At 35.9% G+C, this 144,179-nt stretch overlaps 1 protein-coding gene and 1 long non-coding RNA gene across 4 annotated transcripts; one reads left to right on the top strand and one right to left on the bottom strand.

Moving 5' to 3' along the window:
* Positions 1 to 10,740: 10,740 nt before the first annotated feature.
* Positions 10,741 to 116,041, bottom strand: LOC129512296 (uncharacterized). 3 transcript variants are annotated; one of them, XR_008665022.1, is made up of 4 exons: positions 115,953 to 116,041; positions 95,740 to 95,854; positions 13,761 to 13,948; positions 10,741 to 11,259 (listed from the first exon to the last, which is right to left on the bottom strand). It is a non-coding gene; the product is annotated as an uncharacterized LOC129512296 (long non-coding RNA). The 3 variants fall into 3 exon arrangements; XR_008665021.1 differs by lacking the exon at positions 10,741 to 11,259 and having other exon boundaries at positions 13,389 to 13,948; XR_008665020.1 differs by lacking the exons at positions 10,741 to 11,259; positions 13,761 to 13,948 and adding an exon at positions 90,710 to 91,417.
* LOC129512295 (40S ribosomal protein S17-like) lies at positions 61,760 to 62,421 on the top strand. Its single transcript, XM_055329503.1, is given in 2 exon segments — positions 61,760 to 62,329; positions 62,331 to 62,421. Coding segments are annotated over 2 exon segments (420 nt in total). The 5' UTR covers positions 61,760 to 62,000.
* Positions 116,042 to 144,179: the final 28,138 nt, after the last annotated feature.

Here is a 144,179-nt window from a genome sequence, read left to right on the forward strand (position 1 = left end):
TTGAGAGAAGGTAGTACTGATACATCAAATTATTGTTTAAAAACAAAGGATGAGGTTGTTGGCCAGGAGAAGTAAGAAGATTTACTTTATTATCAGAAGTGGTTTGTTCTTCAAGCTGTTTGTTCAAAAGAAAGCCACCTAGACATGTTCATGTTCCAATCAGGAGGATTGTGTTGTTGTAAATGTTGTTTGTGTGTAAATAAAAATACCAAAAGAAAAATAAGGCATTATAAAATGCAGAGCAAAAGTGTCTGGGTTTGTCCTCATTATAGTTGCCAATATGAATATTATTAGATGTTAAATCAGTTGGGATTTCCAATTCAACGTTGTCTTCACTCTTTTCTTTTCCCCCCTCCCTGTTATTCCCACCTCCCCCCATAACTCCCACCACTTTGTCATCTGGTATATTTATTTAGGGGATGCAGGCATCATTAAATTAAGAAACAATTTTTACTTACCTACTATAGGATAAACAGAAGTGCAGTGCTCAAGGAGCTAATAATTTAGTGGTAACACCGACATGGATGCAAGAATTATAGCACAAGGCAGAGCATGCTAGATAAAGCTATAAACATAGTTTAGTTTGTAACCAGGGACATCATTGCATGGTACAAGAGGAAATTCACACTTGTTCTTATAGGAGAGAGTTTTGAGCTGGGCCTCAAAGTATGGATAATATTTGAGAGGTGAAGCTGGAAGGAGATGCTTTTTCACATGAAGGTAACAGGTGGGAAACTTGACTTAGGTGGGAATGCATATGTCATGAATTATGGTTATGGAAGAATCATTAATATAAATTTAAAAACAAAGTTTGTTTAAAAACAAAACAAACAAAAAACAAAGTTAAACAAAGTTTAACAAAGTCTTAAATAAAGGAGGTTAAAAAATACTAAGTGGTTGATAGAGTGCCTCAAATATGGAAGACAGGGACCTGAGATGGTCTGTTATATCTTCCCAATCATCTCCTCCTCCACCTCATGGACAATGGAGCTATTCCAGTTGAGAAATATACTTACTTAGTTTCTTTCTTTTTTAAAGATTTATTTATTTATTAGAGAGAGAGAGAGAACATGAGTTGGGGGGAAGGGCAGAAGGAGAGGGAGAGAATCTCTGTCAGACTCCCTGCTGAGCATGGAGCCCTATGCACTGCTTGATCCCATGACCCCAAGATCATGACCTGAGCTGAAACCAAGAGTTGGATGCTCAACTAACTGAGCCACCCAGGTGCCCTGAGAAATATATTTTCTAACCTAGAAGCTAGGAAACAGAGATAATAATAGGGTAGTAAGCTCTAGAAGCAGTGAGTTTAATGAATCTCTCAAAACAGCAAAGCACTGCAAAATTTCAGGCCACAGTTAATAAATCAAATAATTGATCACTTATTGTATATACTCCTAATATACTGTATATATTATTTGTCTAAATTAGTTCAGTTCAGGTTTAACATTTTATAAGCAAATTTGGTTACTGAGGCAAATTTTAGAATTAAATGTACTGGATATTTTGAAATCACGTAGACCCAGCCTATATAAAAATAATCCTGGCCAGTGAGTTGGCTGGAATTATTGTTAAACAAAAGCCATAGCACTTTGTCATGGGGCTGAATTTAGTTTTCCTACCACGTTTTTTTTTTTTTTCAAGTGAGTCACTAGAACAACATCCTGACCCTACAATATGTTACCAACGAAAGCAAATCTTTATTTTTCTCTGGTTTCTCTTTGCAGCCAAGCAAGGCTTTGGCTGTATTATATTCATCAGCAAGAAATCCCCAAATACCAAGAAGCATACCAGCATCTTCATGGGCCAGGGATTCAGGACAGATTTCAAATTCTGGAAGAGAGAATTGATCTCCTCCTTTTCTTAGCCATGCTCTAAAGCAAAAAAATGATTTCACTGACCCATGTCAGACTTAACACTTTGTTTCTCAGAAACAGAAAGGGATCTCCAGCAGGTCTCATTTGTTGAGGATGGCTGCATACAGAACATGAAACAGGAAATTGGCCTTTGCAGTGTGCAGAAATGAGTCTTTGGCCATGGTGTAGGCTTGTCTAAAACTCTTAAAGCTAACATCCCTGCTGAGGCTTACTGTGAGTGTTTACATATCAAGATCAGATGAAACTTTTTCCCTTTTCCAAGTCAGCAATGCTGATCTAAGAGGTCAGCAAACAGTATTCACCTTTAGCAGGGGACATTGCAATGATCAAAACATTAGGTATGGGTATTAAACAGGTGGAGCCCCATTTATCATTATCTCACAGTCTGGGTCTCCATACACATAGTAATTGGTAGGGAAGTAGGAATTTTCTTGACTTAGATCCCAAACTACAGCAACATGGTAACCATAGTGAGCTCCTCAGCAGCTGCTTAGGAAAAGGACAAGAAACTGACAGGAATGCCAGATCTGTTTGAACTAGGATAGGGTGTGGCTCTGCATGGACATCCACAGTCCCTGGTGCAGCTAGAAGGAGCTTGCACAAGAGCAGATGTGGGCTTCTGTTATATTTAAAACAATAATTTTGTTTACCTCTGGATATAAAATAAGAAACTCTCTGAGTCCTTAGACTGAAGGAAGACATAAATTATGATTATGTTTTCCATTCTTTAATATCTCCTGAACAGAGAGCCTAATGGTCCAAAATAGCATATGGTGGGAACATGGTACACTATTGACATAGTATTTAAATATGTTTCATCTACTATTTAAGTCAGGCTAGCATTAAAACTCAACATCTGGAGACAACATCCAAGAATATCATAGGTATTTTTTTATGGCACTGTTATGCTCACCATTTCTTTCAAACTGTCCTCACTGCCTAAAGAGATGTATGATCTCTCTCTCTCTCTCACTCCCCCCCATTTTCCTACCTTTAGAAAGGAGACATTCTTGGTCCTCTTTTCTTTTCTTTTCTTTTCTTTTCTTTTCTTTTCTTTTCTTTTCTTTTCTTTCTTTTCTTTTCTTTTCTTTTCCCTTCCTTCCTTCCTTCCTTCCTTCCTTCCTTCCTTCCTTCCTTCCTTCCTTCCTTCCTTCCTTCCTTCTTTCTTTCTTTCTTTCTTTCTTTCTTTCTTTCTTTCTTTCTTTCTTTCTTTCTTTCTTTCTTTCTTTCTTTCTTTCTTTCTTTCTTCTTCTCTCTTTTTTTTTTCTACACACCCAGAGTGGAACCCAGAGCAGGGCTTAAATTCGAGACCCTGAGATCAAGACCTGAGCTGAGGTCAACTCTTGATCTCAACCAACTGGGTCACCCAGGAACCCTAGGAGAAAAGAGACATTCTTAACCAATGTTGATAGTTGAAGTCTTTTTGGTTCTTTGTAAGTCTTTTTGGTTCATCTTTTTCTAAAATTACTAGATCTATATTCTCAAGTTCCACAAAACTCAAGGTGTCCTTCAGGTTTTGCTTCCTGATACTTTAGTATAGTCTCTATTGCTCAAATGAGATGGACTTAGGTTCAAATTGTGGTTCTCTCATCTACTAATTGTGTGAAAATGGGGAACTTATTGCTGAGATAGTTCTTCATTGTTCTCTTGTGTATTTTCCCATCTTTTAAGCAGAGGAACTGACTGCCTCTGTTTCAGAATTAGTTTCAAGCATGTTTGCATAGTGATTAACCTTTGAAGATTGAGATAGTGGCTCCTTCCAGAGCAAAGGGCAGGCATGCTTAGTGTTCATTATAAGAATTCCTTTAACACAAACTGTAAAAATTTGTGTAACACATTATAAAATTCCTCTAACTCGATCTATGAGAGTACAGGTGTTACCTGCTCCCCTCTGTGTTGCTCAGTGGGAATTAGGATTCAGGAACTTGGAAAAAGAAAATGGTGATACTCTGGCTACTACTGGTAGTGCTATGAATAAGTCCTTTGTCTCTGACTGAGAAATTTCAGGTCTTCTGCAAGCATCAATGAAACTATGGCAGGTAGCTTGTTAGCTTCCAAGTATGATAAAATATCAGACCCTTGATGGTTTTTGACACTTATTTAACAGTATTAATCCTCAGGATCCTCACTTATAAACTAGACTTTACAAATAGTTCTGATAGACTTGTAGTGAGGACAATGAGCTCAGTACTAATCATATACTAGGCTACAATCAATATTTGCCAATGTTATTATTTAAGTGATACTTTCCCCCCTTACCTTAAATAAGCCAATTCTTATGTGTAGTCTTATATTGAAAGAAAGTTCTGTTAAAAGATTCTGTTAAGAAACATACAATTTCAAGATATCCTTCCCTATAGGAGTCCTTTTCTTTCATCTATAAGATTCACACTTTCTCTTTTCATTTTGTTTTTTTTTTTTTGCAGTACAATTTTATAGAAAATCTTGAATGAATGTAATGTAGAAACTTCCATTCAGAAAAAAAAAAACTACACAAATTTCCCCTATTTGCTCAATGGAAAGTACAAGGGAAAAAGATACTTTACAATAATTTTTTTAGCTCAGTTTGGCTTATGATTAAAATTTTAATTTTTAAAATATCTTCGCCTTATTCCTCAATAGAACTAGGTGGAAAGCACAGTAAAAAAGCTGGTTTCAACTGAACAAGTTAGCCTGACCATGTGAGAACCTAAGTCTAATGAGTAGGTTTATTGCTGCCCTTACTACATGAAGACAGAAGACATATAAGTTGTAGATATGATTATGTTACTGCTGTTTTTAATTTTATTTATTTATTTTAAAGATTTTATTTATCTGTTCATGAGAGACATACAGAGAGAGAGGCAGAGGGAGAAGCAGGCTCCATGCAGGGAGCTCGATGTGGGACTCCATCCTGGGACTCCAGGATCACTCCCTGAGCTAAAGACAGATGCTCAACCGCTGAGCCACCCAGGTGTCCCAACTGCTACTGTTTTATAAAAGCACCTCCTCCTTAAATCCCTTTTACCTGTAAGGAAAAGTCATAGTAGTTTGGCCTAGTTTTATAGGCCCTTCCAATCTGTCCAGCTTCACCTTCAGTATTTCTTCTGCTTCAATTCTTTTACTTCTTTATAGATCCTTGAATACTGCATGCTATTCCCTTCTCTGTACATTTTAGACATACCTTTCTGTCTTGTATGTCTTTCCTTTCTTTCCACTTAATGCACAATCCCATTCATCTTTTAAGGGTCAGCTCTAGTTTCTTTTTTTCTGGGAGCCTTCTTGGCTTTATCCAAGTAGAATTGGCTTTAAGCTTTTTTTGTCTGACTCATGCTCTAAGTTATTATCACTATTCTTACCCTTAAAGAATTGCTCTGTATTTATTTAGCTATGGTCTGTTTCACCAAACTGATTGCTAGTGCCTTCAGAGTAGAGATTGCCTTACTCATTTGCTATGTCTTCTTTGACATGCACAGTGCTGGCAAATGATAGGTCCTTTTCTTATCAATGGAACAGAGAATGGGACTGGTAAACTTTTCTGAGATTTAAGCCATGGAATTTGTTTCATTGGTACTTGGTTAACCTCACTGGTTCTCAGCATTGGTTGCTCATTGGAATCACATGGAGAGCTTTGAAAGAGTACCAGTTGTGTGAACCTAGTTACTCTGTTGGCATCACTTACATTCCATGGATTCGATTAGTTGGTTTTTAGTGGAGTCCAGGGGTTGTTAATAGTAGTAGTAGGCACTTATATAGCTCTTACTGTACAAGGTACTATTTCAGGCACTGTTTTAAGCACTCTGTTTACATTAATTTATAAGGATTTTTTTAAAGTCAACATTGAGAACCCCTACAGTCTGGCTAAATGGTAAGAAAATATAATCACTGAAGCTGATGTGAAATGATGACACCTAATAATAGAACTAAGCTGGATTCTTTTAGCAGAGCCCATAGTTTTTGTTTATTTGTTTGTGTTTGTCTTAAATTAAGTAAGGAATAAAGGAGTAATTTCAATGTGTATAGTGTTATGGGTTGTGGTTAGTCCAGAGAACATTTTCAGTGACTGTAGGAAGAATTCAGATTGCTGAAGAAGTTAAACATTAGGAGTTACTTTTCCAGTTTAAGGTCCAGTTCTCATGAGACGACACTTTATTAACCAATTTGCCATAAAAATTTGTCTTTGCTCACTGGAACTTTTCAGTTTGGAAATAGTGAAGCTAATTTGATTTGACATCTTTGCCATTATTTAAAAGAAATGTAACATCTGGGAAAAAAAAAAGACTAATGATTTAAGTAAAGTGATACTATAAGAGATTTACAAAAAATGGTCCCAGGTTAAAATTGTGAGTTTTAGTAAGAGTAGTAAGAAGAGCAAAACAGAGATTTTATGTGTCCTATTTAAATATGAAAAGGATGTTTTCATACAAAACACATTATAAAACTAGTTTGTTTTGCATTAAAACATATTTTTCTAGCTATCATAAAGAATATTACTAATATGGCTCAGGCCACCTTGGTACTGCTCAGAGCTTCCTTAGTAGTATTCTTGCTGCATTTCTCTCTTCTCCCATCTGTCCTTCCTGCCTGCCAGTTATCTGTCATCACAAACCCCAGGTGTGCATGGAGGGTTAACCTCAGTGAAGCAAAATAGATTGGCATGGACCTGGAATAAACCTACCCACTTGGGTGGTACAGGGAGTAGAAGAATCTCATAAAAGAGCAAGGTAACAGGGAGCCATTTGATGGCAGCCATTGGGTATCAAAGAGAGCCAACCCAGAGTTACTCAAATGGCCCAGAAGCAGGAAGAGCATGACCACATGGAAGCCAGATAAAACAGTACTAAAAGATGTACCCAGGCAGGAGGAGAGAAGTCATGTTTGCCATAGCAGGCACTAGCCATAGCAGGTTGGATTTTACTCCCTGTGATGGATGAAGGTTGTTTCAGGGATCAGATTCTACTCCACTATGTTCTGAAGTGTTAGTACTGCTATCAATGCAGGACAGAAGCCAGGTACTAATTACTAGAATTGAGAATAAGGTAGACAGGGTATTAAAAATAGGACCACCAGTTATTAGCCCTAGAGCACAAACTAAGAAGCAGATAAGTCATAAAAATGAATTGATCTTAGGTCTCAGAATTGGATGCAAGTTCCTTAGGTGACCAGGTCCCACCTATCGGTGATGATGGTCAAGTAGTTTAGATGTAGGTGGAAGATAGATATTATGTTTTAGATATGGAAAAAGCACATCTTCTTAACATTTAACTCTGATCTTTCAGATCCATTTCCTTCAATGGCTTCCTATTGATTCTCAAATAAGCCAGTCTCACTAATCTGACCACCAAGTCTTCAATTAATTGGATTTTAACTATTTTTCATTCTTATTTCTCATTTCTTATTCTATATTCTTTCTTCAACTCTTGCACCTACTTGCTTTGCATGTAACCTACAATTCTATAATCCAAACTAATTAAATATTCTTTGTCTTAATATACTCTATACTTTACTGACTTGATACTTTTCTCAATTTCCCCTTCATACCTACCCATCATGTAGAAACCATACTGTAATACCAAATATGGCAGGAATTTACTTTTTCTCTTTTTTTCCACCTTTACTATTGACATTCATTTTTTTAAAAAGCAAAGGCTCATATGGGCCTCATTCATGTTAATATCTTCCAAATCAAGTTCAATATATTGGAAGAGAAAAAACACAGGTTTCAAAAAAAAAAAACCTAATTTAATGACCTAATGTTTGGACATTACATATATTTCTATTTTATTTTTAATTTTTAATTTTATTTTTTAATTTTTTAAAGATTTCATTTATTTATCCATGAGACACACACACACATACACACACACAGAGGTAGAAACACAGGCAGAGGGAGAAGCAGGCTCCATGCAGGGAGCCCGAGGTGGGACTCAATCCTGGGTCTCCAGGATCACACACCCTGGGCTGAAGATGGCGCCAAGCCACTGAGCCACCTGGGCTGCCCTGCATATATTATTAAAATTTACACACATTTTGGGTCTTTGTAAACTTTATTAGATTTGACAGAAAAACCTATATTATTCTTGAGTGAAATCTAAAAACTTACCAATGGTTTAGGAATAATTCAGAAAATTGAGATTTTTAAGAATTTCAATATTTAGTTGCAGAGTACCTGTTTGTATGTATATTGCATATTCAATCCATTATATAATACACAGTCTTTTGTGTATGATTGGATTTTCATGCTACTCAGGGAAAACCATGATAACATAATTTTTATGAACTTAGAAGACAAATAACAACAGATTTAAGAAATTCCGTAATAGAACTAGACATTACCTTGAACCATTTGCGTTAAGTAATAGTAATTACTGAATGAATGTGTATAAATGAGAAGGGGTCGATCAGTATTTGAAACTAATTCTTAGTATTGTAAGGTCAACAGTTGTCAAACAGGCATGATTTTGACTTGCCCCTCAGGGTCTTATAACAATGTCTGGAGACATTTTGGGTTTTCACAAATGGGGGAAGTGCTACTGGTATCTAGAGCCAGAGGTACTGCTAAATGTCCTACAATGCACAAGATCATTCCCCACAACAAAGACTTATCTAGGCTAAAATGTCAATAGTGCTGAGACTGAAAAACTGGATAGACAGCAAGACTAATATTTGGTCTATTGAAATTAACTTTAAAAACATATATAGTTTAATGAAAGTGTCAAGCATATTCGTATATTCATTTCAAAAGGTAACCCGAAGTTAATCAAAGTAGAAATTACATAAAGTACAGTTAAGATGTAGAATAATGACTTTTCAGAGACTACGGATTCTACTACCTTGAAATGTACTGTTTTGACTTTTGCTTAATAGGTAAGACAGATCCTCAGTCTAAGAACTAATTTAATAGTGCAGAGGCTTTTGTAGTGGTTGTATAAATTGTGATTGCTTTTGGTTTGGATTCGTATGTGGTTAAGCTACATATTTCCATAGTTTCACTGAATTTCAGTTTTTGCTTTATGGAGTAATATTGGTAAATGGGACAATCCAAATAAGGTGTTCAGATGCTAATCAGCTGTGACTTTGAAACTTTTCTTTCCCTTTTAGAGCTTTGTATCACTTGGGTTTTTATACTTTATGCCAAACTACTTATAACCCAATGATTTAAATAAAAACTCTGTAAGGTGAGGTCAGTGTGCACTTCGAGGCCAGGGCAAAAGACTTCTGCCATTCGTTTTCACTGTTTTGTTTGGCTTTGTCCATTAAACCAGATGGATAAGCAGAGCACATATGGTGTATGAACTGGCTGGGGCTCCCAGCAGGTCTGAGCTGTGAACTCTGTGGCCTGCTGCTGTGCTTTCATGTTTGAGTTCAGAATTCCCCTACTCATTTGTGCAGGGGCAGAGGCCAGGCTCATCTAAGCTCAGCAGGAAGCAGCCACTCTGAAATCCAGAATGCTCATCTAGGAGGAAAAGGCTTCCACTGACAGAAGCCTTCGCCTTGTCTATGGTCTGCTTCTCTCTTCCTTTATACCACTGTGTTCCCTCTCTAAGGCTTAGAGAATGATGTGGGGACACAATTCCTGACTCAGACTTGTGGGCAAGTCCATTTGGAATCCAATTCTGGCTCTGGATTGAATTTTCTTCTGACTAGCCAGATGACTAGCCACTTCCAGAGGGAGAGAAACTGCTATGCAGGTTTGTAAAGATCAGGAAAGCAAAGGCCATCTCTAGTCTTGACAATAGTAGCTCTGGTCCAAATGGGACGTTTAGTCTGGGGCCGTTCTCCTGTCATTAGTGTTGTGTAAATATTGGTCCTTTCTAGGGGTGAACCATCTCAGTAAGGTGGTGTGGATCAGGCTACTACTATAACTTACTTACTTTTGCTTCTATTGTACTTGATGGTCATGGTAACTTTCACATTTTACACAGTGGTCCTGTATTTAGGAGGCTGTAGTGGTTTTGTAAGCTCACATAATGGTCATGAGCATGGATTTTGGAATCAGAATGATTAGGCTTGACTCACAGTATATATCACTTGTTAGCAAAGGAAACTCAAAAGTTACTTAAGCCCATTGAGTCTAAATTTCTCCATTTAAAAATTGATATCATAGCACTTCTATAACTAGATCAAATTAGATGTTGTATTGTGTTGTGATAAAAGTATATACTCCAGAGCCAGACTGCTTGGGATTGGATGCTGGCTCTGCCATTTACTGGCTGGCTGACCTTGAATACAATATTTCACATTTCTGTGATCTGTGAAAATAATAATAGGATCAATTTAGAGGGTTGTTGTCAGGATTAAGACACTGTATGTGTAGAACACTTAGAACAATGTTGGGCATCTTGTAGTGCTTAATAACCACTAGCTAAATTATTATTGTGAACTTTTCTCAGTAGCAGAGAAATCTTTTCATGGGTATGTATTCATCACCTACATGCATAGCATTTGTAAATGTACAAGTACACCTCAAAGATATCATGGGTTGGGTTCCACTGCAATAAAGCAGATATCACAACAGAGTAAGTCAAATGAATTTTTTGTTTCTCAGTGCATATAAAAGTTACATAATATTGTAGTTTATTAATTATGCAATAACATTATATCTAAAAAAACAATGTGCATACCTTAATTTAAAAGTACTTTATTGCTAAAAAATGCTAACCATCCTCTGAGCCTTTAGTGAGTCATAATCATTTTGTTGGTGGAAGGTCTTACCTTGATGATAGATGTGATGGTTGCTGAAAGTGGGGGTGGCTGTGACAATTTCTGAAAATAAGACAACAATAAAATTTACCATATAAATTGGCTCTTCTGTTTTTTTTTTTTAAGATTTTATTTATTTATTCATGAGAGACAGAGAAACTGAGACAGAGAGAGAGGCAGAGACATAGGCAGAGGAAGAAGCAGGCTTCATGCAGGGAGCCTGATGTGGGACTTGATCCTGGAACTCCAGGATCACGCCTTGGGCCAAAGGCAGGCAGTAAACTGCTGAGCCACCCAGGGATCCCAATTGGCTCTTTTGGTGAATGACTTCTCTGAAGCATGTGATGCAATTTAATATAACATTTTATCCACAGTAGAACTTCTTCCAAAATTGGGGTCAATCCTCTTAAGCCCTAGCTCTGCTTTATCATCTACTTTTATGTAATACACTCTAAGTCCTTTGTTGTCATTTCAACAATATTCACAGCATCTTCACCAGGAGTAGATTTTATCTCAAGAAACCACTCTCTTTGCTCATTTGTAAGAAGCAACCACTCATTCTTTCAAGTTTGATCATGAGACTGCACAATTTAGTCCCATCTTCAGGCTCTGTTTGTAATTCTAGTTCTCTTGCTCTTTCTACCACATCTGAGTTACTTTCTCCCCTGAAGTCTTGAACATCAGTTCATAAAACATAAAATATCTGTGGAGTACAATAAAGCAAAACATAATAAAATGAGGTATGTCTATATTACATAGAAACAATTTTAAAAAAATTTTGTGCCCTAAAATATTGCACTATTTGAGTAATTTCTCAGTTTTCCACTGTACTGTGGAGTTATTTCAGATACATAAGTGACCACTAGACCAAGGTGTCAGGTGTTATTTTTCATATTGAATGATGGTTTAACACAGGAGAGCAGTAGATGAGAATTGAGTCTAGTGAAATCCAGCAATTGAAGAGAGCCTGTCATAACTCCAGTGTTAGAAATCCTTGGCTCTAGATACCTCTGGGAATTGAAAGCCTGTTTGCTGCAATGATTCCAAATCATCTGCTATACAATTGGCAAGTTATGTTTGCATTCTCTCTTTCATTGTCACTAGTGCTTATCTACTTCAGGAGGAACTCCCATGTGTCATCATCCCTCCCAAACTTCCATCTCCCCTTGAACCAGCTGTTCATTTCTAATTCTTTTCTTGTAACTACTATGGCTGAGAAATCAAGCCCAATTATACCATGTGTATTTAAAAAGGAAGACTTGTTTACTCTTGTGCTACACTTAATCCTCATAAATTTGGGTTTCCAATCCACAGTAGGCACACTTTTTGGTTGATATTCTGATAGATAAAACAAGCAGATTGCTCACTTCTGTGCATGTGTTTTATGAAATCTATTTGTTTGAAAAGAGGAAAGAAGAAATACAAAATGTATTATGAAGCTAATATATCTCATATCTAGATTATGGTAGCAAAGTTTTGCTTTCAGACAGAAAGAGTCACATATTGTTTAACTGATGATAATTTATTGTGAGATAATGTATGTATGATGGCTTAGTATCTCTTCTAGAGTCTTAGATCTTAAAAAAGATGCTAAAACAAACTGTAGAAGTTTGAAAGATTCTTTGTGTGAAATAAGTTTTAGGAATGTGTAACTTAAAAGTATTTCATTTAAAGTTTAACCAGAATATATTGCTTGCAGTTAGCTGAAGTAAAAATGTTTTATAATTTTTTAATCAAAATTAATGTATAAAATGTTTTACCTTATTCTTATAATACAGAATCAATATGATTTAGATTTTAACTTTGTAGAAGTTTGGAAATTTTTCAAGTAAGTTGTGGCATCATGATGAAATTTCAGGGATGGTGGGGAAGGGTCTTTAGAACTTCAAGACTTCTTTCAAAACATTAAGGCATTTTTTACATTGTTCGAGTTTTCCATTTCATTTGGCCTGGGCAGCTTCTAGCCTGTTTTGTCATAACTACCATGTTAAATTTAGTTGTATGTTCATAAAATGGAGAAAAATGTTCACCACTGGCAGGTGAAAACAGGAAATAAAAATATTGACTCGGGATGTTCCCAGGACAATTAAACAGCTAATGAAAGGATTATAGTCCCCAAGGCCACCATGAGTAGGAAAGTGGGCATAAGTACCTCATCTGGCACCCAGTTGATTCCAGTTCATGATGCCTATAATTTCTGGCTAGGTAAGTAACGTGGCAAAATAGCTCTGTTGCAATAAAATGAAAAAAACAATGTTCCTCTTAAAGCACTTATATTTCTAGGATCATAGCAGCATCTTCCCTTCTCCATTTCCCCCTTTTTTGGAAATACCTGGGCTTTTTTGGGAAACGCCCAGCCTTTCATTTTGATTCAAGTTCTAAACAAAATGAGTATACGTCTAATCACCAATGGTATTGTTTACTAGAAGGACCAAAGCTACTTTGGATCTAATATGACCCCAAACTAGAATAGTTAGATATGGTGGTGACACTATCAAAAATTGATATGTTGCTTGTACAGGTTCTGAATAGAACACCATGACAAATTATTTGGAAAAAAATTTCTTTAAGAGAAAGCTATTTATCTAGGAATCACTTATGAAGGAATTACCGTGTATGAGACACTGTGTGTGAAAAGGAAGAAAAAAAGTGTTCACATTTGTATCTAGGAAAGTTAAATTTGATGGGAGTTGCTGAGAGGTGATGACTTTTCCTTTTAGAGAAATATATATGCAATTATTTTTTGTAGTGGTTCTTAAGATTGATGGCAAAATGCATCAGGCGCTTGCTCTGAATGCATTTTGATTAAGGTATAAATCATTCATACTGTGCCCATTTTGTTTGCAAGTATTGTTTGTTGAATCCCTTGCCTACAGATGACATCAGGAAAATAGCTTTTATTATATATCACATCTGATGGATTAGATGGGAGTTCTTAGTGCCCTGGGAAGGAGGTGGGAGGAGGAAGTTTCAAAGGAAGTGAGGGAGTAAGTCTTGGAAGTTCTTGGAGACTAGGAAGAGAGACAATAGAATTCTCCAGCCCTTCTTCCACTCCCACCAGATAAAGAGATGTTTGGAGGACTTCACTTGCCTTTTTGGGGGGGACCTGGGAAAATGACTATGAACACTGCCTGGTGACATTGTCAAACACTGATATAATCAAGATAACTGAGTATTTGGCCTTCAAAAGGGGACAAGATTTACTTAGAAGCCAGTTGTTCCTGAAGATTTCTCTTGGTGGTGGTGAGGAGATGCCAGGAAGGAAGTGAGTTGGGCTAGGTGGCTGCAGAGCAGGAGGCCACAGCAAACCCTCAGAGGATGCTGGAGTGGAGGAATGATCATGCAGGAGGCTAGCCCCTAACATCTTCATCCCCTTCCCATGACCGGATACCCTGGAGGAAAAGAAAAGAAAACAATGTGGAATTGACTGTTTTAGTCAAGTCTCAGACATTCAACAACTAAGCTCAATTCTAGGGAGCTGTATTATTTTACACATATGAATTTTGTCAATTAATAGTATTGTGTTTACAAAGACTGCTGATTTCAATGACTGTGCCTTATTTCCTATGTGTTTATATAAATGGTTTTGGAATGTTTATTTAACACTAGAATCCGCTTCAGAGGAATACAAACTATAAACATAAACTAGTGCACTTAATAGATTAATGAAGAGGAATGACCATATATTGATAGTTCAGAAATATTTATATAAGTTATCATTTGGTTGGAAATATTGAAAGTAATTAATGCTTTAAGAAATCACCAAGATCCAGAATATTAACCACAAAAGTCTTTAAAACTTTACTTGTTGATTTCTAGAAATGACCACTTAAGAGAGTAGATTCTATTCTGTGGAAGTATTTACAGTGTTTGGAGTTTTATGATATCCTACTTTTCTTCATTAGTGTAAAATTGAGGGAAATAACAGCTATATTTTTTGCTTACTTTTTTCCTATTTCTTTTTAAAGTAATTAAACTAAAATATCAGTGTCCATGTAATTTGTAAGACTTTCATTTATGGATTCATTTTCCCACCTACTTGGTAATCAACCATTTCACAGAGTGCTTTGGAGACTTCAAAGTTCTGAATATGTCTAAAACTTGTGTGGCATCCCCCAAGTACATAATTACAATGATTACTGTAATGCATATTGTAGATCTTAGACATTTGTGTCTAGACAAGCTCTATACTTTAAGACCTCAGTGATTTAGAATACTGGTTTGAATTTATATAACTTATAGTAGCTAATGATTATGTTGCAGAATTTTGATTAGGAATTTGTAATGTGTCCAGTCTTTATCTTTCTAACCTTTGCCTCTTTCTTATGTAAGTCAGTTTTCAGATACATTCTTTCTTAGCAGGTATTATATCATACCTATTTTTTTAAAGATTTTTTTTAATTTTTATTTATTTATGATAGTCACACACACACACACACACACACACACAGAGAGAGAGAGAGAGAGAGAGAGAGAGAGGGAGAGACACAGGCAGAGGGAGAAGCAGGCTCCATGCACCGGGAGCCCGACGCGGGATTCGATCCCGGGTCTCCAGGATCACGCCCTGGGCCAAAGGTAGGCGCCAAACCGCTGCGCCACCCAGGGATCCCTATATCATACCTATTGTGGAAATTCCAAATATTACTTTCTATTGCTTTATTATTATTATTATTATTATTATTATTATTATTATTGTTATAGTTGCATATAATATCATAGGAAACCTTGCATGGGTGATATTGCTAATAGCCTATAGCTGGATCCTGAAAGGATTGGTTACATGAGTTTTTTTTTTTTAAAGCTCTATGGGGGCTCCTGGGTGGCTCAGTTGCTTAAGCATCTGCCTTTGGCTCAGGTCACGATCCCAGGGTCCTGGGATAAAGCTCCACATCAGGCTCCCTGCTCACTGGGGAGCCTGCTTCTCGCTCTCATTCTACCTGCTTCTTCACCTGCTTGTGCTCATTCCTCTCTGTCAAATAATAAGTAAATAAACTCTTAAAAAAAGCTTTATGTATCTTTGACATATAACTATGCATATTTCATAAAATTTAATATGTTCTCTAATATGTATACACAACCATCACTACAATGAAGATATTCATCATGTCCAAAAGTGTCCTGTGTCTTTTGGTTATGCCTCCTTCCTGGAATTCCCTGTCCTGTCTCTTCATCTCCAGGGATTGCACTGAATGTATAGGTCAAGTTGGGAATAATGTCTTGGAAGTTTTCTCCATTTGTTTAGATTTTTAATTTCTTTCATCAGAGTTTCATGGTTGTCCACATATAGGTTTTAGATATATTTTGTTAGATTTATACCTAAGGATTTCTCTTTTTTGGGGGGGGTGCTAACATCAATGTGTGTTTAAATGTAAACATTGTGTTTTAAATTTAAAATTCCACTTGTTCATTGCTGATATGTGACAACACTTGATATGGTCAGTCTTTTTAATTTTAACCAGTCTGATAGTGGTATCTCATTGTGGTTTTAATTTGGACTCCCTTAATGAATGATAACATTGAACAACTCTTCTATATTTTTGTCATATATATATCTTCTTTCATGAAGTATTTATTAAACTCTTTTGCATATTTTAACATTTACACATATGTAATTCAGGGGTCTCAAGACTTTCCACATGTTTGATGATTCACTAGAAATACTCACAGGACTCAGAGTCAGCAGTTCTCATGATTGTGTTTTATTGCAGTGTTCAGCAATGGAAAAAGACACAGCAGGCAGTCTGGAAGAATTTCAAGACATCCAGCATTTTCCCTCTTAAGATCACATTTAACATATTCCTTCCTCCAATAGTAAATGTAGCAGTATATTTGGAGCGTTTTGGTCCAGGGATGCTTGTTTTTTTTTTTTTTGTTTTGTTTTTTTTTAAAGTTTTATTTATTTATGATAGTCACACACACACAGAGAGAGAGAGAGAGAGGGAGAGAGAGAGAGAGAGAGAGGCAGAGACATAGGCAGAGGGAGAAGCAGGCTTCATGCACTGGGAGCCTGACGTGGGAGTCGATCCCGGGTCTCCAGGATCGCGCCCTGGGCCAAAGGCAGGCGCTAAACCGCTGTGCCACCCAGGGTTCCCCAGGGATGCTTGTTTGAGACTCAAAGTCCAGACTTTCTATTTGGGACTGGTCTTGTAGGTACTCTCTGCTGACCTGGCCAGCCAAAAGTGCCAAATTCCAGAAGGAAAGCAGATATTCACCATCAATCACTTTTTTTTGGTATGATCAGTCTAGGCCAGCTGGTGCAGAGGCTATAGTACCCAAGGTGGGCAAAACAACCTTATTAACATATGAAACATCCCAAAAGCAAGTCTCCAGAGGCCAACCAAGGGGCCAACCCTGCAAGTAGACCACTCAAAAGATAGCAACCTCAAAAATACTATATTAGCTATTTCCTAACATACACACATTCTTTTATTTTCACCAAGCACTCTGATTATTGTGGGACATCCAGGAAGAAATAAGGATATGGGAATCAGAAAAAGGCAGGGGATTGATGAAAGGCACTGAATTGATCTTATCAAAAACATGAGATACAGAGCAGTAAAACTTCTGGAAATTTGCCTGAGAACCGTAAACAGTGGGATTTGGATCAGACATAAGTTTATATTATGTTAAGAAATCCAGTTTCACCTAAAAGTAGAACCTGCTTTAAATTCAGTTTCACCTAAAAGTAGAAACTGCTTTAACTGATGAGAAAATGAGGCTGGGACTATGGTGGGTTTATAGAAAACTTTCTTAAGGATAATTTTTTAGGATGTTTTGAAGCCTGGGAGACAAAATGAAGACTAAGGAAAGAATGAATCCAATAGAAGGGGTTACCAATCTGGTAACACTTCAAGACCAGGGAAGAAATCTGAGATGGACATGCTTTTTTTCAACAAAGAAGGCTGGAGAGGGCTGACTCTGGGGGCATAAATCTCTCTCTATTGAACAGTGTTGCCATCTTGAATTTAGGTTGATTATAGTTTATTAAGCAGCTTGCCTCAAATTCTCTGCCCTTCTCCTCTCCCATGGAAGATTTCTTGTCATCTAATAAACAATGACTTCTTCAACATTCTAATGGTAAAACATACCTCTTGTAAAGTTGTTTCTTTGAATATCCCTCAATATAAGCCAGAGGTTTAGGAAGGAGGATGGGGAATATGTGCAAATTAATAATGCAATCTAAGTGGGCAGTGAGTACATTGGTCTATTTTAGTAGATAGTATACTGGTCTACCTTAATCCAAGGACAGATTAAAGTATCTGGTGGAACTGACTTCTGATATCCTTTAGGCAATGTTAATAAATATTACTTTTCTTGGTTTTTGATAGGTATCATAAGGCACTGTGTTCAAGATCTGACTTTCTAAAAAGCATCTAGAGAGCTGGTATCACAGGCATTCGTGTTAATATGTAGAGGCATGGGCTTTGGATTTACATAATCACATGAGAATGAAGGCAATTAAGAAAAGTAGGTGCGTAAAGTTAGGGACACCTCTTAGCTGAGAGGATGAGTTTTTCCACTGAAAGTAAGAAGGCAATTTTCAAAAGACTATTATTGCCAGATATAGACAAAATATACTTAGCACTAAGATTATAAACTTTAATTTATAAAGGTAGTTGGCTAAGAATGTAAAACGGGCTAATATCAGAAAATTGTCTTTGATGAAGTAATAGGTGTTTAGATTATGGACCATTATCTATGGTTTGATTGAACTGCTAAATTTTCCTAGGGCATATAACCAAATATATACTCTCTAACTTGATCTTTATGAGAGATATATGTTTTGGTACCTGTATCTTTTGCAGCTGTGCTAAAAATCAATCTATCAAACAAACAGATAATTATTATAAAATCTTTTATCCCTAATACAAATCTTTGGCTTACATAGCTTTATTTTTAGAATCCTAATTTTGTTAAATAAGACAGTTTTTATTGGTGCCATACCATTATGGTGCTAATTGTGAGTTATTTGTATTAGTTTACTATCGAAGGGTCATAAACTAAGGAAATTTTCTGTGGTTCTGGGCCTAGTTGCTTGAAGTCTTAAAACAAAATACATTATGTATTATAGCATGAAAGACTATAAGAGCACATATAAAGGACATTATAAGTAAAAATGGAAGCCCAAATATTAGTTTGTATATATTTTTAAAGATTTTATTTATTCGTGAGAGACACACACAGAGAGAGAGAGAGGCAGAGACACACACAGGCAGAGGGAGAAGCAGGCTCCATGCAAGGAGCTTGATGTGGGTCTAGAACCCGGAAATCCAGGATCATGCCCTGAGCCAAAGGCAGATGCTCAACTGCTGAGCCACCCAGGCATCCCCAAATATTAGTATATTTAGAAATTTTTGGATGCTTTATAACCCTAAATCATAGTCTTGAAATATTTTAATATTACATTCCAGAAAGGGAGAAAGTCATGCATCTTCGCAGCATGCTACTACTTAAGATATTACTCTCCTCTCTCTATTGGAAATAAAGATAATTCATGAAGTCAATTATGGCAAAAGAAGACAAAGGGATGACATTAGCAGTGAGCAGCAACATTAGGACCACATCTATGTGTGTACAAAGTGAGGTGAGGATCTAGTAATCTTATGATTAATTTTCTCAGAGTAAATAACCACCCCAAATGATGATGATGAACATGGTGATAGAGGTGATGGTGACAAGGATGATATTAACAATGACCATTTATTGTGTGCTTACCAGGTATCAGGCATTGTTCTAAGCACTATTCTTGCATTAATTCATTAGATCCTCAAAGAACTCTAACAGGTAAATATTATTTTTACCCCCATTTTTACAGAAAAACAAATTCAAGAACAGAGAAGTTAATAACTTGTTTAAGGTCACACACTAGTAGTGGTAGAGTTGTGATTCAAGCCCAGGCAATTTAGTCCAGATACTTTCCTCTAAACCACTACTCCTTATATGCAAAATAACAAATTCAATGTATCTAGCTAACTACCTCAACTGTTTGTGTTCAAAAACAAGTGTGGTAAATGGGAGGCACTTTGAAGACTTTACTATAATAAATAATATAAGGATCGATTATTTAACCAAAACCCTTTATTCAAAACCAAAACACACACACATGCATATATAAAGAGAGTAATGACAGACTTGCTTGGTTTTACCAGTCTGGTTTTATACCAAGAGCTAATGATGTTGCTGTCTGTTGTCTCAGGAAAGCCTAATGTGTAAATGAAGATGATAGACTACAGAGAATGTTTAAAGGTGCTGAAAAGCCTCTCTTTCCTCAAAAATATTCCTAACATACCTCTCCTTGTGCTGGGAACTCCTCCATTGGAGGCAACGTAGCACAGGAAGGGTTAATACAGACAACATTAGCACCAGTGTGGTTCAGTGTAGCATGCCAATGAGGTGGAAAGGGAGGAGGATAGACTTGGCTTCAGTCCTTTGTAAATAAATGTCTTTCCCACCTCTAACAACACTTCAGGTGAACATAATGTTTTTTAAATTGTGCAGCATCTTAGGATTGATAATAAAATTAACCAGTAACATCTACTGAGAATTAGATTCTTACCCAGGTGAACATATTAGAGAAGGGCATATAGTAGAATTAATGGCAGTTAGGAGATGGCAAGCAGAGCAGAGCATAGTAACTGGAAGTCCTGTGATGTGGGGATAGATGGCAAGAGAGTATACTGTAGGTCTTCAAGTGGGTGCTATAGATCCCTGACAGGGATCTTTGACAAAAGTCCTGTAGTGGAGAATAAGAAAGGAAGGCGGTGAGGAAGCTGTGATCAGAACAGTCCTTTCTTATTGTGTATCACTGCTTTTGTCTGTCTTTATCAGTTTTATTCTCATTCCCCTGTTGTACCCTGCAATCTTTCCCTTATCTGAGAAAAGTGCTAAGGATTCCCTGACCCCCTCTCCCCTTCATTAATTCCCTTGCCTCCTCATTTCATCATCCCCTGCCCGTGCAAATCTTGTACTATTCTTTCCACAATTTGTTTGTGATCAAATTCATGAGTTATGGGAAGGAATTGAGTGGAGGAAAGAAAGGTATGTTAGAGACTATTGATCTTTTGACCTCATTGTTTACTCCTTCCTTAGTGTAGAAGACTATCTTCTGGGTCACTATACAAGACTTCAGGAGGTGTAGCTTTAGGTTTTGCATTACTATTTGCATTTATAGTTTTAGAGCTAAGTATGACTGCAGTTCAGATTTTTTTTCTAAAGGAACAAGATAATGCAGACCCAAAGATTTGAGACCTTCCTAAGATATGGCAAGTTTTCTGGTTCTTGATACCAAGACATTTTCATTCCACTACATCAAAATATTAAATGTCTGCCTCTTTGTGTATGAACCCCCAGCATATCCATATACATTTACACACTCCCATTGGCTCTAAAACTATGTGTCTGAGCTCTCAGGAATGAAACGAGCATTCCCATTATTTTTCCTCAGAGTGGAGTAGAAGAAATAATTTAATGAGGCCTATGATTTGTGAATTGTTTAAAAAGATGGTTACCCTGTTGAATGTATCTAGTTTGTCCACGTATCTAAGTACTGTTCTAAAGAGATTTATTATTCTTCACGATGACAAGATTCATAAGTGGCACCAGATGAAATTTCAGACTGGGAGGTGGTTGCCCTGTTTACAGGGCATAAGCATAGTGAGAAGGTAAGGAGAAAAGGTTTTATGTTCATATCTTATAAAAATTAGAATTAACGTCTCCTTCAGGACAGAGATTTTATCTGTCTTGCTTATTGGGTTATGTCAGCACTGTGGGCTCTGAGTCAGTAACTGTTGACTAAAAATCATAAGCCTCATTGTATGTCTTGATCTTTGTGGTAGAATTAAGCATTAAAAATATTGTTCCCTGTTTCTGTCTTTATCAACTGATTCCCTTCATCCTAACCTTCAACATATTTTTACTGTAACATTGTTAGAATTCACCAGTATGTAATTAAATCACTATTATTTCATTGATTACTTAGCGAAATCTATGTAGCTGCTTATAATGCCCAGTAAATTCTGGTGGAAAACAATTAATATTGACACTGACTGCTTTAAATGATATCTGGACCTGAATTTAAAAATGTATATTTTATAGTATCTCTGATAACATATTGACAGATGCTAATTTTGTCAATTTATAATTGCAGTATGTAGATATACCACATTTTATTTATTAATTTATCAGTTAATGGACATTTAAGTTGCTTCTACTTTTGACTATTATGAATAATGCTGCTATGAACATTTGCACACAAGTTTTTGTGTATGTTTTCATTTCTCTTAGCTTCATTTCTTTTCATACACATTTCTTTTGTGTATGTTTTCATTTCATTTCTCTTTTTTTTTTTTTTTTTAATTTTTATTTGTTTATGATAGTCACACACACACACACAGAGAGAGAGACAGAGAGAGACACAGGCAGAGGGAGAAGCAGGCTCCATGCACTGGGAGCCCGACGTGGGATTTGATCCCGGGTCTCCAGGATCGCGCCCTGGGCCAAAGGCAGGCGCCAAACCGCTGCGCCACCCAGGGATCCCTCATTTCTCTTTTATGTATGTTTTTATTTTTACTTAGGAATGGAATTGCTGGATCTTATGGTAACTTTATGTTTAACCATTTGAGAAATAGCCACACTGTGGCAAATGGCTGTACCATTTTACATTCCCACTAGCAATGTATGAGGGTTCCAATTTCTCCATTTTCTTGCCAACACTTGTTACTCTCTTTTTTATTATAGCTATCCTAGTGAGTGTAAAGTCGTATATCCAGTGGTTTTAATTTGTATTATCCTGATAGTTAATGAGTGTTGGGCATTTTTAATGTACCTATTGGCTATTTGTCTATCTTATTTTGAGAAATGATTAAATTTTAATAATTTTATCTTTATATTCATATAGTATTGGTGCCAATTTCTATTTTAAGAAATAACTTTGAACTGATAAGAATTAAAAGAATTCAGTCACAAAGGACTGTACTGTATAATTTGATTGATATAAAATATTTAAAGTAGGCAAATCCATAGTGACAAAAAAGTAGATTATTGGTTACCTGGGACTGGGAGAGAAAAGAAATGGGGAATTGCTGCCATGGGCAAAAAGTGTCCTTTTGGGTGATGAAGATGTTCTAAAATTAGATTATGATAATGGTCTCACAATTCTGTGGATATATGGAAAACTGTTGAATTATGCACTTCAAAGAGAAGAATTTTATCATATGTAAATTATAACTCAATACAGCTGTGAAAAAGAAAGCCAGAGCAAAAAGAAACAAAAGCAGAAGCAAAAACTTAAGCAGATAGTTCTCTTGGGTATCTGTCTATTGAACCGGAAATATCATGCTTTTCTCTCTACAGTTTGCATAACTCCTAAGTCACATTTAATTAGAATATTGAGCCCTGACTCAAGATCCCACTCAGTAGGGAGTCTCCTGGAGATTTCTCTCCCTCTCCTTCTGCCCCTCCCCCTGCACGCATGCACTCTCTCTCTCTCTAAAAATAAATACATCTTTAAAAAAATAGTATCTTAATGAAGTAACATGTAAAAATATCTAGCAGAATGCTTGTCCATGGCAATTCTTGATAAGTGTTATTTGAAAAATGCTAAATTGGGAAAGCATTAATTTACTATGTTTTAAGTTTCCATTATCATTAGTTTAAAATTTGAGATATACCAAAATGAATGTACTATCAAACCCCTAATTTTTCTTGGAAATGTTAAGTTTACCTAAATTCTTCCTCATAAGTGAGGACAAAGAAGATAGTCTGTTATAAAACCAAGTGACACCTGCTTTTGGAGTCCAGGGCATGATAAATGTGCATGTCATATTATTTGAGGTTAAAAACAAGCTTTCATTTGGAAAAGACTCTGCCTTCACTTTGTCTGAGTACTAAAAAAAAAATCCATAAGGATTCCCAAAGTGTTTGAATAGCAAAACAATATTTCGGAGGTAGGGAAGAAATATGTGTGATTGTATCACATATAAAAAGCAGATCGTCAGAATGACTGAAAAGCAAGACTCAACTATAGATCCTGTTTGTAAGATGTCTGCTTTAAAGTTGTAGATGAGTTAAAAGTAAAAGGATCATGCAAACAATAGAAGAAATCAGGGGACTTTGTTTTAGTGTCAAAGTAGGCTTCAGAACAAGAAATATTACCAGAAATAAAGAGAGATATAGCATATTGATAATGGGATTGATTTACCAAAAGGACGCAATAATCAGTTGGTTCTGTAAAGGTATATGGAATTAACAACTCAGCTTCAAAATGCAGCAAAAACTGACAGAACTGAATACTTTTTTTGTTGTAAGCTTTTCAGCTCCTCAATAGCAATTCTCTATTGGAATTCTTAAGGATCTAAACAAAACCTATGAATGAAAAAAGTTTATATTATTTAAACAACACGTGTACTATTTTTGTGAACATATAACTCCAATTCCCAACATAATACATTAAACAGTATTAATTAAAATATTTACTCAAATACCAACTCAAAGTGCTCCAAGTGTAGAGCACTTTAGGTATGTTATTTAATCAACATAATAATCTGTATTGCCTATAAGCAAACTGGAAATCAATGAGATTACATAGTTGCATAATTCATGTTGTAAGGAGCATGGTTAGGATTTGAACTCAGGCCTGTTTGCCATTAAATCTATGATCTTTCCACCACCCGATGGCTTGAAATACAGGCATACCTCATTTTATTGCACTTTGCTTTATCATGCTTTGCAGATACTGCTTTTCTTTTTTTTTTTACAAATTGAAAGTTTGTGGCAATCCTGTATCAAGCAAATCTATTTGCACCATTTTTCCAAAGCATTTGCTCACTTTGTCTCTGTGTCATGTATAGACAATTCTCAGAATATTTCAAACTTTTTCATTATTATTATACTTGTTATGATGACCTGTGATCAGTAATCTTTGATGTTACCATTATCATTGTTTTCATGAACCATGCTCATATAAGATACCAAACTTAATTGGTAAATGTGTATATGTTGTCACTTCTCCACTGTCTGTTCCCCACCTCTCTTCCTCTCCTTATGTAATCCTAAAATGGCCTCTAAGTGTTCATGAGAAAGAAAGGGTCACAGGTCTCTCTTTTTAAATCAAAGACTAGAAATGATTAAGCTTAGTGAGAAAGCATGCTGAAGAATGAGATGAGCTGAAAGTTAGGCCTCTCATGCCAAATAGCCAAGTTATGACTGGAAAGGAAAAGTTCTTGAAGGAAATTAAAAGTGCTAATTCAGTGGGTACATGAATGATAAGGAAGTGAAAGTCTTATTGTTGATATGGTAAAAATTTTAGTGGTCTAGATTGAAGATCAAACCAGCCATAAAATTCTCTTAGCCAAAGCCTGATCCAGAAGGCTGAGAGAGCTGATAAAGCTGCAGAAGAAAAGTTTGAAGACCAGAGGGGAGGGGCAAGATGGCGGAAGAGCAGGGTCCCCAAATCACCTGTCCCCACCAAGTTACCTAGATAACCTTCAAACCATCCTGAAAATCTACGAATTCAGCCTGAGATGTAAAGAGAGACCAGCTGGAATGCTACAGTGAGAAGAGTTCGCGCTTCTATCAAGGTAGGAAGACGGGGAAAAAGAAATAAAGGAACAAAAGGCCTCCGAGGGGGAGGGGCCCGCGAGGAGCCGGGCTGAGGCCGGGGCGAGTGTCCCCAGGACAGGAGAGCCCCGTCCCGGAGGAGCAGGAGCTGCACCAACCTTCCCGGGCGGGCGGAAAGGGGCTCGCAGGGAGTTGGAGCAGGACCCAGGAGGGCGGGGATGCCCTCGGGCTCCCGGGGACACTAACAGACACCTGCGCCCCGGGAGAGTGCTCCGAGCTCCCTAAGGGCTGCAGCGCGCACAGCGGGACCGACCGGAGCAGCTCGGAGGGGCTCGGGCGGCGGCTCCGCGGAGGGGGCTGCGGGGCGGGAGCGCGAATCCAACAGCGCAGGCCCCGGAGCACAGGGCGCCGGGACACAGCCCAGGATCCGGCCTCCCCCGGGACAGGCAGAGGCCGGGAGGGCCCAGGACAGCGAGGACGCTCCTGCCCCGAGCTGAGCAGATCAGCGGCCCCGCCCCGGAGCCTCCAGGCCCTGCGGACGGAGAGCCGAGAGCCCCGAGCCCCGTAGTTCCTGCGGAGGCTGAATCCAGGCTTCCAGAGTTGCCATAGCAACTGCTGCTGTTCCTCCCTGGGTCCCACGGGGTAAACAACCCCCGCTGAGCCCTGCAGCAGGCAGGGGCAGAGCAGCTCCCCCAAGTGCTAACACCTGAGAATCAGCACAGCAGGCCCCTCCCCCAGAAGACCAGCTAGAGGGACCAGTGATACTCCCCCGTGTTCCAATACAACTTGTTTTTGGCCACTCTGCACTGAACAAAATGACTAGAAGGAAAACCTCACCTCGAAAGAAAGAATCAGAAACAGCCCTCGCTCCCACAGAGTTACAAAATCTGGATTACACTTCAATGTCAGAAAGCCAATTCAGAAGCACTATTCTACAGCTACTGGTGGCTCTAGAAAAAAGCATTAAGGACTCACGAGACTTCATGACTGCAGAATTTAGATCCAATCAGGCAGAAATTAAAAATCAATTGAATGAGATGCAATCCAAACTAGAAGTCCTAACGACGAGGGTTAACGAGGTGGAAGAACGAGTGAGTGACATAGAAGACAAGTTAATGGCAAAGAGGGAAACTGAGGAAAAAAGAGACAATCAATTAAGGGACCATGAAGACAGATTAAGGCAAATAAATGACAGTCTGAGGAAGAAAAACCTACGTTTAATTGGGGTTCCCGAGGGCGCCGAAAGGGACAGAGGGCCAGAATATATATTTGAACAAATCCTAGCTGAAAACTTTCCCAATCTGGGAAGGGAAACAGGCATTCAGATCCAGGAAATAGAGAGATCCCCCCCTAAAATCAATAAAAACCGTTCAACACCTTGACATCTAATAGTGAAGCTTGCAAATTCCAAAGATAAAGAGAAGATCCTTAAAGCAACAAGAGACAAGAAGTCCCTGACTTTCATGGGGAGGAATATTAGGGTAACAGCAGACCTCTCCACAGAGACCTGGCAGGCCAGAAAGGGCTGGCAGGATATATTCAGGGTCCTAAATGAGAAGAACATGCAACCAAGAATACTTTATCCAGCAAGGCTCTCATTCAAAATGGAAGGAGAGATAAAGAGCTTCCAAGACAGGCAGGAACTGAAAGAATATGTGACCTCCAAACCAGCTCTGCAAGAAATTTTAAGGGGGACTCTTAAAACTCCCCTTTAAGAAGAAGTTCAAGTAACTCTGAACGTGAATGGGCTTAATGACCCCATCAAAAGGCGCAGAGGTTCAGACTGGATAAAAAAACAGGACCCATCTATTTGCTGTCTACAAGAGACTCATTTTAGACAGAAGGACACCTACAACCTGAAAATAAAAGGTTGGAGAACCATTTACCATTCAAATGGTTCTCAAAATATACCCTAAAAACTACAGAACACTTCTGAAAGAAATTGAGGAAGACACAAAGAGATGGAAAAATATTCCATGCTCATGGATTGGCAGAATTAATATTGTGAAAATGTCAATGTTACCCAGGGCAATTTACACGTATAATGCAATCCCTATCAAAATACCATGGACTTTCTTCAGAGACTTAGAACAAATTATTTTAAGATTTGTGTGGAATCAGAAAAGACCCCAAACAGCCAGGGGAATTTTAAAAAAAAGAAAACCATATCTGGGGGCATCACAATGCCAGATTTCAGGTTGTACTACAAAGCTGTGTTCATCAAGACAGTGTGGTACTGGCACAAAAACAGACACATAGATCAATGGAACAGAACAGAGAACCCAGAAGTGGACCCTGAACTTTATGCTCAACTAATATACGATAAAGGAGGAAAGACGATCCACTAGAAGAAAGACAGTCTCTTCAATAAATGGTGCTGGGAAAATTGGACATCCACATGCAGAAGAATGAAACTGGACCACTCTCTTGCACCATACACAAAGATAAACTCAAAATAGATGAAAGATCTAAATGTGAGACAAGATTCCATCAAAATCCCAGAGGAGAACTCAGGCAACACCCTTTTTGAACTTGGCCACAGTAACCGGAGAAGGACAAACAGTGTATGTTCTCATTCATTTGGGGAATATGAATAATAGCGAAAGGGAATATAAGGGAAGGGAGAAGAAATGTGTGAGAAATATCAGAAAGGGAGACAGAACATAAAGACTTCTAACTCTGGGAAATGAACTAGGGGTGGTGGAGGGGGAGGAGGGTGGGGGGTGGGGGTGAATGGGTGACGGGCACTGAGGGGTACACTTGACGGGATGAGCACTGGGTGTTATTCTGTATGTTGGTAAATTGAACACCAATAAAAATTAATTTATAAAAAAAAAAAGAAAAGAAAAGTTTGAAGCTAGCAGAGTGATTTATGAAGTTTAAGAAAAGAAGTTTGTCTCTACAACATAAAAGTACAAGATGAAGCAGCAAGTACTAATGTAGAAACTGTGGTTATCCAGAAGATTTAACTGAGATAATTTATGAAAGTGGCTACACTAAACAACTTCTTTTCAATGTAGATGAAACAGCTTTCCATTGGACGAAGATGCTATCTAGGACTTTCATAGCTAGATAGAAGTCTAGCCTCAAAGCTGGACTCTCTTGTTAGGGGCTAATGCAGCTGGTGTCTTTAAACTGAAGCCAGTGCTCATTTACCACTCTGAGATTCCTAGGGTCCTTAAGAATTATGCTAATTATACTTTGTCTATGCCCCATAAATGGAACAACAAAGCCTGAATGATAGTACATCTGTTTATAACATGGTTTTCTGAGAATTTTAAGCTCAATGTGAGGTCTACTGCTCAGAAAAAAAGATTTTTTCAAAATATTACTGTTCGTTGACAATGCATTTGGTTATCCAGGAGCTGTGATGGAGATGTATAATGAGCTTAAACTTAATGCTGTTTTTGTGCCTGCTGACACAACATCGTTTCTGCAATGCATGGCTCAAGGGTTTTCAACTTTCAAGTCTTCTTATTTAAGAAATATATTTTGTGAGGCTGTAGCTGCCATAGGTAATGATTCCTCTGATAGATCTGGGCAAAGTAAATTGTAAACCTTCTGGAAAAGATTTGCCTTTTTAGATGCCATTTAGATGCTATTCATGATTGATGGGAAGGGATCAAAATGTCAATTTTAACAGGAGTTTGGAAAAAGTTGATTCCAACCTTTATGGATGACTTTTAGAGGTTCAAGACTTCACTGGAGGAAGTAACTCAGATATGGTATAAGTAGCACATGAATTAGAATTAAAATTGGAGCCCGAAGATGGGACTGAATTGCTATAGTCTCATGATCAAACTTCAGGGGATGAGCAGTTGCTTCTTATTGCTGAGCAAAGAAAATGGTTTCATGGGATGGAATCTACTCCTGGTAACAATGCTGTGAAGACTGTTGAAATGACAACAGAGGATTTAAAATACTACATAAACTTAGTTGATAAAACAGCAGGATTTGAGACAATTGACTCCAATTTTTGGAAGAAATTCTACTGTGGGTAAAATGCGATGAACACCACTGCATGCTGCTGGGAAATCATTCATGAAAGGAAGAATCAATTGATGTGGCAAATTTCATTGTCTTTAAGAAATTCCCACAGCCACCTCCACCTTCAGCAACGACCACTCTGATCAGTCAGCAGCCGGCAACATCAAAACAAAACCCTCCACCAGCAAAAAGATTCTAATGTGCTGAAAGCTCAGATGATGGTTAACATTTTTTAGCAATAAAGTATTTTTAAATTATGATACATACATTGATTTTTAGGCAGAATGCTACTACATAGTTAGTAGACTGCAATATAATATAAATAGAATTTTATATGCCCTGGGAAACCAAAAATTCCTTTGATTCACTTTATTGCAATATTTTTTTATTGCAGTAGTCTGGACCCAAACTCACAAGACCTCTGTGGTATGACAGATAAATAAATATATATTTATAATATATATTTGTATTATATATTATATAAATATATTATAAATATATATAAATATATAAATATTTAAACTGACTCTAGTTTGAGTCTCAATGATAGCTATCTTCTGAATTTGCAAGAAGTTGGAAAGAAAAGGAAAGCCAGTTGTTGATTAACTGTTTTTGTCTTAGAGAACTACTAAGGTGATCCCATTTAAAAATTTTTAAATTCCAGTATAGTTAACATACAGTGTTATATTACTTTTAGGTGTACAATACAGTAATTCAACAAATCTATACTTAGTTTTCATCGTGGTAAATGTATTCCGAATCCCCTTCACCTATTTCACCCATCCCTTCCATCCACCTCCCCCCTGGTAACCATCAGTTTGTTCTCTGTAGTTAAGAATATGTTTCTTGGCTTGTTTCTTTTTTCTTTGCCCAATTGTTTTGTTTCTTAAAATCCACATGTGAGTGAAATAATTTGTTTTTCTCTATTTCATTTAGCATTGTGCTCTCTAGATCCAGCCATGTTGTTGCAAATGGCAAGATTTCATTTTTTATGGTTGAGTAATATTCCATTATATATGTACGTATATGTATATATCTTCTTTATCCATTTATCATCAGTGGACACTTGGAAGGCATCTGTATCTTGGCTATTGTAAATAATACTGCAATAAACATAGAGGTGCACATAGGTTTTCAAATTAGTATTTTCATATTTGGGAAAATGCCTAGTAGTGGAATTACTTAAACATATAATTTTATTTTTAAATTCTTAAGGAACCTCTATACTATATTCCACAATGGCTGCACCAGTTTGCCTTCCCACCAGTAGTGCACAACGTTTCCTTTTCTCCACATCCTTGCCAACACTTGTTGTTTCTTGTGGTTTTTTTTTTTTTTACTTTAGCCATTCTGAGAGGTGTGAGGTGATAACTCATGGTTGTTTTGATTTGCATTTCCTTGGTACTGAATGATGTTGACCATGTTTTCATGTGTCTGTTGGCCATCAGGATGCTTTCTTCGGAGAAATGTCTTTTCATATCTTCTGCTCATTCTTTAATTGGATTATTTGGTTTTTGGGCATTGAATTGTATAAGTTCTTTATATATGTTGGATATGAACCATATCAGATATGTCATTTGCAAATATCTTATCCCATTCTGTAGGTTGTTTTTAGTTTTGTTGATTGTTTCCTTCATTGTGCAGAAGCTTTTTATTTTGAGGTAGTCCCAATAGTTTATTTTGCTTTTGTTTCCCTTGCCTCAGGAGCCATCTCTAGAAAAATGTTGCTATAGCTGATGTCAGAGAAATTACTGCCTGTGCTCTCTTCTAGGATTTTTATGGTTTTAGTCCTTGCTTTTAGGTCTTCAATCCATTTTGAGTTTATTTTTTCTATATGGTGTGAGAAAATGGTTTGGTTTCCTTTTTTTTTTGCATGTAACTATCCAGTTTTCCCAACACCATTTGTTGAAAAGACTGTCTTTTTCCCTTTGCATACTCTTGCCTCCTTTGTTGAAGATTAATTTGCCATATATGGGTTTGTTTCTGGGGTCTCTATTCTGTTCCATTGACTTATGTATCTATTTTTGTGCCAGTACCATTCTGTTTTGATTATTATAGCTTTGTAGTATATCTTGATATCTGGGATTGTGATACCTCCAGTTTTGTTCTTTATTTTCCAAGATTGTTTTGGCTATTTGGGGTCTTATGTGGTTCCATACAAATTTTAGATGATTTGTTACAGTTCTGTGAAAAATGCTGTTGGTATTTTGATTGGGATTGCATTAAATCCGTATATTGCTTTGGGTAGTTTGGACATTTTAATATTTGTTCTTTCAATCCATGATCAAGAAATGTCTTTCCATATCTTTAAGTCATCTTCAATTTCTTTCACCAATGTTTTATTGTTTTCAGAGTACACCAGTCACTTCCTTGGTTAAGTTTATTCCTAGGTATTTTATTATTTTTGGTGCAATTGTAAATGGGATTGTTTTTTAATTTCCCTTTCTGTTACTTCATTATTAGTGTATAGAAGCAGGATGGATTTCTGTATATTGGCTATGTGTACTACAACCCTACTGAATTCATTTTTTAGTTATAGTAGTTTTTCAGTAGAGTCTTTAGACTTTTCTATATATGTGTTGTCTGGAAATAGAGAAAGTTTTACTTCTTCCTTACCAATTTGGATGCCCTTTATGTCTCGTTTTCTTGTTTGATTGCTGTGGCTGGGACTTCTCATACTATGTTGAGTAAAAGTGGTGAGAGTGTATATCCATGTCTTATTCCTCATCTTAGGGGAAAAGCCCTCAGATTTTTATCATTAACTATTATGTCAGCTATGGGTTTTTTCATATATAACCTTTATTATTTTGAGGCATGTTCCTTCTAAAACTTCTTTGTTGAGGATTTTTATCGTGAGTGGGTATTGTATTGTACCTTATCAAAAGGTTTTTTTTTCCCTGCTTCTATTGAAATGATCATAAAGTTTTTATTCTTTTTCTTGTTGATGTGATGTATCATGATGATTGATTTATGAATATTGAACCATCCCTGCATCCCACTTGAATAAAGCCCACTTGATCATGGTAATTATTATTATTTTTTTAATGTATTGTTGGATTCGGTTTGTTAATATTTTGTTGAGGATTTTTGCATCTTTGTTCACCAGAGATATTGGCTTATAGTTGTCTTTTTTTGTTGTGTCTTTATCTAGCTTTCATATTAGGGCAATGATGCACTTAGAATAAATTTGAGGGTTTGTTTCCTTTTCTATTTTTTGTGAATAATTTGAGAAGAATAGGTATTAACTCTTCTTTAAATATTTAGTAGAATTCACCTGTGAAGCTGTCTTGTCCTGGACTTTTGTTTGTTGGGAGTTTTTTTTTTATTATAAATTCAATTTCACTGCTGATAATAGGTCTATTCAAATTTTCTATTTAATCATGGTTCAGTTTTTGGAGATTATAAATTTCTAGGAATTTTTCCATTTTTTCTAGGTTGTCAAATTTGTCATATAATTTTTCATAATATTCTTTTACAATCTTTGTTTTTTTGTAGTGTCAGTTTTCATTTCTCCTCTTTCATTTCTTACTTTGTTTATTTGAATTCTCTTTTCATTTTTTAAAATGAGTCTGACTAGAGGTTTATCAATTTTGTTGGTCTTTTCAAAGAACTTGATCCTGGTTTCATTGATATGTTCTTTTTTTGTTTGTTTCTGTTTTGTTTTGCTTTAATCTTTTTTATTTCCTTCTTTCTACTATTTCTAGGTTTGTTCTTTTTTTTTAAGATTTTATTTATTTATTCATGAGAGAGAGAGAGAGAGAGAGAGAGGCAGAGACACAGGCAGAGGGAGAAGCAGGCTCCAAGCAGGGAGCCTGATGTGGGACTCGATCCTGGGTCTCCAGGATCAGGCCCTGGGCTGAAGATGGCGCTAAACCGCTGGCCACCAGGGCTGCCCTATCAGTTACTTTGTTAATGTTTGCTATTAGTTTCTTTATGAATTTAGGTGCTCCCATGTTGGGTACATTAATATTTACAATTATTATGTTTTCTTGTTGGAGTGTTCCATTTATGATTATATAATGTGCTTCTTTGTCTCTTGTTAGTTTCTTTTAAAGTTTATTTTGTCTCATATAGGTATTGCTACCTTGGCTTTCTGTTCACTTCTATTTGCATGATAAATGTTTTTCCATCCCTTCACTCTCAATATGTGTGTATCTTTGGATCTGGAATGAGTATCTTGTAGACAGCATATAGATGGGTCTTGCTTTTATTTCCATTCCATCACCTTATGTTTTTTGATTGAAGCATGTAGTCATTACATTCAAAGTAATTAATGATGGGTATATATTTATTGCCATTTTGTTGTTTTATGGCACTTTTTGTTTTTGTTTTTTAGTTCTTCTCTTTTCCTTTCTTCTCTTGTAGTTTACTCTCACAATTTGCTGGCTTTCTTTAGTGATATACTTGGATTCCTTTTTTTTTGTTTGTTTTTTACATTTCAATTACCACTTTTGATTTGTGGTTACTATTAGGTTTATATATTACATCTTCTGCATATAGCAGTCTACATTAAGTTGATGGTTGCTTAAGTTTGAATCCATTCTAGCAGCACTAAATTGTTATTCCTCTCACCCCATTTTAAGCATATGGTGTCATACTTTACATTCTTTTATTTTGTGAATCCCTTAACTGTTATTTATAGATATATTTAATTTAACTGCATTTATGCTTCCTATTTTTCTTACTTATGGTTTTCCTTTCCACTCATAGAGGCATTTCTTTTAGGGGTAGTTTAGTCATGATGAACTCTTTTAACTTTTGTTTGTCTGGGAAACTATCTTTTCTTCTATTCTGAATGATAGACTTGCTGGATAGAGTATTCTTGGTTGTAGGTTTTTTTTTTTATTTCATCATTTTGAATATATAACAATACTCCCTTCTGGCCTGCAAAGTTGCTGCTGAAAAATGAGCTGATAACCATATGGGGTTTCCCTTTAGTTACTATGTTTTCTGATATATACCTTCTTGTGTTGCTTTTGTTGGAGACTCTGTGCCTCCTGGATCTGGATTTCTGTTTCATTCCCCAGATTCAAGAAGTTTTCAGCTATTATTCTTCAAATACATTTTCTACCCCCTTTTATCTCTCTTTTCCTTTTGGTATCCCTGTTATGTGAATGTTATTACACTTTGATGGTGTTACTGAGTTCCCTTAGTCTACTTTCACTTATTATTATCATTTTTTCTCTCTCATATTCAGCTTCATTGCTTTCTATTATTCTGTCTTTCAGGTTGTTTGATCTGTTCTTCTGCTTTCTCTACTCTACTATCTATTCCATCTAGTGTGTTTTTATTTTAGTTATTGAGTTCTTCATCTATTGATTGGTTCTTTTTTTATGTTTTCTATCTCTTTCTTAAGTGTCTTATTGATGTCCTCCACTCTTTCTTAAGTCCAGTGATTATCTTTATGATGATTACTTTAAATTTCTCTATCACACATGTTACTTACTTCCGTTTCATTTAGCTCTCTTGTGTTGTTATGTAGTTTTCTTTATTTGGGACATATTCTGCTGTGTCCTTATTTTGTCTAAGTCTTTCTGTCCATTTATATGTGCTAGGAAAGTCAGCTTTGTCTCCTGCTCTTGAAAGTCGTGGCCTTATGAAAAAGAGATTGTGTAGTCCCCTGCATTGCAATGTCCCTTGTTTACAGAATTTGGCTTCTCAGGGGTATCTCTTATGTGAATTGTGTACATCCTACTGTTGTGCCTGAGCCATGTTTGCCTTCAGTCCAATCATCTGCAATGTCTCTCTTTGCCTGTTATGTGCAGAATTTGGTCCCTGTAATGTTAGTGGGCCAGTCTGGGGCTGCCCTGGGCTTGAGTTGAGTCAGTTCAGGCATTTTCCAGAGGTGCAGTAGTACTGAATTACAGGAAACTTTCCCTATGTTGTTGTCTGAGTTTTCATTGGTAGGTGGTACCTGAAATCAGATCTAATGTTTGCCTCAGCCCATTGCTGGGGCTGCAATTGGACTGGTATATGTGGTTATCTTTCCCATTCTCCAGGGCAGGAGTCATGTGAAGTGGTGCTGGCCCCTGTCGGGGTTGGTTGCACAGTACTAGGCTTTTGGCACTGCTTTGGATTGGAGGCGTGCCAAAGGCATATTGGAGTGGAGCATGCTATTAGCAAGTTAAGTAGTGAGTGTTGTCACCATGCTGGTTCCTGCAGGTGTCTGTGTATGTAGGCCAGGAGTGAGAAAGGGAAAAGGTGTTCACTGGCTCCTCTGTTCCTACAGAAGTCTCCCAATAATCCTGACTCCTCCAGGACTAATAAACAAACCTTCCTGTATACCCTAGGCATTTTTCAAACTATTGCTTCTATGCTCTATCTCCATGGGGCTGTTTGTTGTGCTGTCTTTATAAGCATGGGGACTCAGTTTCCTATTACCCTCTCAGTTCTCCTAGATTTTTAAAGTTCCAGACATTAAGTCCAATGATTGTTGGTTTTCAAAGCCAAATGTTATGGGGATTCCTCTTCTCTGTGTGGATCCCCCATGCCTGGAGTGCCCGGCCTGGGGAACTGCTCCTTTCCATTTGCGCTGACAGCATCCCTCCCTCCCATGGACAATCCTGCTCCTGACTGTATCTCTTGCCTCTCCTACCCTCTGTTTGGTTCCTGACTGTTTGGCTCCTGAATACATCTCTGTCTCTCCTACCCTCTTCTATGTGGCCTCTTCTCTACCTTTAGTTGTAGAGAATCTGTTCCACCAGTCTTCAGTCATTTTCTGGGTTATTTACTCTGACGTCACATGCATGGGATGAGGTGAGCTTAGGATCCTCCTACTCTGAGACCATCTTTCTGGAAATCTGACCCATTTATTCTTATTAGGAACCTCATTCTAAAGGAACTAAAAATACTAGCATAATCTAAAGATGTACAAGAAGCCATGGTAAATTTTTAGTAATGCGTACTCTGTAATTTCAAAAATCTATATTAAACACTGCTATATTAATATTTGTTGAATAAACTAATGAATACATAATATTTCTGGAGTCAAATGACAATATTATGAGGTTTTAGCATAAATTAATTCACATTTGTAAAAAGCTTATTGACTAAATTAGTCGGATTTGTGGGAACTGTTGGTTTTTCTGAAATTGATCATATCTTTCTATTGTAATATTTCCATGACCTCATTAATTAACCGAGTCTTAAAAATTTGTATTAGTAAAGTAAGTAGAAATGAATCAAAGAAATAAAGGAAGCACATTGGCTGAAAAAAAATATAAGGTTGAAATTAAAGATGTATCTTCTGAGTGCCATAATTTAAAAACCATTTTGGGGATCATCAAAACATTAAAACCTATGACAGTCATCTTCATATTCAAATCTCTGACATGTTCACTCCCTGAATCTTATGGAACAGTGTTGGCAGAATCAATGTGTTGCTAAGGAAACATGTCAAGCACAAACATAAAAAGCATAGCAGATTCAAAGGGTTCTGGAGAATTATTATAAAGCCATAAAACCTGCCAAATAATTGCAACAATAAAAGTGGAAAATTAATTTCAAGCAAGACCAAACATTTCAACTGACTGCTGAGAGACTTTTAAAGAATATATACATGCTAGGAGAAAGAGATGAGGACTTTTAAGGATCCAAGTGGTTAATTAATGGAGACTGAAGCCAAATGTAAGCATTGGGAGCATAGCAGAAAAATTTGGTTTCTGGTTTCACAAAGGAGAATTTGCCTTAATCAAATTTATTAGTAAGAAAGAGGAGGGTGCAGAGAACAGGCTCCTTGAAGCAGTTGAAAAATGGACCAATATTCTAAGCTTTGAGATTTGATGCGTTTCTTAGGCCAAGTAAAATATAACCAGGGTGTTAAAGGAAGTAGAGACAGAAATAGGAGACCCTTTTTATGAATAGTTTTACAAGTGCACTTAGCTCTGGAGAGACCCCCTAAGATTAGTCAATATGATGGAATTATTTTTAAAGGGTCTGGGAATGTACCAAGTGGCTTACATACCAGTTGATGTCACTCATAAGAAAAGTGTTAAAAGGTGTTTTGAAGGTCAAATGAAGAAACACTTGGAAGCTTACTTACTCGATGAAGGAATGCCAACTGATTTTCTCAGATGGGAAAGAGATGCTTCATTAACTTGTCAAAATTTCAGAAAGGTATTATTTCTATGGAAGGAAAAAGGTGTTATAACACATCTTTAGCATTTCTGTAGTAGGCAATTTATTGAAATGCCTTACTGAGGTTAAAATGATCCTTTCTCTTAAAAGTGGCATAATGGGAAAATTGGTAGATTGAAGTAAAACTTGCTAAATTGTAAGAAACAGAAGTCATTTGGCAATTGAACTATTGCTAGTTCAGAAAATCACTATCTTTAGAGGGCTTAATTTTGGCAGCCATGGTGAAAGCCTCCCCTTTTTAGGTAACATCTATATAGAACCCCTTCTTAGGCAGTGGGTATACAAATTCATATAATACATGATGTGTGACTATGAGATTCAAAACTTCTTCTTAAATACAATTGGAAAACTAAGGGAAAGTTAGTCCCATCAAAGATCACCTTAGCAGGCTCCATACTCATTTCAGGGATGCTGCCTTTGGACAAATCATTCTTAGAATTTCTCTTGTGGAATTGTCCCACAAGACCATGGCAAACTTTAAAAATTATACTTAATAGTGAAAAATTTCATACTTTGAGTCAAAATATTATATTTGGGAAAGGTCCAGGGAAATCATAGTCTCATCTGGTAAAGAAAGTGAGTGATTAAACTGTTAACTAATTTTTAAAAATGAGGTGTTACTATTAGGTAAAGAAAGTTATATTCTTTTGTGGATTATTATCTGGTTTTCAAAATAACTCCCAAGGCATTTTAAATATATTTCAGTCAGTGAGGTATGCTTGTAATAGGGCTAAGGATTCTCAAGCTGAGTTCTTTGAAGAATAATTTCAGAATGAGTTTGGGTATGTTGAGTACAAAGCCAGAATCATGGTGTTTATTGTTTTAACTTACACAGAGAGAAGTAGAGGGATATTGATGTCTAGTGAAAATCCATTGGTGATTTTAAGATATGGGATCAACATATAATGACATTTTTATAGAAAAGGGAAGAGTCAAGTTTATGTTAGAGTTATGGCACCTACCAGAAGTCCAGAGTTGAGGTGATGTGTACTTGGATCAGTCACTTTAACATGTTTTAGTATCTGCTTTTTCTCCTAAAGGTGAGGCTATGTTTACTTTTGGAAGATGAACCAAAATATTACTGTTCCATGTGACAAACATGCATGTATACTCATCATGGGGTGAATATGAGGTTCAAATGAAATATATATGTGAAAAAGCATTTGAGAACTCTGATGCTCAACAAATATATTGTAATTTTAGGGAAAATATTTTATGATGAAAAATTAGAAGTATTTAGATAGAATAAAGCATTTAGAAGAATAAAGATACTGGACTTCATTCTGCTTGTTGACTTTCTTGAAACATTAAGTAGTTATTTTTTTTGTACAAACAAAATATAACTTTTGTCTATGATTTTTGACTTTTTGTCATATTTTTTTCTATATGTAAATGAAATAGAAATAATACTGCCTTTGATTTATCACATGGAAACACAAATGGAAATAGTAGAAACATCTGGAGAGAAAGGCCTTGTATAAAGTAGAAGTTTATCTTTTTTTTTTTTTAAGGTTTATGTATTTATTTTGGAGAGAGAGAGAGAGAGCGAGCATGCGTGAGCAGGGTTAGGGGCAGAGGGAGAGGGAGACAAGTCCTGAAGCAGACTCCCCACTGAGCAGGGAGCCCAAAGCAAGGCTCCATCCCAGGACCCTGAGATCATGATCTGAGCCAACATCAAGAGTTGGCTCAGCGGTTGAGCATCTGCCTTCGGCTCAGGGAATGATCCCGAAGTCCCAGGATCGAGTCCTACATCGGGCTCCCTGCATGGAGCCTGCTTCTCCCTCTGCCTGTGTCTCTACCTCTGTCTCTCTCATGAATAAATAAATAAAATCTTAAAAAAAAAAAAAAAAAAGCTCTGGCTGCTTAACCGACTGAGCCACCCAGGTACCTCAAAGTATAAATTTATCTTGTGTGAAGTGGCCAGACAAGTGCCTAGCATATAGACAGTTTAAAATACATGTTGTTTATTATTTATGTGCTTAGTATTCATGTACAATGGTTTGTCATTCAGTGTTGTACTTCTAAATTTACATATTTAGAACTCAGCTTTGAGCATACTTTCTAGTAAAAATACTGATATTTTATTTCCTTAATACATTAATTGCAATCGAGGAGATCCTAGAGAAGGGAAATATAACTTGTCTTCATCAACAGAAAATCCACCAAATAATGGCAAATATTTTCTCTAGTACATGAATTACTTTGAACACAAAAGAGTCAGAACAAAAGGCCTTAGCCTTACTTTTAGATTTCTAAATTACATATTGAAATTGGGGATATATTAATAGAAACATTATGCAAAATGCCCTGAACTTAAAGATACTTTGTATTTGGCATGTAAAAATTCTCTGCCTCTGAAAGGATGAAAATCTGTCATTACTCTTTCTTCTCTGTTACTGGGCCATACTGGTGTGCATTATAAATCAGCTCATTTTGCCCAGGAAGGATATTGAATAGTCTCTGTTCAGTTAGAAAAATGTCAGTAATATATCTTAGAAGTCAGACCTTTTCTGGTTCTCCAATATTCTTCAATGTGCACCCAGTGATTCTATGTCCTAGACTTCGCCATGTGAAAATTTAAGCTCTGAGATGCAGTGGGAAGGAGAGTGAGAGGACTTTGGGGACACTGGCATATAGCATGATGCCACAGAAAAGCTAAGCTGCTTTCCTTTTATAAAATCCAGAAGCTAGCTTTATTAAGGTTTCAGTGTACCAAGAAGGTAGAAGTGCTCACTACAGGCTAGATCATCACATATTAGCAGTTCTTCTTTCATCACATGGACTGTTTCCAAGATGTCTTGTCCTTTTTTTCTGAATCCAGTGGTAGAGGACTGGAACTATATTTTTATGGGCTGAGAGAAGTAGCTTATACTTTACTTCATAGACGTATCTTGAAGTGATCTACTAGTTGTCATGAAACCTGCACCTTACCTCTAGGTCTAGGTAGAGATATTCTGAATGGACATGTGTAAGAGAAAAAGCCTTATATATTTTAAATATATTTATAATATAAATATAATGTAATATTTATATGTTAACTTGGGTAGAGGTAATATATTTGCTATAATCAGCAAAATCTGAGCAATCTCTGTTAGGTAGAATCCAGTCCATGCAATGTGAGACAGTAACCAGTGGTTCTTGAACTTGGGATTAGTTAAGGGATTTATTTAGAAGCTTAAATCTTTTTTACTCATTCATTTGAGAGAGGGAGAGAGTGTGAGAGAGAGAGATAGAGAGAGATCATGAGCAGGGGGCAGGGGCAGAGGGAGAAGCAGACTCCCAGCTGAACAGGGAGCCTGATGTGGGGCTCCATCCTGGGACCCTGAGATTATGACCTGAGCCAAAGGCAGATGCTTAACTGACTGAGCCACCCAGGCACCCTAGTGTGTTTAAATATTATAACTGAATAATAACTATATTTATTTTATTGTAAATGGACTTAAACAAAAAATATTTTTTCTTATAAATTCTTCTCCATGGACCAATTATATTCCTAGGGACTGGAGATAATCTTTAGCTCCAGGGCTCAAGCAGGAGTGTTCTAATTGGATAGGACTGTCATTTTCTTTGTGTTGTCCTAGTTCTATTGTCTAGTTCTTTTTCCTGAGAGTCTCATGGGAACCTACTTTGGGATTGTTCCTTTTTAGTTTCAGTTTTCTTTATTCTTTTTTTAGTTGTTGTTATAAACCTCATCAAATTATAGTCTTTGTCAATTGGTTTATATAGACACTTTCCCTCACGCTATTACTCTGCAGAAAGCACTCCTGAATGCTTAAACTGATGAATCATTTTTGTGTATTTACTTGAACGAGTATCTCTCCAAACAGTTTTTTATTTGTGTATCTATGTTAATATACTTTTTGTTGTCTGCTTCCTCTAGGTCACTATGTGAAGGTATGGTTTATAATTCATTTACTTTGGTGGTAAAAGTGATTCATGTCTGAGAAGCAAGCTGAAAATGGATGCCCAGTAAGTCAGAAAGACTGTTTTTTGACCACAGCTATCAGAAAACTAAGGGTGTCTTAAACCATTATGATGTTTAATTTGATGGATAAGAAGCCCAGAGATAGACATTAAGAGGGTGGTTCACTAGCTAGATGATGCTCACAAGGACCCAGGCACTTCAGTTTTTGCTCAAGATTTTGATCTTGTCCTTTGCTTCATTTATATCACAGAGAGCTGCTGTAGCTCCTGACGTTAGTCCTAATGTGATGGTATCTAGAGCAGAAAAAGAGGCAAATGGGATTATTCCATGGGTATGTCTCTGTTTTTGAGACCAGAATATTTCTGGAAAGCAATTCAGATTTTTTTTAAGATAGATAATTATTCAGAATTTTTTTAAGATAGATAATTTTTCAGAATTATGTCTCATGGCCACCTTGAGCTATAGAGTGGCTGGGAAGGGTTTCTGTCATTTCTCAGACATTCTGACTTGGTACCAGGGATTGGCTATGGGACAGACAACTAAGATTCATACCAATTACAGTCATTGTGCTGACTGTAACACAGTCTGACTGCTGAATATCCTGTGCTACACGTAAATAGTCACTTTTCAGCCATAGCAGAGGGGCATTTCTAATATCTCTTAATATCAGAAGAGTCACATATACTGAAGCTTTTATCCTTCCCACATTTCTAAAGGGAAGTATTAATGGATCGTAAAGAACAGTAACATTATTTAATAGCAGAATTATATGGATGAATATAGAAATTTTCATGCACCAGAAATGAGTATTTTGCTGTGTTCTACATATAAATGTGTGCTCAATAAATATGTATTAAAGAAAATTGTGAGTAGAAATTTATCCAGCACTTGCATTTCTCTGAGTACCATTAGATAACTCCTCATTGCTGCAATTAAAGCAAACATTAAAACCCACACTTGATTAATGTGAAAACAAAAATGTTCTTTTAATAAAGGTAACCATTGAAGCCATTGATCACATGGGTGTATAGATCATAGAGGGTGATGATCCTCAGGACTGGAAGATAGGTGTGTGTTATAAATATCAAAGGCTAAAGCTATTGTAAGAATTCCTTTCTCTCTCTCTCTCTCTCTCTCTCTCTCACACACACACACACACACACACACACACACACACACACACAGACACACACACCAATACACCACACACACCCATTTCAGTGTTGGGTTTTGTGAGCAAGGGACATGAGAATATAAGAGGGGGTTGGGGCGCCTGGGTGACTCAGTCAGCTAAAGCGTCTGACTCTTGGTTTCTGCTCAGGTCAGGTCATGATTTCAGGGTCATAGAATTGAGAGCCCTGTGTGGAATCTGTGCTTAGTGGGAAGACTCTCTCTCTCTGCCCCTCTCCCTACTCTCTTTCTCCCTCTCTCAGTCTCTCTCTCTTAAATAAATAAATTATTAAAAAATAAAAAAAAAAACGGGGGTATCTGCATGGCTCAGTCAGTTAAGCATCTGACTTTTAGTTTCAACTCAGGTCATGATCCCAGGGTCCTGGGGTGGAGCACCCGGCCGGGCTTTTTGCTCAGTGGGAAACCTGCTTCTCCCTCTCTATCTGCCCCTCTCCCCACTCATTCTCTCTCTTTCTCTCTCTAACCCTCTCTCTCAAATAAACAGATAAAATCTTTAAAAATTTAAAAGGGAATTCCAAGGGAGATGCAGACCAAGAATAAATGGATAGAAAGTTTGGAGATATTAACCAGTGCAAAGGCCACGCTGTTCTATAAATAAGTGGAATATATAATAAAGTATGTTCATTGAGCAGTTTCTTTACAGATATTTATTTGCTTGCTCACATGGCTAGAGATTTATATGGGATGAAGAAGAGCTTAATGATTTTAAAGATAAAGCTAGGTATTACTATTCTGTTTAAAATTTGAGGAATTTAGGGGGCTAACTGTAAGGCTAACTGTATGTAATCTGGGCAGGTATTTTTGAGTTAATTAACAGTGTGTTCTCTGCAATTTTTGAGGAAAGAGCATAAAAACTAAATTTGTGACTTATAAGGAATAAACACCTATATTAATATCTGTAGGTTTGAATTTTTAAGTTAAGGTTTTAAATTTTATCTTCACTGTCTAGAATATTTTTAGAAAAATGGCGACATAAAAATCATAATGGTGACTTAATATAATTTAATTTAATTTATTCATGAGAGATACAGAGAGAGGCAGAAACACAGACAGAGAGAGAAGCAGGCTCCCCACAGGGAGCCTGATGTGGGGCTTGATCCCTGGACCTGGGATCATGACCTGAGCCAAAGGCATATGCTCAACCACTGAGTTACCCAAGTGTCCCTATAACTTTAAAAATGGCATCCAGTATTTACTTTTGTCCCTAAACGAGTTATGACAGGGGATGAAAAGAAGACACTTACCTTCAAAGTGCTTATTCAGATATTTATAAATACCTACCGTGGATCAGATACTATTCAGGGGGATGAAGAAGACATAGGAATGAAAAATACAGAGAAGGCCTCATAGACCTTATATTCTGAGAGGATAAACAGTTAATAAACAAATAGCAAGTACATTTATAGTAGATCAGATGGTATTAGGTGCTTGTGGAGAAAAACAGAGATAGCTGTTGTGAGTGGGTGGTGGTGATTATTGCCATTATTTGCAAGATGATCATGGAAATCCTCATGGTTAGGCACCTTGCAGATAAGTGTTCTGAGGGAGCTGAAGAAACAAGCTCTTTGAACACCTCGGAGAAGACATTCTAAACACAGGAAAGTGAGGATGAAGACTTTTAAAAAATTTTTATACCATTTATATTTTGTAATATGATTGTCATTGTAGCAATAACTAACACCTCTATCATGTTATATAATTAACATTTCTTTTTAGTGCTTGGAATACTTAAGTTCTAGTCTCTTGACAAGTTTGATGATTATAATACAATATTGCTGTCCGTTTCATGATCCTGTGCATTAGATCTTTGGAACTTATTTATATACTACTCATTGCAAGTTGCCCTTCAAGAACATCCATTCTACATCCCACCCCCTATACCCTGGCAACCAGATTTTATGCCTGTTTTTTTGGCTTTTTTAGATTCCACAGATAGGTGATATCATAAAGTATTTTCTTTATCTGATTCATCCCACTTAACATGACATCCTCAAGGTCTATGCATGCTGTCACTAAAATATGAAGACTTTAAGTCAAAATAAAACTTGGCCTATTTAAGTAGCACATAGCAGGAATACACAGGTATGTCTGCCCATAGATCTGTTGTTAAACACTCGTCCTTTATTCAAGCACTGGTGAAATGGGCTTTCTTACAGAAATTCTGTCCTGGTTCTGTCTAGATCTTTTCCTTATTCTCAAAACCAATTCTTTGTTACCCACTGATTTTCTTATTGTAATAGTTTTGAGTACTTACTGTGTGCTGGATATGGTGCTAAATGATTTACACACGTATCTTACTTAATGATTTTATCAGTCTTTAAGATTCATCAAGATTAAGTTGTCCAATAACAAAGCCAATGAGTGGCTAAAACAGAATTAGAACGTCTCTTCTTAAGTGTCTCCACACTCCAAACTAATTCATTAAAGCTCAGATTGAACTGGTAATTTTCTTATATTTGGTATTTTGCACAGACTGAAAAAGATCTTTCCATGTCTATAGTTTAACTTTCTCATAAACTTCATAATTTGTGCAGGTATATGCTTCCTAAATTATATTTTTTGGAAAGCTATTCCAAAAGAATTTAAATAATTTTTATATGAAAAAAATGATTCCATGGCCAAATAATTTTTAGAAACACTAGTTTGGTGTGCTATGGTAAGCTATTTGAAAGTAAATCTCCCAGGGTCTTTCAAATGGTAATATGCATTGAACATCTTCATGAAGTGAATGTAATGAAATAAATTATTTGATTATGGAAGTGCTGTTTATGAAATACCTATAAATATCTCAGTGAACTAGTTTGTATTGAATACAGTTTTTGAAATAATGCTTTAGCTCAGTTCCCACTATCCAAGTCCATTCAATGAAGGGAATTTATTATGCTTCCCCGAGAATGCACTCCGGTTGTGCTTACAGCAAAATACCTTCTTTTCCTATGCTTCCTCAATTTGAAAGAACTCCTGTAATTTGAACTTAGGTGGTAAAATATAACATCTAGGATGAATGACGTCTAGAAGCTTTCCCTTCAAAATTGAGAAATCCCTTAGCATTGATGTGTAGGTTATGCTTACAACTATCCATCTCTTTTATTTCTTCTTATGATTTTTAGTAGCTGGAAATAAAGAGAATATAACAATCTGTCTGTGTTCTTCTTTACTGTTTGCTGTTTAACCATTTCTTGTCTATCTGTGTACAGTTTGGGTTTTCTCAATTGGATTGGATAGTCACTGACAAGCTTCAAGTAGGTCTGTTCTAGTCCCAAAGCATTGTCACAGTTTCCTTTGAGAACAAACACTGTTATATCTTTGGCTTGTAAATGAGCCTTCTTTCTGTTCATTGGTGTTACCTGTTGGGGCTTTGGTGTAATTTAAGAATGGGAGAGAGGAAATACAGGAGAAATCTCCAAAATTTACTATATCCTTTTCTTGAGTTTTACTTTCTAAAGGTTCCAGTTAGCTTGAAAAGTCTTAGTTTCAAAAACATCTTTTCATTCTGCAGTTTCTCAAACCACAGGGTCAGCAGAACATAAAATGGTGCCCTGAATCATCATTCCATTTGGTTTTGCATTTTCTAGAGTTAAGAGTGCCCTGAGACTAATACTATTTGTTGGAGCAAGTTGGCTGGGATAACTTTTACTTTCTGGGATAACTTTTACTTTCATTTCTCTAGGCTCTTCTTTGCGTGGTATGAGAGCTTCCACCTGTAGTTTTTCTCTGTGCTACCATGGCATAGTTGTCTCATGGTCCCACACTCACAGTGCCACCTAAAAAGAAACACTTGGGTACAGGATACTGGGATCCAAGGGCTTAGGGAGATTTCCACAGATCCATATACTTTCCCTTGTACACATATTCTGGGTATAAACCCCATAAAATTTAGTAGTAGGAAATTTCTGTTCATTCTACTCAAGAAATGTATGAAAAATCCACACTCTCTTTTCTCATTCAGATTTTAAGAGTGATTCATATTAAGATGGCAAGGGCTGTACACCTCAGAGCCATAAGGTAAACAGAGGCTCACACCTGTGTCTATAAGTGGTAGCTGTTGGCAGGACCCCAGCACAGGTTCAAGGCAGCAGCCCCTTGCTGGCCTACTTCAGTCAGCATGGACGTGGCCCTGGACTGTGGCACCTGGTCTTCTTGGCCAAAGCTCTCTCTGGCAGCAGCTTTCAGCAGGTCAGCTGATAGCTGATAGTTCTACTGAGAGGATGACAGTGCTAAAGAGCCCACAGTTCTTTCAAAAAATATCCCCCAAGTCCTCTGAAGTTGTATCAGCAAAGCAGATCCATGCCAAGTGCTTCACTCCTATCCTCCCACTCAATTCCCTTTTGCTCATCAAAGCTGTTGAATTTTTGAACTGGAAAAAAGTGTCTCTAAGCTCAACTCCTTATTTTGTAGGAAGAAATACAGGCTTCAGAGAAGTGTTCTGACTGCTTAGTGTTATATAGAGAATCCAGTTTAAACCAAGATATCCCTATCACTACCACCCTCCCCATCCAAGTCCAAGGCTACATCTACAAGTTATCTTTGCTGCAAAATGCTTTGAACGCAAGCCCTGCCACATCAGTTCAGGTTCTTTGTTGTAAGCAAAGGAAACTGATCTGACTTAGCCAAACAGGGAAAAGGCATACACAGGGGAAATAATGGATTGCTCAGAGAGTTAAAAGAATATTAGAAAAAACAGGCCTTAGGGGAGACAAAACTTGGGGACCTACAGGGACGTCAACCTGAGAAACTTGAGGCCCAAACCTCTGGGTGCTGCTTTCTCCCCCGTGGGCATTTCATCTTCAGAGTTAAAATCTCTGTGAAGCGTCTCTTTAGCTGAGCTCAGCTCATGTGCCCACCTCTACATAAATGTTTTATGTGAGAGAAAGATAAATTTTATTTTTATTTTGTGAGAGTGATTTACTGTGATTGACAACCCCATCAGAACCCATGACATGAAAGAGCATCAGTTTACCCATAAAAAGGGATGGAGTGAGGTACTGCTTGCTGATGCCTGAAGGTGAAGAAGGAGTGCTGAGTAGATCAAACCAAGAAGTGTTATCCTTTAAAAAAAAAAAGATTTTATTTATTTATTCATGAGAGACACAGAGAGAAGCAGAGACACAGGCAGAAGAAGAAACAGGCTCTCTGTGGGGAGCCTGGTATGAGACTCATCCCAGGACCCTGGGACCATGAACCAAGACAAAGGCAGACCCTCAACCACTGAGCTACCGAAGTGCCCCTAAGAAGTGTATCCTACTGACCTTCATACAAGTGGAGCCAGGGGGCAACTCTGACTAACAAATAGTTGCTAAAGTCACTGCACTCTGGCAGTGGTGCTCTCTTCTGTTCACTTCCTTTTCCTTTCTCCTTCATTTCCTTTTCTATTGTGGTCCTTCTCGCTCTTTTTTCATTCTCTGTTGATATAGAAAAAGGTGCACCTCCCCTTCACCATTAACAAGTATGACTGCATCAGAGTAGAAGGTGAGGTGAAGAGGAGAGTCAGGAGTGTGTGCTGAGCAAATACAGATTTTTGTTTGTTTAAAAATCAAGAACATAATGATGGACTAGTCCTGTAGATTTCTGGATTGTCAAGTGCTTATGTCCGTCCCTTATGCCATGCTTCTCTCTTTGTCTTCTGACCCCTCAGAAGAGCAGATGAAGAGTCAGAGGCAAGTGCTCTTGTCATTCCGTTGCCACTCGAGTTGAGAAGCAATTTTGATTTGAAAAGATACAGAAAATACAGACATTACTTAGGAGATGGGGACACAGAGTATTCCCAGGTTACCAGTGGATAATGTAGGCAGGTTATTCTCTAACATTGGGATATCTTGCCATGTGACTTAGTCTGATAATATTGAAGAAGCAGAAAAAATGCTATGGGCATGCAGATAAAATTACAATACTGTACTTCTATTCATTTGACAAAGTGAGTAAGTCTAATCATCTGTGACTTTCAAAAGTACAAATTAGGGTAATGTTTTTTGGCCATTGTTAATGAATTATTAAATGATCACCATTATTGTTTTACTAAAAGTTAATTCTTATTAAATACTACATCCATTAACCCTAAGATAATGTCTTAATGTTTAATTCTTTGTCTCAGTAAGATTTAGAAAATCCAACAATAGATCCTTTAAAAAAAAAAACTGTAGACACTTTAAAGTTTAAAGGAAATAAAGTAGCCTCTAAGGAAGGGGGACTGGAATGTCCTGCTTTGAAAATACTCAACGTAAAAAAAAATACTCAACTACTCTAAGTTGTTCTCCTTTGAAATGTATTGCATAGATGGGGAAATATATTTGACTGGCTATATTAGGCCTATGTTAAATCAGGCTGTGAGTTTTACCTTTTATTCCTCTGTTTATAAGACCACATGAAGTATTAGAGAAAAAGTTTTCCCTCTGCCAAAAGGAATCTAAGTGGATGGTAGATTATTGTCATGTAGGTAAAATGTTCTACATTAAAGTATTACATCCCTTTACATCTTTTATAAGGTGGAGTAAAGTAAAATGTATTCACCTGGGAATTGAAACATTATGAAGTATTTGGAGGAATCCTGCTGCTCAGATGAGAGAGTTGAACATTAATTTATTCACTCTTTGAATGTATTTAATTTTCTTTGGGAACATTTAAGCACAGTGGACTTAGAGGATGATAGCATGGAAACAATGTGTATATACCGATTTCTTCTTTTTTTATTGAAACAAAATTACATAACATTCACCATTTTAACTGCATTAAAATATACACTTGCATGGCTTTTAGTATATTTGTAACAGTGAGCAACTATCATCACTAATTCTAGATCATTTCTTTTTTTTAAGATTTATTTATTTATTTTAGAGAGAGAGAAAGAGACAGAGAGCTCAAGCAGGAGGGAGGGCCAAGAGAGAGGAAGAGGGAGAGACAGAGACAGACACAGAGAGAAAGGGAGAGAGAAGCAGACTTTGTGCTGAGCATGGAGCCCAACTTGGGGCTTAATCTTATGACCCTAAGATCATGACCTGACCTGAAATCAAGAGTTGAATGCTTAACTGACTAGTCATCCAGCCCCTACACCTAGCCCCTGTAGAACATTTCTATCACTCAAAAAATAAACCGTATACCCAGTTCTCTCCCTAGTCATCTGGCAACCCCAAATTTAATTTTTGTTTCTATGGATTTGCCTAATTTGGGCATTCCATAAGTAGAATCATACAATATATAGCATTTTGTGTTTGACTTCTTTTAATTAACAGCATTATCAAAATTTATCCATGTTGTAGCATGTCAGTACTTCATTACTCATTATAGCCGAATAATATTCTGCTACATGTACTACATTTTGTTTATTCATTCATCAATTGATGAACACTTGAGATATGTATACTTTTTCTGTTACAAATAATGTTGCTATGAATATTCATGTACAAGTTTTTGTGTGAACACGTTTTCAGCTTTCTTGGGTATGTACCTAGGAGTAGAGTTTTTCATTTCCTCCAGAAATGTATAAGGATTCCAGTTTCTCCACAATCTCCCCAACATCTGTTCTTTCCCTTTTTCTTTAAATTATAGCCATCCTGGACAGTATCTCATTGTGGTTTTGATTTGTACTTCCATAATAACTAATGATGTTGAGTATATATTATTTTAATCTACACTTTTATGCTAAATGAAGTAACAAATGTAATTGAATGGAAAATTCAAACAGTATATATAAATTAACATTATGATGAAACCATCATGTCACCATGCTGCAATTTTAAATCTGTAACATTCATGTGTATATTTCCTTTAGATCTCCAATTACATATATGTATATGCACATATGAAAACAGTCTCATGGAAGACTGAAATGGGCCTTACTATCTAGGATTCTCAGCTATGACAGACACCTGAGCTGTTTCTGGGAAGAAACAGATCTTTCAGGAATTGTTAGAAGCCATCTGAATACTAAATACAAGAAGTGTCCTAGGTATAAAAAGTAAAATGGTTGATTGCTTTCAATACTTCTAACCTCCCAATCATGAATCACTTTTCTCTCCTGTAGTGTTCAATTTCTTTTCTTTCTCATGAGACTTTTATACATCTGGTGTCCCTGGTTTCTCCAATTTTCTTTCTAAATTTACTCTCTTAAAAGAATCTTATTGCTACTATCTATATGTTAAAGTGAATGTAATCCAATGCATTGGAACAAGGAGTCAAGATTAGTAAAATAGTTTGGTTTGCTGCTAGGAGTAAGTGGACTCCAACTCCCATGCTTGTTTTCTTGGTGTTCTCTTAATGACTTTTGTCTCTTCTATTCTTGACTGGTTGTCAACTGTCACCTGATTTTTCTTTTTGTTCTGAGTATAACTGTCTGCTTTCAAATATGGGCACTGAAGCTCTATTCTAAAAATCTGTTGAAAAGGTGTTTAAAATAATAGCCAGTAGATGCTTAATGGTTTCCTTTATAAGATTACTTTAGGGCTTTAGAAGATGGATTCTGTTATGACTGTTTTGACTGTTTACCTTTCTGTTACTAGGTTATTTTTGGATACATGACACCTAGTATTTGATTGCAAATATTCCAATGACCTCGGTTTTTAAAATCATCTCCCTAGTGTGGACTTTTGATACCTCAGTTTTATGAAACAGACAATTTAGATTATAAACTAGCAGAGTTTAACTAGGGAAATTTTCAGACAAGGCTACAATGGTCTGATATCCCGACAAAACATATACTGTGCTACTACATGGCTGATCTTATGTCTATTTTGAGTAGTATGAGCCTGATGTTGTTAATTACCTCTTTTAGCAGATGTTTGTTGACAGTTAATATACTCTATTACTTATCTTTTTCAAAAGCAATGATAGATCCTGGGTTGCCCTCTTAATAGCATACTTGCAGATCTAAGAAAAAGAAAAAGCAGCTCTTACTTTTTAACATTTCCACCTCACAGGATGCATCTGAGTTGTGATAAGTGTTACTTTGGGGCTTAGATTAATATGTTTTCCTATCTTTTTGCTTACTTAAAATTGGTGTTATGAAATAGAGTATGAATGCCTTTTATTCTTCCTTAGTCAGATGTAAACCAATCATTTATTAACTACTATTGTTTATCTTGGTTACCTCGTTTTATTGTCTCTTTACTCTGTTCAGTCAGTGATGTCTCTATAGTCAATTTGGGGACGCTTCCTCTTTTTCTGAAGGCAAAAAGGTGCTAATGATTGATTTAGGGAAACTGTTTTAAATATTACTATTTATAGTAAAGCTATTTTGTTTTATCCTACATAAATACTACCTGGTATTTTGTTCCTATTCTCCACCCTCTTATCCAGGAAACTACCAGCTTTTACTTGATGGAAAGAAATAATACTGATGATTTGATTCATTGGTTTGTCATTTAATGAGTTCAGATAAAAATTATGAGTAGCCTAAATCATGTCTGAACAATTTAGAAACTGTTATCTCCAAGGAAAATAAAGTAAAATCCTTTGACAATAATTTACAGGTTGTGTGGAGAAGTTGCTATGAGTAATAGATTGGCAAATGAAAATTTTATTTTCCCAAGGGTTACATCTCCTCCCATATTTCTACACATGTGTTTCTCCCACCAGTTCATTTGACTGCATGTGCAGGTTTCAAACTGTGTACGGTTACTACATCGTGTTTAATGACTAAAAGCTTCATATGGCCAAGCACAGTGAGGCACCGATGAACATCTAAAAGATGGAAGATCTAAACAAGGAGTGAGTATGACTTGGAGGAGGCTTAGGAAACTGTAAAGCCATGCAAAGAATAGCAAACTAGACATGAAAAATAGATAAGGAAAGGTATCAAACTGAAGAAATATTGTTACCATGCAGAGAAAGAGTGAGAGTGAGAGAGAGAGAGAAGTGCAAGGAGGGTGAGATGCTAAGGAATTATCATGCATGAAGATGTAGGTGAAAGATAAGGAGAGAAAAAAGATTCTTTTGCCTAAGTTGTATGTCATTGACCTAAACTGGTCATTAGTGTTACTAATAGTGAAGGTTGACTTCTTAAGGGTTTTTTCCCCCCTCAAAGTTTAGACTCTGAAATATATATATTTTCTGTTCTATTTTTTCTCCTCCATTTGCATGTGAAATTTTATATTCTAGGTTATGTTTTCTTCACAAAGCTCTGAATCATTGGAAACGAGGTTTTCTTTTAAAAGTTTAGATAATAAGAAAAAATAAATAACAAAACAAACTGCTACTAAGTCTTAGGACAATAGTTCTTTCAAAATACAAAAATGTAATCCTGTAAAGCTGATATAAATAGATGTACCAGATATCAGCTAGGATCTTCACTTTTACTGAAGCAATATCATGTGTAATATCATCCTCTAAGTCTACACCATTGATTGTAACTGCCAGAGCTAATGATATCTGTAAGTGTTCATTAAAGTTTTAGGAAGACAGTACATTATAGTGGTAATAGCATATGCTTTGGCATTAGACAGGCTTTAGTTCAAATTCTGATTCAGTCACTCTTTGTATAACTTTGGGCACATTTCTTAATTCCTTGAACCTCCATTTACTACTCTGTAAAATAAATACATTTGTAAAGCATACACAGTTCCCTGTATGCAGTAACTATTCATAAATGTATATATTATTATGACTGTTATCATTCTATTTTTCTCCTCTATTTAAAAATAATTAGTAATTCTTTTCATTTTTCACTTTTCTATACTGCTTTTTTGACACTCTTTCTTTTCATTTATGTACCATTTAGCAGGGTTTTTGATGAAAGAGATTCATCAATTCTAGAACCATGGGACTGAAAAAGACCTTAAATGGCCACCAAATCTAACCCTGTTTCAAAATAATGGAATATCTGGATATTTAAGACAAAAAGAGACTGGTCTCTTTGCATAATTTAAGAACAGAATAGTTATGACCTCTTTTGGTAATGCCATGTAAGATATTCTTTATGTGTAGTCTAGGTTTCTCTTTATTCAATCACTCCATTTAAAAGGAAAAGTGTTACACTCCTATTTATATAACAATTCCTGCCTAAGTTGTAAATCCTTTATAACTGACTCAGACCATGTGACACTGGGTAGCTCGGTGGTTGAACATCTGCCTTCAGCTCAGGGCATGGTCCTGGAGTCCTGGGATCAAGTCCCATATCAGGCTCCACTCAGGGAAACTGCCTCTCCCTCTGCCTGTGTGTCTGCCTCTCTCTGTGTGTCTGTCATGAATAAATAAATAAAATCTTAAAAAAACAACAAGAACAACTGACTCAGACCTGGCTGAATGTCCTTTAAATTTCATATAGTTGGTTCTGCTTTAAGTTAAAATGTAGGGAGTCACAAAAGATCACTGCTTATGACATAACAATGAAGAGAAAACTAAACTGGGTAAACTAAAAAAATATATATTTTCTTTAAAGCCATCAAAGAGCTATGAATCCAATTGAACTTTCAATGATTATGAGTGTGGTATCATGGCATATTGGAATCCCATGAAGATACAAACACAGAGTTTATCCACCCTACCTTCCAATACTCTTCTGCAGGATTTCTGCTGAATAAACAGCTACATGGAAACTTGGGAGCTAGGCTGGAAAACAAGAGATTTCATGAGGTACCTAGATCCCAGATTTCTGTGGAAGGACACACTTAATTCTACATTTAAGACACTTAAAACCAGAAATGAACTAAAACCAGTTGAAGTAGAAAATCAGCCCCAATGGTGTTCAATTCCTTATTGAGTCAAAGAGATCAGGCCCTCTAGATGTCTGCCAAAGAAAAGAGGAGCTGTTTCTGTAGGAAATATCACCTTTTTCGGTCTTGACTATTGTTTCTTACACAATGACTGATAAAAAAAAATAAAAACTAAAAAACATGACAAAAGCAGGAATATAGAGCTCATAATAAAAATTAAAAACAGAAGCACACTGACAAAGATATTGGAAGTAGTAGGAAAGGACTTTGAATTGGATGGCCTTTGAAAAGGTGGCCAAAATGGATGAAAAGATGAAGGATGTCAGCAGAGAAAAGGAAACTTTAAAAGAAGAACCAAATGTAAGTTTTGAACTGAAAACTATAATACTTGAAATGAAAAATATTCAGTGGGCTTAAGAGCAGATTGGACAGAAGAGAACAAAGAATTAGTAAACTAGAAAATATGTCAGTAGAAATTATCCAAACTGAAGTACAGAAAGAAAAAAGAATGAATTTAAAAAATAACAGAAGAGCATATCAGACCTTTGGGACAAAATCAAATGGTCATTCATGAAATTAGAATTCCAGAATGGGAGGAGAAAGTGGGACACATGTTTGAAAAGTAATGGCCAAGAAGTTTCAAATAAATTAAAACTAATACTTCACAGATTCAAAAAACTCAGTGAACTACAAGCAGGGTAAATAGAAAGAATACACACAGAGACACATCATAATGACTTTGCTGAAAATCAAAGATAAAGGGAAAAATTATAAAGTAACCACGGAGAAAAGAAACAATACATTGAGATGAACAAGATAGGAAGAAAGACAACTTGCAATCAGAAACAACAGAAGCCAGAAAGTAATGGAAGGACATCTGTAAAACGGTGAAAAGGAAAAAAAAAACAAAAACAAAAACTATTATAACTTAGAATTCTATATCCAGCAGAAATAGTCTTCAAAAATGAGAGTTAACTTAAGACTTTTTTCAAACATACACAAAAGCTGAGAGAATCTACCACTAGCAGTTTATATTGTACATATTGTTTACCCTTGAACAATGTGGAAGTTAGGAGCACTGACCCCTTGCATAGTTGAAAGTCTGTGCAAAACTTTTGAGTCCCCCAAAATGTTAACTATTAATAGCCTACTATTGACTGGATGCCTTATCAATAACAGGAGCAGTTGATTAACCCATATTTTGTATGATATATGTATTATATACAGTATTCTTTCAATAAAGTAAGCTAGAGAGAAGAAAATGTTATTAAGAAAATTACAAGGAAGACAGATACATTTACAACACTAAGTATAATCTGCATATAAGTTGACCCAAGCAGTTCAAACCTGTGTTGTTCAAGGGTCGACTGTAATAATAAAGGAAGTTCTTTGTGATAAAAAAAACGGTCCCAGATAGAAGTCAAATTTATAGTAAGCAATAAAGTTTATTGTAAAAGATAAATATTCGGTAAATAAAGAAGACTTCCTAAACTATTTCTTTAAAAGAATATTGATTATCTAAAGCAAATATAATTACAAAGAACTAAAGAACTCTAAGGTTTATAGTTTATATAGATGCAAAATGTATGAGTATAATGTCACAAAGGATGGAATAAGACAAATGGAATTATGCTATTATAAGGTTGTTACATTATTTATGAAGTGATATAATATTAATTAAAAGTGTCCTGTGATAAATTAAGGATGCATATTGTAATCACTACAGAAACTACTTAAGGAATAATGTAGAGACACAGCTAAGAAGTTAATAGAAAATATGAAGTGTAATGCAAAACAGAAATACTGGAAATATTTTGCTCAAAGGATGTCAGGAAAGGATAAAGAAAAAAAATCCCGATAAGGCAAATAGAAAACAAATAGAAAGATGGTAGGTTTAAACCCAACTATATTAATAGTTACATTAAATGTAAATGAACTAAATGATCCAATTAAAAGGCAGAGAAAGCCAGATTATGGAGAAAGTACATCAAAATAAAATCCAAATACAGTGATTTACAGGATACATCTTAAATATAAGGACAGAGTTAAATTGAAAATATAGAGATGGAAAAATACACTATGTTAACATAAATCATAGAAACCTGGTGTGACTGTATCACCACCAAACAATTTATATTTCAGAGCAAATAGATGAAGGCAAAGAGAGATCATAAATGAAACTCAGTGTTTTATAGACATAAAACTATCAATTTATCATGAAGACATCACAATTGTATCTTGAGTATGCACCTAATAACAAACCCTCAAAATTTCACGTAAGTCCTTACTATTCCTCCTTTCATAGGCTCCTTCGTCAGGTAGTTCTATAATCTTTTTTTTTAAAGAGAATTTTTTTAAAATTTTTATTTATTTATGATAGTCACAGAGAGAGAGAGAGAGAGAGAGACAGAGACAGAGACAGAGACAGAGACATAGAGGGAGAAGCAGGCTCCATGCATGGGGAGCCCGACGTGGGATTCAATCCTGGGTCTCCAGGATTGTGCCCTGGGCCAAAGGCAGGCGCTAAACTGCTGCACCACCCAGGGATCCCTAGTAGTTCTATAATCTTAATGCTAATTTAACCATCACTGTCACCAGGGCTCATGCCTCTGTGGAGTACAATACTATTACCCAGACAGGAAAAGGATTATTTGGTGTGTACCTGTTTATCTATTTATTTATTCCCTAATAGAAGTCATCTAGTGCAGTGGCATGTCTGCCAGGAATTAGAGACCTGGGTTCAAGCCTTAGCTTTGCTGGTAACATCAGACAAGTCACTGAAATCACTTTGAGCCTCAGTATCCTCATGGGGAATGGGGATGGAAGTACTTACTCTGCCTAATTTTTAGACCTTTTAGGAAGCTTAAATCAAGAAACATATGCAGTGCTGGATACATAAGAGACATTGCTGTGAACACAATAGTGAGCTTGTTTTTTAGGACCTGTCTAATTCTGGCTCATGTGCAGCTGGTAACCCCAGCTGCCTTCTCCTTATTCATCAGGTTTAGTCTATTTTTATCCTGAGTACTTTACAGATGGAACCAAAGGAGACCCATAAACCTCTATGAGGAAGCTCTGAGGGTTCTGCCCTTTATTTTATACCTCTTATATTCACCCAAGAGGGAAATTTGAAGATTCTAAACAGTATAATTAAACCAGGAGGCAAGTCCTATTCTGAGATCTGGTTAAAGATTTCACAAAGAGACAATGGAAAGCATTTAATGTAAGGATTAAAGTTTTGATCAAATTTTAAATAATGTATTATTTTTTTACCTAAAAAGTGGTTTTCCATTTGGTTTTAGAGAGAAAGTGTTATCCATGTGTAAAAAGAATAGAACTGTTTTTGTGTGGATTGTCTTTTATGGAAGTGTATTTTTTAGTGATAAAATTTTCCTGGAATGAGATGAGGTTACCAGAACAGGTTTCTTTGGCATGTAAGAAAATTTTAGGACTATGTGAAACTACAGTCTTAAGATTTGGGAGGTTTGAAATTATTTAATGTATTCATATTATACATTAAGGGTTGGTAATTAAGGTATATTTTTTAAAAATAATTAACCAATATAAATGTTATTTGAAAGTTTCCTCATCTGTAAAATGGGGATAATAATACCTGCCTGATAGTATTGTTATGATGATGATGACATCAGATTATGTTTGTAAATAATTTAATACAATATGTAGCAAACATATGCTAGATTAAATAAAGTGGAAATTAAACTTTCCACTGAAATGGAATATAAGAAGTTTTATCATTTCCACATGAATTTACTTAATCTCTGTATAAATGACTAGTTTTAGACCAGCAGATTACCTTTGGAAAACTTACTGAAAAAGTCATCTCTTTATCACAACATCCATTAACATGAGACTGCAGTTCTGGCTTAGTCAAGAGGCTTTGCTACATAAAAATGTTGCTATTGACTATTAATGAATGCTTATTCCATATTATTGTCTCCACAAAACAGAATCTATTTTAATAACTGAGGTGAACCACAATTTTTTTAAACAAGAAATGAGTTTCTATATTCAATTTCTTAAACTAACCAGGCACTCTGCATATAGCTTTAATTAAGTTATTTGCCCAGAGGCCAATCAATAATTAATTTCCCCTTTCAAAAGCTATGACTTGGATGTTTCTCTTAAAGCATGCCAATTAAAAATAGAAAAGCCAAACTATAAAAAATAGATATGTTTATTGACAAGTTAGAAGATGTTGCCAGACCTTTTAACAAGCTCTTTGAAAATACCGCTTTATTTGAAAAGAAACCTTAATTACTCTTGATCATGGCACTTAAGTCTTATATCCCTACTTAGTAATATATACTCAGCTCATGGTGATAATTTCCTCATAGCTTGTGGTGATTAGAGAGAATCATAATAGATGATTGATAAACTTGTTATGAGTTGAGTAAGAAGGAAAGAACAGCTCCGAATTATTCTTACTAATTTAACTCATATATTTTAGATAACTAGTGATAAGCTGGTTGCCATGAAATATTTACTAATATAAAAAAATGGTAAGTTTTGGCACACTTTACTAACAAATCTGAAACTGAGTTTTGAGAGAAAGGAAAATGGGACTCATATTCTCTTTCATTTCCCAAACTATGAGTTTATCTAAAATATAATGCTAACAGTCATTCTCCCACTTGCTCACCTTGTTCTAAACACCACTGGCCACCTTGTTGATCTTACACAAGCCTGAAGCTTTGCATTTGCTGTGCTCTCTGCCTGGCATGCTCTTCCCTTGGATATTTGTCTTTCTTCACTTTGCTCAATGTCATTTTCTCAGAGTTGCTTAATCTGATCCCTCCTACTTAAATTTACACACTACAATGCCCCCAATTGCCTTTAATCTGCTTTGTTTCTTTCTACCATGCTAAACTAGTCATCTTCCAATGTATTTTAACATATTTGTTTATTGTAGACTCCATCAAATGTAGACTCCAGGAGGCCAGGGAGTTTTGCTTACTCTACTCATGCTATATTTCCAGTACCTAAAATATTGTCAGACACCTGACAGTGAAAACTGGATAGATATTTGTTGAATAAATGAATAGATGCATCAATAAATGTAGAAGTCAATAGATAGTAGTAGATAGATTCAACATCCTAGGTTAAGCACATAGAAATGATTTTGTTTGCCTGATTGCCTAAAACCTGGACTCACCAATGGAATGTGCCAAATGAAGTTAAAATGCCAGAGGATGGTATCTTGTAGACTGAGAAATCCAAAGAATTTAGGGAGATTTGGTATCTTCCAGCTTGTTCTTCAAGAAGCTATAGGAAACACATTCCTCACTAGACATTAGGAAATTCACTAGTGAGGGGAGTGCAGCATTCTTGTAAAAGACTTAAGTGGTTATCATCTCTATGCTGGGATAATAACACCACATACATTGGCCTCCCATGTTGACTGAGGCCAAATAGCACTCAACTGAAAGCAAGATGGTGTGGTTCCCATGGTAATTGGCAGGGTGAGAGTGATGATAATAAAGTTTAACATACAGAAAACTTCAGAAGTGGCTAATTGATCCTTCAGATTCCAGAGCTGAAATCATTGATATCTCACTAAGGTCTTACTTAAAAACCCTCTAGGTTTGGTAGTGGCATGAGTGGACCACTACATTGGAAATTCATGGTCCCTCCCCTACTTGCCTAACCTGAATCAGATCATAGACTTAGGGTTCCTTAAATGAAAGGAAAGATTTGTTTTGGTGTGGAAGGACCCTGTAATAGTCTCAAATATATTTTCTTCCTAGTCTCTCTCTAGTATTTTTATAGAGATTGTATTATTGGTGATTAACTTTATTGTCTGAACCATAGGTAGCAGAATAACAATACGTCTTGTGACTGAACCTAGATAGAGAAGGACTGATTATCCTGCAGAGATAGCTATGATTACTGAGTGATAGTGGGTATTCACTTTTGAGGACAGGTTGCTCATGTTCTAATTTTGAATGTCTATATTTTCTTTATGCCAGGTATGAGAATACTGTTGTTGCTATTGTTTACAATAGTATGTATAGGAAGAAGGTTGTGCTTGGGTGGAGAAGTCACAGATTGGATTATTGATGATAGTGTATCTTGTTCTCTCAACAGTCACTCCTATCACTTTCTAGCTTGTGTTCTATATCACTCATTTTTAAGTCTTCACACAACTCTTATCTCTTATTTATGAAATTTTCCCACTTTCTGAAGTCGTAAGGTTAGTTTTAAATCGTATTTGGCTTATTATTAAGTAGTTTTGTATATGCGATTTTACCCTCTTTGAGATCATTTTATTTTTAGATGAGCATGTCATATTCCCATTTGTGTCATGCTCAATAACCACTGGTCTGTTAATCTAATAGAACTGCCATTTCCATGGTATCTATTTCCACCTAATATTTCACACTCATTTATAATCTGGACAAGCAAAAGTTCAACAACTCAATCATAACAAACCAAATAGACAAGTCTTGACGCCCAAATTTTGCAAGTCTGGTAAAATGAAAATGCATCAGCATTTCTGGAAAGAGATCAAAGTGCTCATTCTTTATTTTATGAAACCAACCAGCAGAGGGAGCAAAAGAGATATTTAGGTGTTCCTGTTTCTGCTTGCAGACCTTCTACTATGGTTGCTGTCTAGAGCTTGGCTATATTTTTAATATATATTCCCCCTAATCCCTAGGCAGAAATTCTGCTGTACGATCACCACATGCCTGTGAAGTCAATTCTAAGAGATTCTATCTGCACAATTTCTTTCTTCAAACTTGAATCCCATGAAAACCTCAAAAGCTACTGGGTGAAAAACCAGTACTAAAATTTTAGGACTTCTAAACTCTGTCTAGGTAGCTCAGGAACTAAAGCGGAGAGATTTTGAATGAATTAAAAACATTAGCTTTCCAGCTATTAGGATAAGTTATATTAATGAATTTTTGCAATGTTCTGTATTATATAAAATGTTTTGAAAAATTTTCACAATATTCTAATGAGGTTTTACTACATTCAGAATAAAATTGTATTTTTTATATGATCAGGAAATAACAAAGAGAAGGCTTTCTGAAAATAATCTTTTATATTCTTTTATATATATATGTGCATGTATGTGTGTGTGTATGCAGTGCATATATAATATATATATTTCTACATTCCCTTATAAAATGTGATTTAAAACATTATAATCAAAAGAGTTTCTCATTATCCTGGATATTTTGGTTTAGATAATTCTGTTAAGAATAATCATGAAGATGACCAAAGACTTGTGTCTTGTGTGTGATTTACATGTCCATTGTAAAAGCTTTAAAAATGTCATTGCTTGCATTCTTTGGATGAGTTCAATATGAGGACTCTTTGGATGTATATGCTCTTATTACCCAAATTGTCCCTTGAATTTAATGAAGTTTTATATATATGTATATATGTATATATATATATACATATATATTTGTATTTATATTTATTTATTTATTTTAGAGAGAGAGAGCACGTGAGCTGATGGGGTGGTGGGCAGGTAATGGGAGAGGAAGTACAGAAGCAGACTCCCTGCTGAGCAGGGAGCCTGAAGTGTGGCTTGATCTCACAATTCTGAGATCGTGACCTGAATAGAAATCAAGAGTCTGACACTGAATTGACTGAGCCACCCAGTCACCCCTTTAATGAAGTTATATTAAAGTATAGTCACAAGGATGAAGATACAAAAAAGAAGAAAAATCTGTGATAATACAAAGCTAATATGAATTTAATATGAATCATTTTATTCATCTGGAGAGTATCAAAAGGAAAAGGAAGGATCATGGTCCATTTCATTATTTAAAAGAAGATAATTACAAATAATATCATTTGTGTAGTTTCCTTTGTATTGGGGTATATAAACTCTTAAACCAACAAAATGTGACACAAACTTTTGGAATTTCCAGGTATCATGGCATGGTGGACATCTTATTCATTCTTGTAATTCTTGACTTTAGGTTGAATTATTTCCCATTGAGTTATTTGAGTTGATCTCCAAAAACAAGTCATATGGAGCTCTGTTACCAGGGACTCACCAACATGGGCTGTATTTGCACCAAAACCACGAAGAAGGTGGCCAGGGTCCTCACCGAGAAGTACCATACTCACCTGGGCAGTGACTTCTATACCAACAATCCCCTGTATGGGGAGATCGTTACTATTCCTAACAAGAAGTTCTGTAGCGAGATTGGAGGGTATGTCAAATATCTGATGGGATGGAATCAGAGGGGCCTGGTGATGGGTATCTCCATCAAACTGCAGAAGGAGGAGAGAAAAAGAAGCGTTAATTATGTTTCTGAGGTCTCAGCTCTGGATTAGGAGATCATTGAAATAGATCCTGAGGCTCTTGAAATTTGGCAGTCTGCTCAGCCTGCAGGTCACTCAGCCTACAATTGGGATACATTTCAAAACATCATGTGGAGTTGTTTGAATCTTTTGGCTGTGCTGTAGTATCCTCCATAAACCTTGGGAGAAAAAATTTTCATATAGAGGTTCCCCTGACTGAGGATAATGAGATTATTTTTATGAGGAGTAGATTGGATATGTGTATGTGTGTATGCATGTGTGTGTCTGTATGACTGATCAACAACAGAAATAACCTTAATATTTGCCTCCTCAAGGGAAGAACAAACATTCTAACTATTGTGAAAGTATATTTTTCCCTTGATGTCTACTTCTATCGTGTAGTGAATTAGTTTTTATTACAATGTGGTCATTCCTCATGCTGGAGGCATAAACTGGCAAAGTAACTTGACCTCTATGGGGGATACCTTGTCTGTCTTCTGGCTGGGTAGTTGGGTTGTGCAACTCATGGAAAGAATGGCATTACAGCTTGAGAACACACCACTGAGTGTTTTGTAAGAATGTCTAGGAGAGAACAAATAAACCAGTGTTGGCATTCATTTCATTAAAGACACTAATAAAGCAGAGGTTGAAAACTCAAAGAAAAACAGCATCTTTTACTTTAAAAGAATTTAAACCCCCAGGGAGATTTCACTGTCTAATGCTTCTTGGTAATACAGCTAAATGAAGTTCATTGTTTTAGATTTTTTGGTACAGTGATATTGGATGACATTTGAGCTTGTTGAATTGACTGAAAGATTGGGAAAAGGTGCTGGAGAGGAGGCGGTCTGGTATGGTTCATTGAGTTGGCTTAGACTAGCAGTCCAGAGATGGCAGTTCTCAACCCAGTGCTGTCATTCAGTAATTGCTTGTCATTGGCCAATTCAACAAATTTGTTTCCTTATCTACCAAATGTCTTCTCTCTTCTTATAGGATAATGTGATCACATGAAGGAACTTTGAAATACCTAGCATGCTATAAAAATATGAGCTACCTTTATAAGAATTGTTTGTTATTAAAAAATGCTCAAGTGGACCATCATTATGGCTATGATCAAAATGCATATTTTTACACTCTAGAATATATAGCTTGGAAATGACAAAACTTAACTAGGACTAAGCCAAAGTGCTCTGATCTTTGGGAGTAAGGTGAAAAAAATGCAGTATTCATTAGGACATTTGTGGTGATTAGGGAGATGACCTTAATAGGTTATCAAATTCACAGCCTCTCACAATGGACCAAACTTAAGCCAATTCAATTAAATGAGATTTTCCATTGTTTACAAAGACTGCCACAGCCAGCCAGGACTCTTCCAATACAAGCATTTTCAATATTATGCAATTCTTTCTTATGTAATTCTTAATTCTCAGGCCTCACCAGCATGGGGATAAAAATAGAATGTTATGATTTTTGCAAGTTATTATTTCTCTCACACAGCTCCTATGTGGGAGAACTCTAGACCATCCTTAGATGTCTACTAAATGGTTATAGCATTATTAAGGTGTATATCATCTACAATCAGCAAATTTAATCTTTTAACTACCAAATGGTATCCTATGCCATATATATATATATATATATATATATATATATATATATATATATATATATATATATCCTGACTCTATATAGTCTATTTACTGCCTTCTGGTACGAAAAATAACAGCTTTGCTGCCAGTGCAACCCTATGGAGATGATTCTAGAAGTAACAGTGTTTGGTGCCTAGGCTGCCAATGCCTATTGCTGAGTGTGTTGATGAATCTGTCATGGCATCAGCCATCAATATCTCCTACTGTTGGGGCTAAGACTAGCCCCAATTCTGCAGTTGTCTTGTGTACTCTAGATCTGTCCCAGGTATTCTTGTTTTTATATGCTCTTTAGTGGATGCTTCCATGTTTTGGTGCTTAACCATGGGTCTCTAAGTTCTGACACCAGGGGATTTAGTGACTGACATTGCGCTGTCCTCATAGTTATATCTTCCCTTTGATTCTGGCATATTGTCCTTGGACCAAACATGTATGCCTCATCTCTCTCATTTTTATAGTAGTACTATATACTCTTATGGATCAAACTCTCATACTCTCAGCTATCATTTCTGAAAAAAAAAATCGATCTCCACTTCTTTTTAAAGTAAGGGTATAGTTTTATCAACTCCTTCATCTTTGTGGTTGTAGGCTTGAAATCTTCAACTTATTCACAAAGTAGGACACCTTATTCTAAAATGTAACTTCTCTCTTGCACAAGGTTTCTTTGTCAAACCTAAGTGATGAGATGAAGCATTATTTATGGGGTCCTAACATAACCCCCATTCTCAGTATGCCTAGTGTTATTGGAATCACACGAAGCGTACATGCCTTTTAAATGATGCATAAGAATGAAGTGTTATAGCAGGCTCCTGGTTTACCCTGGCTTGTAATTTCCCGAGAGATGCCAGAATTGGCCAAGGAACTTCTTTTTAAAAAGATGGAAAAAATTCCATGGAAGACAAACATAGATCACTTTAAAAATCATTTTTCTCTTATTTCTATTCAGCTCTTCAGTCTGTAAATATCAAAGTCTATTTTATAAAGGTATGCATAGAATATTTGTATTGGAATATAATAGTAGGGATTTTGAGAATAACCTAGACATTTGACAAATGTCAGTTTGAAACAAATGATTTCGTTCCAAGCTTAATAAAATCTCGAGTAGATATCAACTTTGGATATGCCTTTCTTAAAGATAATATGTTAATTCACTAGTGAATATAAGAAAACAATTTGACATGTTTTGTCAATGTACTTTTCCCCTTATTTATCTTAGTATATCTTACAGGATCTCCACAGTGATCTTATGGGATATTTTGGGGAAGAAGGGTTCCATGGTCAGTAAATTTGGGAAAACCTTCATACCATATTCAGAGGTCCTGTAAAAACAAAAACAAAAACAAAAACAAAAACACTCTACTTAACTCATTTAACCCACCTAGTCCCAAACTAATTTGGTCACAATAACCACTTCTCTCTTTCTCTCTTTTTAAGAACAGGGAAACATTTAACATCTTATAGTAATTATTACTTTGGTACAATTACTTTGGTAATTATTGTTCTGTTTTAACCTTTCCAGCTAACTATTTTGACTGCATGGGTCATTTGTTTCAATTTTCCTTTCAACAATATTTCAGGTATTTTCCTGTATTGACTGAATATCAGCTAGAAGTTTTGATATAGCCTGTATACATAGCCTCATTCTACTCACATTTTTACATGTATTTTTCTACACATGCTTCTTTGGCAAAATACGTGTTTGAATTAGGTTTCCATCACAGGATAAGACAAATGCAGAAAGGATCTAAACTTGTGTTCTTTAGATGAGGCCTAGGCAGTTTCTTAGGACCAGAGTGCTGCTGAGCCTGGCTGACTTTTGCCTGGGAAAATACCAATGTGGAGGACCTTGAATGAATGGACAGGCAGCTCAGAGAAGCAATGAATTCAACAGCTGCAAGAGACTACAGACATCATCCACTGTTAGACCCTCATCCTGTGCCAGTAATCAGAGGCTGAGATTACCAAAGCGACTGGCTTCAGGTTAGGTCCCAGCTGTAGCTGAGCTGGATTTAGGCCTGGCTTTTTGACTCTTAGTCCTCTAAAATTTTTGCTAACTTTGGAGCCTCTTACACCTCTCCCTGGTGAAGTAGTTAAATTTGGTCTCAAATTCACCTCTGCTATTTTCACCAAAGACAAAAGTCCATAACTGTTGTCCTTGGTTTTCAAAAGCACAACTGTAGAGATAACAATGTATACCATGTGATAAAAACAACTTTCAAATATTAGCTCCACAAAAATACTTTCAAACAAAAGTGTGTGTGTGTGTGTGTGTGTGTGTGTGTGTGTGTGTGGTGTATGTATATGTAGGGTGGAGGTGGTGGTGGTGGTTGTGGCAGCAATAAAGTAGGTAGGGAAGGAGAATGCACATTCCAAATGACTTAACTAACTAGAAATACTCTTGTTCTAGTTTCCAGGAACAAAATAAAATAAAATAAGTAAAACTGTCATCCTATTCAAATAATTGTTGAATATTTGTTCTTACTCAATTTCTTTTCTGGAGAGCTATTAAATAGACTGTGAAATGGGTTGGTGGTGAAAGATGAGCTGGTAGCAATTATTTCCCATATCCTTACTGACTTGGATAAAACTCACTTTTCTTTGCTATGTACAACCTAACTGAAAATGCAGATCCAATGACTAATGTCTTGGGTGTGTCAAAATGGCAGGCAGGCAGTGTTTGCAACTCATCTCTCTATTTAGATTTTCCCTCTGTTTTTAGATTAACGTTATTTTTCTTATAATCCATCAAGCTAAGTCTTTTCACAAGGGAATACAGATTCTATTGCAATTACCTGGAGGAATCTCCACTCAAGTACTTGTTGGAAGTCCTTTGGGTTGAATAGAGGTTTTAACAGGGAAATGAGCACCACAAAATTATGTCCAGCTGTGTACAAAAATTTATGGGAATAGTCACAGTGACTGAAATAATTGATGCAAAGAAAAACAATTACCAAACAAAAATGACATTGTTTGGATACAGCAGAATATTCTATGACTTCCCTGTCAATTTCTATTATGGTTGTATTTATTGAATCTCAAGTAATCAGAATGATTATGGAATATTTATGGAATATTTATGAATTATGGAATAATTATGGAATCATAATTGAATTATGATTATGGAATATTTATTGAATCTCAAATAACCAGAATAATTTCTGAAAGTGGTTAATAATTACAATTATTTTTAAGAACGAGGACCATTCTTAAGGAAAATAAAAAGAGATAATCATATTCTGGTCCATTTACCAAAACATGACATGATACTTGACAAAAAAAAAAGAAAAACAAACAAAAAAAAAGTTGCAAGTTACATTTTAGAATGTCTGTGTAAGAAATTTTAATGTATTAATCACTACAGCCTTGACATAAATGTGAAAGATAGTGGTAAAATACATGAGGGGAATAGTATTTATTTTATCTACAACAGTAGTTTGGAGTTCATATACATTTACATGTCTCTAGCTCCCAGGGATTCAGAGCCCAAAAGCTGAGACAACTGGATTTTAAAATAAAGACGATTCTTCATGTAACCTTCATGTAAGTTTGCTGGTCTTATCACCTCTTCTTCTTCCAGAACTCAGTAGACTAACCTCTTGGTGAAAGCCACTTTAGACTTTCCTTTCTTAGTCACCCCTTCCCTGCATTTCACTACCTCACCACTCCACAGTTTCCCACGTTGTGCCAGAGAACTGTTGATCTTGTTTCCTCAATGTCTTACAATTCTGTTTTTGAGACCAGATTTATTGCAACATCATCTCCCACCCTCCACGACCACTTGCTAGTTCTCCTTCCTCCATTTTGGATTTATTTAATCTGTCCTTAATGTAGCTACTATAGTAATGTGTCTATAATAATAAAATTCATTGAATGGCTACTATATACCAGGCACTTAATGTCCATCAGGCCATTTAATTCTCATAGTAATGTCATTACTCCATTTTCTTAGATAAGGGAATTATGGCTGAGAGAAACTTTGCTGTCCAAGAGTCATACAGCAGGAAGAAGCAGAACCAAGAGTTGAATCCTCAAGGGTCTACCCCTTTCTATTAGGTTGCCTTTCTATTACACTGTGCTGCTTCTTTAGACCAATCAGATCTTGTGATTTGTGTTAATTCTGGTGTTATTGTCATTCATGAGATTGTCAGTTTGAGAAGACAATAATTTTCTTAGCATACTCTTGTTCCGTGGAAAAGAACAGAAAGGAAAAACTATATGATGCAATTTTTTTATGGCTGTTTTGTGGCATTGACTGTTAATTAAGCCCATCCCTAAATGAAAAGTATTTCAATGGTGCAGAGAGACAATGAATGGATTGATTTGTAGGTTAGAGGTGTGTGAGTGGTAGAGTGGTTAATTAGCTGTGGTTGCTTATTCAGTTGATTAAAGCACCATATGAATGAAGTCACGTTTATGGATTCAGTTCCTGTGTGGGCCAGTTTATTAAGTCATCCTTGCATCATTAACCTCAACCCACCTCCTTGCTAATGTGTACCATTAGCATGAAAAGGACAGTGTGAGTGGAAAAGTGCAAATTCCGCCTCATACTTGGGAAAAAATTACCCAAAATGCATGTCCTATTGACATTGGCACAGAGGCAGGGCACATTATTAAATCTTTGATTGTTTTCAGTTCTCCTGAAAAATTCATTATGTGACAAAATGCCATAAATCATATACAATTTTGAATCCCCTTTATAAAATTGCTTTAACTGCATTTTAACAAGTTAAAAATTGAGCTGTAACAGATTTAGGTGAAAACAAAAAAGAAAGTATATAGATATCCTCAGTTTTACAATGAAAAATATGCTTACTTATCTAGATAAGAATAGTTGATAGTCAGCTACTTGAGCATTTTCACTTGGGTAATCACACCTGTCTTTCTTAATTTCTTTTCATTAGATGGTGATCTATGATGGTGAATGATGGTGATCTATGTTACTAGGTTCATGCTCATATACTTGAAATAGGGCTGTCATAATTGGAGATAAAGGAAACTCAGGTTAATATTTTTTAGACTTCTTTTCTTCTTTTTCCAACCAAAGTTGGAAAAGGCCATATAACCAGCCCATATAAATAGCCCCCATAAACAGACCACCTTCACCTTTGAAGTGTGATAACTTAAAGCCTATTTAAGTTCCTCTTTACAAACCATTACTTTTATATTGTCATTCTGCCCAACTATCATGAAATAATTATTCTTTTCTTTGTAGTGTTATCTGATATAGGGGAATGAGTGTATTTATTTAACATATTTTTATTGAATTTCCTTTTTAAATATTGGGGAGGAGAAGAGGGAAAGGGAGAAGCAAACTCCTTGCTGAGCAGTGAGGCCAATGTGGGCCTTGATCCCAGGACCCTGGGATCATGACCTGAGCCAAAGGCAGATGCTTAACTGATTGAGCAACTCAGGTGTCCCTTTTGATGGAATTTCTACAAAATGAATGCATAGTTTTTGGGTGCTAGTGCCTGGAGATATATTTATAAGCAAACAGAGGACATGGTCCTTTCCACACAGAGGCTTGAAATATAGTGGGGATGATAGACGTTGACCAAATCATAATTTATTAAATGTTTATTGAGTATGTCTGTGTGCCAGGCAATTTTGTCAGCACTGAGGGTATAGAGATAAAAAGGACTTAGAAACATCCCTTGCCCCAGTGAGCTTATCTTATGAAAGAGTCTATAAATTAACAAAAGTAAAAAAATAAAAGGTTCCATATGATAATAAGTGCTATTGGAAAGTCAAAGCAGGAGGGTGATATGAAGAGGGTGGTATGAGTACTCTTTTGAATATAGTGGTTGGTAAATGTCATTAAAAATTAAATAAATGACCAAAAAACAGAAGGAAGTGAGGTCAAGAGTCATATTTCTAGGGAAAGAGACAAGGACCAGGGTGAAGTCATGGGGCAGGAAGGTGCCTGGTGTGTTCTCAGAACATCAAGAAGCCCAGAGAGGTTGAAGGAGAGTGAATGAGGCAGCAACTAGAGGTTGAAGTCACAGATTTAACAGGAGGCCATGGTAGGTAGGGCCTCATTGGGACACATAAGGAGGGAGACAGGGAGCCACTGAGGGCTTTATGATCTGGTTTACATATTAATAAGATCATCTGGCTGCTGAGTTGAGGATAGATGGCTGAAGGGCAAGAGGAATAAACAGCTCTGATCCAGATAAAAGGTGATGGTGAATTGGAACCAGGAAGATAATGGTAGGGTGCTGAGAATTGGTTGGTTTCTATATATATTTTGTTATTCCTAATAACTAGTACAGTATCACTGATTATATTTTGGGGTAAAAATGTTAAGATCATATATCATATCAAAATATTTTCTAGCATATCTTTTTGTAATGTTTTAATGTTAGAAAAAAAAATCTATCAATTATCAGCAGGCAATTCATATTATGTTATCCTTTCACTGAAAACTACCCAATAGGTTCTCACTCTATTTATATTAAATTTTTTTTATTTATTTATGATAGTCACAGAGAGAGAGAGAGAGGCAGAGACACAGGCAGAGGGAGAAGCAGGCTCCATGCACCGGGAGCCCGACGTGGGATTCGATCCCGGGTCTCCAGGATCGCGCCCTGGGCCAAAGGCAGGCGCCAAACCGCTGCGCCACCCAGGGATCCCTCACTCTATTTATATTAAATTGCAAACCTTACAATGACTTAAAAGACCAACCTGATCTAGTGTACTGTCCAGTATGGTAGCGCCTAGCCACATGTGACTATTGAGCACTTGGATTAATGCTAGGCAAAAAAGAGATGTATGTTTTATATATATACACACATTTATAATTATATATTATATATATATACATATATATAAATTCTATAGGAGGTTTAAAGTCTTAGTGAGAAAATAATATAAAAATGTTATTGATAGGGCAGCCCGGGTGGCTCAGCGGTTTGGCGCCTGCCTTTGGCCCAGGGTTTGATCTTAGAAACCCAGGATCGAGTTCCACATCGGGCTCCCTACGTGGAGCCTGCTTCTCCCTCTGCCTGTATCTGTGCCTCTCTCTCTCTCTCTGTGTCTCTCTCATGAATAAATAAAGAAAATCTTTAAAAAAATGTTATTGATAATTTTCAAATAGTAATTATAGACTAAAAGGATAATATCTTGGAGTTATAGTGGAAATACAGTACTAATATTAATTTTACCTGCTTCCTTTTACTTTTTAAAAATGTGATAACTAGGACATTTAAAATTATAAATGTGGATGAATTTTTTTGGCTCACATTATATTTATGTTGAACAGTGCTAGTTTACATTTTCTTTTTCTGACTTTATTTTAAACTATTTTACTTGTTCACTATATTCCAGTTACACTGGGTTTATTTGAGATCTTTGAACTTGCCAGGCTCATTCCTACCTCAAGGTCTTTGTGTATTTTACTCCCCTTTCCTGATATGTTATTCCTTAGAACTTTCCTTGTTTTTCTCTATTATTCATGTCTCAGCTCAAATGTCATTTCTTAGACAAGCATTCAATGACTATTCCAACTAAAGATCTGTTAACTCAATCTGATATCCTTTTTAATGTTCTACATTATTTATTCTTAGATGAAATTTGTTTTCTTATTTATGGTCTATCACCCTCTAGAATATGCGATATGTGGAAGATAACATCTGAATTATTTTGTTGACCACTATACCTCCAGAATAGCATTTGGCATATACTAGGTGCTTGTTAAATGAAAGAATAATTAAACTCTATGCATAAGAAGTATTCAGTGCTGTAAATTAATATAAATAGATAGATTTTGCCTTAACTGGGAAAATCAGGGAAGTCTTACTGAGAACTAGACTTGGAAAATGACCAGGAACCAGTGGACACAAAACAAGCCAAGGATATGGTCATAGGAGTAGGCTGGCTATGATCCCAATACTGATGCCCTCAGCCTTGCCGCCCCCTCTGGATCCTGCTCCCAAGGGAAGCTCACCATTATGGCATAGGACTTCCAGTTCAGCACTAGGCACTACAAATAATGCAGACTGTATAATGGCTGTAAGTTACTTGCAGCAGAATAAAGTCCCAAGTTTGAGTGTCTGACTTGTCTACTGGAGGAGCTGGGAAAGGGAATGTCTTAAACCTTTGGCTTCTTTAGTCACTTTAGGATTCCCTCAGATACAAGGATATTTGGGCAATCCAAAATGATAAGTGTGTGCAATAGCATATTTTTCCTTGCATCAATATTTACAGAATTTTAAAAAGTTTAAGTTATTGTCTTTGCCTTGTATTTTATGCCATTTTGTTGAGAATAAAATATTTCTGAATCTGTGAACCTATGATTTGAATGTGAATTTTTTGGTGTTTAATGTTTGCACTGACAATTGCCTATTTTCTCAATAGTAAGTACTTTTTAAAATAAGTATTTAAAACTTTATTTGAAAAGATTGCTTTCAATATTTTGAGACAAAATTCTTTTTAGGATATGCCATAATCACTTTATTGCCAGCATTGGGTTAGAGATTTTAAGTTTAAATCCATTTTCTTAACTGCCAAAACATGGTTGTTTAATAATTACATCAATGATGTAAACCACCTTTTATTTTAAGTGAAAGTAAATGGCTTATTAAATATTTTTGTGGTATCTACATGTTCAAAAATAATATAGGGTCATCATTTAGCTCATAGTCCTGAAAAATCAAACAAAATAATAATAATCTGATTTTAAAGAAAGTATTTTTTATCATAGCTGATGTACTTTTTACTCTTATTCTATTAAAAATGGTGATGAGCAAGTAAAATATGATTGATTGTTGAATGGTTTTATGAGAACATCTTATGTATTGGTTCATTATAAGAATAAGATTCATATTTAATGTGGAAATATATTTAAAAGTCTCAAGTTCCATTTGTGTTGTAACTATAGAACAATATAGCCATCAAATGGATTTTTAAATATGTTTTTATTTACTTTTCTACTATAAATACAGTATATATTTAGTGTAGAAGTTTAGAAAATATAGGAAAGCAATGAGACAAATTAAAAAATCAATTATGACCCTGACTTTCAGAAAAAAAAACACTATTGACATTTTATTGTGTTGCTTTTCAGTTACTTTTCCTGTGTCTACATCTATGTATGTGTGTATGTGCATGCAGGTATCTGTGTGTTTTATTGTCTGTGTTACTTAACCTGCTATGGACATATTCAAATGTTACATTGTAAATGCAGACCTTTTAAATTTTAGAAGCAAATTTTCATTTGGCCTTGCCTGGTGTAAGGATATGCAAGTGAAATTCATCACAGAGCCTTCCTGGCAAGACCCATCCCTGGGTCATTCAGAGGCTGTGCTCCTCAGTTACAGCTTTTCTGTTTCCTGGATGTCCTCAAATCCTTCTCTCTGATACCAAAATATCTGCTTCTTGCAACACTGCACCTCACCATTGCCAACACAATCTGTCGTAATAAACTTGTATTTTTTTTTCTTGTGTTCTTCAGGATTCTTAATCTCACTTTCTGCTCCCCTGACCCTGAATTAAAGGCACTTGATTTTGGCTTCAAGTTAATTTTCCATCTGCTTTATCCCAATGATTTCTGAATATATTCACTGGTGAGAACACTGGATTGTTCTATTTTATTCTTAGTCACACTAAGGGTAGATTATTTAACAATTCTGAGCCTCAGGTTCCACATGATTAAAATGAGGATTTGGGTTTTTTCCAGAGCTAATATAGAATGTCTGTGTGTCTATAAAAGCAGTATGAAAGAATGGAAAGAGCATGGCATGTGTATCAAAGAAAGCTTGGTGCAAATCTTGCAGCTCTGTGACTTTGGCTTTGCTGTTTACAAACTTGTATTTTCTATTTCATTTGTTTTTCCTTTTGCTCCTTTTTTATTTTTAAAAGATTTTATTTATTTATTCATGAGAGACACAGAGAGAGGCAGAGACACAGGGAGTGGGAGAAGCAGGCTCCATGAGGCAACCTGATGTAGGACTCGATCCCAGGACTCCAGGCCCACACCCTGAGCCAAAGGCAGATGCTCAGCCAATGAAGCACCCAAGCATCCCATCCTTTTGCTCCTTTGATTGAACAAATTGCACTGCTCTTTCTTTGAGTTTGCTGATCTTTTCTTTCCTTCATCTAGTCTGCTGTTGAATCCTTCTATTGAATTTCTTTTAGTACCATTATTGTATTCTTCAGCTCTGTGTATTTTTATTTGGTATTTTCTTATATTTTCTGTCTCTATTGAAATTCTTGCTTTGTTTATGCATTGTTCTCCTGATCTTGGTACACATCTTTATGACCATTATTTTGAACACTTTATAGTGTAAATTGCTTATCTTCATTTCATTAAGACCTGTTTCTGGGGATTTATGTTGTTCTTTTATCTGGAACATATTTCTCTGTTTATTTTCCTTGACTCCTTATGTTGGCTTCTGTGCATTAGAGAAAGCAGCCACCTCTCTCAGACTTGATGAAGTGGTCTTGTGTAGATGAACTTTATCATTTAGCCTGACCCTAGCTCTTGGTTATCTCTTAAACCTTTGTGATTTCCAAGCTTCCTTCCTTGTTATTAGTGGCTTAGTAGTTGAGAGTGTTCTAAGACCTGTCAGTGTCCCAAAGGGGAGGATCTCAGTTAATACCTCTATGTAGACTGATTAGAAGTCAGACCTTTATACCATATAGCTTTAAAAGTACAAAAATAGACATCTTTTTTTTTCCTTTGGTGAAAAAATTTGTAATTAGATTAATAGCCAGCTGGACTCAGTTTAGATGATCCTGATTTTGTTGGCAACATCCAAAGCATCATAGTCAGGAGCCAGTTGAACATATGCTTTCTTCTCTCCAACAGGCCTGATCAAGGTGTTGACCTTTGCTACATCAAAGTCATAGAGTTTCTTCACAGCCTGTTTGATCTGGTGCATGATCATTGGCCTTGACATCCACAATGAACATGAGTGTGTGGTTGTCTCCTATTTTATTTATGGCTGACTCAGTAGTCAGGAGGAACTTGATGATTGCATAATGATCAAGGTTGTTTCTCCTGGGGGTGCTCTTTTGAGGATATTTGGGCTGCCTTTGGAGACACAGGGTCTTGGGTGATTGGAATGTAGGTGACATGCAGATCTTTTATTTGTGACTGTTAATGCCTTTCAGCATGATTTTTTTGGTTTTCAAAGCCTTTACTTTGGCTTCAGCTTTGGGAGGGGCAGTGGCTTCCTTCTTTGCCTTCAGTGCCATCTTTGTGAAAAGGCAAATAGACCTCTTTTAAGAAAGACTGAGAATTGGATGTTTTTGCCTGCTCCCTCTGTGCTGAGCCCTAGGGGATAGCCATGTTAAGTCCTCCAAAGCCTACTAAGAACTCTTTCTTTATTTGTGGGTCTTGTGGATATAAGCCTCATTGTCTTTCAGAGCTAAGTGTTTTGGGAGCTGTTCCTCAGGTAGAAGTCTTAAAAGTTGGGATGCTAGAGGTACTCTTTACTCCTCAGGGAGAACTGAGCGTTGTAAGTTTCCCTCCAATTATATGTTGTTGTGCTGGGGATAAGGTTTATGGCAGGAATGAGCCTCCATCTTTCTTACCCATTTTGATGTGGGTTTTTTTCTTGTTCACTTAATGTGTAGGGAGCCATTCAGTTAGTTTCTGGATTTCTTTCAGAAATATTTGCTCCATGGGTAGCTGTAGATGCAGTGTGTCTGTTGGAGAAAGTGAGTTCAGGAGCCTCCTAGGCCACCATCTTGGACCAGAACTCCACAAGGTTGTATTTTCTTTCTTTTCTTTTCTTTTCTTTTCTTTTCTTTTCTTTTCTTTTCTTTTCTTTTCTTTTCTTTTCTTTTCTTTTCTTTCTTTTCTTTTCTTTTCTTTTCTTTTTTCTTTTCTATTTTTTCTTTTCTTTTCTTTCTCTTTTCTTTTCTTTTCTTTTCTTTTCTTTCTTTCTTTTTTCTTTTCTTTTCTTTTCTTTTCTTTTTTTTCTTTCTTTTCTTTTTTTAAAAGATTTTATTTATTTATTCATGAGAGACACAGAGAAAGAGAGAGAGAGGCAGAGACACAGGCAGAGGGAGAAGCAGGCTCCATGCAGGGAGCCCAACGCGGGACTCCATCCTGGATCTCCAGGATCATGCCCTGGCTTAAAGGCAGCGCTAAACTGCTGAGCCACCTGGGTGCCCTGTATTTTCTTATATGTAAAAAAAAGGAGTATAGAAACTATTGTGCTGACTACATGTAAAAGAACTCTGATTACAATGGCTTGAACAAGCAAGGATTTTACTTTTCTCATTTATTGAGAAGTCTGGAAATAGGTGGTTCAAAGCTGTTGTTTCTGCTCTTCATCTTATTATCCTGGGCTGCTTCTACTTCTCTGCTCCACTATCCTTAGTGTATGGTTTTCATTATAGTGTACCACCGAGCATAGTATCCATATTCTAGACAAGAGGAAGGCAAGGGTGGAGTTCAAAGGGACAAGACAGGTGAATTTTTATAAGGAAAGCAATCTAGTGGATTTCCACTTCCACCTTATTTGTTAGAACTATGACACAAAGTTATCCCCTATTCCAGGGACTCTAGGACACGATATTTTTGCTGAATATGTTGACATCCTGAATAGAATTCAAAATTATTTTTTTAGAGATTTTATTTATTTATTCAAGAGAGAGAGACAGAGACAAAAGCAGAGAGAAGCAGACTCATGAGATATGTATGAACATACAGGATATGTATACTTAATGATTACTTCCTATTACTCTTTTATGCTGTAGTGACTATTTGCAACAATCATGGAAAAGGAGCTTGTGTAATTTAATTATTGGTATACCTAAAAATATATATGCCTTAAAAATGTAAAAAGTGTCTGTTTCTGGTTGTTTTGCATAAGTTCTGTATTGTTACCCATTGTGGCTTAAAAGTCAGATATCTCTTTTCGTTGGACCTATTAAATATTAAAAAAGAAAAATAAGCAAGTATACTGGAAAAATCTATGCTTAACTCTTCTAAATGTGAAAAATATAAACGAATGATTAACCAGATTAACTTGAGGAAATGTTTAACACTTTCAGGAATCTTAATATGGGAGAAAATCCTGTCAGGTAGAAAAAGTGACCTCTTATGAGGTGTGGTTCAAAAGGAAATTAGAAAACAAATTTTCCTTGGAAGTTGCTCCTTGCCCCAAATGATTCTCCCTTGTCCTTTTGTGAGCCTGCACATGGCTGAAATGCCCATGTTCAGAATCATTATGAGACTGTATTTCCACAAGTGTCTTTCTAAAATGTGTAATCTGGGAGGAAATTTTCACTGAGGCATTAGCCATCTGTATATATTTTTAATCTTTTCAGCAATTGTAGTAAACAGGCAGCTATGAAACTTGGTAGAGACAGGGTCCATTTCTGGGGTTGGGGAAAGAAGATTTGAAATTTAGGGGGCAGTCAACAGCATGAAGAAATTAAGAGGAACCAACAGAGGGCAGGTTAGGATTAGAAAGGTCAAACACCATAGAAGACATAGGTCTATCTCTTCTTCTTCTTTTTTTTTTAATCTTTTTTTAATCTTTTTATCTCTTCTTTTAATGCATTGATGTGCAACGCTAACACTGAAGTGCATCATTGTCATCATCTAGGGTTCACAGAATACAAAGAATGCTTGACTTCCATCCAATTTAAGGACTCTGATAGTTGATAGGAGCTCTGCATAGCTCCATGCAATAGTCACAGTGACATTTCAGATATGATTAGTAGTATCTCAGAACTGTTTAGAGTCTTGATCTGTGCCCTCCCTATACCTTTCCTTTACATCAAACACTTCAGAGGTGGGACTGTCTCATAGTTCCCTGAATGTCTTTGTGATAGTCAGAATGGTACCCTTTAGACTACCTGAATGTTCACATTTAAGAAATATCTTCAGGTTAGTTGAAATAGAAGCAAGTAGTTTCTTTTAACTAGACTGTTAAATGTTTTACTTGCAGTCCATGTCCTGCATTAGCATTAATTTGCAGAGTCAGGGGAGCAGGAGCAATATTGCATAGTCCTGTAATTTATTAGCTTAAATTACACTTTTTTTATTACACTTTTCTTCTGTAAATCAGCTGGCTTGAAAGGATTAGATAGATCTCTTATCCATTTGTTTTTCTTAGTCTTTAAAAATTCTCCCTCATGTTTATTTAGTAAACACCTATTTGGCAAATGCTTATGTGTTATTTATAAAATGCTTCTGTAGCTGTTTTACGTATTGGCAGATTTAATCCTTATTATAACCTACAGAGTTAGGTATTATGATCATCACCACTTAAAAGTAGAGGAAACTGGCACAGAGAGGATGAGCGACATGCCTGAGATCATACAGCTCAAAAGTGACCTGACATTCAGGTCAGTGTGGCTTTAGGGCCCCAGCTCTAACCCAAAATTTTAGGCCTTGAGAAATTGCAGCCAGACTGATTCCAAATCTTTCTTCTTAGCTGTCTTTTGCCTTAAAATCATATGCATTCTGGAGTTTGGCATAGAATATTTCAGCTTATCTTGTTTTTTTTTTTTTTTATGCAAGTAAATCCATGGCTGTGACATTAAATTGATCAGGTGTTAGATTTTATTCACTTAAGTAGCAATATTTTCACTGCACTTTCCAAAGGTGAATAAAAACACAGAATCTCTACATAGTCTCAGAATTATATCATCTCCTCTTATAACTTCCATAAGATTAATCATCTCTGAAAGCATTAAACGTTTGGATACAAAAACAACAACCTAAAAAAATTGGCAATGGCAGGCAATAAGCTACTCCATATGGTTAGTGTGTCAATGGCTTTGTATTACAGTGCAAGAGTCCTATCGTGCAAAAAAAATTTTTTAACCTTCCTATTACCAGAGGATGCCTCAGTTTTTATATTAGAATAATTGATTATTTCTCTACCTTTCAAATATTACTCCTAGGGCAACTAGACAGACTCAAGAATGAATTAGGAATGAGGATTTAAACATATGGAAACTCAAAAAAATTATCTATCATCTATCTATCTATCTATCTATCTATCTATCATCTATCTATCATCTATCTATCTATCTATCATCTATCGCCTTCAGCCAAACAGAATCATATTTTGATTTCCTGGAGATGAGCCTCTATTTGTGTTTAAAGGGCTCGTGGTGTCGAGCTGGCATACCAGCTCACAAGAGGATTGAATGTTTACATTCCTCCCACCCAACCTTTTATTCAGTGACTCATGTTGTAGCTTGAAATTGGCCATGGTGAGAGTATTTACATCATGGAAATCAGGAAACAGTGGAAATCAGGGCCTTTTCTTTTTCCCCAGAGATAGTTGCCAAACATTTACAAACATACCACTAGGTGCTTGGATACATAACGAATGCATGGTATTTAAAAATGTCCCTCTAATAATTTTGAAGGAAACAAATAGACATTAGAGATAAATATGACCTCTTTGACTCAGCTTTACTCATTTTTTTCATGCTATTTGTTTTGTGATCAAAAGCCTATCTTAGGAAGAAGATAATCAGTCCTAAGAACATGAAATTTACCACTGAACCTTGTAGCCAGACCTCACAAAACACAATCTCTGTCAGCCTTGGAAAGCTTTGTCAGAAACAGAGCCCTCTTTGGGTTTTCATTTCCATTTTTCACCAGACATTTACAAAGAAAAATTACTTCCTACTGAGTATCCATTAGCCTCCAGCACTGATGCTAATGAGCAAACTGCAAGTGAGCTGGAGAGCAAATGGATATGAGTCACCAAATACACTTAGCCAGCACTTCCTGCTCGACCTCCTGCGTCACTGCAAAGACACTTGTTCCTTACCAGCCTGGGGAAAAAGTCGCAGTCTCACAGCTGTACATTGTTGGGAGAGCTGCTGAGCCGAAGGAGCTCCCTTAAAAGGACACACTGATTTGTACTCCTGAAATCATCTGTGCACATACCGCCCCATATTTGGGTTTCTCATCCAGGTTGAAATGTTCTTAGATGAATAATATTAAGCTAAGAGCACAGACCCTTTTAAAATGCATTGCTTTATCGAGAACAGAAAGCCAAATAGGACTGGGAGCAAGCCTGCTTTTTCTGTACAAATATAAAGACATGGCACTAAGAGGCAGGTAATGCTAAAAGCCACAGAGCAGCCAGCCGCAGGTAGGGAAAACTGTCAGTGCTGCCCTTTAGGAGCCTTGCTTGGTGAGATTTTGTTTTTAGTTTATTTTTGTTTTGTGCCTTCCTAATTGCTGATGCTACAAATGTAAGAAAAGAAGAAGTTTGTGACTCTAGGGTTTTCCTAGGAATATTTTGCAGCATTGAACAGTCAACAAACAGCAGATGGAAGAAAAAGATTTCTGATTAGCTTCTGGAAAGGCAGTGACACACTTTGTGTATGTGGGATACTGATGGGAACAAATAGTCATATCAAGTTTGTATTACTGAATAAGCAATACTGGTGCCTTGGTGAGTGGCTAAGCATTCACCAAGAGACATTTTTATTTTTAAAAGGTTTTTTAAAGGTTTATTTTTGAGAGAGAGAGAGACCAAGAGAGAAGGGAGAAAGCACAAGCAGGGAGGAGGGGCAGAGGGACAGAAAGAAGCACACTCCTCGCTAAGCAGGGAGCCTAAAGCGGGGCTCCATCCCTTTATCACCCTGAGATCATGACCTGAGCTGAAGGCAGGCGCTTAACTGACTGAGCCACCCAGGCACCCTGAGACATTTTTATTTTTAAGAATGATTTTTGTCATCCAGGAGGAGATGAACATAAAGAAGCAAAACTTTGTTTCAGTGGGAACTCTTGCAATGCTTGAGCCTAATTTATTTATTTATTTATTTATTTATTTATTTATTTATTTATTTATTTATATTCTATTGGTTCCAAAAATTATTTAAGGTACTCTGAAAGAATATGTGATACAACCAAGTGAGCAAGTTGAGCAAAAGAGAAAACAAAGATGAAAAAATAGCAAAACTGGGTGAGGTTAGTTTACAGTTTTTTGATTGAGGCTTCCTTTGCTAAAGGTGGGCCAGAGATTTGGCTTAAAGTTAATAGGAAATCTAGGTAGAGAGGACAGTATGATGAATTATTGACTAAGTGATGAAGTTGAACCAGTTATGATAAAGATGAACCAGTTGTTCAGGCAAAGCACTGCTATTCTACACTGAATAGTATGATAGTATGAAAAGTTTGACTGGAAAGGTCAGTGAATATTTTCAAGTTGGGAGGGACACTTGAGTAATAATTATTCAGATCTGATAGACATTACCATTAATTAGCTTCTTTTTTTAAAAAAAAAAAGATTTATTTATTTATTTGAGAGAGAGAGGAAAAGAGAACACGAGTCAGGGGAGGGGCAGAGGAAGGGAATCTTCAAGCAGACTCCCCACTGAGTGCAGAGCCCACTATGGGGCCATGACCCATGAGATCATGGCCTGAGCTGAAACCAAGAGTCAAATGCTCAACCGACTGAGCCACCTAGGCACCCCACCTTCAATTAATTTCTTGAAGGACACTACATTTAAAATGTAATGATTAACATTTTAGTACTAAAAGTACCCAAAATTATACTTAACAATGCCTACCAAAAAAACCCCTTGACACCCCCCCCAACCCCAAAATATGAGGAAATCTAAATGGGTGGTATTTCAAATGGTTAGCAAAATTAGTAGAAAGGGATCTTCTACTTTTATAGTTATAAAATGATCTATCATACTATACCTACTAAACTAGGTATAGTAAAAATGGCTCAATACTGCAAAGATGAGTAGACCTTACAGGCAGGTCTTTCATTATTGCAGGACCTCCCTGACAATTGTAACTGTGGGTACTCAGAAGATTTGAAGCAAAGCAATCCTGAACGGCAGATGTCCTCACAGAACATTTTTCTTACCTAACTTCCACATTTTAAACTGAAAGAGGCTGTTTGTGAGGCATTCTTTATCTTTATCTCTGCCAATGCTTTCCTTTTTCTCATCCAGGGCCCAGCTGTGCATATTAAATGTGGATGTTTAAACATTAGTCAGTTTTTTTCTTATTTTATACTGCATTCAACTTTTATCTTGCCACTTTGTTTTTATTTTATTTTATTTTATTTTATTTTATTTTATTTCATTATTTTTTTAAATAAATTTATTTTTTTTGGTGTTCAATTTGTCAACATATAGAATAACACCCAGTGCTCATCCCGTCAAGTGCCCACCTCAGTGCCTGTCACCCAGTCACACCCACCCCCCACCCACTTCCCCTTCCACCACTCCCAGTTCATTTCCAAGACTTTGGAGTCTTTCATGTTCTGTCTCCCTTTCTGATATTTCCCACTTATTTATCTTGCCACTTTGGCCATAATTTAAAACAACCTGAAAGATGGACTTAATCATATCTTAAGGCCCAGAAAAATATGATCTGGTGGTTCTTTCTGTTGACTATTGAGTGAACTAGAAGAGATGGGGAGTATTGATTGTGAACAGGTGGAGTTAAAAATACCTTGGCAAAGAGTGGGGATAGTTTTTCCTTTATGCAGGAGAGATGGAAAAGCTTCGGTGGACTTTGAACAGATGGATGGTGCAACCAGGAGGAAAAATAATCAAGAGATTCTGGCTAGATGGTTTCACCATATTCATAAAACTGAGAGCCATTCTTGGTTTTCAAACATTGTGAGGGCGAGGGTACCTGGGACACTTGTTGGAAGTCCTGATTTCTGAACCCTGGGAGTCAGAGACGCTGAACCAGAAAATTAGGGAGGGCAAGGATAGTGGTGGGGGGCAGTGAGAGGCCTGCAAAAATAAAGTTTTAAGAGCTACTTCAAGTTGATACAATGCAGGTCATTCAGAGACTGTTTTATCTTATATCCTTTTCCCTTTTATTCCATGCCATTATTCTCATTCTTGCACCTATGTGTGGCCACAGAAATTTTTGCTTTTGATTCAAAACTCTATGCCTTCAGAACCAGCCTGTGCCATCTACTCTTTCAGTTTCCCAAACACCAACCTTATGTCTTCCTGCATCCATCTATCCACATCTGTCTGTATCTTATTTCCAAAAAAGGGTACCTATATAATATACTATACTATATTTTCCCCCCACTTACTAAAGAATGTTGCAGTTTTTTTCTAATAGCATATACATACCCAGACCATTTTTTCAGTGTCTACATATGATTATGTAACTGGATTCATGAAACATTTAACCATTGCTTTAGTGATATAAATCAAGATTGTTAATTTTTTCCTGTGATAAGACACCATACTATGAACATGCTTGTGCTTGATGATTTTGAGATATCCTCAGTAGAGTTTATAGAGTAAAACCTTGGAAATGTTACTATCAGATTAAAGACTATGTGCATTTATTTAATTTTAATTTTTTAATTTAATTTTTTAATTGTCATGTCTCTTTAAGGAGACTGATGTGCTGCCTACTGCACTAAGAAGGAGATAATTTTGATGTCTCTTTAACCTGAAACTGTCCCTCAGCCACTTTTGTTGTTCATGACATTGACATATTTTTAAGGTCCAGATCAGTTGTTTTCCAGAATGTTCTACAATTTGGATTTTTCAAATGATTAGATTCAGTTTAAACATTCTGAACATGAGGGTTATATAGATGAAATTGAGTCCTTGGTGCATCAACAATTGATGAAAGAACAGGTGGGAGCATTTAAAAAACTCTAATTAATTGTTCAAATTTTTCCTCCAAAATGTATACTCCAAGTCACATCAGAAGTGGATAAGAATATCTTTTCTCCAAGCTTCATCAGTATTGGATTATGATCAAACTGCAACATTCTTTGCCAATCATAGAAATAAAAAAAACCTCATTTTATTTGTATTTTAAAAATTAATAAGGTAGATCTTTTTATTGTTTTTAAGCCAGTTATATCTTTTTAAAATATAAATCATAGTTTTAGTGTGCAGTCTTAAACTATTGAGCATAGACCTATGTCATCTGTTTATGTTCCCCTCCTTTTGAAACAGTTTACACATAGGAAACTTATAAAAATACTACAGTTAACATCTCTGTATCTTTTACCTAGATTTACTACATTCTAACATTTGCCATGTTCTTGAGCTCTCTCACCATACACATGCACACACACACACATATTTTTTTTTCCGGAAGTATTTAAAAGTAAAAGGGACTCTTTGTGATACTTTGGTCATAAAAACTTTATTTACAACTTAAAAACAAGGACATTTTCCTAAATACATTGAATTCCATTATTATAAAAAGTATAAATCATATGATCATATCTTTGATCATTTTTCTGTTGGGTTGTCTAATTTTAGTATAGTTTTATAAAAGTGCATACAAAATTAATCAACTAGTTCTTTTTTAGGCCATCTAGATTGAAAGGTTTTTCAAAAGTAGTTTGGTTTTGCATTTATTTTTTATTACCTAAAATATAAAATAGTATATCCAGAAATGTTAAGGGTCTGCAATTTTATTTTGCTTTTGTTTTTTAAAATTTTACTCTGATTTTAATCAGGGTGCCATAGTTTCATAATTGCTGGTAGAAGACATGCATCTCCTGGATCAGAGATGACATAGTAAATTACTAACTGCAGCAAAAGCAGTAGCAAAAAATGTCAACACTTTCACACAATTACTCTGAGCCCCAAATTCACAAGTGATACAAAAATGGCCAGATGACACCTGCCCAGATGATAGGATGCATTTTAAGAGAGGAATCCCGAACTTAGGGAACCTAAATATTTTATAATGGACAGCAAACATGTTTGCTCTTTACTCTAAAGCATGGTTTCTCCATCTCAGCCCTACTGACATTTTGGGCCAGATTATTCTTTGATTTGGGGGCTTTCCTGTGCATTGTAGGATATTTAGCAGCTCCCTGGCCTCTGCCCGCTATATGCCAGGAACATCCTTAGTCATGGCAATCAAAAATGTCCCTAGAAATTGCCAAATGTCTTGTGAGGGATAAAATCTACTCTCAGTTGAGAACCACTTTTCTAAAGAGAAACATTATTATTTTCCAAGACTGTTCACTATACAAATATTTTTTTAAGATTTATTTATTTATTTTAGATACATAGAGAAAACATGCAGGGGGAGGGACAGAGGGAAAAGGAGACAGAGAATCTAAAGCATACCCCATGCTGAGCATGGAGCCCAATGTAGGGCACAATCCCAGGACTCTGAGATTATGACCTGAGCTGAAACTGAGTCAGACACTTAACCGATTGTATCACCCAGGTGCCCCTATATAAACATTCTTGAAATGATAATTTGGAACAAAGGGTAGTGGTCATACTTTTCTCATAAGATGTGCAGATATATGAGACCCGTGGATATTGTCTCCAAACACACTCAAATATATGCATATCATTTTTGTATCAAAACCCTGCATAATTTTATCTGCATAATAAAAATATTAGTATAATGGTCTTTAATATCTTTTATGTGTATTTTTAATGTGGAGTTGAGAGGATAAAGGACACATTTACTCAGTCTTTCTCATAAAATGTGCTTTACAATATGAATGGTCTCTTTCATCTCCTCTGTAGAATTTTTAATTAATAACCATGTGATAAGTGGAGTGTTGTTTTAGAGAAGATGCAAAGAAGAAAATCAAGGTTAAGTTGATGTATGTATTATTGGTTTTTAGAAAAGAAAGAGACATACTACTTTAATATCAATGTCTTTCCTTAGAAATACTGAAATATTGAAATGCTATATAAATATTTATAGATATTTTAAAAACATTGACTTAAGGAGGTCAACTCATTAGGCTGTAAATTATAAGCAATTTACAATAATGTGAATACAAAGCAATTAAAAGAAATTAGTTGATCTGTATAGTTAATAGAAGAATAAAGAAAGATGGTAAAAATTAGGTTTTAGAGGTGTTACAACTAAGGCACATGTTTTAAACTGAGCCTGTGTTTCACAGTATTTTTTAAACTTTCAAGAAAATTGTTATATTTAAGATATTTCCAAACTCTAAGGGGAAAATATCTTTTGATTAATCAGAGTTTTTAAACTTTTATGTAAACATATTCCCAATTTATTTCTGTAAAATAACATATTCAAGCTTAGCTAGTTTTTTCCTTTTTCTGAAAATCTTTGTTAAGAATAGATGCAGGAGATGTTTATTTTTGGATGGCATGTATAAGTTTATGACAGGCCAATGCCTCCATGGAAGTAAGAGGAAAAGGCCAGAGAAATTATAAAATCATTTTGTAAAGACATCAGAGAGTTTTAAAAACAACAGGACTAGATGATCCATAATGATTGAAGTGAAAGAACTCTCTGAGGTCAACTGATGATGTTCAGTGGTTCTCACCTAGGACTTGCTGGAGGCAGAGACAAACCAGCACACCTTGCACTGATTGTGCAGGGCTGGTGTGACAAACCAGAAACAAGAGAGGCTAAGGTCTAGTACTGTGAGAATCTAGGCTGAAACTATTACAAGGTAGTGTGAAATCTCTGCAGTCTCACAATGCTTCTTAGGAAACAGAACTTACTACAGGTAGCATCCAGAATTAAGACATTGTTAATCTCGTTTTCAAGATACATACCAAATTTTGAAAGTAGGTGGGGATTGGAAGACAGAGGTAAGCTGTGAAATACTGAAGGGGAATTCTAAACCTTCCCAGAATCTCAGGGCTGAGAAGGACACTCATTCAAAATCCTGGAAGGGTCATGTATAACTGAGAAGGCTAGTTATAGACAGAACCCTGACATAGCTCAGTCTCTGATTTGGATTGAGCTTGTCAGTCCTTATCCTGTCTGCCTAAGGAATGGGGGAATTCTATCTGGTGGTAGATTATATTATCTGGAGCCCATAGAATTCTTTTATTTACACTATGTCCTCCGTGCAATAAACAATTACTAGATGTACGAAGAGGCAAGAATATGTGACTGGCAATTAAGAAAAAAAATACCCCACATGATAAAAACAGACTCATGAATTATCCAAATACTGAATTTAGAGGAGAATGAAATGTCAGGAGGTGTACAGTTGTGGTTGATTCAGGAATGTAGAGATCTAGAGAGAGCTTAACTTCTACCCTTGGAATAACAAAAAGCCCAACAAATCAGAACTTTATAACTTTTCTTGGACCCATCTGAGAACTTGAATAGACACTTAATAAAAGAGGATATCCAAATGGCGCATATATATATATATATATATATATATATATATATATATATATAGGATTGTATTGGTTATGCCCATAAAAATGCTGTGCAATAATGCTATTATATACTTAGTGATACATAGCAGTAAGTATTTATTGATTTTATGTCTGAAATCAGTTACAGCTTTGCACATGTCACCTGGGCTCACTCATGCATCTGAGGGTTTCTGGCTGTCAGCTTAAGCTACCAGGGTATTTAACTCTATAGCTGAATAGACCTGTTTTTATAGCAGTGACAGAGGCATGGGAGCAAGAATAAAAACACATGAAGCCTAGGAACTAGCTCACTGTGATGTCTTCATTCTATAGACTATTTGTTATTGGCTGCATAGCCCAGCTCAGATTCAAGGGATGAGTAAATAGACTCTGGCTTCTTGTGAAAACTGTAAAGTCACAAGGTAAAAGGTACACATATAGGGATGAGTAAGGAACCATGCTACTGATGTGACCTATCAATGTGCTCTTCTACCTGTAGCCAGTTTCATTCTCTTCCACTGAAGATTGGCTTCCTCCACAGGATAAAGAGTCTGTACCTCTTGAGCTCTATGTCCTTTATGTACCAAAGTTGGCCTGGCCACCTTTTTTGTCATTGTTCCTATTAGAACAATCTCTGGAGGATGATTGCAATTGGGCTGATTTGGCCAGCTGCCTATCCCTCAGCCTTTCAATATTTTGGCCAGGGATTTTAAGTCATAGAATAAATCATGACTTCTAGCCACCCATCTTTGTATTCTGGAACACTCTTAGTGCAAGGGAAATCATTGTAACCAAATACATCCAATTAATTCTTATTTAAAATATTCTGTGTTTAAAGAATCAAAAATATTTAGCATCTATATTTAGAACAGTGTCTGACATTTAGATATTCAACAAATCTTGTTTGGAGTTTCACTTAACAAATATTTATTGAATGAGGCTTGTTTGCCAAGCACTATATTAGGTTGTGGGGATAGGGAGTTAAGGCAACAAACTCTTTTATAGTTTATATAAATGGATGAGTATGATGAGTCTTTATAGAAAACCCTAGAAATTCTAAGGAAATTTGATTTGTGAATAATTTAGGCTATGTGTTGTGATAGAGCATCCAAAAGCATAATTGGCCTTTTTCCTAGATCACATAATGACTCTGGCATTACTGAAAATGTAGATCATTCATGAGAGACTTCTGTCATACTGTTTATTCATTTCCACAGAGTGATTATTTAGGTGGAACAAACCTTGTCATCCTAAAAGCATAGATATCAAATCACTTGAACTGAAATTGCTTTTCTTTCTAATATAAATATAACTTTTTAACTGAATGTCCACAACTTGGAATCTAAAATACCTTTTTCTCTAATCACTGCTTCCAACTATGCTCTAGTATATTATTTGTTTCCAGTCCTTTAATAAAAATGAGCAGGTTTTATAATTTTTTTAATGCTCACCACAATAAGTGTAGTCACTGTCACTATACAAAATTATTACAATATTACTGACTATGTTCCCTACATTGTACTTTTCATCCTTGTGACTTATGTATTCTATAACTAGAATTTTGTACCTCATAACCACCTTCACCTGTCTCACCTATTTTTTCACTTATATTTTCACCTATTAATTTAAAACAATTTTTACCTATTAATTTTTAAAATTACTTTTGAATCTTAGAAATCCACTCATATGTTTCAAACACCAATTTCAAATCCCATCAAAGATTTTTCTCCTCTTTGCTATTGGCTGTATGTATGCCTAGAGGCAGTCTGTTGGAACACCCCATAGAGACAAAATAAACTCCACTCCAAATTTGGTTCAGATGTCCTGACGTATGATGCCATGCATGCACCAACAGGGTGCTAAAGGTTAATTACTCATGAGAGACCAAGGTAGCTTCCTAGCAGTCCAAATAGGGTTTGGGAAGTGTAAGAGTAGGAAAAGAAGTTTGAGAGTAGGGAAAGGAGGCTGGTTAGGGTTTTTATTGCGGTTGGGGAAAAGAAGTTTGAGAGTAGGGAAAGGAGGCTGGTTAGGGTTTTTATTGTGGTTAGGGAGTAGTAGTAGCTGGGATGAGGGTTCCCTTGAGGATAGGGGCTTAATTGGTTTGAACTTTCTCCTGGCACCAAAGAAGGAAACACCTGAACTATTCTATCAGCTTGCCAATTGTGGAGCTGAAGGGAGGAGGAGCGTTGGGGATCGACAACTGTCTGTGTCAAATATCAGATGTGGAGTCAGACTATTACACAGTCTAAGTAAGGTCCTCCTCTCTTTTTGTTTCTGGATTTCCCTTTGGGAAGAAGAGCAAAGAGACAGATATTCAATAGAATAATAGATTCCTTAAAAAAATCTGAGTTCGTTCTGAACAAATGACACAGACACAATTATTTAAAAACTATGACACAACTCAATAGCAAAACTCACAACAATGTGATTTGAAAAAATGAGCAGAAGACATAAAAAGACTTTTCTCTAAAGAAGACACATAGAGATGACTAGCAGGTAAATGAAAAGGTGCTCAACATCATTGATTATCAGGGAAATGCAAATCAAAACCACAATGAAATATCACCTCATTACTGTGAGAATGGCTATTATTAAAAAGACAAGAAATAAGTAATGGTGAAGATGTGGAGAAAAGAGAACCCTTAAGCATTGTTGGTAGGAATATAAATTGGTTCAGCCAGTACAGAAAACAGGACAGAGGTTCCTTAAAAAATTAAAAATAGAATTACCATATGACACAGGAACTTCAAGGGAATTAAAACAGCATATTAAAGAGATACCTGCTCTCCCATGTTCATTGTAGCATTATTTCACAATAGCCAAGATACAGAAACATACTTGATATATGGAAGAAGTGGTGGCAGGTGAGGAGAATACTTCCTTAAGATGAGAAACCAGGAAGAAGCCAAAATATTATCCCAGCTATGCCATTTCCTAGCAGAGCCACACCTCATGTTTGGGGTCTTCATGTCCTAGTCAATAAAATGAAGTGATATGATCGTATCTTGCATTTTGATAAAGGACTTTCCATGAGAGTTTTTCCTATGACGTTTCTCCTAACATCTGGTTGGGTTTATCAAACTGATCATTTAAACCAACTGATCATCAGTTCAGGTTGCTATATACGACTGTGTTGAGTATACTGACTAGTGTATGAGCAATCCAGTCAGATGTGCAGGCAGATGGATTATCTGTGATAATGTGTAGGAACGTTTCTTGGATATATGACCTTATTGATGTATCCAGATTTCTGTGGGAGGAGTCATGCAAATTATCTGTAGTGCAGTAGTCTTGGAGTTCTTTGGTCATAGTCAGCAAATTTACCTACCTACATCCAATTAATTGTCTTCTTAGGAAATGGGCCCTCTGTTGATTCTCTCACTGAGCCTGGTAGCTACTGACCACCCTCTAAGAAACCTCAACATTTTGAACACAAAAGAAACACAGGCAGCTAGATATCAACATTATTGATAGACTGTAAGTAACTACATCAAGATGCATTACATCCTTGAAATTGGAATTGCAATTTTAATACACATGGAAGCCAACATTTTCAAGCAAGCCATCTTTCTTTTAAATAGGACAGTAATAGTTTTCACACCACAGGCTTATGGTAACAAATAGCACTAGCATCTTACTTATCAATGCTTACAGGAGTGATGTGCTATTTAATATTTTACGACCGTTTTGCTGTTTTTTCCTGATTTTAAAGAATTCTTATACTACACAATAGTATTAAAATTTGCTAATGTTTATTGAGTGCTTACTACCATTACATGCTAGACACAGAGTTTAGTGCTCTATGGACACTATCACACTTGGTTTCCTCAATAGTTCCTTGAAGTTCATACTTTTGTCTTTCACACTGATATGTAAAGAGGCTGAGACAGGGAGGAGAGGAGAAGAAAGGCAGTAACCCAAAGGCACACAACCGGTCACTGATTTGAACTAAAGAGTTGCAAATCTGTCTGGTTCCAGAACTCATATTCTTAACCAAGATATTTTACTGCCTTCACCAACATCACCTTATAGTAATAACAGAGATGATATTAAGTTGGAGGAGAGAAACATTTGTATCATTCTGTATATTTCATTCCTGCTTTTTACTGGGTCAGACATAGCTGTTGGAAGAAATTCTCAAATCTCTTTCTAGCTTTTACTTTTCCTAAGCAGAAATATGGGGTAAGAAGAAATGAAAAATAACTTTTTAAAGTTGGCTAAATATCTCAAAATGGGTTTATTACTGGTTCAGAGTTGTAGCAAAAAGAAAAAAAGTTTAACGCAAAGCACTTTGTGTTTTCATATAATGAAGGGATGATGGGGCTCAATGTGCCTATGATCTTTTATGAAGCTGGAGCTAGGCCACACTGGGCACTGACAAGACTCTTCTTCCAGCATAGAGAATTCCCTTCATCCCACTGAGGGACACTTGGTAGCCAAAAGCTGGAAGTGAAAAGGCAATGGGATCAATCATGAGAAACTCATACAAACTTTGTTTCTAAAATTTCATAGCATTAAAAGGCTGAGCAGTAATAAAACTTTTCTTGTCATGAAATTCATACTTTAAAAAGAACAAAGAAAGTTAAACTTGTTCCTATACTATTCATTACCTTCGTTTTTTTTTTCTTCCCTTTTGACAAGTGGTACTGTTGGTAAACACAGTTAATGGACTATCAGAATGGATTATGATTAGATTTTAACTTCATTGATTTTAGACTCCTCTATTTTTTTGTAATTTCAAGTTTTTGTTTAAATTCCAGTTAGTTGGAGCACCTGAGTGGCTCAGTGGTTGGGCGTCTGTCTTTGACTCAGGTACTGATCCTGGGATCCTGGGATTGAGTCCTGCATCAGGCTCCCTGAGGGGAGCCTGCTTCTCCCCCTGCCTATGTCTCTGCCTCTCTCTCTGTATATCTCATAAATAAATAAATAACATCTTTAAAAAATAAATTCCTGTTAGTTAACATACATTTTAATATTCATTTCAGGTGTAGAATTTAATAATTCCTCACTTAAATACAATACCCAGTGCTCATCACAAGGACCCTCCTTAATACCCTTCACCGATTTAACCCATTTCTTCACCCACCTCCCCTCTAGCAACCCTCAGTTTGTTCTTTATTGTAAGAATCTGTTTCTTGGTTTGCTTTTCTCTCTCGTTTCCCCCATGTTCATTTGTTTTCTTTCTTAAATTTCACATATAAGTGAAATCATATATTTTTCTTCCTCCAACTGACCTATTTCACTTAATATAATACCCTATAACTCCATCCACATTGTTGCAAATGGCAAGATTTCATTTGATGGCTGAGCAATATTCCATATATACCACATCTTATTTATTCATTCATCAGTTGATAGACATTTGTGGTCTTTCCATGTATTGGCTATTGTTGATAAAGCTGCTATAAATGAGGTGCATATATCCCTTGGAATCAGTATTTTTGTATCCTTTGGGTAAATACCTAGTAGTGCAATTGTTGGATCATGGAAGAGTTCTCTTTTTAACTTTTTGAGGAACCTCCGTACTGTCTTCCACAGTGGCTGCAACAGTTTGTGTTCCCATCAACAGTGTAAGAAGGCTTCCCTTTTTCCAAATCCTCGCCAACATCTGTTCTCGCCTGTGTTGCTGATTTTAGCCATTCTAACCAGTGTGAGGTGATACCTCATTGTAGTTTTGATTTGTATTTCCTTGATGATAAGTGATGTTGAGTGTCTTTTCACATCTATAAGCCATCTAGATGCCTTCTTTGAAAAAATGTTTATTCATGTCTTCTGTCCATTTTTTAACTGGGATATATATATATATATATATATATATATATATATATTTTTTTTTTTTTTTTTTGAGTGTAAACATGATGGGAAAAAGAGCTACTTATTTATTTATTATTCTTTCTTTCTTTCTTTTTCTTTCTTTCTTTCTTTTCTTTTTTTTTTTTTTTGAAGGAGCTATTTAGGGCAGCCCGGGTGGCTCAGTGGTTTAGGGCTGCCTTCAGCCCGGGTGTGATCCCGGAGACCCAGGATCCAGTCTCACGTCAGGCTCCCAGCATGGAGCCTGCTTCTCCCTCTGCCTGTGTCTCTGCCTCTTTCTCTCTGTGTCTCTTATAAATAAAATCTTTTTTTTTTTTTAAAAAGGAGCTATTTAAAAGTCTCTTTTTTCCCAAGTAGGAAGAGTAGTGTATTCTCTCCCTGTTAACTCTAACCATGACAAGTAATAGATAGTAGAGGAAGGATAGACAAAACAGTTACACTCAATGTTAGTTATGTGTGAATCTTGAATTCCATGATAAAATGAACTTGCTTTTACCTGCTTTTGTACTTTCATAAGTTAATTAAGAAACATTAGGAAAACTGAGCTGTGAGTCTGGCTCAAAGCAATGTGCTAAGATATTCATGGAAAAACAGACCCTAGGTTGTGTCCTAGTTTTCACTTTGTCTTGTAGAAATGTGAGAAGTTATTGATTTTCAACCCCCAAAGGAACCTGAGCTGCCTCCATTGCATGAGGTATTATTGGAAGGATTGGATTTAAACAGTCTTCTAGTAAAGGGCCCAAGGATTGCTAATATGAAAGAAAAATTAGTGGAGTGGAGGCATGCATCATTAATTTTGCTTTCAATTTATTCATCCCATTAACCATTTAACAAGCATTCAGTGCCTACTATACATGAAGCTGTGTTTTCTGTGCTGGGGAAAAAGTCACAAACAAGAAAGTTTCTGCCCTTATGGAGCTTATCTTCTAGGAGGAGACAGTAGTGAAATCTTTCACAGTAATTATCCTAGTACTTTCTGGAGGTTCAGCAGGTCAGTGGGATTGAATTGGATTGGACCTAAAGGTGGTGTCTCTACTCTGCTATTATCTACTTAGGGGATTTCTCTGCTTCCCTCATAGACTAGAATGCACTAGATATTTTGAGGGAGGTGTACTTTGACAAAGGATATTCATTATTAGGATTTTATCCTGTAAAGCCTATCCATTTTGAAATATAAAACAAAATGCAAAGTGAATATTAGCAGGAAAAATTTAAAACCATGCTCCAGACATGCATACTCTCAGGCCCAATCCCAGATCTATTGAACTGGAATCTGCATTTTACTAATTCCCCATAATAAAGCCTTGTTTTGGAGGCACCTGAGTAGCTCAGTTTGTTAAGTTTCTGCCTTTGGCTCAGGTCATGATCTCGAGGTCCTGGGATAGAGCCCCACATCAGGTTCCCTGCTCATGAGGACTCTGCTTCTCCCTCTTTTTCTGCTCCTCCCCCTGCTGTGCTCTCTCTCACTATCTCTCAAATAAATACATAATCTTAAAAAAATGCCTTTCTTTAGTCCCGACAGTAGTTGCATGTGGAAAGACTTTTAACATGTCAGAAATACCTGTTTGATTAAGTTTAGCTTAAAAATAAACCAACCTCTGAATTGGCTCTGAATTCAAAAAAGCAACTGGGTTTTTACATTTTTTTCTCTATTTGCTGCCAAAAGGTATTGTGACTAAATTTTTTCACTTTTTGACTTATTGTTTAGTGTCCTATAAACATGGCTAATGTGTAGCAAGGCATTAATATTTTTCTCAGGTGAAAATGTCATATTCACAGGGTTTTTTTTTGTGTTTTACTCTGTTAAGATACCTAAAAAATAATCTTTAACAAAACATATAAAATAAAATTGTGTATGTGGTGTGTTGATTGGTTTAAGAGGAAGCACCTCTCTTGATAAAGCAACAAAAGCAAATAGGTTTAGATCCATATCTGATCCTAAAAAGGCATGTTACCTTCTCTGGTGTCCAGGTGAGTATTTCCAGAAATGGTTCTGGTTTTGGAGCTGTCTAGTGCTTGCCTGTGTATACAGGGGGGCTAGACAATCCTCAAGAAGGCATAAATTCAATGATTATCAAAGCTTTCACCAGCAAAATATTGTTCTAGCTATTTAGTGTCTGTGTGAGTTGAAGAAATGAAACTTCAATAAAAAGCCACATTTTTGATAAGCAGTGCAGTATCAAATTCACTAACTTCTATTTTATTCTTATATGATTTAATTGTTTTCCATCTGGAATACTTTCTCCATATATCACATAATTCTCATTCTTCAAAGTTCAATTATGGTCTCCCTCCCAACCCCAAAATCATTTCAATTTGCAGTCTTGTTCTGATCTCTTACTTCTTTAAGTCCTTTGGCACATGGGACATGACTCACATTAACATTTTATTGTCTACTGTTTCTCATCAATTGTTTCATATGTCTATCTTCTCCTCCAAACTAACTGTTAAAGTCATTTAGGATAGGATAGATGAGGTCTTAACAATATTGTATTCCTAGTGCTTCCAATGGGCTCTGAACATATATATTTTTAAAGATTTTATTTATTTATTCATGAGAGACACACAGAGAGAGGCAGAGACACAGGCAGAGGGAGAAGCAGGCTCCATGCAGGGAGCCCAACATGGGACTCGATCCTGAGACTCTGGGATCACTCCCTGAGCCAAAGGCAGATGTTCAAATGCTAAGCCACCCAGGCACCCAGGGCTCTGAACATATTAACTGCTTAGAAACAAGTTGTTGATTAAACCAATTTACCGTATTGCTTACAGAATAAAACCCAGGAGAGTTAGATTTTTCTTGGGTACATAGAAGGCTTGTTAAAACTCTGTAGGGGGTTATGGAAAATAGAAGTAAAAGATGATGATGGAAAAGAGTTGAGAGTGTTTGCAGTCAACCTTCATGAGCTTCACAGATTGGCCTAAAGCTAATTCTTGGTGCCAAATTCACTTACCCAAATTTGCCAAGGTGAAGGTTTGTGAAGGGTGGGTGAATGAGGTAACTGAAGATTAAACCAGGATCTGGAAGCATTATCTTGGCTTATGTTTCTGGCAGTAGCATACTCTCTGCTGTAGAGGTAATCACAGCACAATTATTAGAAACTGTGACAGGTCCCTAGTTTTTAGACTTAAAGGCTTAATTGATCTTCCTTTGGCCTGGGCATCTCCAAAGTTCACTTTATCTGTGTTTGGATTATGAAGAAGAAAGTTGTTGACAACCAGAAATGTCACCACTTTCTAGAACATAGTTCAAATCCCTGAAGTCTAGCTGTGTGGATTCAGCACATTCAGATGTGGTATTGGAGTTGCCTAATGCCATTTCAGCGTGGGTGCTCTATGGGCATTGTCTGACCTGGAACACCACAGGAAGCCTGCCGAAATCCTGGTTTGTGAACTCAAGGAGTTCTACTCTTTCATGTCTTTTCTTGTGTACTTGAATACACTTGTGGGTCCTGGTCCATTAGTATCCATTGGCACTAGGAATTTTTTTTTCTTTTTTCCTAGTTATCGTATAGTAGGGATAATTTTTTCCACTTCTTTAATGCATAATACTTACCCAGAAAAGCTTATAGGCTTTAATTACTTCACTTATTTCCTTTATTAGAGACCAGAAAAATGGCAAACGTATAATCTGAGGGATGGTATTTACAGTTCATTGCATACCATGCTTCATTTGCTATATCCATGCTGACGTACATGTGCTGATAGTTACTCTTGCACTCTTGCTGTGTTGTGTGCAAATGGGCACAGATGTCTTTAGCATTTTTAAGTATATTATAACAAAACATGGATTTTTCCATAATAGTTCATATATAAGATGTCACACTAAAATGACAGAAGTTGAGTGATTACTCTGTTTTTAAGGTCTTTAGTCAGTTTTGAAATCCATGGTGGCTTAATATGATCCACAAATTCACAGGTATCTTTCAGTTAGAGAATATTTGCTCAGGCAGGAGATTCTTCCTTTATTGATTCTGTAACTGCCCAAATCATTTTTATTGCCAGTACTATTAACCACATCACTTTGCTTGTCATAATACTGCATTGTCTTCTCTTCCAGACCTCTGTCTTTTCCCTTTCCACTTCTGCATCTTAACATAAGTCATCTTGGTCAATAGAAAAACCTTAATCATTCCTTTCTAAAGGTAAACTAATTGGGCAGCCCGGGTGAGCTCTGGGTGGCTCAATGGTTTAGTGCCACCTTCAGCCCAGGGCGTGATCCTGGAGACCCAGGATCGAGTCCCATGTTAGGCTCCCTGCATGGAGCCTGCTTCTCCCTCTGCCTGTGTCTCTGCCTATCTCTCTCTCTCTCTCTCTCTCTCTCTCTCTCTCTGTCTCTCATGAATAAATAAGTAAAATCTTAAAAAAAAGGCAAATTAATCATTTGAAATGAATGCCTTCCAATACTATGATAGGCATCATGAAAATAGGACAATATGCCACATTTTGTCAGTGAATGGCATTATTTGCAAACTTAGATATGAAGACTGGATATTTTCTGAATATCTTCTCTGGGTCAGGTATTTTACTAGGTGCTCTACATACATGACCTTGCTTAAACTTCAACCCAGAGTAGGTGGTCTTATCATTCTACAGATGAAAGCAAAATAGGGTTTCAGAGAGAGAGAGAAAGAGTCAATGCTTATCTCAATCACCTGGCTGATAAAAGTTGAACCTGGGATTTAAACTTAAATATGTGTAACACCATCTGGCGTCCTAGAGAGAAACAGAAAAGTAGAAAAGTCACCCTTCAACATGTCTATGATCCACTGGTGTTTTTGGACAATGATGGTTTGGGGAACTCAGGTCCTGCTTCCATGGCTTTTGTACTCAGGATACCTGTGTTTGTGAAGGAGAGGCTGAAATAGCTTTGCCCTTTCTCCAGTGGAATTTCTGGTTATAACCCAACTTAGAGAAGACAACTATTCAGTTAGACTGCAGTACATAAATACCCACCATTCGACTGTCACCTGGCTCAAGCAAGTTTTTAATGGTGCCAGTAAAATAAATTTTATTGGAACTAGAACTCTAGTAATAATCTGAGGAGACCATATCTAAAAGAGTCTATATGTTGGTGATAGCAGTAGACAGCAGGAAGGAAAGTGTAGGGTGTGGAAGTGGTGATGATTATGGTCAGGGCCCTGCTAGAAGAAGGGGGGTGCTTACTAGAGAATTATTTCTACTACTTTGTGGAAATTATTAATTTTTCATTTGCAGAGTAGAAAACAGTATTTGAGGAAAACAGTATTATCATGATGGCTGAAAAGACTCAGTAAAAAGATCAGAGACTTTTTAATCTGTTAGACTTATATATTAATTAGCCATTAATAATTGCCATTAAGAGTTTATAAGACCTGTGGAAAGCTCTTCAATTCCTTTGAAATTGAGACACTCAGTCTGTTAGGGTTGTAAATTTCTGTTAATTTTATGAGTATCTGTATAATATGTGTTCAATAAATGTTTGTTCCATTTCCTTAACAGCATAGTAGTATCATAAGCTCTTGCTTTGTTTTCTAGAGTATATTTTTTATATTGGTTTTGAGTCACCAAGTGTTTATAAAATGTCACAATTAAGTAACAAATTTATTTTCTTCCCTTGTTTTTTTTTTTTTTTTTTGTGTTAAGTTTTCCTGATGTCTCAGTGAGCAAATCCAGGTATGATATCTAAGTTCTTTAAGAAAATTAAGCTGTTTTTCTGCTGTATGCATTCTTCTTAGGAATTAGGAGTCTTCAGAACAAATTTAGCAGACTTTGCTATAGATACTACAGGCACAGGAAAACAGTTTTCTAATCCATAGGCAGGTCATTCAAATGTTTTAAACAGAATTTTAAAAATCAACATTAGTTATGGACATTAGCATTTAGTAAAACATTATTACCATGTTTAGGAGCTATTGAATTGGTATATTTTATTTAAGTTTTTTTTTTAATGAGGTATATTTTAGGGATTCACATTTAGAATTGAAACTGATTCTACGTGAATAAGAATCTCCCTGAATGGGTCATCTTCTTCCATCAAGGAAAGCTACTATGACATAGTAAAAGCAGCAGAGGGTTTTGGAATAAAAATCCTGGGCTTGAGTGACTCCCTATGAAATGGTTGAGTGCCTTTAATTTAGACATCTACCCTTCTATAAGTCTCAGTTCATTGGCTATAAAATGGTGATGATTAAAATCCCAACTGTGAGTTTAAATTAAAGAATAAAGTACTTACATAGAAAAGTTTAATATTAACATTTGTTATTATTATCACCATCCCCGAAAACAAAGTATCATGAATCTTGATGAATCAAGGAAATGGTGGGCATAAAGCTAGGCTAAAGGGGAAAAGTGAGACTTAATCCAATAATAGATTTTAAAACAAAATAAAAGTCAATTCCATCATCGTGGGTTATCTAGCTTTATTCCTAGTATGAGAACTTGACTCAGTAATAAAGCTGACTAGCACAGATGCTCACTGATGGTGACAAGAACCTTGGGGTCAAGCTGATGGGGAGGGAGGGAGGGAGATGATCAGCCTCTTCTGACCTCATCTCCTCTTCCCCTACATCCCTTTAACAAGAACATCATCAAGGATGGTGCAGAACCTTTCAGGCTGCTTGTGTGATGACAATCAGTACAAACTAGGCCCTACCTAATTACTAGGTCATGCTTGCAAAGTGAGTTCTCTCAAGTCCTTACTCTGGTTTATCTACTGTTATTCAGGAACTGGTTAGTATGATTAAGTGTTGACTACCTCTTCCAAATGTAAAGCAGACCACAGTTTTTATGGAAATCCTGCTTGGATAAAAATATAGCTCAGATAATGGATATCACTTTTACATACAACTCATAAAGATCACTTGGAAGTCTTAGTTTCCTTTGCCTGCCCACAGAGAATGTGTGCTGGGAGGATGAGTTTATAACTGTAATGACACAAGAATGTGGTGGAAGGGCTGGCATTCAGAGGTTCAACAGACTTCATCTCGTTGTCAGTGAAAATTGCTGTACAAGGACAGCTATGAGGAAGAAATTTGTCAAAGGTTTTGAAAGGGCAATCACAAACTGCCGATGAAAGTAGATGAAGCTATGAAAGAGATTTATGAAGACTGATTTAAAGTTGAATAGTGTTATGAGACACTTTTGGAATTCCACAGCATGGCTGGTGCCAGGAGAGAAGGGATGAGAAAGGGTAAAATACTGAATCCTGTTTGCCAGCAGACACATCAGGCCCTACAGCTCAGATAGCTGCAAACTCCGCTGCACTCTGGGTGTAGTGGTTGTGAGAAATGCCTGTGGTTTTCCCAGCCTGCCTTTCTCAGCAGGCTTTGAGTGCAAGTCATCTCAAAAACCGTAAGAGACCAAAAGGAAAGGGAGCAGTGAAAGCTAATAATTGAAACAAAAATAGAAATAGCAATGAATTGTTAATTGAAAAAAAGTTTTTAGTATTTTGTGAATCATCTTACCATGATATTCCTTAAGGGAAGTGGTGGTACGATTTTTTTTTAAATGTAAACACGATTTGTTTACCTCTTCATATGACCCAGAATGCAAAATTGTCATTAAGTACAAATTTGGCAGTCATCCATGAATGAATATTTACCCTCTTATAAGCCTCTTAAAATATTTTAATAAGATTTAAGAATGAAGTTGCAGGAGGAATTGCAACTGGGATATTAATCTCACAATGAGACATGACATTGTTCAACTTCTTATGAATCTGGTATCTAAGTTAGGACCTTTTTCTGACTCTTTCATTAATTCATCTATAAGAATTAGAATCTTAACATCTCATTTTATGTTTCCTGCAGCAGGTGTGCAGAATATTAATGATCAAAACCGGAAACAAAGCAACCTTTAAAACTGATGTTCTCGTTGTAACATTTGGCATCTAGGGAAACAGGAGTAAAACAATGGAAAGGGATTGGATTGTTGCAGTTTCTTGTTGGTTGTAAAAAACAAAAGTACTAAGAACTACAGGGAGGGAAATAAAGTCCATGACTTATGGTCATTTTTCTGTTAGAACTTAGCAAACCCAACTGCACATGCCATAATCAATACTGTTGCCTCCCATCCACTGTTGTTCATGGCCCATTTAGGTTTGGTTCTGACTCTTCCCTCTAAACTTTTAAGCCTTTAAAGATCCTTCCTCAGCTGCCCTGTTTCCATATACGCTATCCATCTTCACGGAACAGAATGGCTGTTAGTGCCACTTTTGTTCTCTTAATCACAAAGGAGATCACATTTCTGTTCTCCTACGCTGTTGCATCTATCTCTTCATGGCACCTGAGAGTGGAGGTGATAACTGGGATGGGCCATAATAAATTCCTTTCTGTTGTTACTCGACTTTTCTCTCTTTTGTATTTCTGAGAACAATATGCTCATTTGAATGAATTAAAAAGTTAATAAGTAATGTAATGAAGAAGTAAATTCTAGCCTCATGACTATTTTTTAAATTTATAGCTAAATTTTCTAACTGTACATTCATGTTTAAAGAAGATTGTATTCATATTAATATAAATGGAGACAAAGGCTACCAAAATTTCAGAATTTAAGGAATATTTAAAATTAACATCTGGGGCACCTGGCTGTCTCAGTCAGTGGAGCATGTGACTCTTGATCTCAGAGTGATGAGTTCAAGCCCCGCATTGGGTGAGGTGCCTACTTAAAACAAAATTAAAAAAAAATTAATGTTCAACCTCCAAAGGCTCTTTTTTGTATTAAAGTCAATTTTTTAAAACTATAACTTTTTACTCTTGTATTTCTATGTTAGGTAAAATTATATCTTCCTAAAAATCATCTAAATGATCTACTATTTTGGTGACCTTTTAAATACAGTGCTTTAAAATAATGCATACACAAGGGAAAAATTCAAAGTGCAAAATGATACACAATAAATAGTAAATCTTCCCTATCTCAGACCACCAGTGCCATAGTCTCCCTCCCCAGATAAATCCAATATTACCAGTTTTTATTATCTCTAGAAAGATATATATTTACATATCTGTGATGGACAGAATAATGTCCCTCCTGAAGATATTCACATCTTAATCTCCAAAACCCAATGATATGCTACCTTACATGGGAAAAGGGATTTTGTGGATGTGATTAATTTAAGGATTATAAGATGGGGATATTATTCTGGAATATCCAGTTCTGCTCAATAAAATCACAAAGGTACTTATTTTATAATAAGGTGATAGGAGAGTCAGAGTCAGACAACATGTGAAGATGCTATGCTGCCAGCTTTAAAGATGGTGGAAGGAGTTACGAGCCAAGAAATGCAAAGTGTCCTCTCGAAGCTAGAAAAAGTAAGAAAATGAGTTCTCTCTTAGCACATACAGAAGGAATATACCCCATCCAAAGCCTTGATTTTAGGCTAGCAAAGCCCATTTTGGTTTTCTGACCCTCAGAATGCATTTATGTTGTCTTAAGCCATTAAGTTTGGGGCAATTTGTAACCACAACACTAGAAAACTAGTAAGTCTATTTATCTATTGACAAAAGATAAACATCAGTTTTTCTATCTTTTCCACAAATAAAAACACATTATACTCACTTATGCACCTTCCACTTTATTATAGTCATACCAGCTCAAATAGATATATTCTTTCTTTTTTTTTTTTTTATTTATGATAGCCACACACACACAGAGAGAGGCAGAGACACAGGCAGAGGGAGAAGCAGGCTCCATGCACCGGGAGCCCGACGTGGGATTCGATCCCGGGTCTCCAGGATCGCGCCCTGGGCCAAAGGCAGGCGCCAAACCGCTGCGCCACCCAGGGATCCCTATATTCTTTCTTTTAAGAGCTGTGTACTATTTTGGTAATATAAGTTTGTAATATATTTTTAATAGCCAGCGCTCTGTTCTATTGATGGATAGTTAGCTTGTTTCCATTCTTTTTCTTCAACAAATAATGCTGCATTTAATATCTGCATAATATTTTTAAAAATTATTATATAACATTTTAAAGTAAGACAGAGTGGTATAACATACCCACATGTGCTTATTATATCACTTTGACAATTATTAACCATCATCAATCTTGTTTCTTCTGTAAACCATCCTAACCTTAACCATTATCTCTGGAATACTTTGAAGAAACTTTCAGACAGCATATCATTTCATCAGTAAATATTTTAGATGAAGCATAAGGAGTCTTGTTTATAAGACTTTGTATACTTTTGAGCATATGCCTAGAATGTATGTTAGAAATAAAAATGAACTCTGAAGAGAACACTATTTTCAATTTCATAAATTATTTCAACATGAGACATGCTAAATAATGCTCTATTGTCACCTCATCCACTGTACCCCAGTATGCCAAACTTATTTTGATAGATTTATCACATAATTAATATATGGATTCACAGAAAATAAGTTTAAAAGTTTCAAAGTAAACTTTATGATATATTCACCTTGGTATTTAAATCCATATAAATTTTAGGGAAACATTATTTATTAAGTTTACTAATTTAAGGATAGTTTTGTGGGTGGAGGGCAAGGCAGGAGGTAGTCACTGTATATTTTTAAAATATTTTTTCTTATAAACAGAGTTTGATTTTTCCAAAGATGGTTTCCAACAGCAGCAGGCTCAAAATCTTTTTGAAAATTCAAAAGTAGAAAAGTTTCATTGCATTTGAAACTTGTCAGAATGTTTTCCCCCAGGTTAGTATTGTGATTTTTAAAAAGTCTTATTTACCTGAATAGTAAAGGTTCTTAGAGAATATTTTTCTATGGTAAGGATTTTTCTATCCATCTGCTGAAATGAGAGTTGAAAGGTCAAGCCTGTAAATGTTATTAGAGCTTCAATGTATACTTCCCTTTCTCTACATCTTTTTCTGTTTCCAGAATTCATGAGTTTCAGGAATTGTCTTTATTTTGCATGATTGATAACTACATGTGATTGCTCTCAGATCTGAAGTATGATAGTAAAGTTCACTGGTGGGTTCTCCAGAGTCTTATCACATTTTAGAAATAAGAATTTCAAAGTAAATAATTTTATAAATAATTTTTTTAGCCAGAGGATTTCAGGATATTTCTGGCTTGGATTCAAGCAGAGGCACTAAAACCATTCAATATTCTATAGGGACTGAGGTATTATTTTTGCTTTTGTATTGACCTCATCCACATGTGAATTTCTCTGAAACAGATCCATGAAATGCACCTAAAGAAATGCCTCTGGAACACGTACAAACATATGTTTAAATTTTACTTAACTCAAAATATGGATCACACTATATTTATTTAACACATAAATGTACATACATAGCTGACTTCTTGGCATGTCATGAACATTGTTTTTAGTCATCTACATGAGCCCAGCCAAGAGTTCAGTTTTACTTGTTCTTTAAATCACACATATATGCTCACTGGATATTTTTTCTTATTTCCACATATGTGTGCATTTGGAATGAATTGTGTAGTTAAAAATTGCTTTCTTCTCTGAGTGTGTGTATACAAAGGCCACAATGACTCATATCAGAAACAACTCCTATTTATTGCTCTGTTTGGCTGCCAGATTCTCCAGAATTTACAAATTATCCTGGTCTACAGGAGGGATCTTCTGTGGTATGCATCTGTGAAAGAGCTGATTAATTTCTAGAACCTTACACCATCCACCAAGCTTTGTGATTACATAGTTCTCAGAAATTTAATTATACTTATTATAATTGCTTGGTTAACCAAATTTCTAGGGAAGGGTGAAGTTAAACGTTACCCATAGTGATTTCTGCTGTGTACTGAGTAGAGCTAGAGAGAAGTCCTATACCACCTGAGACTTCTAGGTCCCTTAAAACCCCTTCTTTCAAGAAAGTGAATATTTTTGAAAACCAAATAGAGACAACTCCTGTTAATACTAAAATAAAATCATCAGAAATAGAAAAAAATGCTTTAGATATTAAGAGGCAACAAAACTTGAATGTGTCTTAGAATTAATTAAAGGTAATTAAATGAAGTTACAAGTATTGTATCACATTTACATTTATTGAAAATAAGTTTCCTATGTAACATGTAACTCTATTAATTTGTATTATTGATTAATCAGAATCCCTGTATCCCTTAGAGATTGGTATAAGTAAGATTATAATGTAATTCACTTTGGGTCGAATTCTACAGATAAATCCATCTCTCAAAATGAATCATTTACTCATTGGTATATTGATTCAACTAGTATGTATTGAATGACTGCTGGAGACAGCTTATGTAGAAAATGGGGATATATTATTTCTAACATTCTGTCATTATCTACATTTTAAAGAAGAGGAATTTAAGCTCAGATAGATAAACTGCCGAGTCTGGGTCTCATAGCTAGGCAATAGTAGGGCTGTGTACAACCAGAGTTTTCATGACTGTCCAGTATTTTATTCATTATTCCGTAGAAACTTATAATAATCCTGCAGAGTGAAATGAGTGCTGTGCTAGAATTACAGGTCAAGTGCTTTAGAAATATGGGGAATTAATCATGTCTGAGGGAGTAGGAAAGGCCAGATAGATATTAGGCTAAAAATGTTTGACCCAGTCACTCATATATTTTGCTAAGGAGTTTGCATTTTGTTCATTAGGCCATGGGGAACCATTAACAGATTTTTAAAGAAGCATAAGGCATGATTCAAGTGTGTGTTAAGAGAAAAACCTTAACAGCAATGAGAATTAAAGACTAGAACAGTGTTTATTATCCTAGCTTTTTTGATTGCTCGTGAACCCACTATGTATTTATTGTTCATTAATTACATCACTAAAGTATTATTACAGTATTAAAATTATGTATATTGTAAAACTATACAGAATGGAAATGAAAATAAGATTCCACTCTTAATTCCTTTAAATTTTATTATTGACAGTAAAATAGTTTTGCTTCCTAATGTAAAATTGAGATAGTGATAAAATGTTACTACTACATATAATATATGAATGTTTTTATTGAGAACAATGTGATCGAATATGTTTCTTAAAAACACCTCAGCAGGGTATTATGCTGAGTGAAGTAAGTCAATTGGAGAAGGACAAACAGTGTATGTTCTCATTCATTTGGAGAATATGAATAATAGTGAAGGGGAATATAAGGGAAGGGAGAAGAAATGTGTGGGAGATATCAGAAAGGGAGACAGAACATAAAGACTTCTAACTCTGGGAAATGAACTAGGGGTGGTGGAAGGGGAGGAGGGCGGGGGGTGGGGGTGAATGGGTGACGGGCACGGAGGGGGACACTTGACGGGATGAGCACTGGGTGTTATTCTGTATGTTGGTAAATTGAACACCAATAAAAATTAATTTATAAAAAAAAAACAACAACAACAACAACAAAAAAAAAAACACCTCAGCAATCCTGTAGTCTACACTTTGAGATAGAGCTATCTGAAAGTGCTGGTCTAAGTTCAGTTTGTTTTGATGCTTTAATTCTGTTGCTGCCATAGTTGCTGCAATATTTATTCAACTTTCATGATTTTACTCTACTCAACTTTCCTAATATTATTCATTTTTAAATCCTGTCCTCCAATTATTGAAAGTTTTATATTAAAATTTGGCTAGGAAATTTATATTTTCCCTGATATCAGGCAGATGTTACAGACTAATTGGAAGTTGTAGGATTTTCAACTTTTAATAAATCAACTCTATACCCACTGAAACTGTTTGTAAAAATCCTTAATAAGTACTAAATGTATTCCCGAGCTTTTAAAATCTGTTGGTAAGAATTTTTATAGTTGCCGGTATTACCATTGGGGGAAAATTATATAACCACAGTAGATTTGATTAGTTCATCATGTTTCTATCTCAGAATGTTTAAATATATCAATGCAGTAATTTTCTTCTCTGGGCTTGGGTTTGAATTTTTAGTGCTATTTTCAACTTACTGTTTTATTTCTTTTTATTTCTTTTTCATGTGGAAATCTTTATATCACTAATCAATGATGACCAGCTTGATTAAAACTGAGTGTCATCAAAACCTTTTTGAAGCAATATACTGAAAGGATTATCACTATCAACTCCTACACATGCAGAACATCCTCTTACCTTGGGATAATTGCTGTATAAGGAAAGAGCTGGCATACTGAAGCTGCCTATGCTAGCATTGATTTACCTATTAGGAATTATAACTAATCTTTATTCAGAACTTATTTTTTTTTCCAGGCCCCATTTATACTAACCAAGACTCATAGCTTTCCTCTAGGAGAAAAGTACTAGTATTGTAAGCAGAAAGATTTAGGGATCCCCAGAAAAAGAAAAATGAGAAATAGTTTTTTTTTAATTTTAAAAAGATTTTATTTATTTGAGATATATAGAGAGAGCATAAACAAGGGGAGACATAGAGAGAGAGGGACAAGCAGACTACCTACGGAGCATGGAGCCCCGATCTCAGGACTCTGAGATCATGACCTGAGTCAAAGGCAGATGCTTAACTGACTGAGCTTCCCAGGGGCCTCAAGAAATAGTTTTCTTGACATAAGAAAAGTCATTTTAGGTCCTTGACCATTTTGTGATCTCTGCCTGGCTGGCACTACTTGCCTAAGACACATTCTTGAGTTATCTTTGCAGGTTTTACACCTTTTTGAGTTCTCAAATACCTGACCAATTGGACTCAGAAAATTGATGATATTGACCTTGGTGGCCCTTGTGACTTTGATCAACTAAGACCTGGGCTCTGTCACCTTAAGATGACTTTTGCTCCAGTTCCATGCTGAATTCCCTGTTGCACAAGCCCCTTCATGAATATGAATGCACTCTGAGCTTAAAAGTTCCCTTGTTTTTGTTCTGGGAGACATTTCTTTGGAAAATATCCCCCATGTTCCCCTTTACTTGTTGCAGATGAAAAACCATCCTTTTCCTCTTCTTTGACTTGGTTGTGTCTTTTAGCTTGAGACCCACCAATAGGTGAGCCCAGTTTCATGTAATATATATTAGCTTCCTATTTTATATGAAGAAATGTGCTATTATTTATGTTCATTAAATTTTAAGCATAAAAATAAGTATAAATTAAATATTTCTTTCAGTACTCAAAGAGAAATATTTCTTCCAATACTCAAAGATATTGACCTCCTAGCCCCTGAGGTGTATGGGCCTCACTTTGAAGACTCCTAGATGAGAGATGTGAGAGAAGGAGGTTGATCACAGGGTCATGGTACTAGGCAAGTGCAAGGCAGTGCTTGTGAATGAGAATAAGGGAAGTGGAATTATACAGAAGAAGGAGTTATAGAATTTATCACTCTTTGATGTAAATCTCAGTTAATACAGAAGAAACTATGCATAGCTATAGCACAAAAGACCTATCTCCAACAGTTCCAGAACTGGTGAAATGTAACCTTTCCAGTTCATTCTGAGCTGTGTGTTACGGTTTCATTCTTTCCCAGACCAAGTCATTAGATTTTTCAGTTTTCAGTTTGTTATTCAATGGTAACTGAGTCAGTACCTCTCTTGGCCACTCCCAGTGGTAGCAGAGGATGGCTGGGAATGGCCACCACTTTGATTCTGGTGAAATGATTTATGTGATCTTTTGAGATTCAGCAGAATGATGAGGAATGTCAGCTGTTGTGATTGTTCTGTTTCGTATATGGATCTAGTCACACACGTGGTCAGTGGTACTTGGAACACATTTTGAACCTGTAGATCAGCTGGTGCTCACATAATATCAGACAAATAATTTTCAAGTGAAAAATTGAGCCACCTCTCTGGATATTTTTTTGAGTGATGCTAAACAGCTGGATTATTTACTTTAGCTTAATAACCAATTTTTATCTTTCTTGGTTAAATCAAGAGCACAAAAAACCATACTTCTCCAGTGTTTACTTTATTGGAAACAGAACCAGTAGATATATGAATATATATGGATAAGAATAAATATATACAAATAGTCTTACATATATCTCTATATAGATAGATATAGGTTAATTATTAGGAATTGGCTCACACAATTATGGAGGCTGAGAAGTCTTACAATCTGTGGTCTGCAAACTGCAGACCCAGGAAAGCTTATAGTCTAGTGGTGTGAATTAGTCTAAGTCCAAATGTAAAAACCAGGAAAGCCAGTGGTATACATCTCAATCCCAGGGCCAGAAAAAAAAAAACACAAAAACGAATGAAATGTCTCAGCTTAATCAATGAGGCAGAAAAAAAAGGATAAATTCTTTTTTTTCCCCTTCTATTTAGACTCTCAATGGATTGGATCATGCCTACTCATAGTGGAGGGCAATCTGCTTTAAAGAATCCACTAATTCAAATGCAAACCTCATCTGGAAACACCTTCATATCAAGAGATAATGTTTAATCTGGCATCTCACAGCCAGCCAAGTTCACAATTAAAAAATTACTATCACAGATGTCCTCACAATTTCTGTCTTTGGATTTGTTAGTATTTCTGCCTAATTCTAAATAGAAAATATTTTCAATGCAAAATATCTGAAAAAAAGTTAAGAATTAAATGAATTATTAATAAATTTATCATCCAGAGAATAGCACAATTAACATTTGTTATATGTCTTTTCAGTGACCTGAGCAGAAATCAGACAACTAACTGAGCCACCCAGGTGCCCAGGACATCTGCCTTTATATTTAATTCTATTTACAGCATAAATACCCCAATATTTCTTCTTTATTTTGCATATTTATTTTTCTAGAAAGTTTAGAATCAACTCAGTACATATAAAAATATTCCATTTTGACTTTTATTGGGGTTATATTGGATAACTATAAAAAATCAATATGCAGAGAATCAACATTTTTTATGTATTGAGTGTTCTAAATAATGAACATATGTTAGTTCAATACTTATTCAAATATTTTTTACATCTTTCAGTAAAATATTACTTTCATTTTTTATAGATTCCTTAACATTAATATTTATTCCCAGGCATTTTATATTATTGTTTTATATTTTCTTTGTATTTAAATTCATGTTTTATTGTTTTTTTTTTCATAAAAAGTAATTGCTTACATATGAGAAAATTTTTTATTTTTATTTTCTGGTATCCAGCCACATAGTGAACTTTCTAATTAAGTCTAGTAAATTTTATGTTGATTGTCTGGAATTTTTTTGATAAATAATTCTATTATGTTAATAATATGATGCTTTTATTTCTTTATTTGCTAATTTCTAATAACTAATACTGCATTTCATTGTAGAAATGTAATGGTTAAATATTCTTGAATTATTTTAGCTCTTGTGACTGACTATATTGTATGCCAAATTCACAATAGAAAATGAGTTTAGGCTTTAATTACTAGAAAGAATTGTATGTTTTTAAGTTGTGTATCACAAACCAATTTCATTTATAAATAAAATACTACTTCTTAAGTGTTACAGTTGCATGTAAAGCAAGGACTCAAATCAAATGTCATTTTTTTTTTTAATACTAGGGACAGCCTGAGCCTGCTTATTTTGAATGTATGTCTCTGAGCACCAACTCACAAATCCTCTTTACTGTTTCTATCTGCATTGATTTTAAAGGTTCTGTTTTTCGGATTTTGCTGTCTTATGACTTCTTTTAATGCTAAGGCCCACCAGGAGACCTATAGTAGGAACCTATTTCGTGCCATAGTTTTCACCCCATACTAACTATGTTTATCAACCTGTACTGTTAACCTCCTATATGTACAGTTTTGAAAGTGTCTGTTTTGTAGTCTGAAGATAGAAGGATAAGTAGATCTTACTTTCTGGAATATGTGTGAGCTAAAAAGATGGCACTAAATATATTTCTGTAGTATTAATCAGATTTCTCAAGTTAGAAATAAATAAGTTTCAACTGAAAATACACATACTTTAGAATGCTGTGGAATTTAAACATACAACTGATATGATTAAGTACAAACTTATTGGAGCAAATCAGAAATTGGCTAATGGAACCTTGGAAGGGAGCATTGTTTATTCTGGCCATGATGTCTGCTTATTTATAACCCACAGGATTAGTAAGCCTTGTGAGAACCCTGTGTATGAGACGTTTACCTTTGTTTCTCTGAACCATCTGGCTTAAGAATTCAAGTAGGAAAGATTCATTCTGGTAATGACCAGGCAAACATTATGGGGACCTGATGAAGGGGCCTTCTGGAGAGATGTCAGTCTATATGCCACCTTGTCAATAGCATGAAGATGGTATTAGGAAGAATTAGGAGGAGGGTGTGTATTATTTCCCCATAGGTTTCTGATGAGTGTTTTGATGTAGCTTTGTGAGCCATAAGAAGCCTTTACATATCTTTGGCCTTTGGTGACTCTGCTGTCCGTATGGCCTGAGCTTCTTTGTTCTTTCTTCTCTTCATACTGAGGCTCATTTTGAGATGTCCATGATCCACTTTTTCATCATCTTGAGCAATTTCCACTTGCCTCCAAAACAGCAATTGTCATATTGTGGTAGTTATTTGCAAAGGTGGCTGTTTCCTCATGGCACCAGTTATTGCCAAAGGTAATGTTGGAGTTACAGTAGGGCTGCATTTAGAAATGAAGTAGACTCAAGTAGGACAGTGATGAAAAACCCTAATTTAGAAGGAAATGGTAGGCAGGCAGGCATTAAAAAGAAAGATTGATAGGAGAAGAGAAGGATATGTATTGGATGTTGAGGATAAGCCTGGGGGTGATATTATTTATCATGTTAATTTTTATCTTCCAATATGGTTTAAAGGGATAATGATATCTGAATTACCTAGTTTAGCATAGGTATCTTATTGAAAATTAAAAAAGGGGACCCCTGGGTGGCACAGCGGTTTGGCGCCTGCCTTTGGCCCAGGGCACGATCCTGGAGACCCAGGATCGAATCCCACGTCGGGCTCCTGGTGCATGGAGCCTGCTTCTCCCTCTGCCTGTCTCTGCCTCTCTCTCTCTCTCTGTGACTATCAGAAATAACTAAAATTTTTTTTAAAAAATTTAAACTTTAAAAAAAAAACAAAAAAGAAAATTAAAAAAAATAATTTACTCTGTGGTTTCTCAAATGTACCTGATGACCAAAATCATCTGCAATTAGTATAAAAGATACAAACTATCAGGTCTCTTTCCTTGAAGTTCTAGTTAGTTGCTGGTGTTAGTTGCCCAGAAATTTGTATTTTAAATAAGTGTGCTTCTGGTGAACCTGTGCATGCTAATGTTTGAGAACCAATGATATAGGCTAGAATACTAAGAAAATGAATGTTTCTTTTCTTCTTTCAGTTTTTATATTCCTTGCTTCTTTTTTATATCAATAGAACCCACGGATGAAGACACAATTATAAAGTATGTGTGACTAAATATGGCCAATGTGATATGTGTAGAGCTGACACGGACAACTTCCTGGTGGCATGGGTGCATCCCATCAATGATCATGCAGCTGAGCACCACACTCGAGGTTTGAGGGAGCAGCAAGATGGGGGAGCCCAAGTCCCTGGATTATTTCATGGACCAAAGCCCTTTCATATGAGATAGAAATACATTTCTAACAAGCTATTTCAGATCTTTGTTACATATTATCAAATTTAAGACTTAAATAATATAACATATTATAAAATAGTTTTAAAAATGTAGCCTGGTAAAAATATAAATTACTATGTGAAGAAAGAGTAATTAAAATTATATAATTTTTGGGCAGCTCCAGTGGCTCATCAGTTTAGTGCCACCTTCAGCCCAGGGCATGATCCTGGAGACACAAGATAGAGTCCCATGTTGGGCTCCCTGCACGGAGCCTGCTTATCCCTCTGCCTGTGTCTCTGCCTCTCTCTCTGTGTGTGTCTCTCATGAATGAATAAATAAAATATTAAAAAAATAAAATAATATAATTTTAATTAAAATTAAAAGTAGAAACCAGAACCCTAAATCATAAGTTATTTACATAAAGTGATTATCTCTGAGACATTCATTTGGTTCCAAGTTTCTAGGAGGCAGAAGTTAAAAGGTATATATGATTAGGTATACTTTCTCCAATATTATAAAACAAAGCTCTGCTTATTTCTTAACTCTGAAATAGCTTTTCAAATATTGCTATATATGGGGGACACTAAGATAGGCAATGGAAAGAGACCTCAGCAATTGCATTAAAGGTTTCACAGTATTGTTTCTTGGTGTGCTCTTTAAAAACAATGATCAAGGTCATTACTATCCTGGAATCAACATTGTATAAGTAATAACAAATATTTCTGATGATTTAAGTATAAAATATAGCATTATTACAGTGCTGATTTTTATACATTTATCAGAATCCTTCCTTTCTTTTCAAATGAAACTTTGGTAGAATCCCAGTATATAAAACCAAACTCCCTTGATTTATGTGAGACTAAGAGACTCTGAAATCTGCCACCTTAGCCTGCCCTTGTTCTTAAAACCTAACTGTAGAATTCAAGAATACAATGTGGAAGTCCTTGATTTACAGGAATGGGTGCCTACAGATGCTTCAGACCATATGCCATAAATATCACTTTTCTTCAGATGGACTTTGATAAGATTTGGACAGCTAACCCTTTGAGATTATATTCCTTGGCAAAACCCCATGCATTTATGTAGATTATGAATACTGGCAACAGCAAATTCCAGAAAAATTATGAAACGTTTAGACAGTCTCTGGTGTATTTTGCTAATTTTTATAGGAATATGGACTCCGGTTGCTTGGTGATTTAATTTAAAGTGATAATTCACTGGCCAGAATAGATTGGTTTAATCCTATTCTTCTAAATTAGCTTAAGAACTTGAATGTACTTATTAAAAATTTTAGACATCTGCCAGCCTGGAAAAAACAGAGGCATATACAAAAAGAAGTGCTGGAACAGTGAAAAGGAAAATGGAAAATTAATTCAGAGGATTTGGAATTGTTCTAAAGTAAAACTCATTTTTTAGATGGAAATACTTAATGGAGCTAACAAGATTTTTAGGGAGTGATTTCTTGATTGATCCCAGATTTTGGAGATCTTCATTCCAAATCTTTGTCTGAGGTAGTTTTTAAAACCATGGAAATAGAGTTGGTAGCTTAGTAACTAATACTGCTTTGGAGATTAACATTTTCAACCAGGGCACCTTTGTATTCACAAGGAATATAGAATCTACAAAAAGAAAATGCAGCTTGAAATTCAAAGCAGACATTTGGCTTGCTATATTGGGTTAATTAAGGATAAAGGGGAATGAAGACATCAATAGAATTTTGTCACTTAAGAGTTTGTTTTGTTACAGTTGAAGATAATATTGTTTCATAGGACCAAGATAAGGCTACATGAGCAGAATTTATTTAGAAGATTCTTGAATAATTATTTTGTACATGATCCTCAGAGAGTCTAATTATTCAAATTTTGAGTCGCAGTGAAGCAGAACTTGAAGACTGGTGGCTCACATGTTATTCCAGTATATAGATTTGTGTGCACGTGTGTGTGTGTGTGTGTGTGTGTGTGTGTGTACATGGAGCAGGCACATGTTTTTAAAAAAATTGACTTTGAATCCCCTTTTGGAATAGCTTATACTATCTCTTGGGCTCACCACTGGGCTCCACCATTTCTATTATCTCTTTTAAAAAATAAAATAAAAATAAAAAAGATTTTATTTGTTTATCTATGAGAGGCATAGAGAGAGAGGCAGAGACTCAGGCAGGAAGAGAAGCAGGCTCTCTGCAGGAACCTGGACACAGGACTTGATTCTGGGACTGACCCTGGGATCACAATCTGAACCAAAGGCAGATGCTCAACCTCTGAGCCACCCAGGCTTCCCTATTCTCTCTTTTTTAAAAAAGATTTTATTTATTTATTTGAGAGACAGGGAGAGGGAATCAGCAGTGGGGAGTGGTAGAGTGGGGGGGGGGAGAGAGAGAGAGAGAGAGAGAGAGAGAGAGAGAGAGAGTGTCTCCCTGTTGAGCAGGAAGCCCAATGTGGGGCTTGATCCCAAGACCCTGAGATCATGACCTGAGCCAAAGGCAGACACTTAACCTACTGAGACCCAGGTACACACACCATTTCTGTTCTCTTAACACTTCTGACTGCATTACAGTATTATTAATTATTCTGAGGCTGTTTGTAAATTTATAACCCCTCAGGTTGATTACTATCTCTGGTATCTGAAAGGAAGTGGAGTTGCTTACACTTTTTCTTTTGACTCTTCCCAGAAGTGAGTTGTCCCATTATGTGGTGGGTTTGAGGGCAGTGGTATGCCATAAAAATTCCTGACAGCCCCTTACACATATTTCTTCCCAAGTTATGATCAATGACCCTTACTTATGTTGGTAGTTTGAAATCATTCCTGGCAATACTTACACCATCAAATCTGCAACTGTTACAAATGGTGGGATGAGGAGGTGAGCTAGTTGATAAATATTCACCAAGACACCACTGGTTTGAGGGTGTACCTGGGCACTACCAAGTCTCCTCTTAGAAAGTGGTCATTGACTATTTGCTTTCAGAGTAAACATTTAGTTGATGCATTTAGCTCACCAGATATAGAAGGATGATTTTCTTCTGACAATAAATATATATTAGACTGCAAGGAATAGGAGAAATATAAGAAAAGAAGGGGGTGGAGATGCTAGAAATTAAGATCACAGGTTCTGAACCCAACTCTGACATTTTCTAACCATGTAGCCATAGGTGTTATTTAAGCCCACTAAACCTTGATTTCTGTATAAGTAATATGAGAACTAAAACAGAATGTTTCCAGCTGATTGCTTTGAGCACAGTGGCTGGCACATAGGAAACCCTCAATAAACACTAATTTTTATAATTGTATTACCTAGCAAATGTTTCGTCTGCATCATCTTATTAAATTCTGAGAGAGCACCATGATGTAGTAGAATAATTACCATATTTCAGATTAGAAAACAAAGATTTAGAGGTTAAATCACATCCATGATTGCACAAATGTTATGTGGCAGAGCTGGTTTTTATTGTTATTATCACCTAGGTCTGCTAGATTCTATAGCATGATAACCTGTTCAGGAAGCTTAAAATTTTCTGTCTTGTTAGTTATGAGACAATTGCCAGAAACAACAATGTAGGTCTAAGATTGGCTACCATAATACAGACAGAAAATTACTAGTTTTATCAATCAATTCTTCCTGCAAAGCAAACTGCCCCAAAAACATGCATTTCTATCACTTTGTAGGTGATGTTTATTCTACTGGTCTGGGACCCACTCTGAGAACTACTACACTGATGTATTTTAACTAAGGTTTGGCCAATACCTCGAAAGACAATGAATGGTGTCTTAGTCTGTTCAGGCTGCTATAAGAAAATACCAGACTGGGTGGCTCATAAATGGCATACTACTCACAGTTCTGGAGGCTAGAAGTCCAAAATCATGGTGCCAGCTTAGTTCGATGAGGGTCTTTTTCTAGGTTGCAGACTTGTTCTGTATCCTCACATGGTGGAAGGAGCTAGAGAACTCTGTGGGATCTCTTTTATAAAGAGTAGTAACCCCATTCATAAGGGCTCCACCCTCGTGACCTAATAATTTCCCAAAGGCCCGGCCTTCTAATGTCATCACATCAGGTGTTATAATTTCAACATGTGAATTTTGAGAGGACATACCATGCAGACCATTGCAAAAGAGAATGGGATAGGAATACATAGGAACACGTTGGGACATAGGTCCCAAAGCAACTTTTTGGAGAGAATAATCTAAAGAGAAGAGTAAAAAGAACCAGGAGTATTGGACACTAAAGTCGGGATAGAGATCCAAAAATCAGAAAGTAAATGAAGCCTAAGCAGGCAGGTCAATGAGCAAATAGCAGTATCTGTGGAAGCTTGCATGGGGCCAAATGGCCTCAAGAAGGTCCAGATGCAAGGGTCATGTCTCCAAACATAGGAGAGCAGAGAGCTCAGAAGCAAGGATCAGGAAAGCAATTGGAAGACACTGCAGGGCAAGATATGCTCTCATCTATGTAATAGCTGGGACCCTAAAAATCAATGAGAGTGATCTGAGGTACCTGAGCTAGTGCTACAATACTAGTGGCTGCAGTTAAATTATGACAGGGGCTTCTCCTAGGCTCCTTCTCTTACACTGTTCCTTCCTTCCTTCCTTCCTTCCTTCCTTCCTTCCTTCCTTCCTTCCTTCCTTCCTTCCTTCCTTCCTTCCCTCCCTCCCTCCCTCCCTCTTCCTTTCTTCCAGAACACTTAACATAATTCCTGCTACTTGAGCCTCCTGTGGTTACTCTGAGAATTAATTTGCCCTGATCCTCATGTGTGTACTTCCTTGCTTATCCCAATAGTTGGCTTTCATCCCCATATTCACCCACACATGGATATTTACTGAATGCCTCCTATGCAACTGCTCTTATTGAAGTCTAGAAATTCATAGTCCCAGAGTTCAGATGAGATTTAGTCTAGTGGGGAATTGTGAATTGTGTTTCCTGCCCAGGTTTTAGGGTATGATATCGACAAACTCTTCATCATGAGAAGTCCTGATTTGTCAGGCATCCCCCTAGACCTTTTCCCAATAGTCCTTATCTTATGCCATCTTTTTAAAGTAAAGCTGCATCACATTGTACTAGTCACTGTGCATGATTTCCTTTTCAGCTGAGAAGCGAGAAGTGAGCCAATTAAGAAGTATTAAGGTAAAAACTGTCCTGTTGAAGACAGTTATGGTTTTGAACCTCAAGCCTCCTATTAACTATGGCATGGGATGGAAATGTACCTCCCAAGCCCCAATTTCCTTATCCATTGAAATAGGATCCAAACATCTACTCACAGTGTTGTTTTAATTATAGAAAGAAGTGTTGCATATAAAGTGCCTAGCAGAGCATCTAACACACAGTTCAGAACATTCAGAAAAATGTCACTTAAACAATGGGGTTTTATGTTGTCTCATGGCAGAAATCCAGCAATGGGAAGCTCAGGCTTCTCCTCACTCTGCCAGACTCTGTGTGTCACCTTTCACTCTTGGCATGTTTCCTCATGGTTGCAAGGTGACTGTCACTGCTTGAGGACTGGACCTACTGAAAGACAAAAAGGAAGATGCTGGGTGAGAGAAATGTCTTTGTGGGTCTTGCTCTTTTAATCAGGGTGTAAAAATTGACACCCAGAGCCTCCCTGTGGAATTCCCTTTATATCTCCTCTACTGGCAAGTAAAGCTGGAAACTTGGGTAGCTAGTGTTTTCAGATCATCATGAAGGGATGGGGATGACCACTAGAACAGGAGGAGGAAGTGGCTTGTGCTTGACAACCTTCAGTATCTGCCACATATGCCAAAATAAAAATGGATTTTATCTTTCAGATTTTCTGAGAGATAGTTACTAATTAAATTGTTCAAAGTGCTTCATTTTATCTTCCTCATATGTTTCAGGGCCCTTATGCAAGCATTGTCTGTTCAGTGGAAAACTCAACTGAGTAGGCTTACTGTGCATATGACACTATAGATTAATTCTAGGAAATTAAGAACAGACACCTGGCTTTCTGATGGAGAGACTGTTAAAATCAAGTATCCTTCTGTTAGTTTTGTTTTACTCCTTTGATAATATTTTACAGTTTCCTTTTTATTATTGCAAACCTTATAACTTGAGAAGCATTCACTAAGCATTTATATGCCATGCATGATAGTGGGCAACTTGGTGAAGACCCAGAGGAAAAAAACAATCCATCATTATGCCCTCAAGAAGCTTACCATCTAGTAGAAATAAGGCAAAGAGGAATGAAGTGGATGAAGCCAGAGTATCATGGACAAAGAAGATGAGAAGTTTACAAAGGAAGGAGGCCAGTCAAGTAAACACCGAGGCTTGGCTCAGGCATCTTTCTTATTCCTAGTATGCAAGGGATGGCCAAAGGAAGGTGATAGTGGTGATGACTTGTATATTGTTTCCTTGACTTCATTCCCCACCACTAACCCAGCTCCTGAGCAAACTGGGGTAGTTATAAATACAGCAGAGTGGTCATGCTGTTGGAACAATTTATGAACTAAAAAAATAGTTAAGTAAACTTGCAAGATCTTTGCCCATTATATTGTATATAACTTGAAGGTAGGAAAGGTATCTTATTTACCTTCCTCTTTTGTTCTGACACATTGATAGGTGCTATTTTGTTACACGAGCAGTAAAAGAAAGGATCTGATCCCATGGTTACTGAATTTGATCTTGTTCTAAAATATTACTCATATTATAAACATGATATTTCCAGGAGAACCTTGTAACATCTGGGACTGAAAAGAGAAAAACATGAGAGAAAAAGGAAGGAACAAATAGAGATGGAGGGTAGTAACTTAAAGTAGTTAAAAAAAAAAAAGCCAAAACAATCCTTGGAACTGAAAGATTCAAAACAGAAATATCATCTCTTGATTTTTAAAATCTTCAATTCTCATCCCAGTCTATCAAGCTTTCTGCATATTAAATAGTGTCTGCTATATGCAGTGACCCCTTTTACAATGGTATTATTTAAAGCTCTGCCAGTTGTTCACTCACAGTTTGCAGCTCATGCCACATGTTCCATGAGTGAATAAAATACCACTAAGATGTTTACAATTTATCGAGGGGGGAGAGATGGTCAAAATCTGTACCACAACATTTGATTGAATTAGCTTCCAAAAATTTTTTTTAAAAAATCAAGATGGCTTCCAATGAAAGTTGAGTCATCAATTTAATATGAAGTTTTCATGAAAAAGTAATGCTTTTTTCTAAAGCTACTTGACATTTGTTTGCATTTATCCATAAAATTATGTTCAACCTTTTCCCTACAATACAATTAAGGGTAGATCTAAGTCTCCTTTGTGTGTAGAAGCTTGTGGCAATTAACAGTTATGCATAGCTTCATGTCTTCAGGCTATTTTTAATAAAGTGTGCCATGATTTTGAACTCTGGTACTTTTAGGATGAAAAGCATAGTTTCAAGGACTATAGAAAATACTAGATTTTCATCATCATTTTCTTTTGGCAAGACTCTCAGTTTGGTCCTATGGCATCACCAACACAGTGCCCAGTTCCCACAGTAGTCAAACATCAGTTTGTTTTCCTAAAATCTAGGTTATTTAGTCTTAAGTAAGACCATCTGCAGGACATCAGCTGTCTAGTTCACATGGGGCTACATCAAACCCAGTCCAGTTCCTAATTAATCTTTTCTCAATCAAAAAAGAAATTTCATAGGAAACAAACTCAGCCAGGACTCCCTTGGTACACATGTAAAGTCCCTGGCATGAAGTGGGTGCTCAGGAAACGGCCGATCTGCTAAGAAAATGAGGCCAAAGAGGGATTAAAATCTCAGTCCTTAGGATAAGTCCAGAATTAGTGCTCTTTTTGATGGAAAAATTCATCTGAAAAATTTAATTGAGTACATTTTCTAGGCATTAACATGCTTTTATAAACAAATCCATCAGTAGGAACCTTCCAAATGAATCAAACCATTCTCATAAATAATCCTTGAAATTCATATGGGCTTAATAAATAGTGGAAAAATTCACTTTAAGTTTTGCCAAATTCCAAATATTGGCAAAAAAAGTCACACAACTTTTGATTAACACAAAACAATCTAGATGTATCCACATATAACAAGCTAAAAACATGATATAAATGTTTAATGACTATGTTTAGAAATTATCATAATTATTTGTATGAAGCCTACTCATGGTTTTTGCTTTCATATCACAGACACTTTTCTGAGAAATATTGTTAATATATTTTGAATTTCTTTTTCTCTCATGTACAGTAGGCATAAAAATATTTGCTTGTGGTGTGTCTCATTGCCTTGTACTTTTTAAAACTGTTTTCAGATGTCAATCTGTGTAATGTGATAACTTACCATAAGGATTTCATGAAATGTTTTTTGTTCTTTCAGAAGACCAATGCAGATTTGTATAAATATTTGCTGAAAATACTACCCTCTGTGCAGGACTAAATGACTAAGGCAGGGGAGGGAGTGAGGGAGGGAGGGAGAGAGGAGAGAGAGATAAAGAGAGAGAGAGAGAAATAGAGTAATCAATGTATTGCCTCTCCTGAATGTTGAAATTCAACAAAAGAATATAATCCAGGCTTGAAAGTATTTTCAATGTCAATCTGGTCCAATTATTATCTACTGTGTAAATCTCACACCAATGCATCTTGAAAGTAATTTTCCAGGCTTTATATGGATATTCCCAAAGACAAAAAACAGAGTACTTTATCCTATTTCACACAGATATGATGTTATAAAGTTTTTCTTATAGTATGGGTCAAAAACTACCTCTCTGAAACTTCTTACCATTGGTCACTCTTCTGTTCTCTAAATCATGTAGAATAAGGCTTTTTTTTTCTTATGTAACAATCCTTCAAATGATTTAATAAAGCTATTATATTTTTAATGGATTTTCTTTACAATTATAATTTTTCTTTTTTCCTTCCTTTTTCCTCTTCCCTCCCTCCCTCCCTCCCTCCCTCCCTCCCTCTCTCCTTCCCTCTTTCATTTCTACCCTGTTTTCATCATAGATATGGGGATGGACATGATCTTCCTCCCCCAAAGAACCATGCTAAGAGCTTTAGCAGTTAGTTAAATGGACTGCTTTTGTAAAAGTCCCAAAACTGAGAAGTTAAGTCAAGTTTTGCAGAGGGGATGACACCAAGTTAGAGAGTGAATTGTAGGAAACACAGCTACATGGGAGGTGTGGTGGGAGATTGATGTTCTAGGCAGAGAAAACAACATATACAGAGCTTTTAGAAGAACCTCTCTATTCCTCAAAAGACTTCATTTATGGTGTCCTTCCTATCCTGGTGCTTTCTTTGTCCCTGTTCCAATCTGGCTACACTTTATGACTTTTGATGTATAAATTAAAAAAGAAAAAGGGATCCAGTGAGAACAGAAGTAGTTGACCTCATTTCTACACCTCGTTTCTACCCCTATTTGAATGTAAAAACAAACAAACAAACAAAAAACATTGAACTAGGTTGGATTTTAACAGGGTTGGTTGTTAGGAAGGGAGTTAGAACATTGAACGTTAGAGAGAGAAAACGTAGTGAAGGGCAGGCAGAGGATGGAGACACTGAAAAGAAAGACAGGGGGATAATGGTAATTAAAAGGATGAAAGGTGTGGAAGAACATGAAGAAGGTGTCCCTTCTATGGATGAACATGGCTTTGAGTTTTCAAGTACACAGGAAAGTAGAAATTCTGTGTTACTGTTTTGAGTTTTCTTACTTAAGTGTTATTCTGAACTACTGCATCTATGTAAAGAAAAAGAGATGCATTTCCCCATCATTTTCTCATTTTTAAAGTTATTCACATTGGTACACTGCACATCTTCATGATCTATGTCTTTTATCTTTTTCTCAATCCTCTGTGATTGCCTTACTTAATCTGTTTTTCTAGAATACATTCGTGTGATATTCAGTGGAAACTCTACTTAAAAGAAAGACAACAATCAATTAACCCATAATTATTTTAGACAATTTTTTTTATTTTTATAAAACCCTGAATTGTTGCTCTATTGTGAGACAAAATTCAGAGCAAAAATATATTTTCTGTTACACAAATAAAAATTCTTCCTCCTTTCTTTTGGGATATCTTTCTTAAAAATGTTGAAGTGTTTCCTATAGTGATAAAAGTACATGAGTAAGAACACATGGTATTTTCTTGGTTATTGAACAGGGCTGTACTCTTATCCAATTTTGAATGAGTGATGTAGCTCTTGGGAATATGGTTATGGTCCCATCTAATTCCAATGTCCATAATGCCTACAACCTACTCTCCAGAATCCTACCCTTTCTTCCCTACCCTACCCACCGTCCAGCTTTCTGGATCTTTTGTAAGAACTTTATACTTTGCTTGCAGCAGTTCCTTGTCTTATTTCCCTGGTTCTGATTATATCTATCCAGGTTTTGTTTGTTTGTTTGCTTTCACATTTGATTAGATTCTGACACATTTAAGGTTTCTGCTTGCATACCACTATGTTTGTATGACTTAGTGAAAGACACCTCTTGAGACGCCTGGGTGGCTCAGCGGTTGAGCATCTGCCTTTGACTCAGGGCATGATCCCCAAGTCCCAGGATTGAATCCCGCATTGGGCTCCCTGTGAGGAGCTAGCTTCTCCCTCTGCCTGTCTCTGCCCCTCTCTTTCTGTGTCTCTCATAAATAAATAAAATCTTTAAAAAAAGACACCTCCTCTCAGAAACCAAATTGCAAATAGGTACCATCCATGGGCAGGCAAATTAGAGAAGGGGTTCTTTGTCCTGGGGGAAGATTTCTACCCCCACTTGTACTTTGGCTGGGTACTCCCATCCTCAACTGCACAACTAGGTATAACAACCCTCATAACATCTAGCACTTATGTAACTAATAGGTGCTCAGGCACTAGTGCATTTATTTCAATCTTTGTTTGAATTAGCAAGACACTTTTTAATCATAAAGAAAAAAATGCCATTAAGATCTTTCTTTCTACTCCACCCCCCTCCCCCCAGCACACACAAAAGTGCAAGGGCATCCTGGTGGGATAGTGTGTATTTCTGGGCAAATGAAAGCAGGGAAATGCAGGAGACAGAAGGCAACACCTGGGTAATTTAGTGAGCAGGGCTGTCACTGAACTTATGGTCACAATGGAACCAAATGGTTAGACTATGTTTTTGGCCCAAGTAGTTTTTGGAGTAAGAATTTAATTTTTTCAAAAGCTGTTCTCATGCTTGCACAAGCTTGTTTTTATACATCTCATTTAACTTCATATTTTTTTTGGCTGCGATGTCAAAGTTGTAACATTTTGCATGATGGTGTGTTGCCAAGAGGCAATTCTACACATTGGTCATGTGGTGTGTGCTGTTTGGAGCAGCTGTATGATCCTGTCACAGACACTGGAGAAAGACTACATCCTTTGGCTGGATTTCCTAAGCTCCTGGAATTTAAAATCTTAGCCAGTAGCCAGGGGCAAGTCATCCATGCTTATTATGTTACTTTTTTAATATCTAGATTTTTATAAACACTGCCTAATTTTTTAAGTTGGGTCAGTTCTCTAAATTATGCCTTATACAGTTTAAAATCCACTAAGTGCATTGCAGGAAATCAGGTGCTGTGGCTATGCTTCTTACCATCTGTCGTGTAGTTCTTTTTAGTTCCCTCCTTCATTGATCACTGTGACTGTGAACACAAAGGGACTACAAGTATTGTCCACCTGTGTTTATAGTACCCATGACTTCTGCATCAGCTTTTCCTCTCTTCATTGGAGACATAATATTGGATTATGCCTAGAAACTTATTTTAGCAGAGGAATTATTTAATAGATTGATAGTAGATGAACTAGTGTATCATGACTTTGGGGAACAGACTGATAAGTTTGAGTGTAGCTCAAAGGAATAAGAATAAGTTAATTTCTTAGGATTCTCTTCTCTTATTTCCGGGAACATGGCAATCTCCCAGCATTTGCTCTCCTTTTGGTAAAAATCAGTTAGTAAAATAGTATTAGAAAATATATGATATGTAGTAACACTTTTGGATATATAAAAATTACATGGGTATGTCCTGAGGAGAGAACAAATCATATTCAGAGTATGATAAAGAATAGAGTAGTTTAAAGAATAAAATATTTTATTAACCCTTCATGAGACTCAAAACACTTTTTGATTTTTTTTGTGACATCATGACATATTTATGTACACTTACATTAAATAAAGATATTTGAGAATTAGGAAAGAAAGGTGTCAGTTTGTATGAGCAGATCCATGATGATCAGATCTTCACAAAGATATATCATAGTCCCATCTAACTTCAATGCCCACAATTCACAATGATAGATAACAACCTTGCTCATAAGACCTAGCACTTATATAACTAGTAATAGGCACTCATGCAATAATTGCATTTATTTCAACCTTTGACTTGGCAAGATTTCTTTTTTGATCATAAAAAGAAAAATACTATTAACTACCCTCCCCTACTCCAAAATATAAGATCATCCTGAATTCAAATGTAATTATTTGGTACTCAAAAAATATCCTTTGTATAATTTTAATCCTTTCAATGTTATTGAGATTTATTTTATGACATATATTCCACCCTGGAGAATGTTTTATATGCTCTTAAAAAATGTACATTCTGAAAAAAAATGTACATTCTGCTATTCTTGGGAGGAGTGTGATATAAGCATCAATTATGTCAAGATAGTTGGATAATATCATTCAAGTTTTTTATTCCTGCCAAATCCTTTGTCATCATGTTCCTGGAAGCATAAGTGTTGAAGTTTTAAATTATATCTAATATTTCCATTTATCCTTTCAGTTCTCTCGGTTCTTGCCTAATGTGCTTTGAAACTGTCTTATTAGTTGCATTCACATTCATAATTTTTCTATCTTCTTAGTAAATTGATCTCTATTCATTATAAAAGTTCATCTTTATCTATAAATCTACTTTGATATTAATATAACTACACCAGCTTATACTTGATGAATAGTTTAAAGAATAAAATATTTTATTAACCCTTCATAAGAAGGGTTAATGGTATATCTTTTCTCATCCTTTTACTTTTATACCTGGGTGTTCTTGTTGTTGTAGATAGCATGTAGTTGCATTTTGCTTTTTTATTCAGTCTCAGAAATTTTTATCTTTATTTATTTGGAGGCAAGGAGGGGCAGAGGGAGAGGGAGAGAAAGAATCTGAGAGATCCTGAGATCATGACCTGAGCTGAAATCAAGAATCAGATGCTTAACTGACTAAGCCACCCCAACTTTTGCCTTTTAATTAGAATGTTTATTTTTATTTCTTTATTTATAAAAGATGTTATTATTTATTTATTCATGAGAGACACAGAGAAAGAGAGACAGGTAGAAACACAGGAAGAGGGAGAAGCAGGCTCCATGCAGGGAGCCTAATGTGGGACTCCATCCCAGGACTCTAGGATCATGTTCTTGGCCAAAGGCAGATGCTAAACCACTGAGCCACCCAGGGATCCCCTAGTTAGAATGTTTAGACCACTTACATATTTATTCTCTTGAATACTATTTTTAAAATGAAAATTTAGTAAATTGTTTTTTTGGTGTATAGCTTTATAAATTTTAATCAGTGCTTAGTCACTGAAGATTTATATTTTTGAGAATTTTATACAAATAAATCATGTTAAATTTGAAACATGCCTTTGAGATTAACCAAAGTGGTTGAGTGTATCAATATTTCAGCATTTTTATTGCTCAGTAGTAATCAATGGAACTGTATTAATTTACCACAATTTGTTTATCCATCTACCCTTTGAAGGACATTTGTTTGCAGGTTTTGATGATTATGTACAGACTTGCTATAAACCTTCATGTACAGGTTTGGCTATAAATGTAAGTTTTTATTACTCCAGGGTAAATATGTAAGAATGGGATGACTGGTCACCTTGTATGTATATATTGAAATTTTTAGAAACTTCCAAACTCATTTCCAGAATGACTATCATTTTGCATCCTCTTGACTCGGGGTTTGCATCGATTTTTTAGCGTGGAGGACTTGAAGGTTAAATCTCTTCCTCTCTCTCTCCACTGACATGCACATAGACACATGTTGAATACTTAACAAGTTAAATATTTATTAATAAGTTAGATAATACTACTATCTACTGTCATACATTGATTACATTTCAGACATAATACTAGGCACAGAGCTTCACGCAACATATAGGAGAATCAAAAGTCCTGATCTAATTATACTCATTGAGAGTCCTTGACTATGGTAGATTTATGTGAACAGAAACATGAAGAAATTTTTACTGATTTTTATTTCTCCCTACTTTATTCTCTCTATATTGAGATTAGGAGTCCAGTTACAAAAGTCATAAGACTTGGTATCTAAGTCTTTTTTAATCCTCACAACAACATTTGAAGCTTATGATTATCCCCATATTTTTTTTAAGATTTTTTATTTATTCATGACAGAGAGAGGGGTGGGGGGCAGAGACACTGGCAGAGGGAGAGGCAGGCTTCATGCAGGAAGCCTGATGTGGGACTCCATCCCGGGTCTCCAGGATCAGGCCCTGGGCTGAAGGTGGTGGGTACTAAACCGTTGAGCCACCCGGGCTGCCCAATTATCCCCATTTTATAGATGAGGAAATTGGGAATCAGAACAATTGAATGATGCACTCAAGTACTTGTAGATAGGTCAAAGACAGAACTTAAAACTATCTTATTCTCATTCTTTTGTATCTATTCCCCCCTTATATTGTATAGTTTCATCCCTACTTAATTAAAATTTTTTCCCATATAAAATGTGTGGTATCTGGGGCATATTTACACTGAAACATTATGTGTTATTTATCTGAAACTCAACTGGGTAGCCTATATTTTATCTGGCAACCATACTGGTTTCATTTGTTTATTCTATGTATAGATAATTTTCCTGAAAGGCTATCCACCTGAGTCTTATTTTTAGTTTTTAAGTGCCATGAAGTGAAAATCACACAAGTCTGAGATATTTTAACAGTTCCCATTTACATTGGAGGGTCAATGATTTCCAAATTATGTCCTATGTCATATGTCTTAATCAATTTCTAAATAATTTAAAATATCTTTATCTTTGATTTTTCCCCTTCAACATAGGTATAATGAATCTTGTATGAAAATTATTTGTAGTCTTTCCAGTAGCTTGAGCAATAGAATATTTTGAAAAGAAATATTACACTAAGACTTTTTCATGACTTACTGGCTCCACAAAAGAACATTACCAAATTGATTTCGTTTTTAATCTCAGGTTTATTCTTTTATGTATAAGATGAAGTTATATTGGAGTTGAACTATACATGGTGAGCACTGCCTATGTAGTACTGGAAATATTGGTCAGGAATGTATTGTAAATGACATATTTTCACCTGGAAACAAAAATAGACTTAAATTTATACAAAGTAACTTAAAAAAAAGAAAATATAGCAATTCATTCCAGACTAAAAAAAAATAGTGATAAAAGCATCAGCGATGTTTCTAGAGAGGTAGAATAGTTCTGTCTGATCAAGTGATTCTACAAATTAAATTTCATTTGTAAATATGGTAGTAGGGATAGAAAAGTTCTTTTTTTTTGCATTTTTAATTTAAATTCATTTAGCCAATATATAGTGCATCATTAGTTTCAGGTATAGTGTTCAATAATTCATCAGTTGCATGTAAGATTCAGTGCCCATCACATCATGTGCCCTCCTTAATGCCCATCACCCAAGAAAAGTTCATATTTTAAAAGTATAGGTAAGTAGATATCCCACAGAAAAAAAAGAGACATTCTCATGCATGGATTTTTTCTAAAGATTTTATTTATTCATGAGAGACACAGAGAAAGAGGCAGAGACACAGGCAGAAGGAGGAGAAGCAGGCTCCAGGCAGGGAGCCTGATGTGGGACTCGATCCCAGGACCCCAGGATCCCAGGATCACACCCTGGGCTGAAGGCAGGCTTCAACCACTGAGCCACCCAGGTGTCCCTCCCATGCATAGATCTTATTTAACTTTGTCTTAACTGTCCTATACACAATGAACTGTATTCAGTAATAATAAAAAAAAAGTGACACACAAGAACCATGGGGAAAAAAACAACAACAAAAATTTAAGAGATAAACAATCAACAGAACTAGACACAGAGATGATCTAGATGTGTAAGCTCAGGGTATTTAAAATAACTGAATAATATGCAACATAATGTAATGAAAAAAGTGAAGAGAGTTTAAAAAGAGATAATTTCAGTAGAGAAATGGAAAGTACAAAAAGAGTCAAATAGAAAGGATAGAAATGTTTAAAAACAGGATGTCATAGAGGAAAAATTCTACTGACAGATTTATTATCACACTCAATATAGCAGAGGAGAACAAAATCAATGAACTTGAAGATAGTTCAGAAATTACTGAAATGGAAACACAAAGAGAAAGCACATTAAAAAAGAAGACAGCATTTACAGGGTTCAGGGCAATATCAAGCTGTCTATGATATTATAGTCCAAGAAAGAGAAGAAATGGAATGATGGGGAGAAGAAATATGTAAAGAGATCATAGCTGAGAGTTTCTCCCCCAGTAGTAAAAGACATTAAACCTAACACATACAAAAATCTCAGAGAACCCCAAGCATGAGGAGAAAAAAAATCAATTTATATACATCCTATTCAGACTGTTATTTATTATTAGAAAATATAAGGAAAGGCAGAAAGGGATAAATATCTGAAAGGTAGAGAATGGTATTAATAGTCTCATCTTGTGAAATAATCATATGATACGGTTTTAAGTTGAAGAAACAGGAAATGAAGTTATTTTATTACTTAACTGTTGTAAGAATGAACCAGAGAGGAACTAAAATATCATAATATCAGAATTATATTAAAAGGTGGGGGCCTACAGAGATTGAGTTTTCATCAGTCACAACAGGAAGTTCTTAGATAAATAAATCTCTCTTTAGATGTCTAAATTTGATAAATTGAGAAGCAGCACTGGTAATAATTTTTACATAAGTAACCACTGGAGGAAACAATTAAATAACTAAGATTAATTTTGTTAAAGTGTAATTTTCTAAAAGGTAAAATGATGACTCTCATTTATCTATAAAATGAAGGTATATCAAATATTTTTTTCAACTCATTATTAAAGAGAGAACTAGTAAGATGCTATGACCAGTTTATAAAACTTTTGAGCTACTATATATTTTTAGGCAATTTAAGAAAGAAATGTTAAGGTTAGTTTGCTGAATAAGATACAAAATTACTTGATGTCCGACAGACAATAAATTGCATCCTTTAGGATTATCTTTTATACTGAACCAAAAACTGGTTACATTCTCTATTAGACAAAATTATTCAAGTTTACATGTAATTTTTAGACTTTGATCATTGGCCTAAAGAGTTATTTAGGCCAATGTTATTTAGGAATTAGTTTAGATATAGGAAAGAGTATTTAAAAAAATGTTATTGTTAGCCATGTGCATTAATTGCTTTGATAAAAATAAAAATAAAAAATAAATAAAAATATTTGTCTGCTTAGCAATATCAGCTAACATTTATTTGGTACTTGGTATGTGCTAAGCAAAAATATTTGCAAAAATATTTTATATGTATTTACTGGCTTAATTTTACCACAATTTTATGAGGTGGATAATATTATTTTCTGCATGTTACATATGAGGAAACAGATTTATGGGGAAGTTAAAAAACTAGGCCAAGGTTACATATACACCAAATGTCATTTTCTTAGTCCGTGATTTTAATGGTGTTGGAAGGTGATAAAATTCAGAGAACGAGGAGAAGAGGGGTGTTCAAAATGTGAGTAGAACACATGAGGATATGGAAATTGTTTTTGAATGTGACTAATTCTTTGGTAAAATAAACAAAACTCTTTTCTGATTTGGTTTTGTGTTTAGGAGTAGCCAGGAACAAGAACTGAAGCAGACAGCATTTAAAGGTTCCAGTACACAAACCACACAACAGAGACTTTTCATTTGAATATTCTTACTTTTCTCTTTACAGATTTAGCCCTTGTAAGCTCATTTCAGCAGATTAGCTCTTTGAAAGTTAATAATAGTACATAATTATGAGCATCTTTAGTGAATGGCTTTGCTTATTTAGCTGTAGTTTTCTCTGCATGATTACTCAGCCTACCAAACTATTTTGCTGTTCAGAATTCATTTTTCAATTACAATTTACATGATTATCTTTTGAATATGGATTATCTAATTGTTGCCAAATAGTTTAGTTTTGTTTTTTACTACAATAGCTGGTGTCTTAATTTAGGTATGCTTGAGAATATTTTGTCTGTTTTAAAACAGAGCTAATTTTTTTTTAAGTTTTGCTACTCAGAACACGATTCTAATAAATGAGTCTTTTTAGTGCCTTTTTGTTTCTTCAAATTTTATGTGACTATGTTCTACTTAATGGTTATTGTCTATAGAACCCAAGACCTGTCACCTCTGCATTCAGAAAAGGGAACATTAGTGCAAAAAGAGGAAGAAAATAGACCTAGGTCAATGTGTCTCTGTGTGTGTATGTGTATATGTGTGTGTATCCATCTGTATCACTAGTTTTAGCTGAAACACACCCCCTCAACCCCAGAGGACTCTGCTTTCCACTTGCTTTTTAAGCAACTTATTTCTTTTCTATCTTATTTCTTTTCTATCACATCTCACGGGACAGGTCAGGGTGGTGCCTTTCCACTTCCTTTCATGGCCTTAAATCATAACTTTATTTGTTTATCTGCTCTTTTGGGACTAGAACATTTTCTCTGCCTCCGTGTTGGTGTCACCCCCTCTCCTCCTGTCATTTGCCCTCACTCAGTGCAGACTATTGCCCCTGGACCTTCACCTTCTCCCTGATGCTTCTATTCTTCTTGGTTCTTTAATATCCCCAGGAATAAAAAATCTAACACCCTGAATATTTATTATTTGGCCTCTCATTGATAATGATCATTTTCTCCATATGATTTTTCATCCACTCCCATAGTTACATGCTAGATTTGTTACCAGTGTGTCTTATGCATTGTTTGTTCCTCAATTTCTCCATTGTTACTTTATTTTGTATTTCATAGGTATTTTCTATTGAGTGTTTTTAATTTCTTTGTCACATCTTTTGCTATATTTTTTGTTATTCTTTCTGATTTTTCTAGGGATTACAGTTAGCATCTTAATTTATAATAATGTAGTTCAGATTAATATCAAATTAATTTCAATAGCATACAACATTTTCATTTCTATATAGGTTGCCCTTCAACCTTTATGTTGTTATTGCCACAGATTACAGCTTTACACATTGTATAATTTATATATTATGCAGTTGTATACATCAACCTCAATTTAAAATTGTTGCTTTATACAGTTCTCCTTTAAATCAGATAAAAAATGAGCTAAAAATGTTTAAACTGTATTTTATCTTTACCTATGTAGTTACATTTTCTAGCATTCTTTATTACTTCATGTGGAATTGAGTTATTGTTTTGGTGTCCTTTCATTTCAGCCTGATAATGCTAGTGATAACTTCTCTCAGTTTTTGTTTACCTGGGAATGTCTTAGCCTCTCTATCATTATTAAAGGATAATTTTGCTGAATATAGAACCCATGTTTGACAGGTTATTATTTTCTTTATAATTAATATATATTAATTAGCCTTTCCCTGATTTTCCTGCAAATATTGATAAAACTTAGTATTCACATTGAAGTAACTATGATATAAATATTAAGGTTGAACCATGTGAATTGCTAATATTTAAGCATTTTTGATATATAAAATGTCAATTTTATATGATTCAACTTAATATGATACCACTTTCTAAACAATTAGGTATTATTATTTTTTTATCTATTTTGCATATTGACAACAAATATTTGAAGACATCTGTGAGATATCTAGAAGAGAGTGCCTATTAATTTGTGGCTATTTAAAATATTGATTTTTATTGAAATAACCACAATTGCTAACAAGGAGTTTAAGGTACTGCCTGCCATCTTAAACATTTTAAGTGTTTACTGTATGGCAGGCATTATATTAAGTAATTTGTAAGCATGATATAATTTAATTATCACAGTAATTTGTGAGAAAATTTATTATTTTTTCAGGTAAGAAAACTAAAGCTTATTTAATCCAAATAACTTTCCCAAAGCCACAGGGCAGCAAGTAAGGTTTAACCCCTTTTGTTTCAGACCTCATCTTGAGAAATCTTCCCTCACCTCCCTCATCAGGGGAAAGTCCTCCCCAGATATCCTGTGCTCCGGTGGTATTATGCATCTCTACTTGCTTAAGCATTTTTTGATCACTAGGCAACCCAGGAGGATATGATCCATGAACATATCTGAAACATTAACATGATGATGGGCATGTAATAAATAAGCTTTTCATAATTATTTGTGAAATGAGTGGGAAATTGGGGAAGCCACTATTTGATATCACAAAGTCTGTTTTGGTACTGGTACTCTACCACAATGCTATATCATGCTTATATTTGAGAATGACAATAAAAGAAATGGTTAAGTCTTGTTTATATGCATATGAATTATAGGCTTTATTTAGTTTGAATAATTGCTTCTGGACTATCTCATGCATGTTAAGAGAAAGCAGACTAAAATTCACTTTCTCAAGTTATAGTCAAATGGGAAATTCACTACTTAATATTCTAAAGTTCAAAGAAGCTAAACTAGTCATTTTTAAGATAATCTGCTACTTCAATTATCCCTATCATATTTCTACCTGAGAAAATTGTGTTTTCACTATGAATGTTGTAAAAAATGTATTTTAGAGATACTAGGCTAAAAGTGTAGTAGGAAACTAAATTAGTAATGGAAGCTCCTAAATAGAGGGTGCAGAAATTATTTCACAATTTTTTTCTCTTTAGGATCTTATTTGACAGAGACAGGGAGAGAGAGAGAGAGAGAGAGAGAGAGAGAGAGAGAGAGAGAGCACAAGCAGGTGGAGTGGCAGGCAGAGAGAGAGAAAGAAGCAGACTCCCTGCAGAGCAGAGTCCAGTGTAGGACCCTGGGACCATGATCTGAGCTGAAGGCAGACACTTAATCGACTGAGCCATCCATGCACCCTACATTTTTTTCTAATTAAATTCCTCTGTAAGTTTGTAGTTTGGAATATAATTAACTTGGAGTCAGGCAGATTTCAAATTTAGTCACTTTAGGAATTATTGACTCTATGCCACTTTGTTAAAATATGAGTTTATTACATACTTTTAGAGTATGTTCAATAACTTGATTCTATTGACTCATATTTTTATGTATTTATAAATCAAATTGTTATAATCAACATAATTGCCATATGTTTTATATACAAATGTATTTCTTTTTTTTTTTTTACAAATGTATTTCTAAGTGTCACGAGATAACTGTATTTTATGTCTTTATATCCTACTGCTTTATATTGGAAAATTTCCTCCTCAAAGTATATTGTTTTATGCACAGTAGGAAGTAAAACTTTTGTTCACTGATAAAACTTCCTCTGGAAAAAGCACTAAAGAAACATATTTTCAGAAATGTTCAAGGCATATATTCATAGTTTGTGTACAACAAATGGAAAATGATTTATAACTGATAATGTTACTTAATATCTTGTGGAAGGAATCTTCAGACCTATAGAAATAAACCATATGATTTAGTACCAACAGTTTTTGAGTTGCCAAAAGCAAGACAAGGTATGCTAAAAATACATAAATTTATATCTTTATTGTAATTACTTTACCTTTACAATTCTCTGTCTTCCAGTGTTTCATGTTTCATTAATATTATAATAATTAGCTCCTATGCAGAATTCAAATCTCTAGAAACATCATTTTCTGGAATTCCACTGAGAATCTAAACATTAACAAACAAGACCTCTGGTAGCCGTGGTAGAGGCCCTAAATTCCATACATACCTAATTTATGTACATTTTAGCTTCAAGTGTAATAACTCAGTTATTTATTTTCTAAGACAACAAATAGTTAGAAATAATCTTGGAAGTGGAAACAAGAACCAGGCACACTGAAAGCCATGATGGTGGATCCGAGAAATAGTATAGGGAAATCCAAATCAAAGCACAAACCAGGGGTAATCTTCTCATAAACCAAACCAAAAAATAGCAACAATAGCTAAAGAAACAATAACAACAGGAAAAACCACAGAAATGTAATTTGAGATCATTTAGTTCAAGGGCAAACATCTGCTCTTTAATCTGTTTCTGCAACCATTACCTTATAATAACTGATGTTTATAGTTATCATATAAGATGTTAAACATGATTTAAGCCAAGTTAAAATGAATTAATATAATCCAACTGTTTTGCCAATTTATTGTTAGAATAATACACCAGGAACTCTAGAGTTTTTAATCAGCCATAACCTGTTTTATGAGGACTTCCTGTAATCATGAAATCACCTTACAGTGCTCAGTAATGTGACATGAAGTCACAAATAGTAAAGGAATCATCATTTAATGAGTGTCTACTCTGAGCAGGTACTCTGCTAGACTTAAATATATTACTTTATTTAATAAAAATATTTTCTTCTCCATTTGTCCAGGAAATTAAAAAAAAATAGAAGGTAAACTGGAGACACATATCATCAGGGTCTTGATGAGTGAGGCAGTTCTGTTGAATGTTAAGTATAATGATAAGGAGCATAAAGTCTTCCCCCATAATTATGTGTGTGTGTATGTGTGTGTCTGTATGCTACTTTTTATTGTGAGTCTCCAAGATGGAGATGAAAAGAGAATAGCAATCATAACTACTTTGATTTGGCCCTTTCTACGTATCAAGCACTGTGCTAAGCACTTTTAATTCATGCCTTGATTTTACCAATAAAGGAAGGGGTAAAATATTATCTCCATTTTCCAAATAAAGAAACAAAAGAATTGAGAAGTTACCAAAGTCATGGAGTCAGATGGAGTAGAGTGGACAGTCTGACTCTAGTACTCATGCTCTTAAGAGCATCCTATGTTTATTTGACTAGTGACATTTTGTTCACATAAAAGTCACTAACACTTCCAAGAGTAAGTGTGTGTGGAAAGACGTTTAAGAACTGTTGGGCACCTGGATTGCTCAGTGGTTGAGCATCTACCACTCAGGTCGTGATCCCAGGGCTCAGGTCGTGATCCCAGGGCTCAGGTCGTGATCCCAGGGTCCTTGGATCAAGTACTGCATCATGTTCCCCTTGGGGAGCCTGCTTCTCCCTCTCCCTATGTCTCTGTTCTCTCTCTGTCTCTCTCATGAATAAATGAATAAAATCTTAAAAACAAAAACAAAAACGGTTGGGTTAGACTGTGAGCAAGTCCAGAAGAGAAACTGTCCTTTCTAGTGCATTAAGTAGTAGTTAATTAAAATCTAGCCAGAATCTGGCCACCAGACATAGGTCTTTTCAACATGCAATAAAATGACACTTGCAAATACAAGATGATTCAGCTCTTGATATTGAACTGTAACTGCTGTTGAAAGGGAAAAGTTACAAAATGTTTTTAAAATGAAGAAAAATTCAAATATTTCAAAATGGTTCAAAAGCTAATAAAATCATGTCCAAGATTTCCATTGGTCACACCTATGGCATAATATTTTTAACATTTTGAAACATGATTTGTAAAAGCCAAGGATAACAAGATTGACAAAATATATTGGCCTCAGATGCCAGTGTTCCAGTACCTACTATCATGTCACTATTAGACTAGGTTAGGCCTATAGAGCAGTGTAAAATCTCTTTGAAACTCCAAAGGCTTCAGACCATAAAGATTTATTTCTTACTCTCACTTCTGACCATTGTGAGCAGTCTGGGCCCTGCCTCACATAACCCCGTAGGAATCAAATCTGATAGAGGTTCTTCCATCCTCTACTTGCCTCATCTGCAACATAGAACCTTCTGGTCACTATGACAGAGAAGAAGATAGCCTGGATACCCAGAGTCTCCTCACTGCCTCAGCTTGGAAGTGATGTGCATCAGTGTCACCTTCATTTTATTGGCTAGGAAGAGTCACATGCTTCTATATAATTGCAGGAAGACTGGGAAATGTGAGAATAATTGGTGGGGCTATTTGATTAGTGTGTTATACCTTCTGCTACAGGCATGTGCCCATGTATTGATAATTTTTTTTCACTCATCTAAAAGATAAATTGAAATCATATGCCTGGTCATAATTTAGAACTATATCCAAATGTTGTTACAGAATATGAAGTAATAGTTTTCTAGAGCCAAATACAACCAGAGAGTAGATAAGGAATATGTGCCTATCCCAAGTTAAGACAATCAGTCTTCCAGTATTCGAGCAGGAAATAGTCATCCACTTATCAACAAATGGAATTTTGAAAATAGTCTTTAGTAAGATGTTCTGTTATTCCTGGGTCCATGTCTATCTAATTATGCAGTATATAAATATCTGATGGAGACACCAACTGTTTTGCAGCTGTCTAACAGATATGAAATAGTTATTAACAGTAATTTCAAATTACAGGTTATTTAAACTTTTCTAAATTGTTACAGATTTTTCTGCCTGAGAACCAAAATCCATTAAATGGGTCACAGATGTCAAAATTTTGAGAAACACTTCTCTCTCTGTGGTTAAACTCCAGAAGGTCCTCAAAGCGCTTAAATTAATTATATGTGAGATTTTTTGGTGTGAATGGGCATGCTTTCTGGGAAGAGTCATTAATTTCCGAGAGAATTAAAGAACATCAAAGGAAACACATCACTGACTTTAATCAATATTTATGTATTAAATGAATAAACAAATGAATACACACAGGTGTCATTTAATTAGGAATTGCATGAAATGTGAATTATACAAAACAAAGCAATATTTTGGAGCTATTCAGCTTGCAAGGACCCCTTAGAGTGGCTTAGTACAGCACTATATTTGCACAAGAGGGCTTTCTCAATGACTTTTGTCTTCTGAGACAAAGAAGTAAAGCAGGACCCCATTGGATTTGAGTACTATGTGAAGAAAGGAAGCTGGACAAGTTGACAAGGAGTAAAATGGTTAAGATATTGAAAAGTCTAGGACATTGCAAAGTCTCCAAGTGTGTTATTTGTATCCAGCATATAAGGAGAAAGTACTAAAAAGACATTCCAGACCCTGAGCACCAAATTAATGAGAAAGAAAAAAGCTTGCTCTTCTCCCACTTATATTTAGCAGGGAGCAGGTCTGGAGAGCATTTTTTTGACAGTATTTTAAAGGAATGATCAGGAGACCTCAAGAAACCTTGGATAAAGAGATTAGCTGGAGCCAGGTGGTAGAACACAGCTTTCCTGTGGAATCAACCACCTGGCTTAAACTTTGTGACTTGAGTTTGAGAACTTTTTTGCCCCTTCACCATGGTTCTCACAGGCTGAAGAAAGAGGTGTGGACTTTCGGCACCCTGTTATTACCCGGCATGAATTTGGGCCTAAGATTCAGATTATATGTTAATAGGAGCAATGGTAATTTCAGAAGACCAGCCAACCAATTAGGTAGGCATTTTTACATCAAAAGAACCTTATTTATTATATTTGTATTGCATGGGCATATTGTCCAGGTGGATGCTGTGTATAGTTTAGATTGATTAATTCAGGGGTAACAAAACACTTGAAGATGAACTCTCAATTGCTTGCAGTGTTAGTCACTACTTTTCTTGGGCTATCCTTTTCTGTTGTTTGCCTTAGTAGTGGTTACTTAAGAACAATCTTGATAAATATTTATTCAATATATTCAGTGGGAAGTGTTTTAAATGCTTTGGTAAAGGCATATAGGAGTTTTGGAGAACATGGGGAAGGAAGTGAATTCAGAAAAAAAGGAAAGAGAACATACATTTTATAAAGGAGAGACATCTGTAGACTTTTCAAAAATAAGCAAGAGCTGGAAGGTAAAGATAAATAATGAAAGCAACCCATTACAAATAGAATAGCAAAGCGTGAGAAAACAGGATGTGTTTAATGAATGGCAGAAATTTCGGTAGACGTGTGTGGTGCATACGGGTTGGAGACACTGGAATGAGAGCTGAGTTTCATCTATCGATTTCATCTGGCAGAGCCAGATCCTAATGTCAGTGTGCCCTGAAGGGAATGAGATAATCATATTCAAGCCCTAGAGCTATTCTGCTGGGCTAGATGGAAAGGGTGGAAGAGATTGGGAGAAGAAAGGAGGCAAGACAAAGGCTAAGGAGACTTTCCAGCGATCAGAGGGAGAAACTGATATAATCTTGAGCAGTGAGGATGGAGAAGAGAGGAGAAGTGTAGAGATGCTCAGGGGAGAAGGAGGCAGGACTTCATGATCTCCATGAAGTGGATGATGAGAGAGAGGCAAGAAAACAGAATGACTTCCAGATTCCTGTCTTAGGTGATTGGGTTTCATTAACTAAGAAAGATAATATAATCTGGCAAATAACATGTTTTAGAAGCATCTGACAAATTCTTTTTCATTATGAATATAATATAGCACATGCCAGACTGTAAATTATACCCAACATATTCTGTAACATGGAAATACTGTTGTTAAGCTTTTTCTGGGTAAAAACATGAAACCTATAACTAACCATCCATGAACAAATTGTTTCAATATGGGAATCTTGACAGACCCATCCTCTTGAAAGACTCTGATACAAAAATGTGTTGCTGTGTACTTAGTAAGAGGAATGAAGATCTCTGTTTAGTTAAGAAACTTACAGAAAACAATTTTGAATTAAGAGTCTCTTTTCAATTTTTGCCATTTGAGAAGTATAGTGCAAAGTGTATTTCTGTCCATCCTATTGCTTAGAATTTTTCTAGCTATTTTCTGTGCCTATGGATCAATAGGAGTCACCCCTGGTGAATATATTTAGTTCTGTTAAGTTCACACATTTTTCAAAAGACAATTTCAGTCTGACCTTCTTATTAATTCATTTGTTTTTTCATTGTTAGAGGTGGGATAACTAAGTTTGCTGTTTGGGCCCTCAAGAGATTTTGGGGTGGTCCTTAGATAAAGTGATAATATGGTAACGTTATCTATGTTTTAAATTGTTAGCAAGAGAATGATGCAAACCCTGGCAGTGTTGTGGTGACTGTAGTGATCTGGCAAGCAGATGCATCCTTTGCTGAGGATCTTGTTATGAGTTGATATATCCCTTGGCTCTTCCTCCTTGCTGTACTTGGCATTCTCCAGCACTCTTCCTGGATGCCTGCTTCTGATTCTGCTATAATTTCAAGAATTTGCACTTGAAGTTAAAAAAAAAAAGTTAGTGTTGTGAGGTAGGATCAGGAAATTAACACTAGACATCCAATTTTGTATTCCAATTCTGATCATGAACCACTGGAATATAAATTAAAATAGGATTGGGGGGAAAAATCTGCAGGTGTTTGTCTTGCTACCTTTTCTTAGAAAGCCTCTGCTTTTCTTTTATATTTTTGCAGATATAAACAACAAGCTATTCAAATTAATAACTTATTTATCATTTAAAATTAGCAGTAGTCTAACATGGCATACATGTTTTATTTTTCAAATAATTCACAAGTCAGATGAGGAATTAAGGTGATAAATGACATATCAGGATTTCTTTTCCACTGATATAATTTCATCTGCATTAAAATATTAAGTATTAAAATAAACAATGGAATTATATTGCCATGGTTCGTGTCTTTCAATTTAAATTTCCTAAGTGTGTAAGGAAACAGTTCACTTAAATAGTAAATTTTTTGTCCTTTAATCTTCTTTACATAAGTTTGATTATGACTAATCTTGCAATTGTAAATTGTTCAAATGTAATGTATTTGGGCATTTTTCAGAAAATTTCCAGAAGTTCAAGATAAAGTAATGAAAAGATTAAGTCTAATCAGATCACAGAGTGCCTTAAAAAAAAAAAAAAATATATATATATATATATATATATATATATATATATTCATTAGCATTTTTACACTCTATATCCCAATCTTTATTCTATCTATTGTAAATTCCTTTGGTTCTTGTTTTTGTTTTGTTGTTAATTTACATTGACATTCCCTTTTTGAAACTGAAGGAGATGATATCTCCATAGTGCCTATTGAGGACTGCAGAATCAAGGCGTACCAAGTTAATGTTTGCTAATGGGGACATGTCCCTCCCCAGGCCATAGTTAGGTTGGAAGGCTTTTGAAGTTGGAGTCAGAGGCTCATTCTACTCTCAGAACTGTAATTTACATTCTAAGTCCCTGGGAAAATCACTTCAGCTCTCAAAGATCAGCTAACAGTTAAATCCTATCACCATCAGCCATGACTGATTCTAGTGTCTGTGTACATTTTCTTACTGTGCAGTGAGGTCATTGAACCTCACGCTCTACAGGCTGCTCATGATACTTTCTTTTTTTTTTAACTTTTTTTTTTTTAAATTTTTATTTATGATAGTCACAGAGAGAGAGAGAGAGAGAGAGAGAGAGAGGCAGAGACACAGGCAGAGGGAGAAGCAGGCTCCATGCACCGGGAGCCCGACGTGGGATTCGATCCCGGGTCTCCAGGATCGCGCCCTGGGCCAAAGGCAGGCGCTAAACCGCTGCGCCACCCAGGGATCCCTGCTCTTGATACTTTCACATCTGATGTGTCTCCCTGCTAAGAAGGAGGGAAGCACAGCCCACTTGATGGTCATAGATCCTCAATATTCCCTCTGGAGTGGTCTTAGCAAGACATAATGATGTCTTTCCCTGTTTCCCTTTCTTTCCCTATTTTTTTTATTTCTATAGCTCAGACACCTAGATATTTCCTTTGCCCTGCCTTCCACACCGGGATACACCATGAGTTTCCAGCTTCTAGCAAAATCTAATAAATGTCTTGTTTCTAGCCCTTTGGGGACACTTCAATATGCATCCTTTAGTAATAAATCAATTATAGCTAGTGACTTTTGTACTCTACTGGTTCTGAGCAATGTTTTGGGTTTGTCAAGAAAAGTTCTGATGTTTGTCACTGACAGACAGGTAGGGATATAGTGAGTATACATAACCCCAGCAAAAAAGAATACCCACTAAAAATAAGTTAGATGGAGAAACACTGTGGAAGCCTTAGGAAGTGTTTCCAGTTACCTGACTTGATTCTTGAGCCCATGACAGACTGAACCTGTATTTTTTTGTCGTTAGAGTAACTATAAGAGTAGAAAGTAGTCAATTCAAATTGCTTTCTTTGATTCATACACAATTTGAAGTTTTAAAATATCAGTTTAAAACATTGTAATTCCAAAAACACCTCTGAGCATATTTTAAGGTTTACTCATTGTTAAGCTTAAAATTTGATTTTTAATGTCTTTGTTTTTGTATTAGTGTGTTAATTTCAACTTTCAGACTTTTTAAAAAAAGATTTTATTTATGTATTCAAGAGAGACACACAGAGAGAGGCAGAGACATAGGCAGAGGGAGAAGCAGGCTCCTGCAGGGAACCCAACGTTGGACTCAATCCCAGGATCCTGAGATCATGCCCTGAGCTGAAGGCAGATGCTCAACCACTGAACCACCCAGGCATCCCCCAACTTCCAGAATTTAAACTCCCAGAGGCTCCCTTAGAGACAGGACGCCTCCTCGGCCCTGCACAAGTCATGAATGTCCCTGTTGTAGAAGTAAAACGCTGTGGGCCATGAACCATGCAGGCCTGCCTGGAATTTGGGGCTGGATAGGATTGGACTAGACTAGGCTATAGGTGTGAACAAACTAAAAATAAGATTTGAGTTTGTTATAAGACACAGAGGTAAATGTTTAGCATTAGAAAATCTGTTCAAACACTAATTCTGGAGCAAGAATTGGATCATGGCGGAGGTTGACCATCAAGGCAAATGAGAAAAAATGAAGGAGATGAAATGTCAGCCATGGAATACAAAAGGACTTTGGAAGAGCATTTGCAGTGGAATCCCTGGCAAGGAGATGGCTGATAAAGGCAATGAGCATGGTCATAGACTTTCACATTCATCAGATACTTATTTTATTTTGACTTTTATATTTCCCATTAAGTACAACTCATGTATTACTAAAGAAATGGAAAATGCAGAAAATAGAAGGAAATTTAAAAATATTATATGAGAGTAAAGGGAATGGGTATGAGCCTCGACATGGGAATGTTTGCATCGACATACAAGTTCAGATCTCTGAACTCAGCCACTGTGAGTCTAGTGCATTTGGGAGTTTCTCTAAATGGAAGAAGTCAAGAAAGGAAAAGAAAAGTATAGGGTTGGAGAAACTGTGGATAAGAGAATGGGCAACCACTCTTTGTGCTCTTGTGTATGAGCTTGTTATTTAAAAAAAAATACTCTTTGGGAATTCAGAACAAGTAGAACTGTCCATTATAGAAGGAGGACTCATTGTCCACAACCCTGAGGTTTTCAAAATTTTGAAGAAACAACCTGGGTTAATATGACAGGCTGTCTCTTTCCATAAAGAATACAACATGTCCTCTTGCAGTTGTTTTTGGACAGAGGTCCACAGAAGCTAGAAGATTTCCTTCAGTGTACATGTACTTTTTGAGAGAGGAGTGTAGACCAGATGCCACTTCTGTCAGTTTTAGGTACAGTTTATACTGGGCTTCTTTTTATTTCCGACACAGAGCTTCGGTTCTTCTATAAAACTCCACCCTGGTCTTCTTCCAGCCACAGGACTCTGTTGACCTGTTCATTTTTTTTATTCCCACGAAGTCCCAAATTACTCTTCCTCCATGAGCATTGCTGTAGTTTCCAGTGTCCTCAACCTCACCTTTCACACAATTATAGATATTCAGAAATAGATGTTATTTGTGAATGTGAAATATTTAAAACAAAAATGTAGCAAGAAGAACAAGAAGGCTAGCTGTGTTGAAATTTTTTTCTGTCGGTCTGGTCACCACTTCTAAGAACAAATGGAACATCTCAGATAGACCATTGTTGCACTTTTGTTTCTAATGCACTAAAGACCTGCCTTAAGCCATAACTTTGGACCTCTGGTCATCCACCCATTTAACTAGAATGCTGTGATATGCACATCAGATACACAGTCACTCCCTGTCCTCACAGGATCTGGTGGGAGTGGGTAATAAGATTTAATGAAATCACCACAAAAATACAAAGTTCTTCCATGCTGAATGATATGAGGAAAAAGTACAGTGAGCTATGATGTTTGTGTTAATGTTGCAAAAGCAAGTCCTTCACACATGACGTCTAGGGCAAGAAGTGAATCAGCCCCATTTAACTTGGCTGATTTTGATATTTTGAATCATAAAAAAAGACACTACAGTAAATAATAAATGAAGATTAATTCACTTGTGATTCTTATATCTCTAGTCTGTTACCTAACAAATTTGTGACTTTATTTCAGTTTCTATAAAAATCACTTTCTGCAAAAATAAGTGGAATTTTTATTACTAATCATATGGTATTTACCTGGGTTCCATATATTCTCAATTTACTTGCCTTGGGGAAATCTCACACATCACCTGAAAAATATCATCTGTCATATAAATGAAGACCTTTTATGTTCAAAACCAGGAGACTGAATGTTCAGTCATAACCTCATAATCATGATAGGTACACAGTGTATTTGGTACATAGTAAAAGGAGTCATTGAACATTTCACTTTTGATAAATGTGTTTCTCAGTTCCTATGGTCTGGTCACGCTTGTGGTAGGACAACCCTGCAATGTGAGCCAAACCATGCCCTCAAATTACATACTGAAATTCTCTAAAATTCAACTGTAGCTATTTATATGTTGACTGATTACTACTACTATAGCAAAATATCTTTTTAGTTAATGGAGATTTTTATAGGGCTGAGTTTGTCTTCAAGAACTGTCATATATATAATATATTATGTACATATGTATATCTCATATATTATATGAAAAATATGAATTTTTGAGAAAGCACATTTTGGATTATCAATTTTTGTTACTTTCTTTACTGGCTAATATCTAGTATATAACTACTAGCTTTTATTAGTTATAATAATAGTTAAATTTTACAGACAGAAGGAAAGCAAGAAGGGGCAATTTAAAAGATAAAGAACACATTCAAGGTCATTTTTAGAGCTGGGCAAAGTATGGTATTTTCCTGGGCAGCTTTTCTCTGTGCCTTTGTCAATTAATTCCATCTGTATTCCTATATGAGAGCATGGATTTTTACTCCCTTGTTATTAGAAAACACCCATATTTGGAATAGTTTTATTGTCACTTCTGGTTTTAAACTTGGCTCTCTTTCTAACTATTCTCTCTGAATTTCAAACTTTTCATCTAAAAATGAGAATAATGTCTTCATTGAATACTTCAAA

Source organism: Nyctereutes procyonoides, unplaced genomic scaffold (assembly GCF_905146905.1).
Source record: "Nyctereutes procyonoides isolate TBG_1078 unplaced genomic scaffold, NYPRO_anot_genome, whole genome shotgun sequence".
NCBI classification, from domain to species: Eukaryota; Metazoa; Chordata; class Mammalia; order Carnivora; family Canidae; genus Nyctereutes; species Nyctereutes procyonoides.